Raw genomic sequence first — 111240 nt, 5'->3', positions numbered from 1 at the left:
CATTATCTAAGCTCCCGAATTGGAGGACCAAAACATAGCAATACAAACAGGATATACAAAACGAAATTTTACAGTTGCCACAAACTACTTAGCATCTGCTGTCAAAACATCAGATATGTTTATATTATATGATCTTTCTGTCATTTTATTTCATCAATGTCTTTTTTTGTTTATTTTCTGTATGAAAAATAGTTATTGATGTACATATTTGTTCCTTGGTTTTAACATGCTTTTGACAATAAATTCGATCCAAAGAGTATAATCTCTTATATACGTTTTAATCAAGCCGAATTCAACAATTTTTGTTTTAACGTTTTGGATACTCTTTAAGGTTTCTTACACTCTCTTTTATACTTCTGAAAGATGTCACTTTAAGTAAATATGATGTAAAGAATTTGCATTTTGCTGTACACATGGTTTATATTCTTTCTAGATATAACTGTATACACAAAGACCGTAGTATCGACAGAATACATCCCAAGACATGAAAGGTTAAGTTTTCATTTTAATAATTATCTAGACATGCCGCTACATATTGTATATAAAAATATTAATAAATAATATAAATGATGATTTCAAAATGTTTAAAAGAAGTCATAAATGGTCAGTAATTGGACATCTTTAATTTGTAATATTGTTAATTGGTAAATGAATTATTTCTAGAGCTGCTGTTGCTGAATGGGTAATGTCTAGTCTAGATATCGAAGAGAACTCCGATACAGAACGAGATTTCGATGCAAAAGTACTAGACAAAAAAATCAAATTATCAAAACAACTACTGACGACAGAAAGACCACATTCTTTCATATGCAAAGAGTAGGCATGCAATTTTTCCTGTTTTCAAAATATATAAATAAAATATGAATAAAAGTGATTTAAAGTAACGGCCCTTTTGTTATTTATGGATGAATAATACAGCTCCATTTCTTAGATATATAATACTATTTTTAAAAAATATCTTTTCGCAATGACGATGCTTATTCTACCGCTGAATATGAAACCGCTGCAAACGTTTTTTAGTATGCATGTATGTTTTTTATACTTCATCTTCTAGCACGTTTCGAAAAAGGAGTTCAAAAAGATACCAAACCTTACAGATACCAAGGAACCAAATGGCAGGAATTCAAAAATATCTCTGGAAGGAATCAACAAAGGACACGTCAGTCTTCCACCGTTAATCAATTCAAATATGATTGAAAAGAGGACTCATACTATATATTACTAGCGTTTGCATTTTTCTTTTTTTTTTTGATATATAGATTAGCTACGTCAATTCAGTTTAGAGTATGTAAGTGAGCCAGTAGTCAAAGGATGTTACTGAAATAGGGCATATAAATTATAATTAATGATGATATAATTAACAAATTGAGGTATTAACGAAATTCAATATAAAAATGTTTTAGTACAGAATATTTTCGTACAATTTTTAGTTTCATTTAGCTTAACATTAGATTTTAGGCTTTATTACGATTTGTTGTACTATTATCATTTCGTAAAACAATACTTACATTATTTCAGTGATTATGGAAGTCAGAATGATGTGTCTATTTGTTCAAGTACAGAGTCAATGATCAGTAGTATGGATAGTTTAGATCGTCTGTGTGTGGATAAAACATGGGACCTTCAAATGAGTGTTAAAGAGAATGATCACAGCTGTGTAAACTTAGAACTCATTGACATCACCAAAAAGATCTCAGTAATTCTTCTTTATAATATTATGCTGTAAAGGTTATTAAGGTTGTCTGATGGTTACTCATTTATTTGTCTGTTAAATTCTAAAATGTAGAATAGTTTACTCTCTTAGGCTTCTTAGCTATCATTGCAAAATATTTCGAGAAAAAAAACGTATTACATACTTACCTTAATAAATCGTTAATATGTATTGCACACAATTGAAATTAACCTAGTGTCTCTTATAAATCTTACTACCTCTACCTTTATCGATTGGAATTAAGTATCTGTATACAAAGGTTATTCAAACAATACGTTTAGTGGATCTTGATGTAATTATACGAGTTTTAATCTACATTACATTACCACTGTGACATTTCTATCTCATAATTTAATTTAAAAAGTTTGATCTAAATGACGAGTGAACGAGATAAAAACGTGAAATATCCTTTCCAGGACTTGAATCAAGAGTATTCTGACGGTGATGAAATTAAACATGAAGTGGAAGAAATAACGGCAACCAGGGACGTTGAAACAAAATTATTCTTAGATTGTCAAAGAATTGATAGAACTATTCAAACTGAAGGTATGGACTCAGGACAATATACATTTATACAGCTAGTAATAAAAACTTTCTTTCAATAAATTTATACCATATAAACTAATTCAGGCCGGCGAAATTTATTCATAGACTTTTCCAAACAGTAAAAGTTAAAAAAAAATATGATTGATGACAACGTAGATGATTTATATTACAAATAATCTATCTCGTTGGGGATATCATATATTTGTTACAAGAAACCAAAAGGCTCTATTATGTCATAGATATAGAGAAAATAACTCAAAGCAGTAAAATAATGTCAAATTAATTTTAATGAAGTATATATATAAACATCTTGAATTTAATGCAAACTGACAGAGCAACAGATAAGGTGCGTATTTGCGTATTTACGCATTTAATTTTATAAAATACGCAATTGATTTTTTATGAATGCGTATCAAAACCCATTAAAAAAATTAAAATACGCAATTGTCTTAAAAACCCGTGCGTATTGTCATTTTCATCACCGCAAAATTAATCTGTCGTACACTCGTTGTTTTGGACAAATTATATCGATATGCATGATATCCGACTATTTCCGAATCAATGCCAACTAATCAACGGTCTCCGGTCTTCGACGGTCCCCGGTCTCTAAAGACCGACTAAGCATGAGACCGTCGATTTGTCTACTCAGGTTGACGGTCTTTACAGACCGACAGAGACCGTTGATTTTGCGGAGACCGTCAATAAATAGGTCCCCGCTGTAACAATAGACGCTTTGAAAAGCAATATGGCGTCGTACAAAAGGGAAAATGATTTGAAACAAAACAGTCGCAAATAATCATCAAAAATCAGTCAGAAAACGAACTTGTTAAAAATATTGAGTAATACAACATGAGCATTTTATATAAAAAAAAAACAATTGTGAAAAGTTCTAGTAAATTGTTAATCCTATTTTCTTTTTAAAACAGTTAAGATATCTAAATTTAATTTTATTGATATTGAAACCATAAAATTCATATCTTCATAATTGAATACCCAATTGATGTTGAAATCATAGGGTATCGAGTTTTTGAATACCCAATTAAATGGAGCCAATACCCAATTCCAAAGGAAATGATGGAGTAATACCCAATTCACTTTTAAAGCTTATCTATAGCTCTGATTTAACACGATCGGAAATATGACTTAAATATTCTACGTATTGCAGCAAAAGTGAACAAATCAAACTGTCCAACATTCAAACATTTGCTCACGATATCCTTCTTACACCCAGTGAAGGTAAAGAAAAACTTTTGTTTCAAATGTACTCGTTATAACTTGTTAAGGGCTTAATTAAGTGTTCTCCCTTAAATTAAGAGGGGGGAACAAGACAAATATATGGTTAAAGTGGAAATTAATACGGTCAACTATATTCGCATAAAATGATTTTGGACGACAGTTATTACTGTACATATTTATTGTTTCACTTAAACAATGTTCAAAATATAAAGGAATTTGATTTTCAGATATTGTTAAGGTAGACCATGGGTAGTGCATTACCTTCACTTTGAAGAGTATTCAAATAGGCTAGAATCACTTGTCAACTACATTGAAATTGAGGGGCTGGGGTTCAAGCCACAGAAGGGTCAACTTCTTTTTCTTTCATTTTTTCCTTTAAACATTGTTTATGTATCTCTCAGACCCCGTATGGAAGAAAAAAGTGTTTAATTTAATTGTATAATTAATGAAGGTATTTATTTGCTAGATAATGCCAAATTAAACAGCAAATATGATACCAGATATTTTCAAAATTTTATAAAATAAAAACAACACGGCAAAATATTTTATATTTTGCATGATCAAAAAATATACTTTTAAAAAAATTTAGGCAAACTCTAAAAACAACCCCTCATTGTGTTAAATTTTAGGGATATTTTGACTAGGGAAATGGTCAAATAAGTGTTTCAAGTGGGTGGGGTAGGGTACATATGAAAAACATTTTGTTTAGAAACAATCCTGTTCCTCGTGTATTTTGTCACCTGAATTATTTGTTTCTTAACAATGAGCAACAGGAAAACATTTTCTTATAATGATGATATTATAGATCAGTTAGAGATTCCTCATTTCTGAAAAAAATCCCTTCTTATAGCAAAGTTTTAGTTCAGAAATATGTCCATAACTCATAAACCACACGGTAAATTGTATTCAATTTTTGCATACAGGTGACCTTTAAGGCATATAACTGTACTATGTTGTCAACTTTACAGTTGCTTAAAGTGCCCATTTCCCATGGTCTACTTAAATGCTTAAAAATCTTGATCAACGATTACTTCGCGCTATATATAATTATAAGAAATGTGATATAACGATAATAAACATCATTTGATTACATGCACATAACGATGCTTCTTGTATTATAGTGTTAAATCATTATATACTACTCAACTTTTGCTAAGCACCATATGTTTGAGTGTGAGTATTTTTGGGGATAAATTTATTAACGCCGTGCGATAGGTTTTAAATGTTGATTTACTATTTTATTAATTCAGCTGCATGGCGAAATTAACTCTATACATGAGTTTAATGTCAAGTACAGTGTGGCAGCTTTTAAAAGTTGCCCCGTACAACACTTCAGTGTTGTTATATTTTTCTGGACCTTTGGGATCATTGATGCCGGTAATATTAAGTGTTGAGAATTGAGTACCACTCAAGCCGGCGCTAGGTGGCGTGAGAGATGTTGCAATTAATCATTATCCCTCATTAGCAGATTCTATCAAACCGAGTCTGCAAATTTTATGTAATTTTGTTGTGATTAATGCTTCCGAGGGATCACTTTGTTTCCAGATTTTTACACTTATTTTTAGCTAAAGAAGAAGATGACCCACCTCTTTGAAGATTTCAAAACATGCAGCATGTTTTTCAAATTTGATTATTGTTTGTTTGTTTTTTGTTGTTGTTTGTTTTGTTTTTTTGGTTTTTTTTAATTATTTTTATTTTTTTATTATTATTATTATCGTTCTGACGGATATGGCTAACGATCGTATGATCGTTCTAACGGGTGTGGCTACCAATTCTTTGGCCAACATGGCTACAAGCTCCTGGATGGTTCTGGGTTGCAGCTTACGAGCTGAAATTCTAACCTACAGCTCATTCCACATGTGTTCTATTGGATTTAAGTCAGGTGAGCGAGTTGGCCAGTCCATACACTCAGAAGACTTCCTCTAAAGGTAGTCCTGTACCACCCTGGCCCTATGGGGGTGAGCATTATCGTCAATTAGAACGACAGCTCCAGCATACAACATAATCTGGTTCTTAAGATGTCGACTAGGTATCGCTGACAAGTCAATGTGCCTCTTTGTAGCACAACCAGGTCGGTTTGTCCATCCCAGCTGATGCCGCCCCAACCATAACTGACCCATCTTTGTGGGGGTTATGCTCAGCAATATTTGAAGCCTGAAACCGTTCACCTCGTCTTCTCTGGACTCTAGCACGCCTATCTGTGAAGTATATGCAGAACCTGAGCTCATCAGTGAACAGAAAGTGTCTACAGTGTTGCATGGTTCACCATTTATGCTCCATGGTCCATTCCAAACGGGCCTTGTGTCGACGCGTAATTGGGATATGACCGCAAATTACCTTCATGCAGCTTTCTACGTACCGTACCGTCTGCGTGGAAACACGGACTCCCGAGCATAAGCAAAGTCATTTCGAAGAGAAGTTGCGGTCGAAAAACCTTGCACGACGTGCCTGAACGACCAAAATCCGATCCTGAGCTGGTGTTATGACCTTTTTGCCGACCTTCAACATGCCTCCTGGAGATTGTAGCATGTAGCCGGTATCTCTCCCAGGCTCTGGTGTGGAACAAGCGCCACACCAACCTGGCGGAAGATGTCCCCCTACTGCACCAACTCTACAGTCATTAATAATCTCTCAAATACCGCCTAATGTAAGCATTCGCCATATCGAAGTGACAGATGTCATAAATGTAAAATAGAGAGCAATAAAGAATACCTAAAGAAAGTCCAACAAGACAAAATTGAAAAGGTTGCAGGCTCGGTTTGATTGAGTCTGTTCATGGACGGTAATGGAAAGTGTAAGTTACCGTCCACGCCCGCTGACACCCGGCTTAAGCAAAATTCAAAATTTAATCATGGTTATGGTGAAATTTTGAATATAGAAACATCCGCAGATGTGTTCAAACGGCGAAAATATAACATCCCTGATTGAATGTACAGGGCGGTATTTTACAGCCTACTTTAAGCCACTAAATGACAAAAAGCCGGTTAATGCCACCGTATAACAAAAAAACATTTGATTGTACACCCCATCAAAAACATGAAAATATTGGGATGCATGCTTCCCATGCTACTTAGATGAGTTTTAATGGATTAGTCAACACGGATTCATGTCAGAGGACTATCTTAAAACATTGCTGAATTAGAAGTTTCAAAAATTGGAAAGACATTTGTTTTATACTTGTGATAATATAAAAATTAACTTATGATGCTTAGCAAAAGTTAAGCAGTATAAATTATTATTACATAAGCCGTTGACATACATCAACAATAATCTTTTTAATTTATTATTATTACTTCAACAATAATCTTCTAAAATTTTATTTTAAATGTCAAACTAGAAAAAAAGTAAAGCTTTTATAAACGTATTTATTAAAAGCTCTGTAAAACAGATAATAATTTAAATGACAAATTCATAAAAATTAATTAAAGATCCTGTAACACATTTTTCATGGTTTTATATCATATATATATATATAGTGCTCAAATGAAGATTTATCAATATTGTAAGTTCCAAAAGGCATTATTTGTAAAGATATTTCCGAATTTACATTTCATGTTAATAAAGGGAGGTAATTAGAAATTGAATTTTTCAAAAAGAAAATGAATGCATATATTTTAATGATTACTTATAATGTGGACAAATATTTGCATTGCATATTTTACATACTCTTCGTTGTTCGAAAATTGTTTTAGAAGCATAATTATATACATATATACAATTTCACTTAAGTATGGTCACAACCTTAAGTAAAACATACATGATCTTTAATTCGCAATACATTTCATAACATAATTATATATACCTCAAGATATCACTTGTGGTAAAGGATAACCCGGATATTCATAACCTGTGCACAATACTTGACTGGATGTCCCACAGAACGATAGAACTAGAGGATTATTCGCTGTCAATTAAGGCTCATTACGTTTCTACTGTGATTCAGAAAGCGAAGGCAGCTGAAGATATTGATGTTCTGATTTACAAGTTAGTAAATGATATCGTTTTAAAGGTTGTTTATTTATAATTGGCATAATATAAATTAAAAGAAATCTAAAGCAGTGCAATCATATTTTTCATGCTTTCATAGTTAATATCTCAAGATAATTTCACAGCCAAACGAACACATTTTGTAAAATATAGAGAAATATAATCCTTCAAGACTGATAAAAAGGCAAAATTGAAAACGTTGCAGACTCGGTTTGATTGAGCCTGTTCATGGACTGTACTGGAAATTTCAAGCAACTGTTCACACCCACTAGCACCGGCTTAAACAGTATTCAACAATTTAATCTGTAATTTAAGAAATATCCGCAGATGTGTTCATACGGCGTAAGACTCGTGAATTGTATCTTTAAAGTGAAACCTAATGAGACCAAAAGTGATTAGTCTTTGCCACATATAGCCAGACTAGCCTGCAGTTCAGTGTAATTTTGATAGAGTCTATACTATTGACTGTCCAACATCAATTTTCATCCTGCTTCCCCAAACGTGATAATTGACAGTTTTAAAACTAGAACACAAACATATCCATTTAAGATTGGTAGAAGATTTAAGATAATCAAGTAAAATATTCTAATGATGTTTCACTATATAAAGCGATGTTTTGCAAATGGTGACCTGCTTTATTTAAAATAACCAAATATAATTCGTTCAGTTTTCATCAAGAAACAAATATTCTGTTAGATTAAGACTAGCAAAGCATTATACTCTAAACTATTGCATAGCAATCCCTATTGTCACTGAAAGGTTGCCTTTAAGTGTTGAGGCATCAGAACTGCAGCCACCGTTTATCCCTGCGTGATCAACAGAGACAACTAAATGTGTCCGAATTACTAGAGTCTATGCATATCTTACTCAGAGTATATCTCTAGCAAATATAAGCGTTACACTATAGACGCGTCACTGCAAAAATGGACTCTTTATCAGTTTACCTTCTTATTTTATATATGTGATAAATAGAACATTTTATATTCGTGAAGATTCAATACTAAGTTTTATTGACCTCGTTGAATAAAACAATATAATGCTCGCCAGCCGCTCGCATGTTATGATTTTATTCAACTCGTTCAATAAATTTAGTAATAACCCTACACTCATTTAATATCCTCTATATATACAATCATTGAAAAGATAATGAACAGGAATTATTTTAACCCAAAGAAACTGCCATTCATCATATTGTTTTAATCAATACATTCATTTATATCAGCTTACTATCTGCCAGAGAATCAGATGGTTACTTCGAAAATCAAGACATATTGATAAGAGACGTTATAGAAAAATATGAATATAAAGAGACAGAGATATTTAAAACGATATTTGCAGAGCTACAACTGTCAGATACGGTATAAATTGAATTAATTATATTTATTTGCTTTGATATGTAAAATATCAAGACACGTTTGGGCTTTTTATGATAATGTGATAATGTATGAGGAAGTACAAGTGTTACCCTTAGTAATTAAATACAACTGATCATGAATTCTATTCCATTTCTAGCTTTGAGTTTTCTACGTTAGTTAGTCTTCTGCAACTTTTTAATGTTTATCCGGAGATCAAGAACATTAAATCATACATAATTCATTACTCTTCCTTGAAACTGTAAATCGCGCACTAGATTCGGACTCACATTTCTGACGCTAATTCATCAAATAAGCATCTAAAAACCTATTTCAATATGTCTATGTAAGATTTTGAAAAATTTGAAAAATTTATCTTTTCTTAAAGTAAACTTTAAGAGTGTTTTTTTAAAATGAAAGAAACAACGTCAAATCAGATAAGTTTGATTAATACTTACTTGGAGAACAAATGTAAACCAGTCATGTCCATAATCAGCTTTATTTTACTTAGAAGAAAAGAATACTTTACTTTAATGAAAAGCACAATCCTATTATAGGGCGATGGACTGTCATCTCTCAGAATATTTACTCAAATTCTACAAAGAAAGTCAATTTCTACTGGAGCTAACAATGCAATTGAGAATGCAAATGCAAAGAAAAACAGTGGCTGCTACGCGAGTGAAGATTTTGAGAAATTGAATCAGTTTACCGACGGACTGAGAGAAAATACTTTATCATTGAATGAAAGTTGCAGTAGGAACGATAATGTCACCGAACTGAAAGATGAAATGTGTAATACTAATGATAATACCATTGAAGGAAGTTATATTTGCCAAATAACTTATTTGTCTGACAGAACAAAGGCAAGAAAGCGGAAAAGAGTTACCAAAGTAGAAAAAGAATGCGACGCCAAAGAAAACGATACTATAAAATCAATTACGTGCAATACATTTAAAAATTGTACGAAAAAAGGAGGTAAAATACGCTGCGAAGATAGAACATGTTTGACAGCTGAACATAAGACAAGTACAGATTATAAAAGTTCTACAGAAATGAACGACGAAACCTTAAATGTTTGTGCAGCGACTGTAGAAAATGAAAGGCGTTCGGATGAATCAAAGGTAATCTTCGAATCTTTTACTGCACTTACTATATCAAAATGTGTTACTATGTTTGAAAATATTAAGTGAAAAAATAAACGTCTCAATTGAATAACAAATTTCACGTTGTCATAGCACAGTTTCGAAAGAACGTTTTCACGTATACAAAAAATATATACTGCATTTCAGGCTGATACCAATATATGTCCAGAATCAAACTCTTGTGGATGTTTTATTACAGGTATGTCAATTACTCTTTTAAAGAGAAAGCTAGGCTACAATGTTATGCTTAGCTCCTGAAATAATTACGAATTTCTTTATCAGAGATTTATAAATAATGACATCTTGTGTCATTCATTTCAAAAGTTTGAAGGCCTATTCTCCAGTTACATATCGACATAAAGGAATGAAATTGATAATGGACTTAAATCAATTTTGCATGATCTTAGAATATGATAAAAGACATATTTGAAGGAAAACATTAGGGGCTCAAGTAATATACGCTTGGATAGATTGCTACTTCGGGTCATGTAAGGTAACATTACTTTTAAATAAATCTGAGAAACTTGATGCACAGTTTAGTAGAGCTTTCATTCTGTTTATATGTGACTTAATTTAGGATACGTCTTTGGGTCACTTTATAATAAAAGAATTAAATTGTCAATGTGCCAAAACAATGTTTTGTGCAATTTTGAAATTTTATTAGTGATTTATCTTTTTAATTTAATCAAAATCAAACAAAACAAGAATAATGGATGCCTTATGAACTTCTGATCCATAACATTTACCGCGTGCTTGTTAAAACATGTTTAAACTAATTTGACCTAGTAATCTAAATGAATATATTTGTGACTATGATCTAAGTTCGTTATGTACGGAGTGTAGTGAATATATATCGTTTCAATTGAAATAGATTCGATATCAAAGCCGGACGTATACTTAGAAACAATGACTCCAAATAGTCCAGACTACAAAGTTATAGAGGAACAAAAGTTTAAGAGATGTGGTGTGACAATCGTTTGTGTGAGTAACCTATTTCAAAAGCTTGTTCCAAATTATCTCTCTTTTACTAAGTTTTTTTCTTAATTGCGAAAGACGTGTCAGTTATACAGTTATAAATATAGAACTTTTTTGTCAGACATTGCTACATTTATTTAAAACGTTTTGTACCACAATATTTCTGAAATGTGTCTGCTCGCTTAGATCAATAGGGCGTGTATTGGATTGCTAGATTGATTGCTCTTCGAGATATGATAAAACATGTGTTTATATTGGCGAAAGGAGAAAGACAAGAACTTTCTGACTTTACATATGTGCTACGACAGATATGTAAGTCTTTGCGTTTAAATAGAGCAATACTGTAAAATTTAACTCAGAACATACATTACAGAATAAAACATTTATCTTAATTAACATCTCATAATATGCTAAGTATAAATTATACAGATATTATCATTTCTATGTAAGTCATGACATGAAACATACTCATCTTTGTCCATTTTTATCAGATACACAGGATTGTTAATCAAAATATGTTGTCAAGATATACACGTCAAAAAGAACTTCTTCTAGAAGATGTCGGAAATGCAAAAGTTCAGCGACTCTTTCATTGGTCCAAACACCTGAAAGCTGTGCTTGAGGAAGGTTTTCATGCTGTGAGTACAACGCATGGATCTGAAGGTAACCTACTTAACGTATCCAAACTGTAAGAATCAGTTATTGTTCTTTTGAGTTTTAAAATTAGAAAAAATAATCTTTATTTTCCTTATGTTGATGACAACACTGTTACATTAACTCATTTTTCTTTACTTTAAAGTGATTATAAGTGATGTTGACAGTACGCAAGATTACTCTCATTGGTATCTTTTCAGAGTTTTTCTTTTCAAATCATCCATTATTGTTCGAGCCTGAAATCAACAATTTTGATCCAAGTTTTAGGACTAATTCAATTAAAGGATATTCACGGAGGTAAACGTTTCATCTTTTTTTTATTTTTAGAGAGTTTTATATTTGCTTGACACGAAAACAAAAACATGCTTAATAAATTGTAATATTTAAGTAAAGTGCCAAGTTTAAGGAAAATAATGCTTTGTATATTCAATGCAAATCCCATAAAGCTGCATGCCTCCAGATGAGCCAAAGAAAACATGAGAAATATGTACAACATAAGGAAGGTTACAACATTCAAGATTAAAGTTATGTGCGATAAATGACCGGTTTGCAGTTTATATCACTAAATATCTATTTCTTGACTTACGCAGGAAGGGCCTTTTTTGCATACTTTTATATTTATTTGTTATTTACATGTATTATAAGTGCCGTTTGCAATGTGTAAATTATTTTCTTTGTTCCCGTTTTTCTTCTAAGAACGTTTTTCAATATTCATGAAAATGAGCAAGACTCTAGAGGTATACTGCTTAAAAGTTTACAAAACAAATCCCTGCAACAACGAATTTACATTTTAAAGCTATCTGGAAGCAAACATTTTAAACAGGAGAACTTTTCAGATATATTATTCAAGTCGGGAAAATGTCAACTAAAGATTTTTTGTAAAATTCTTTATAGTGTTAAAATATAATAAGACAGCTTATTTAAACGAAAAATCACTTTCAGTAGGAACATCTTGTTATGCAGTGTGTGTCTTGGAAAAACCAAAACCGGAACTAACACAGGTGTTCCTTGTGAAGCTAATCTAGAGACTTCCAAAGAATGCCATTCCTTGAGAATGAAAGTTGATTTTAACAAACGATTTCTACCTCAAATACAAAATACTGAATGGTCACCAGGTAAAACTTTTCTTTTCTCATAATAATTTTTTCACGGTTTGTTCCTTGAACGTGGTGATATTCTTGTTGTGATGTAAAACTAATGAAAACAAATTTATAACCTATGTAACATGTTCACAACACAGTATTACAAACCAATTATGCTTATATCTAGCGGTTTATTTGCCATGTTAAATGAGTAAATGCAGGTTTACATTTTCATTGATTAACTTGTACAAAACCTAAAATGTCCAACACATTTGTGTAATTGGTGTGCCGAAAATGATTTGCCCGAGTCTTTAAGATAAATTGGTATTTATTTGAATATTTTACATAATATTTTAAAAATCAGCATAAAATCATTTATATACTAAATTAGACAAGTTTAAAACTTTAATGATACAAGTGTCAAGCGTTGCTTCTTACTTAGAATATATTAAAGGCAGTATAAATCCAATTATTAGACCTTAACTATTATTCTTGATTATTTCATGTATACCCAGCTGAGTGTTTTTAGTCAAATACGAAACACTTGATACATGAAATAAGACCTTATCTATTATTCGTGATTATTTCAGGTACGAAATACCCAGAGTATTTGGTGACATACGAAACACTTGATACATGAAAAAAAGACAATCGTTTGAAAAAAGTGTACCATGGTGATAGATTAGATATGTAATCGTGCAAATAAATACAATGTGAATTGAAAAATTGTGATGAGTTTTATCAAATGCTCCTGGCAAGGGTTGTTTTAAACAGATCGAATGTCTAAATGTGTAACTCCAGCTACATCAGAGCCAATTGAATTTTTTTATGAAATAGAAGGTACCTAATGTTTTTGCTTGTGAATATTGTAAAAGCACTAAAAATCTGAAAACAAAGTGATGCCTCGGAAGCATTAATCACAACAAAATTACATAAAACGCAGACTAGTTTGATTGAGTCTGTACATGAGGGGAAAATGAAACGTGCAACATCCCCACGCCCCTACACCGGCGAGCGACTCCCCAATTCTTCAAACCAATAAGTGCTGGCATCATGATCCCGAAGGACCAGAAAAATATAACAACTCTGAAGTGAAGTACGGGGCAACTTTTTACATCTGTCACACAGCACTTGACACCTGCTAATTTGTTGAATATTGTATCAAAGGTATTTTGTATTAATTAGAATCTCATTGTTAATAAGATTTTAGTTACATGGGCTGCGAAAAAAGAATGAAAATGAAAACTAACCCGCCATAATTTATTTTTGAAATAATACTTTGTTTAAAATGTTTCAATTTGTTACTATATGTTTTTGCTCAAAGAAAACTTTATTACATATTAAAATGTTGACCTTTATTGTAGTATGATTATTAAAACTGTATAATAAGTCGACTATGTGTTGTTGTTCCATTTAACATTATACAGACTGAAGTAAACAAACATTTAAAATCTGCTTAAGCAGTGTACGTTGGTCACACTATCTCATTTCGAACAATTTAAAAGCAAAGTAAATACAATTTAATATGTTTTTACATTTTCGGATGTCAGAAAGTTCTCCAGAACCCATCACATGAACAAGGTTAAGTCAAATATGCGTTTTTAATTGTAATACAAATGGTCAAGAAAATTGTAATCATGATTTAAAGTATCGACCTTTATTGTAGTATGATTATTAAAAACTATAATACATCGACTATGTGTTGTTGTTCCATTTAACATTGTATAGAAGTATACAAACATCTAAAATCTGCTTAAACACAATACATTGGTCATACTATCCTATTTCGAACAATTTAAAAGCAAAGTAAATACAAATTATGTTTTAACATTTTCGGATATCAGAAAGTTCTCAAGAACGCAACACGTAAACAAGGTTAAGTCAAATATGCCTTTAAGTGTAATATAAATGGTCAAGAAAAATGTGGTCATGATACATAAATGCACGCATTTGCCACAATCGTATATTGAGCCCAAGTTTTTTTAGAAAAGCAGACCTGATGAAAATTTGTATGAACATAATCATAGATAAATTTAGTAGAACTTTTTGTACATTTACCAGCAAATTCTGGTCCGAGCACGGACCCAAATCCTCCAAAGAAAAACTCGACACCAATAGCTGCTGATACGTGTCTTATACCAACGAAAGACATATTAACTGATGTCATTAGAACGTAACAGCAGCCAAAAAATAGCCTATATTTCCTGCAAGTGTATTTGAAATGTGTGGATATACAATTGTAGCCACTGATACCACAGCAAATGAACCAGAGTACAACCATTTGTCTATAGAAGTATGAAGATTTGCGACGAATTCAGTTAAAAGACGACCAATGACAGTTAATATCATATATGATGCCTGAGCTTTCGAAAATCCTTTAGACACAATATAGACCTGTAGACATGAAGATGTAAATTAATAAAAAATGTACCGATATAATTCAAGACATGCCAAAACTTAAAAGAAAAATAGGTTTCTTGTTCAATGCTTTAAAGTATTGCTTGTAAGCGTCTATGAATCGTAGGTTTGTGCCTCCATGTGGCAAAGCATTCCGATTGTTGTGAATGCGCATCTTGTGTATGTAGCTCTAGATAACAAGGGAAATATGAGGCTCCGAAAACTATAATGTTCAGCGAATTTGCAGTTGGTATGATGAAAAATCCTGTAGCTCCATAGTAATCGTTTGCAAGTTGCATAAGTGGTGCAATTGCGAATAGGCCGGACCCAATTCCAGTACAAAACCTAAAGCAATGTCACGTCTCACTTTGAAATTGAATCCAATCACAACCATACTAGGAGTTAACCCAAGACCAGCACCACATCCTAAAATGTAAATTTAATTATCAAAAAGGTAACAATAAATGTCTAAAATTACATAAAAATGTCCCTCCACCATGAAAATATCATTGGTTTGTCTAGTAAATCGTTTAAACTATTAAAAGGTAAAATTTTGTTAGTGTGAGTTGAGTATTTGAAGAGAGTGTCATACAGCAACAAATGCCGAAGGTGAAGATAAAGTTTGAATATTTTGGTGCAAACGTTGTTCCCCATACCCATCTGTAAACAGCATTCCGGATAAAATAACGGCCGTCCGGCAGCTGAATCGATCCGCAATAAAGCTGGACAACGGTGCTTTAATATATAAGCTATTTTGTTAATGAGTTATGATTGAGTTTTTAAAAAATATGCATTTGTTCTTATATCAAAATATGATTGTTTCAATTTAATCAAAACATATCTGCTTTAATTCACGAATGTACATTTTTACCAACTTGAATAGTTAGTATTTAAAGGCGCAGTATGCCCAAGAAACGATTTTATTTTTTCGAAACTTTTTTAATTATTGGTGTATAGCTAACTTAAAACCATAAATTACTTAGTGAGGTAGCTAATTTAAAATAAATTATTATTTCTGTAGCTCGTACATAAATAGTGAATTACTAGTTTGTATGGAAATATTTCAAAGAAGTTTTACATTCAGCGTTATTTTCTCCAGGTGATAAGCATATAGATGATCTTAAATCATTTAAAATATAAAATCATGCTTACCTTCCAAAGGAAGAAAAATTTAATATGCCCTTAAAATTTGGGCCCAAATAATTATAAAAAAAAAATAGAGAAAGAGAATTCCCCAAATGCCCAAAACTGTAAAATTTTAAAATGTTCACGCCCCTTTGAGATAAGAGTCTTTTTACGTCTTTTTAGATATAAGGTTTAAACCCCTGATCCCCCTTTAAAATTCCATTTTAAATTTTTCCCCCCCATTTTTTTCTTTTTGGGACAGCTTTTTTTTAATTTTGGGGCTATACGCCCCCTTTTCATGGTGGAGGGAAGTTCACATTGAAGGTTCCATGATAACCGCCGTATGAACACATCTGCGGATGTTTCTAAATTAAAAATTTTACTACTTCATTCAAAACATTATTTGCATCTGTAACATAAAATTTTATTTTTTATTCGTCCACTCCATAGTATATATCACTTACAACATTGAGTTTCATTGACGAACATTAATTAAAGGATTAATTAAATTAAATGATAACGAGTCTCACTCAAATTAAAGGACCATTTAAGCATATTTATTTTAAAGATTTATAATTTATCAACATTTTAACAGGTAGTAATTCCTTACCGTAAAAACAGTCAATTTTAACTCGAATAAATCACATTAATTTACTGTATTCCAACTTTACTCATGTTTGCTGAATTTGTTTTTTTTTTTTTTTTCACATGTGATCTTTTCTTAAATTTAACTACATTTTAAGCATTAACGACTGCCAATGTATCAAATTTCATAAAAAGGTTCATAATGTTACACAATAAAAAAGTGATTTCACCAGGGTATATATGATACACATTTTAAAATTCGTGATTTAATATAGCGATAAACATAACATTTGCTACATTTTCAAGGTAAATATCTTTACATTGAATACCATCATTACCCATAAAAATTAATTTTAAAATAACTATAAAATATTCAGACTATTTCATTTGAAAGGCGTTTTAAATGATATTTATTTTCATTTTAGGAAGTAGTACAGGGCTTAAGGTTATAACAATCTTTTTCCTAAAAACCAATTAAGTATTCCTTTGATTATTTACAAACATAGAAGTACTTTAAAAAATATGACGTCAAAAAAAAATCAAAAAAATAGTTTATAACAGATGCCGGGTCACGTTGTTCTTCTATTTTTCTGGAATGGGGACCTTTTTTCCCCTTATATCTTATGAAATTTTAAAACAATGATATGAAAACAAGTTTTTGTTCAAAAAAGCGGCAAGTTTAAAAATTGTATTTTAAGACCCCAATTTTCCACCAAAACTTAAAAATTTAGAGACCCTTTTGTTGTTAAATCTATGACCTATTTTTTACTCTGCATTACTAAAAACGTATTTGAACGAGTAGATTTTAAAACATTTTCATTAACATTTATTGAGACAACACCTTCTTCACATCGCCAAGTCGAGATTTTTGCCAGGGGATTCCGATTGAGTACCTTTACTATAACTTTTGCAAGGCTTTTGAAGGATGTATTTTAGACATTACCATCGAATTTGATAAAGTTTGGCATCATGATTTGCTAGTGAAACATCATGGGTTACAATTACATCTGGAGTTTCCTAAGGACAAATTCTTGGGCTTCTTTCTGACATATATCAATGAAAAATTGTCATACGCCAGCCAACATTTCGTCTCTTTTACAAGACCAGAACACAAAATATTAGTTACATAATTCTCAATATTAATACAGTTCTTACAAGAACTTCTCTATCATTTAACTTCTTTTTTTGTCTGCACTACCCAAAGATAAGAAATACACATTTCATACATTGACCCCAATGTGCTCCATCGATCCTCGGACTCTCTTCTCTAAATTGAGACACAAGATCATCTAAATATCTGGAAAAAAGTGACCCCTCGGAAGCATTAATCACAACAAAATTACCAAGAGAAACTGCAGACTCGGTTTGATTGAGTCTGTACATGAGGGATAATGAATACGTGCAACATCCCTCACGCCCCCTAGCACCGGCTTGAGGCGTACTCAATTCTCACACTTAATAGTGCTGGCATCAATGATCCCGAAGGACCAGAAAAATATAACAACACTGAAGTGAAGTACGGGCAACTTTTTACAGCTGCCACACAGCACTTGACACCTGCTGTTGTGAAAGTATAAATATCTGGAAACAAAGTGATATATAAGTTCTCTTTCGATCTTATTCCCAATATCTGTATACATATAAAATATAAAAATTGATGACGTACTGAAATTATGTATATATATATTTTAATGGTTTTTGTGTCTTATTTGTAATGCGTCTAACAAATTAAAAAATTTTAAATGCTTTAAAAGTTGAACATGTTTTTGAAGGAAAATATACAGTTTATTTACCTGTAGTGGGCAATTGAAAATTATTTTACACTAACTATTTAAACAGAATTTACCAATTCAAAACATTTTTTGAAAGGAAAATGAAAAAAAAGTACAACTGGCATTTAAAACATCGTATTTATTGAATGCGTGCAATTAATAATAATAGTTTTACAATTTCGAAAACAAAAATAATTGATATGCCATAATCAAAATGACCAGTTTGTGTTGAAAATATAAAAGATAACTTTTAATTTTTACATGTACAGTATGTCGAGAAGAGTATTTATAAGAAGTAAATTCTTTTTTAAAAAAGGTTATGAGTAAGTTACATGACCAAATTGACCTGTTTTCACCATTTTTTTATTTTTTATTTTGAAAGTTTAGAACATCTTAAGACAAACGTTGTTTTAAGAATTAACATAACTGTTCACAGCTTTTATATTTACTGATCAGAGATGTGCATAATTTTGGACATATAATACAATCTACTGTGATGATTACACTTCGTGTTCTTATAAGTTTTTGTCTACGCTTGTGAATTACTAAAGATCTGAAAGCTGGTACATTTATACAATTATATATTTGAAGTCGAACCATTGAGAGGCCCTGTCTAACGCACTTTAATTTAATTCACTTTGCTCACTTAATAAGACTCCCTCACAGTCTATTGTGTACCAATTTGTCTCTAAGCTAAGTATCACAAATACTTAAAATCATAAAATCATATTTTATACATGAATTATGTAGATCAGGAAACGGGAATATTGTGGGTCATATATAATTGAATTCAGTTGTAAACTAGAAAAACATTTGACTGTATAGTTTAATGAACACAATTTTTATGACCGTTAAAATCTGCTTTAAGCATCAAAAACAAAATCATTTATTTATTCAATTGTTCACTTGCAGCATATTACAGAAGATGTTTTTCATTGATTTCTTCTGCTCGACTGTTAAAAATATCTCACGTTTCTCTCATCTCTTTTCTTCTTGTAAATTTCCATATTATTTTGTTTTCCCCTGTTTTAGAATCTACATGAAAACACTTTGTTAGGATGCTTGAAAAGGCAGCTATAAAAAGGCATCCGCCTGAAAAGAAAATACATCCACATGTTGGTTATATAATCTTAAGTACTAAAATGCTATGATACCATAACAAAGTGTTCGTGATTGAATAGATATCTTCAAAGATTTCATCTCAGATTTGTATTAAATTAATTTTACATGCGTTCAAGTATTAACACTTTACCTCTGTTAAATTTCTAAATTGCCCATATTGACTTCGACGAAACTAAATCCCCATCAAAAAAATAAACAAGAGGTTAAAGAAATTACAATATTAATTACATGGATTAAAGTTTAAATGTCCATGATTTGTGTTATCTTTTTTCTATCAAATTAAATAAAAATGCTAACAATAAGAAACAAAGTCAAGAAACAACAAATTTCTTGTTATTCAAATACTAATTATTGAGCAAGTTAAACACAAGAACATTAGGAGGACACTGCAAGTACAAGTGCAGTTTCATTACAGTTTAACCCGTAACTTAAATGTTTACATTTTACAGTTTGAAAATGTATGGTTCGCTGAATTTTGCTTGATGATACTACATTATGAAGTATAAAGTGAATGTTTCAACTGATTGATATCATAACATTAATATCTGCACCAAAAAAAGAGCTAATGTTAATGGTGGTGGTGGCAGTTTTCTCTCCGGATCACGGCAGTAAGCCACATCGAATTTACCAAAGCAGAGTCCAGCAAACGCATCGTTCCTGGACAGGCTGCCAAGCAGTTTACTAGTACTGGTTGCCTTCACTTTCGTTAGGAACTGATTACTCCTATACATGCAAGAGCAGTGGAACAGTGCGAATGACCGTAGAAAGAATTTCATGATCAATAACAACGAAATTGTCCTGCGCCGTCCGGGAATTGAACCCGAATCGCCCGATTCATTGTCCAACGCTAAACCTATTGAGGTAACCGTTTTTTCATATTTGGAAACCTATGCCCCCTGGGTGGGGGAAAGTTTGACACTAGAGAAAAATTTTGAACAAATTTGTTTGAGGACATATAGATGATATCATTTACCAAATATCAAAGCTCTAAGCCTAATATCTTCAGAAAAAAAGACTTTTTAAGTTATTCCTTTATGTATATAATGAAAATATACGTCCGGGATCACTTTTAGACAATACTTTGAATAATCTTGGTACAGGCCGTTCTACTACACAATGTTTTTCATATTTGGAAACCTACGACCCACCCCCGAGGTGGGGTGAAATTTGACAATAGAGAAACATTTTCAACAACTTTGTTAGAGGAGATATAGACGATATAAATTACCAAAACCAAAGATGCAAGCCTGATATCTTCAGAAAAGAAGATTTTTTTAAAGTGTTTACTGTATGTAAATAATGAAAAAAAAACTATCGGGGCGGGAGCGCTTTTGACCACAGGACTATAATTTGAACAATCTTGGTAGAGGTCTACAACACAATTTTTCATGCCAAATATCTCATCTCTAGCCTTTCAGAGTAGATGATTTTTAATTATTTTTTTTACATATAAAGGACATCCCCCTGGACCGAGGCCAATGTTAACCCCAGAGCTAAAGTTTGAACAATTTTTGTAGAGTTTTATACGATGATGTTACACACAAAATATCTAAGCTCTAGGCCTTACAGTTTAAGAGGACAGAATTTTTACTATCTGTAAATAATGAAAATCAATGACCACTGGAGTGGGCAAAATTTAACCCCAGGGTTATAATTTGAACAATTATTATTGAGTTTCATGAGGTAATGCTACACGAAAAAGCCAGTCGATTTATATGATTTCCTTTTTAAACTAAGATTATGGACTGAATAAAGCTCAAAGACCAATTGATGTCCGCCGACTGGTTTATGTGGTAAAATGTTTGCACGCACTGACGCACGGACGGACAATAGACACCGGACAAATCTTGATCGCAAAAACCTCTCATTGAGCACTATGTGCCCAGGTGAGCTAAAAAAAACAACAATAATAATAAACAACAGCAAAACCCGCATAGAATAAAATTAATAAAGCTTACCGGCAAAAGTCATCGCCTGTTCGTATGTACCACCACTGTCTATCAGTAAACCTATCAAAACATTTTAGCATCATTAATGTCCAATTAATCTCTAAAATATCGTGCGATTTATAATACTGTTGTACGTGTTAATGGAATTATTTCGAATAAAGACTAAAAGTTACTTAAATGAATGAAACACTTGAAGCTATTTTGACTTATTAAAATTTTAGATATAAATGAAACATATCTTTTTGTACATTTACCAGCAAACTCGGGTCCAAGCAAGGAACCAATTCCTCCGACAAAGAATTCGAAAGCGAGTGCTGCAGATACGTGTTTAATGTCAACGAAAGATAAATTAACTGATGTTATAAGAACGTAACAGCTGCCAAAAAAAAGTCCAAGAACTACTGCATAGCCTATATTTCCAGCTAGTGTATTTGAAATATGTGGATATACAATTGTTGCCACTGAAAGAACAAGGAACGAACCAGAGTACAACCAAATGTCTACAGATTTATGAAGACTTGCGACGAATCCAGTTAAAAGACGACCAATGACAGCAAAAATCCCTTTGAGCGACACCATATATGATGCCTGAGTTTTTGAAAATCCTTTATGCACGATATAAACAGGAAGATGTAAATAAATCAGATGAGTTCCGACACAGTAAAAAAACATTCCAAAACTTAACAGAAAAATAGGTTTGTTGTTCAAAGCTTTAAAATATTGCTTATAAACTTCTATGAATCGTAGGTTTGTGTTTCCATTTGGCAATGCATCTACATTGTTAAAAATGCGCATTTCCTGTGCATGTTTCTCAAGTTTACTAGGAAAATACGTCGCTCCAAAGACTACAATGTTTAATGACATTGCCGCTTGTACAATAAAAAATCCTGTACTTCCATAATATTCACGTGCAAGATGCATCAACGATGCAAGTGCGAATAAGCCAGCACCCATTCCGGAGCATACAAACCCTAACGCAATGTTACGTTTCCTTTTGAAATTATATCCAATCACAAGCATACTAGCTGTAGTGCCAAGACCAGCACCGCTTCCTAAAATGTAAATAAAATCATATTTATACGTATAACTTCCTAAAATGTGCACAAAATTATCGTTTCAAATGCCTAAAGAATGAAATATAAACGTCTTCACGTGCAGAATTACGGTTTTGATGAAAGGGTAGTAAGTTGGGCTAGTTTAAAGTTTCAAATTGTTTAAAAAAAAATCATTTTGATATATTTATTAATAGAAAATCATACCAGCAACAATGCCCAAAGTGAAGATAGCCGTTTGAACATTAGGTGCAAACGCTGTTCCCAAATATCCAACAGCAAACAGTATTCCTGATAACATGACGGCTGTTCGGCAGCTGAATCTATCCGCGACAAAGCTGGATAATGGCGCTGTAATATATATATATTCTAATATATGCTACTTTGTTATATAAATTAGTTTTATACCAAGATAGGATTGTATATTTTAAATACATTATTCGAGAGTGTTTATCTGTTTCTTCTGAAACGGTATTTAAATGGCCGTAAAAGAATATAACATACATAAAGACATACCTGCAAGATTTGTTAATGCTGTGTGTATTGAACCTGCCCAACTTGTAAGTGAAACACTTTCGTTGTATCTTTCTAGTAGAACATCATGCATTATTCCCACACCATATACATTCGCACCAATCAGGCAAAGTGTACCAAAACTTGTCAACATTATTACCCAAGACCATCCTTTGTCCAGTGATCTGAAATCTTGTGTATTACTTGAGGACTTCTCGATGTTTTCTTCCTTATTCTTTGATATTTTATCTGCCTTTATTGATTTCTCCTCCATCTTGTAAATGTTGAATAAGCCTCCTTTCATGTAATGTCTATAAAATGATAACAACATAGTATTTTATTTTTTCAAAGTTTAAAGATCTTAGGTTAATATACTTCGTTTTAATAGCCAGTTGTATTTTTTGCTATTTCAGATCCTGGTGACCTTGACTTTTCAAAATGGATGCGGCAGAAAGTACCCAACAAGAATACAAGTAATATGTTTCAATGAAACATATAAACTTAACCTATAAGGTTAACAAACGCCGACACAGACGCCGCTGTGTGGGTCATGAAATAGTTCCTCTTTTTTTTCAAAAAGCGAAGCAAAAAATTTGAACTGTAATATATGATTACCTAGTGAAAAATAGTGAAAAATAATATAATTTTAGTGAAAAAAAAGTTATATGCCTAAAAACATTGCCATTGATATAATGCGGCTGAAAATATTTCATCATATTTCATAGGTCACTAAGCATGCTTTTTATAATCGCGTTATTTATGAACAAAACGTCAAAACGAATTTGCATAATAAGCTCCTCGGGCAAAATATCTATCTCATAAAGAATATTATGGACTATTTCTACCCGTATATCCCGTAGACAACTTTTATAATTATATTCAGATATTCTTTTTTTTCCCAATTTTTATTTTTCATTTAATTAACCCAACTTAATTTTAAATTTTAATTTATTATAAAAATATAATTTGGAACCCCGTTTTTTTTTAAAGAAAGTTTAAAAAGGTTAATTTTGGTGAAAAATTATTAAATACCGAAAAATTTATAGTGTTTGAAAGAGGAAATTAAAAATGAAACTTTAATTTTAAATTTTTTAATTTAAAATTTTCTCAAAAATTGAATAAAATTAACTCCTTTTAATAACTGGAAATTTCTATATTAATAAACAATTAAACCCTTCTTTTGGTAATTTATTAAATAAAGATAAAGTGTTTAAAAATTAATTAAAAGTGTTATTATTTCTCTTATTTTAATCGCTAACAAATTTAGCCGTGTTTTTGGGGAAAATTTTTTCGTAAAAATCCGCCGGAACTATAAATTCATTTATCACGAACATTATATTGTGGCTTGTGTAAATTAGGTCTATCTTTTCGGCTTTTTTATTGTTGGATGGTTCCAGTATTCCCACTTGAAACTGTATAATCACCCTTAGGATATGCAATAGAATATATTTTATATAGTTTAAATGTGTGAATATATGTCAGATATTTTTTTTTTTGAACATTCTACCATATTCAAATATATTTTTAATTATTTACCTTAATAAAACATTTTTTCTCGAAAATTTAGGTCATAACACATATTAATATTTTTACAGCAGTGTATGAAATTACAGTTTCATTTCTTAACCCTTTACCTCATATTGTGAAAATGGCCGTTTTCATTGAAAAGCCTCCGTTAAAAGTTTTAAACTGCTATGAAAAAACTTTTTGAAAAATGCTTCAAAACTGATGAAACATGGCACAAATGTTGACTGGACCATAGCCTCTGTAACAGCATGCTCAATTTCCTGTTACCATGCCAACGGGGGGACATCTCAAAATTGCAAGATTATGGAATAGAATATTTTTATATAGTTTCCATGTGTGAATAGGGCATATATGTCAGATTTTATTTTTAACATTCTACCATATTCAAATATATTTTAAATTCTTTACCCTAATAAAACAATTTTTCTTGAAAATTTGCAAATATGTTTTACAACAGCGTATGAAATTACAGCTTCATTCTCAACGGTAAGATAAGCTATCCTAGGCATGTCATTGTAGAGCACGCGACTCATCTGGATTCTCCAAATGCAGATACTCTTCTTTCCTATTTGGCGTGCGTTTTTTTGTGTTTTTTTTTTTTTTTTTTTTTGTTTTTTTTTTTTTTGTTTTTTTTTTCTCTCATCGGGTAGTTCAAGTATTCCTCACTGTTTTAATCACCCTTAGGATATGTTTTTTTTTTTTTTTTTATTTTATTTCTATTTTGACAAATTACCTGTGATATGCAGGCTCACTTAATTTTACCAGTTCATGTCAAATGTTTATTTCTGTTGAAGCGATTGCAAAGGGATGATGACGATAGCTTTCAATAACCACTACTATCAATGAACAGAGTCAATCAAACGAACCTGCAACATTTTCATTTTTACCGTTTTGGTCTTTATAAGAGATTCTGTGTTTTTCTATTTTCTAAAAAAAATAATGCTGCTTTTCGTTTTTTATCTGCTGGGCATGTAAGCTGTCAATTATACTTAAACACTCTGGGCACTGTTGCCTAAAGGGGAAATCAACTAAATAATATATCAAAGTACATATCCCCTGATCTACTGAGATTATAATGAGATCGTCGGTGATTTTCTTTATTTTCTTTTATCTGATATATTGCCTGGTGTCCTTACGTAATAAGTGAATGTTAAAATCCTATTTTGAATACATTTGAGAAGGGTTGTGGTACTGTTACGTATGATAAATATATTTATATTCCCAAACGATAGGTAATAGTACAAAGCAAAACTTAGGACCAGGGACATTAAAAGAAAGAGAAAAGAAAAAAAAGGTTTTAAAATACAAGTAAATCAATGAGAAAAAACAACAGATTAAAAGAAAGAATAATGGCTAAGTCGGGACGACTTTTATTGATAAGTTTAACTAAAAGCAACGTACTATAATGACATTGAATATTATTTACCAGGTTAAGTCAGTGTTGGACTGAGAGGATAGTGTCACATAGAGGGCGTGAAATGTGATGAAAAATATAAAAGAAAGACGGAAGATTACTCTTTAAATTGTTTTAAACATTTCAACTATTTATACAACTTTAAACCACGAGGCCTATAAATAAACGTTCAAGTTGTATGTTTGATAAAAGAGACGTAATTTTGTTGATAACAATAACTTTAGGATTATATTAAGCGCGAATCTTTTACTAGGATGACTAGCCTTTGTTTTCTAAAGTGGTGGCGATGACTTGTGTTCATTTTCATTAACCATCCTTAGTTTATGACTTATCATTATTAAAAATTATCACGGGCTCTCGATAATGTGTAGCAAGAATCACACGCCATCCATCTCCTTTCGACCATTGGATCCCCGCGAAACGCATACTAAATATTTTTTTCAATGAATTTTTATCACTTGTCAACAACCGAGAAACACACACAATTTATTCCAAAATTGCTAATGGCTCCAAGAATGAAAACCAAGAAATATCACCCATGGATATGATGTCGTGTATCGCGAATCGTTGTTCTACTTCAAATATCTGTCTGTTCTAGAATCGTCTATGATAAGGAACATTTAATGTCACCGAATACATATCGTCCATTAACACTTGATTGCGATGTCCACATTATTTAGAAATTAAAACATGTCTGTGTGTCTCAAATTAAATTAATGAAACGTTCTATACGCGTCATATTTTCTTCGACGTTTGAATACTTCATTTCGAATAAATTTTAAGTTTAAAAGAATGTAAAATAGATATGTTGTATAAATTTTTTAATTTACGTTGAAAGCACATTCATATTTTATGCCAGATTGTAGCCTTTTGGGGGGTCATTACTTAAGATAACTTAGTCTTATTTACTTTGAAAGGTGCTTGCTTTGATAGAGGGACTAATGCCTTCTATAAACTTTTTAAAACCGCACACCAATTAATTTTCATATCGTTTCCTTCGCGTTTTCTTCATTCAGAGACATTAACTTTCTCCCTTTCTTTCTTTTGTCCTTTTTATACATGACAGTTTAACCCACGAAACTAATGTAATTTATCCATTACTTGTACAAGAAATCCATAAAAATGTACTTTAAACATCAGAGTTTGAGTTTGCTTTTCACCTTTGACCTATCATTTGTAAAATGAGTGACTGCATACCATGACATTCATAAGTGCATAAAGCTATATATACAGTATTATTATGCAAAATAGGAAACTGAATATTTATTTGATCGGCAAATTTTTGAAACTGATATTGAAATGTCCAGGATAAACCATATTAAAACGTAAGTGTATATTTCATTTTCGTCTTTTGTTCAGCATATTTATGATTTATAAATTTAGTTGTCTCTATAAACATCACTTATTACCTAACATTAAGCTTTTTAGACTCTTGAAAAGGAAAGACAATTATGTCATATAAGTATGACTAAAACAACTAGCATAACCCAAACGCTGGATAAAGGATGGTCTTGGATTGTAATGTTGGCATGTTTTTGTACATTCTTTTTGATAGGTGCAAATATTCTTGGTGTTGGAATTATGAATTTGGTGCTTCTTGAAAGATACGGTGAAAATGTTTTACTAACAGCTTGGGCAGGTTCATTGCATACAGCATTTGCGGCTCTTGGAGGTATTATGTCAAGCCTTTTTTCTCATTGTGCACACATCATCATTTCACATAAAATATTTATAAAGACAATATCTATTGTTGAATTTAAAACATTTATAAATCGTTAAAATTCGTTAAATTCGTATTGATTTAATTGATATGAAATGCAATTCCATTACAGGTCCGTTATCAAGCTTTTTGGTAGACAAATACAGTTGTAGGACAGCCGTTGTATTATCAGGACTAGTTTTTACAGCTGGGTATTTAGGAACAGCGTTTGCACCTAATATTCAAACTACTATCTTCACATTAGGCATTGTCGCCGGTATGATCAATTCTTTTATACCTGTAATGATTAATTCATTTTCAAAAACGTGACCAATTCTATTCATTTTGAGGTGTTGTGAAGACAATCGGTATCAAACGAACTGGAAGAACTGGAATTGATTTGTTAATAAGATTTAATTGTCATATGAAAAAAAAAAATATGTAAGCTTTTAAAAGGGTTATTTGATTTTGTTTTAGGAAGTGGCGCAGGCCTTGGTTACACCTCTAGTATTGTTGTGATTGGATTCAATTTTAAAACGAAACGTGATACTGCTGTGGGATTTGCGCTATCTGGATTGGGGGCAGGACTGTTTGCCGTTGCTCCATTGATGCAACTTGCAGCCGAACACTATGGAACAACAGGATTTTTTATCATACAGGCTGCAATCTCATTGAATATTGTAGTTTTTTGGGACCACATATTTTCCTAGTAAACTAGAGCTACATACACAAGAAATGCGAAGATTCAACAATGCATCGTTGTCTGCAAACGCCATAACACGCTTCCGCAAAGCCATCAAACCATATAATAAAGCTTTAAATAACAAACCTATATATCTTTTGTGTTTAGGAATGCTTTTAAATGGTGTCGGAATTTATTTAATATATCTATATTTTCCTATCTATATCGTGTATAAAGGATTTTCAAAAGCTCAGGCATCATATATGTTGTCGATTATAGGAATATTTGCAGTAATTGGTCGTCTATTAACTGGATTCGTCGCAAGTCTTCATAAATCTATAGACATATGGTTGTACGCTGGTTCTCTCGCTGTCGTTTCGATTGCTACTATTGTATATCCACACAATTCAAATACACTTGTAGGACAAATAGGCTATGCAGTAGTATTTGGACTTTTTTCCGGCAGCTGTTTTGTACTTTTAACATCAGTTAATATGTCGTTTGTTGATATAAGGCACGTATCTGCAGCAATCGGTGTCGAGTTATTCTTCTGTGGAATTGGTTCCATACTAGGACCGGTATTTGGTGGTAAGTTTTCATGTTAATTTAGTTTTTAATTCTTTTTTTTTTCATTCTGATATAAAACAATGTACAGACATCATTCATTATTTGGTTGCATATTTCTAAAGAATATACTAAGAAAATTAAATTAATGTGAAAACATAGTATAAAATGTTTGAACAATATTTATAGGTGGACTGATAGACAATGGTGGTACCTACGAGCAGGCAATAACATTCGCAGGTAGGATAAAACTTTAAACATTAAATGAAAAATATATTCTTTTCTTTATGAATCAGACTTCCCTGTTTTAGAACTTAATTAACGTATTTGTTTTCCAGTATTTTCAAATTTTAAATTCTGTTGATAAAGTCGCTTCATTTTTCAAGTTTCTATATCAAAGCTGAATGTTTACAGTTTTAGATATTGACATATCCTCTGTAATAATCAGATAAAAGCAACACGGAATAATTTTATGGTTATATATTGACCTTCTAATTTTCCTGAATAATTGTTTCCTCTGTAAGGCAAAGAAGTACCTTAGGTTGTGGGTAGATATCTTATAACATTTTCATAAATATATAAATTGACAAAGACGCAAGCATGTAAAAGATAACAATATAGGCCGTAATGCGAAGTATTTCCAACATATTAGTTGGTAACATGTATCATTAGAGACTCGTTGGTAGATTTCAAATTTGTGCATCTATCAGCCATTTCTAATTCTTTATACAGTACATGATACGTACACTGAACCCATACATTATACACATTATTTTACAAAGCTGCTTTTCTGACGTATTTTTGTAATCCTTCACAAAGCCGTTTATGGCAATTCAACAATTCTTTTGACCATTGGTTAAGAATGCAGCACTTGTTTGACCTTAATATCCTAAGAATGTATCCCATTTCAAAGAACGTACTACCTTTAACGCGATCATTTTATGATTGTGAACATATTATTGATATTAGAATGTACTATGTTTCAGGAGGATGTTTATTTGTAGGTGCTATTTCCAGCATCTTTACAAAGTGCTTTCGCGTGGATTTCAATACAGATGAACACTGTACATTGAAGTTACAATAAGAAACAAAGGAAGACAAACATGACTTTTCCTTGGGAACAACGTTAATTCGTCGTTCATATTTGCAGTTAACTTCTCAGATATCCTTTCAGTTTGATAAAATAAGATTAAGGAAGTGATCTACGATGAATATGAATTATTATAAACAGAAGTACATGTAGTCAAAAAGTCTCCCACAAAATGGCAATGTTTGGTACAATGGCCAACTACCGATATCAATATTTTTCTTAATACCTAAAAAACCTACTTCGGCCATGACCGTCAAACCTCGGATAAGAATTTCGGACACAGTTGTACGAATACTCAGGTTGTCCATGATATTTCAGTTTAAAGTGTGTAACAAAAATAAATGAAATATAAATCTATACCAGTGATAAGAAATTGTTTGGAAATACTTAATCCCTTCATTTCGCCCCTTTGTAAAAGTCACTTATATAACGTTCACGTAAAATTTACTTTATATTTTTGAAGATGATCATTTTTTTATTCATTAAATTATATTATAAATGGTACTCTAAAGTTGATTTTGATTTATAAATATTATTTTTAAATAGCACCTACTATTTCTCTGTATGTTATGTGACATAAAAAGCCTAGATAAAGTGTGATTCTTCGGAAGCATTAATCACAACAAATGTGGTTGGATTGAGTCTGGTGGATAGTGTAAAATGCAACATCCCTCACGCCCGCTAGCACCGGTTTGAGCGGTACTCATTTCCCAAAATTTAAAAGTGTCGGAATCAATGATCCCGTTGTACGGAGTATGGAACAACGTGTCAAAGCTGTATACATCACTTGTCACCTGCTGTTGTGAAGAATAATAATCTGGAAAAAGTCCCTATATTATTCACAACAAAATTACATGAAATTTCCAGGCTCGGTTTGATTGAATCTGTACATGAGGGAAAGTCATGTAATAGAGCAATTTAAATTTTTATTGTTTCCTAGATGATGACTGTTTATCGACGAGGTGTTTCAAATGGATTTAAGAGGACTGTATTACAACAAAGTCCAAGAAATTTTTCTGCGGAGAAAGGGGTTACAATATTTACTATGACAGTAACTAGTTATTCAATATATCAATCCCTGAAGCAGCTTTTGAAAATTTAACTTACGCTTATCCTGCTGGAATCAAAAGTGATTTGACTATGGCACCAGTATATAGCCAGGCTATGTTTGTTCAGCCTGGCCTAGCTCAGTACTTTTGGAAGCTCATTTTTTATGTATTTTATTATTGGAATCCCATAATTTTCTTAACTCTTTAAAACTTTGTTAAAATCAAGCAGATTATAAGTTATAAAGTAAAGGTTTACTTTTAAAGATTTTAATAAACTATATACGAATATAATAATGGCCTAATTTCAGGTAGATTGTGGGCAAATCCGATCAGCCGACATAGTGTAATAATGTGTCTTACACTCGAGATTTACATTTTTCTCAAAGGAATCTAAAATTATTGTACGTTTACATATCGTCTGATTGTTCATATTTTTTTATATACAAATTATGTTTTCGCTATGTTTTTGACATTGATAATATATACTTGTATTGCAATGTCGCATATAATTTCATAATTAACTCATAAGACATTAATTTTGTATTCGATATGTGAAATCGGTTTATGTTTCGTATAAGGTATAAAATGTATGTTTCAAATGTGATCGTAAACTAAGCAGTCTTAAACAAAAAAGTATATGAACAAACCAGATCATACAAAAAGGGGAACAAGTATAAAATGAAAAAGAAGCAAATTGGCACCACAACGGGGTTAGGAAACATCTAGGAAAATGAATACTCTTTAGAAATTAGGCATCTAATATATTATTAAATACCTTTTTTACATCTGGAAGATGAAAGAATTTTGTTGTTTTTATAACTCATATTATGCTTGATAAAACATTACATAAAATAAACGAGGGTTGATCCAAAGGTTACGTCACTATGATGGGAAAGTTTCCCTTTATATCACATAGAAAATCACGAAATTCATTAATATACGAATATCTGCTCCTATTTTCAATGGTAATCTAATACGGTCGTTTATATAGTTAAATTAAAGGCAACCGATTCACGTTAACCATATCTATGATTTTGGCATGACAGGTAAAGGTCCACACTCCTCATTTAAATTGAGTTCTTTTGTGCTAAGTACAGCGTTGATGTCTGATTACCTATTTATGAAAAAACTATTGAACATCTAGCCTAAGAAATAAACACAAGTTTGCGGTTACAGGCTACTTAATTGTGATCATGATACTGGAAATGTGCACTGCCATTTGATCCTTGGGGAATGAAAACAAAGCAGTAACAAACACTGAACAGCTCAAAATGATAAACACATTTTTTGTTTCGTACACATGTGTAAACGTGCTACATGAACAACAAAAGTATTAATTATCCTTGATATGCAAATACCCACTCTTTATAATAAGAAAAAATATCAATATTTATTTACATGGACAACTATCCAGTATTTAGAATAAGAAGTATACTAGTATACAAGCAATCATATGAGCCGCGTCACGACAAACCAACATAGTGCGTTTGCAACCAGCATGAATCCAGATCAGCCTGCGCATCCGCACAGTCTGATCAGAACCCATGCTGTTCGCTTCAGGACCCATGCTGTTCGCTATCAATTTCTCTTTTTGTTATAGATTTTGGTAGGCGAATAACATGGATCCTGATCAGACTGCGCGGACTGTTCGCAAAATCATTATGTTGGTTTTGTTGTGACGCGGCTCATATATCTATACAAACATGTAGTTGGACAATTTCTTGAGAAATAAGTTGGAAACAAAAATGATTAGAATTGAACGTATTGAACCTATTCATAAACAATCGGAAAAACAGATAAGAACATTATTATATTGGTATTGTTTTCTTTGTGTTGAAGCCGTGATTGTCTACTTATTTCCACAATATTTTGCAAATTCCAAAAAAAAAATCCAGTTTAGAAATAACATCCGTAATGATTTCTACAATATTTCGACAATTCAAAAAAAATTCATGTTAAAAATAACAACCGTAGCTTCGCGGGCGGTCATACGAAAAAGTGAAAGTGTATTCAATTACAGTACCCATTTTTGCTAAGTTGCATTAATTTTAAACAATGTAAGTTTACTTTTTTAGTTTATAATTTAATATCACTTATTTTCCAGTTCTATATGGAAATTGAAATAAAAGTTATCTGGTACGCATATCTACAAATAATACAGTATGCATCTTTATGAATAGCTCAAATAAAAGAAGCGAATGTTTTAAATTCTTACATTCACACTGAATTTAACACTACAAATGCAAATTGCTTTTTTTCAAATTATGTGTTCAAAGGCACATTTTGCACACTTTTTTCTCCTTAAGAAAGAATTTTACGACATTTAAATAATGATTTTAAGCATGTCAGATGCTTCAAAGCTAAAGAAAGTAGCGTTAAAAGTAAAAATATTTGTAATAAAAGTCGAAAAATGTAATTAATGTAAACAAAGTCATTATAACTGTACTTGTTGCAAAGAAGCTACAGAAGAAATTTCAGGTATTTGGAAACTATAAACGTACAACATTAGATAATAAGTAATATAGTAAAGGCATTCCTATGGCATAACGGTCATTAACGAATAATACATATTAATGTTTTTTCTTGTACATACTACGGTCGCGTTACAAAAGCAATTGTGTGTAAAGTAATGAATTCAACAAGTCCTGAAATCTATATTACACACAGTATAAAACTAATCAGTGAAAAATATAGTAAATATTGTTGATTACATTGGTAAACGAGATGATCGAAAACATTGTCTTTAAATAATACAGTTTTTCATGGCATTTTAAATCTGCTAAGACCGATGGTTTACAAACACTTTCATTTATACTATTGTAAGTGAACACATGCGGCATAAAACAGAAGAAATTATTAACCGAGTTTCAAGAAATGTCAAGCTTGTCTCCGTTGGATCGTGTTTTGAATCTCCATGTTATTTTGGATGTATCCGTATCTACGTGAAAACACTTTGTTAAAATGCTTAAAATAGCAGCTACAAATAAACATCCACCTGAAAAGAAAATGCAATAGTTATGATGTATGATTCTCTATTCTATAGTGATATATTAACTAAAAAGTTTTTGCACCTAAATATTTGATGCCCTTTCCATTTAATATTATACAGTACAATTATTGCCTGAAAGCATTTCACGTTTATTTGGTTGTGTTTAACCTGCTTTCCTTGTTAAAAAAGAGTCTGTGGCTAAATTTAGCAGAGTTACCTCTCATTTTTGTTCGTATAAATGAAATAAATGTTTATATATATGTTTTCGTTGAAACTAACGTTAAAAATTAAGAAAGAACATCAGTATTATATGTTACATCTAAATAAACAACAAAACACCAAAAAACAGAAAAAAACACTGTAACAATAGATATTAAATTCTAAGCAAGCTTACCGGCAAAGATTATCGCCTGTTCATATGTTCCACCTTTGTCTATCAGTAGACCTGTATATAGACAAATGCCATAAATGATTCCTAGTATCTTTAAAACATTTCATTTTATATTCAAATAATGTTGCTATGTTTTTGCTATGAGAATAGAAATTAAAATAGAATAAATAATATTGATTTAACAGTGTGAAGTGATTTAGAATAATCATATAGATGATAATCAATTACCAGCAAATTCTGGTCCGAGTACGGCACCGATTCCTCCGAAAAATAATTCGACACCAATAGCGGCAGATACATGTTTCATATCAACGAAAGGCATGTTAACTGACGTCATCAGAACGTAACAACTACCGAAAAAGAGTCCAAGGACTACTGCATATCCTATATGTCCAACAATTGTATTTGAAATGTATGGATATACAATTGTGACCACTGAAACGACAACGAATGAACCAGAGTACAACCAAATGTCTATAGATGTATGAAGACTTGCGACGAATCCAGTTAAAAGGCGACCAAAGACGGCTAATATCCCTGTGAGTGACAACATAAATGATGCTTGGGCTTTTGAAAATCCTTTAGACACGATATAAACAGGAAGATGTAAATATATCAAGTAAGTGCCAATACAGTTTAAAAACATTCCAAAACTTAGGAGAAAAATAGGTTTGTTGTACAAAGCTTTAAAATATTGTTTAAAGACTTCTGTAAATCGTAGGTTTGTGTTTCCGTGTGACATTGCAGTCAGATTGTTGTAACTGCGCATTTCTTTTGTATATAGCTCTAGTTTACTAGGAAAATAGGCAGCACCAAAAACTGTAATGTTTAATGACATTGCGGCTTGTATGATAAAAAAACCTGTACTCCCATAGTAATCGTTTGCTAGTTGCATAAGTGGTGCAAGTGCAAATAGACCGGCCCCCATTCCAGAAAGTACAAAACCTAAGGCAATGTTACGTTTTGTATTGAAATTGAATCCAATCACAACCATACTAGATGTATACCCAAGACCAGCACCACTTCCTAAAATGTAAATAAATTATCAATAAAAATAAATCATAAAATATTATGTAAATATTTTAACGTACATAACAAATGGTATGACTAGATAGTAGTTTTTTCGGCTTGTACAAACGTTTTTAATTGTTTAACAAACAATATAGATATTTTTTTTATAAAGTCGAGCTTTTAAAATGGGAATATACCAGCAACAATGCCAAATGTAAAGACAGCTGTTTGGACATTAGGTGCAAACGCTGTTCCCAAATACCCAACAGCAAACAGAATTCCAGATAACATCACGGCTGTCCGGCAGCTGAATCGATCCACAACAAAACTTGACAACGGTGCTGCAATATATAAGCCATTTTGTCAATGAGTTATGAATGAGTTCTTAAAAATATAAATTAAATCTTATACCAAACATGAGTGTATGTTTTAATAAAAATCAAAACATATTTACTAATATTCAAGAGTGTACGATTGTATCTGCTTGCAGACAGAGATGATATGATAATATTAAATGGCCGAAACAATGTCATTCACATAAAGTTATACCTCCTAGAGACATGAATGCTGTGTGTATTGAGCCTGCCCAAGCAGTGAGCGAAACACTTTCGTTGTATCTTTCCAGCAGGACAGCATGCATTATTCCCACACCATACATATTCGCACCAATGAGACAAAATGTCCCAAAACTTGCCAGCATTATAATCCAAGACCATCCTTTATCCAGTGATTTGAAATCTTGTAAACTATTTGAGGGTTGTTTTAAAGAGTTTTCCTTCGTCTTCGGGGTTTCATTTGCCTTTGTTGGTGTCATCTGCATTCCATAGAAAATAAATGTTGAATAAGTATTCTTCGAATGATAATAAGAGGTTATCTATTTTTTGTTCACCAACTATTCTATATTAATTTCGAAAATTTTGTTGAAACCTTATACGAGGGTTGTCCGAAATGTAATGTGTATTGTACGATATCTAAATGGCATTTGACCCATTCACATGAACTTAACAAAGCTTTAAAATATTGAAATACATAATTTCAATCTCTAAATCTATTTAAACATCTGAGAAACTGACTTACGGTTGAGCTAATGGTCTGTCGGGTCTTGTATCGACGACCAGTTAAAAATTTTGTAGAAAGGAAAAGACGCATGGGGATGGAGTGTGTATAGTGGGTGTGGCAAGACGAAAACATTCTTCGAACAAAATGCTCTCAAATCTCAGAGGTGTATAATGGAGCATTATCATGACGTAAATTCTGACACAGAGTGCCGTTTTTTGGATAATAATTTTAGGTTTTAAGCGTAACATATCGGTAACATCAGTCCGTAACACTTTTCCCGAAATTTGTCCGGCTAAACCCTCATGTATAAAAAAAGGACCATCTTTGTGTTTATGGTCCTTTTTGCAACTGCAGGCCTTCTTCCTTGTTGGTTAGCCATATTTTGCCATTACCAATGTTTTCAAATTGTTTTTGATGTTTGGAAGCAATTTGAGCAAATGCTAAGCAGTTTGTACTCTTACCATTTTGGTCATCTGTCAATATATATTGGGTATCCATCTTAAGTCGTTCGTATTTTCAAAATATGCTTCAAAATAAAATGCATCTCGGAAAGCAAATTGTATACCTATCATTATTCTTGTGTTTTGCCTAATTTAGTCACAGGTCGACCAGAGCTAGCTGCATCTTTGACGGATTCTGTGCAAGTCAGAATATTATTTCTCCACCTACAAACTGTCTCATAAAATACCTTATCAGGCCTATAAACTTACCCTTATTCGGTAAAAATCTGTAATACCTAATAACAAATGAACCTAGTTTTGTGAGAACTTTTATATCAGCTCTAATTTCCTCAACTTTATCAAAATTGTGATTAGTTATTTTATATATAAATTTAATTTTATATTCGGTTGTGTTGGAAACTATAAGCGTATTGAAACACTTTCGAATCTGTTCCTGTAATAACCAGCAGTAAGCAATAAACGTAAAGTTTCACATCAAAGTTTAAAAATGTATTTAGCTTAATGTCAGTGCTTATACCTTTGAAATCATATTGAATACAGCTGTTCAGGCTTATCAGCAACTACGGAATCGAGCAAAGTTTAAATGTACATTTCATATCGAACAACCCTTAGAAATGAACGTAAATTAAAAATGAAAATAAGCTCTAACAATTATATCAAGCTCTAACAAAAAAGATTGGCATTCTAAATGCTCCCGAAAACAAAACAGTACTCACTTTCTTTGGTATGTTTTTGCTCCTGAAGTATTTCGTTTATTCCCTTCGCAATAAATCTATTATCCCCTCTTGAACAGTTCGTCTTTGTACATTTGCAAAAACACAGCAAAAGTTGACACTATTTAAAATAAAATAATAATATGAAGCTGTAATTCTATAAGGAAGTTTTAAGTATATTCATTTCCCAAACTTATCCTTAATTAATATTTTAACTCGATTGTTTCCCATAAACACAATAAGTATTAAGTTGTCAAAATCACAGTCGTGTGCCGTATTCCACATGCATTCAATCAATTGTGTTTGATAAATTGTATTTTGTTTTATCTGCAATCTTATCCTAATTTTAATTTTGAAAATTAAAACTACATCTAAAACTGACACTACTGTCAAGGTATCAAAGGTGTCATGTAACACGCTAAAACGTAACTTTATAAAGCAGTTACTATAGTATTTGATACAATGTCACAGTCAAAAAATAGAAACGACAAACAAATCTATTCCCGTTCGGCTTATATATCTCTATATATTTTTTTTATTTTTTCGTTATAGTATCGGTGCCTTTGTAAAATTTATGAAAATACCTTGATATATGAATATCGGCATTAGGTGTTTAAGGTAAAAAATATTTGTATTTATTGTTACAGTAACCACTTCAACTTTTTTCAGCTTAAAACTTTTACCTTTGATACGATCTCCTAATTTCTGAACTCATTGTATATAAAAATCTACGCAACAAAATCTCCGTATAACTTAACTGCAATTCAAATGCACGTGTCTTGTGTATGATACTTTAAAGCCCGCTATAAACCACAAGTATCAAGTTATTTGACAGAAAATATTATTTATTATTATCATTATTTACCAAACTTAAATAATGCATTTTTCATGCACACGTTCAAATGCGCTTTAATTTTACGTAGCCTGCAGTTGTTATTTTTGATTGTAATATTGGTACAAAATAACTAAAAACAAAAAAGGGCAAACGAATAATGGTAGCGAAATATCTGACCCTCATATGCTTATTCAGTAGTCCGAAATCCTCGAAGCGGTTATTTCCCTTTATAAATGAGTACACAAACGCCGAAAACTTAAGGGGAGATCACTGCTTAAAGATTGTCAAATGACAGCCGTATTAATTTTCAAGCCTTCTCGGGGAAGAAAAAGATAGTTCCCGATTGGCCGAAGATTTCTAATATTGTGTAATTAATAACGGTTACAAACCCTATTTTAGAATAATGTCGTTTTCTACAGGCTGTTATCTTATAACTGCCCCGTGGTCGAGGGGTTACATGCTCGTTTAGGTAGAGAGAGGTCTGGAGTTTGTTTGATATTTTTTTTTTAATATCAGTCCACCAATAAACTTCTATCAATCTGGTTGAACTGCCTGATTAACGAAACGCTACAGCAGATCACAGCTTTACAGTACTGCAAACATCAGAAGCTATGCATCAAAAGAAACATGGAACATGTATTAAGATCATTACGAGCACAATATCAGAAAATTATTCAGCGGTGAAATGATATGTGTATATACGAAATTATATATGCGAAAATGCGGTAATCTGGTTGGGAAATTTGTTTACATCTTGAACGAAATTTCCGCCAGAAAATTCAATTTAACGATTTCGTTATGTTAACGAAATTGACTTTTTTGCAAAATTTTGCTTTATCCATAAATATGGGAACGAACTTTATTCGAAACCTCTGTAATTACTTTACGTTTGGGCAATGGAACTGTGAAACTGAGTACATGTATATGTTGTGTTTTTTCTTTGTGTATTTAACGGATTTTATGTTACATATTAATGACTTTTTTAAACGTGCACATATGTACAATATTTCAATGACTACCATATGATACAAGATTAAACAAACATCATACCAATATCTAAATTTGATATAGAAGAAGCAAAAAATATGTCTTTCAAATTGAAACCTTAGTACGTAAATAAATAATTTAAAAACATAAGGCGATATCGCCCATGTTTATATTGCAAAATGTATAAGAATGATAGTAAGTTAACTGTAGTACTTTATTGTAAGTTTTCTTTTTTTACACAAATCGACAAGTCTGACAATTTTTGTTTAATAGATGAAACAATAATGTCGCGTACAAGGATAATATTTTAGTATCTTGGGCATACGCTCGCATTGATTTTCCTATAGACTTGCATTATGAGAAATGGCCCCTAATCCAAACTTAACAATGATTTTCCCTCCTTTAAAGAGGTGATTTTCCTAGGAGAATGAAATGCCTGACACATAAAAGTGATTTTATTGTATAAGGGTAGCCAACCAATTTTTTGTTTTTAAAATAACTTTAAAGAGCATTATAGTACTCCCTTTTCATTGATTTTTTCTGCTGATCACACTGTTTATAAATGCAAATATCTAAGTCACAAATTACCAAAGAGACTTATGAAATATTTCATTTTTATTAGGAAACAATGTAGTGTTAGTTTCTATATAAGTTTACATACTTAAAATTAATTGTCTTCCCATCACCTCATGCCCAATATAATCTTTTGGTTTAATCTGCATTTTTTAGCCAATGCGAAAGTATGACCTCTTCTAAAGCTCCAGTTTTGATTAAGAATACGCATACGGTTACACATAAAAAATGACAAGCCTGTAAACACGGGGGTGGAACCCCATATGAATCTCAAAAATGAGCATCGGTAAAAATGATATGTGAATTTCCGCTGCACCAGATGTGAAGCATAACACCAGATGTGACTGGAAAAATAGGCCGATCGCAAGGTAAGTTTTCATCTTTTTAACCATTTATATAAAATTCAATCCTTTTTTTAAGAAAATCGAAATTTGATTCTACCCTCCTGACTCTCCTCTATATTACCCATTGTTGTTTTGGATTTCTATGCAGTCTTCATCGAGATATTCTTTCCGTCGTGGGTTCTGGTGTGCCCAAAATATGCAATATGAATATAGAAAATGTCACTAAACGGACTAAAAAAACAGAGATTTTACGAAATCTCACTACAGGTCGATGCTAAACATTCAAACAAATCCTGGTTTAAACATTTATTGAGATTTGGCTACATACAAGGGAATCGCTGCTCAAAATTGCATTTGAGCTCCAGATGTGATGAAGAGATTCATATGTGCATAACATAAAAAATAGCAACATAATTACGCATCACTTTCATACAGCAATCTAGATTTATTCTATTGTGTATCATTCTGTAATAAATACTATTATCCGAAAAAACACATTTTCACGAGACGAGCTTGAATAACAAAGTATCCATATAGAAAGAGATATAAGACATTCTGCATACGAAAGGTTTTGAAAATACGTAGATATGGTGGTAAGGCCTTGCTTATTTTGACTTATTGACGTCGTGTGTACTGCAATCTTTCCCTTTTTATGCCACCATGCATTAATTAATTAATTAATTATTTATTCACTCGACTGCACTGTCTTCTTAATAGGGGAGTAATGTGAAGCATGTTTGAATTTGTTATGATGCTGTAAGAAAGTTAGTGATAAACTTTAGAAAAAAGATCAAAGTAGATTTGCATATTTATTTTCCACATCAAGAAACGTCCCTGCAGAATATTTACATGGTTCACTTCATGCCCACAGTCGCAATTATGGGTCAATGCCTATCTGAATTTTATGCCTGCTCTGTAATCCCCCCCCCCCAAAAAAAAAAACAACAACAACAACAACAGCAGCAAAAAACAAATTTATTAATGGGATATGTAATGTGGAAATGGGTTTGCATAAAGTTTTGTCTGGTGCATGGACGTACTTGTTTATAAACCTTTTAATTTTTTTCATGTTATTTTGCGCTAGGAGGCACTGCCTCTATGAATCTTTTCATGAGTAGCATTACTTGCAATATTATCCATTTCAAGTCCCCGAGAAAATAACAATAATCGTTAATAATAGACTTATTGATATAAATTTAAAAATCCATCTTTTGGCATGCCATTAAAATGCTGATGAAACGGCGGTTAGTGTAGTACTGTCGCGTCCCAATTATTTACAGCAATGTTTTTCTGTGTCTTTGGTCATCCAACCAATCAGGAACACCCAACACACTTCTGATTGGCTCATGTGATGAGAGGTTTACAATATCGGTAATTGACACGTTACATAAAAAGTAACCGAGGTTTCGGGTGGGGAATTTAATTTATGGAGAGAAGCCAATCATAAATTGAAATTTTATGTTTATTAAAATTTTCATTTCTGTTTATCATGCGATAAAACAGTTATAATATATTGAACTCGACTATTATGTAGAAATATCATGACCTGGGGCGGCATCTCGGGTTTTCCTTACAGACAATGTTCTCGACCCCTATTTTGTAAAGAAAAACCTTCGATGTCGCATCAGGCCATGATATTTACACATAACAGTCTGTCGCTATAACTATAACTTGTGGAATATTAAAGTGACATATATTTTAATGAATGTAAACATTATTATAGAAACATATTATATGACACAATAGCTTTACAAAGTTCAATACTTTCAGTTTGGTTTGTCCAAGTTACATATCATTTATTAGTGAATTGTTTATCATAAGAGTACTATCCGCTCTGCGTCAACATTTTCATGTACTCGGGCCTTTTAGTATTTCTAATGCTAGCATAAGCTAGTAAGCTCTGTCACTGCGGTAATCAAACACACTAATGTTACAATTGAACTTTCAGCCAAAGCTGCAAAACCTATATTGTTTCTATACATTGGCTATTCAATGATTATATGGAAGTGGTCCGTAGTTTTGTAGATGGTTTTCTACATCACTTATGAATCTCTTCAGCACATCTGGAGCTCAAATGTAATTTTGAGCAGCGATTCCCTTGTATGTAGCCAAATCTCAATAAATGTTTAAACCAGGATTTGTTTGAATGTTTAGCATCGACCTGTAGTGAGATTTCGTAAAATCTCTGTTTTTTGAGTCCGTTTAGTGACATTTTCTTCATTCACATTGCATGTTTTGGACACACCAGAACCCACGACGGAAAGAATATCTCGATGAAGACTGCATAGAAATCCAAAACAACAATGGGTAATATAGAGGAGAGTCAGGAGGGTAGAATCACATTTCGATTTTCTTAAAAAAAGGATTGAATTTTATATAAATGTTTAAAAAGATGAAAACTTACCCTGCGATCGGCCTATTTTTCCAGTCACATCTGGTGTTATGCTTCACATCTGGTGCAGCGGAAATTCACATATCATTTTTACCGATGCTCATTTTTGAGATTCATATGGGGTTCCACCCCCGTGTGTAAAGGTACTACGATTGTATTACAAAATTTAATAATTGTTTGCATCAAAATAGATATGATACAAAAAGTATACCATTACATAGGGTTAGATGTTTAATTAATGACTAAAGTGAAACTAATCCGGTTGTTTTGGGGCTTTTTTTGTTGTTGTTGAATATAATGGCTAAATTACATAAAAGTATACTCATTTTGCACTTTTGAAATAGCGTCCTTGATAAAAATTAACATGTATACCAAGTTTGAAGAAAATCTATTATAGTTTCTGAGAAAATGGACCTTACCAAAAAGTTTAACCAACACCGACGCCAAAGCCGAGGAGACGGTCATGACAATAGCTCAACTTTTCATCGAAAAGTGAAGCTTAAAACAAATGCCTGCAAATATGTTTTGGAGAAAATGCCGCATGCTCCAAAGTCTTTTACTTGCGAGCCTCTATTTATCTCCTCACTAAAGCCACCTGCCTGATATTGTTGCAAGTCCAAAGAGCAACAACTCAACGAAATCAGCTCGGGTAACAGTGATCTGCAGAAAATATGAGAGCAATAAATGTGCTTGCCAAGACAAATCCAACACTGACCTGTATACAAATCACAGTATTTAGTTTGTCATTGACAATATGTAAATTGCTTCCTTTTGGTAACTACACAATATTACACATTCAAATGCAAATTTCAAAATTTTCATGAAAATTAGCATGAATCTGGAGGCATGCTGCTTTAAATGAAAAAGGGGACTTATAAAGGTTCAAATAAAAACAACGATATGATGTTTTGATGCACTATTTATATAACTGTGCTGTAAATCATATGATATGAAATGATATCCATAAATTTATCAAACGCTATTAAACAATTAAGCAATAACAAAAGTGGAGGTCCAGATATGTATATTAATGAATTGTTTATACATAGTAAAGAGGCATTGATACCCCATTTGTTAACACTTTTTAACAAAAATTTTCAAGTCGGACATTTTCCAGACGTATGGTCAGAAGGATTTATAATACCTTTGCATAAAAAAGGAAGCATGAATCATTATGTTGAAAATAATTATTGAGGTATTAAGTTGCTCAGTGCTTTAGGTAAATTATTTACTAGAATTATCAATAATCGTTTAACGGACTGGGCAGAAACATATAGTGTTTATATTGAAGCACAGGCAGGTTTTCGGTCTAATTTAGGAAATACTGATAATTTATTTGTTTTACATGGATTGATAAATCATTTTATAAATAACAATAAACAATTGTACTGTGCTTTTATAGATTTTAGTAAGGCTTTTGATTATGTAAACAGGGACAATTTATGGACAAAATTAATCAAATTTGGTCTTAGAGGCAATATATTAAATATAATTAGATCAATGTACACATCGGTAAAGTCTAGAGTAAAATATTGTAACACTTTAAGTGATAGTTTTCAATGTACATTGGGTGTTAGACAGGGAGAATGTTTGTCTCCTTTTTTATTTTCTATGTTCCTTAACGATATTGAAGATATGTACCTTAAACATGATGTTGAAGGGATAGATGTTAACATGTTTAAAATGTTTTTAATATTATATGCTGATGATATTGTGATTTTTGCAAACAATAGTTTAGAGTTACAAAACAATCTTGATTTGTTGTTTGATTATTGTCAGAAATGGAAATTAGTGGTCAATGCAGCAAAAACAAAAATTATGATTTTTAGAAAAGGTGGTAGAATTTCAGATGACTTAAGATTTTATTACGATGGAAATGTTATAGAAATTGTTAAATCATTTGTATACCTTGGTTTAGTCTTAACAGTAGGCGGTTCTTTTGCTGAAACACAAAATACACTTTCTGGACAAGCTTTAAAAGCAATTTTTAAAATGAATAAATATTTATATAAATTTACAAATATCTCCGTTAGACATAGAATAGAATTGTTCGATAAACTAATTTTGCCAATTCTTAACTATGGTAGTGAAGTACATGTATTGGGCTTTAATAAAGGATTATCAATTGAAAGATTACATAATCTATGCAATTTTGCAAACGTCTATTGAATGTTAAGAAAAGTACACAAAATGACTTTATCTATGGAGAGTTAGGTAGGATGCCACTACAGAATTTTAGATATTATAATATAATTAGATACTGGGTGAAGTTATTATATTCAAACGACAATATATATTGTAGAAAGGTATATGATATGTTATATAATGATGTTATTATAAATCCAACGAAACAAAATTGGTGTTCACTTACGAGAAACGTATTATGTACTCTTGGTTTTCATGATGCCTGGTTGTTTCAAACAATAGGTGATGAAAAAGTATTTCTTTTAAATGTTAAGCAACGTATTAAAGATCAATTTTTGCAAAATTGGTCTGGTAGGTTAAATGATTCAAGCAGAGTCTCATTGTATAAATATATTGCTAATCATGGTTTTCAGTCGTACTTAGATAGTGTTGTTATTAATAAATATCGTATAAATTTGTCACGTTTACGCCTATCTTCGCACAGATTATGTATAGAGACTGGTCGGTGGACCAGGCCTACGAGCACACCAGTTATTGAAAGGAAATGTAATATATGCAATATACTTGGAGACGAGTACCATTTTGTCTTAGAATGTTCTTTGTATCATGATTTGAGAAAACAATTCATCCCAAAATATTACTGGAAGCGACCAAATATGCAAAAATTTATAGAATTGTTAATGAACGATAAAAAGCAAATCCTTAAGAATTTATCATTGTATATTTAAAAGGCTTTTACTTTGAGAAAAACTGTGTTATATGGTAATTAATGCTTTGAATGCTAAAATTACTTCACTGTAACAAGAAATGCAGTATTTAGTGTGTATGCTTTCATGTTATTATCGATTTGATATGGTATATTTTTATATAAGTAATAATGTAGTGTATGACGTGTTTGAATAATTTTACCCTATTATGTAAACCTCACTTTCTTTACATGAGATAATAATTGTTAAATAAAATGATAACCTGTGTTGAAGTTTCACAACTTTCGTTTCGGGTGAAACTTCAAATTAAGGGTGAAGTCACATATTATACGCATTTTATGTGCTCATCATTATTACGCTTTTAAGTTCAATTCAAATCAAAGTTTTACCACTTTCGTTCTTTCGTTTTTTGTCGGTAAAGCTAAGATACTAATACAGTTCGACAACATTAAAAAAAACTATATATATAACAGCAAATGCGATTATTATACCAAAACAATATTCAAAACGTGTAATTTGTTAGTCTCTATTCTTATGCATGATGCGGTTTTTATTCAGAATCAGAATTGTATGGGTTTTTGAAGCAAAAAGGTTATATTAATGATTACAACAATATATGAGTAGATAATATATGACACATAATTAGAAAGTCTCACTAATCGAAAATTTGATAAATTATATTATAAATACGCCTCAGTGCAAGGGAGATAAATGTATAGTTATGTCCCCTTTCTATTGAAATTTATGAACACATATATATAAGAGACTAAAATGATTGTGTACATATACTAGATACATGTAGAGGTATGTTCAGATATTATGCATGTATATTTTGTAATATTATATATTGTTCAAAATTTATTTGTAATATATGTACCACATGGGTTAATGACCTTCTGGTTTGATTGAATAAAATCTTGAAATCTTGAAATCATAAACAGTATCCTGTCACTGCATCACTACATTGAACAATAGAATTGCTTAGGAAAGTTGGCGTCAGTTAAATCCAACCAAAATGTTTTTTGTTTTGTTTTTTTCTTCTTCATCAATGTAATACAACATTTTTTAAAAAGAAGATGGAAATAACTCTTTAACAATATGCAAATAAGAATTAATTAGAATGACAAGTCAAATATCACACCAAAACTGCGCAGGCTGGTCTGGATCAATGCTGATTGCAATCGCTTTATGTTGGTTTAGTCATGGCGCGGCTCAAATGTCATTGTTACGTGGTTTTTCATACATGTACATTTTCTGATACTAATATATTTTTAATTATCACTTTGTACAAAGAAAACATTTCTCGAAGTTCAATGAGAGAATTATTTCATTTTAAGAACAGCAATACTTCTATATCAATTCTATATGTTTATAGGTTTTATTCAATTAATGAACGGTGCAAATAATTATCAATTGTCCACTACAGGTAAATTAACTGTGTATTTTCCTTCAACTTAAGTGTGTGGGTCGTTTTTATTGCATTATAGATTTTTAAGCATAAACTTTTTTATATTTGTTCGGCGCATTACAAATGGACACATATGCATACATATATTGGGAATAACAACGAAAATGAACTTATATAGTTCCTCTCCTGCATTGCAAATATATTTACACATACATACACTGTATATGCCAGAAAAGTTTTTCCATGCAACTTACAAAGAAAACAAATATTGCAACGTTACGTTTAAACAAAAACAATTTAGAAATAAGTATGAAATGCAGTGAAAAAGAAAAGTTTCAGTGAAATATCAGGAAACAGAAGACAATAAATAAGACATTAATTTGAATGCGACTTACTGGTATTTAAAAGAAAATTTATAATAAAATAATCTTTATGTAAAAAAACGTCCACTGCTATTAATAAACTTTATATACAGCATCTAATAACGGTATGTTGAGTATGGATCATGCCGGTGCTACGGGGCGCGAGGATGCTGCACTTTTCATTATCCCTCAAACCAAATCTGCAATTTTCATGTAATTTGCTGTTTTTAAGGCTTCCGAGGGATCACTTTTTCCAGATATTTAGATGGTCTTGTGTCTCAATTTAGAGAAGAGAATCCGAAGATCGATGGAGCACATTTGGGTCAATGCATGAAATGTGTATTTCTTATAACAAAAAAAAGGTGAATGATAGAGAAGTTTTTGTAAGAAATGTATAAATATTGAGAATTATGTAACTAATATTTAGTGTTCTGGTCTTGTAAAAGAGACGAAATGTAGGCTGGCGTATGACAACTTTTCATTGATATATGTCAGAAAGAAGCCCAAGAATTGATCCTTAGGAAACTCCAGATGTAATTGTAACACATGATGTTTCACTAGCAAATCATGATGCCAAACTCTATCAAATGCGATGGTTATGTCTAAAATACATCCATCAAAAGCCATGCAAAAATGTAGTAAAGGTACCAAATCTGAATCCCCTCGCAAAAATCTCGACTTGACGAAGTAAAGAAGGAGTTGTCCCAATAAAAGTTAATGAAAGTGCTTTAAAATCTACTTATTCAAATACGTTTTCAGTAAGTGCAGAGTTAAGAAAAGAAATAGGTTTATAGATATTAACAACAACAGGATCTCTAATTTACTAGTTTACTAGTTTACTTGAGAAATTTTTGGCTCTAAAACTACAATTTAAAATGGCATTTCCGCCTGTGTGATAAAAAAACTTGTTTTCTATAGTCATTGTTTAAAAGTTACATGAGTGCAAAATAGGTCCCAATTCCAGAATATAAGGAACGTTTCGATTCAGCATTGAATCAAATCATTATTACACTAGAAGTAACAACGTGACCAAACCTCGTTGTTATAAAACTATCTTATGAGTTCTTTCTTGGCGCTCATGATTTTTATTGGTCAAGAAACATTCTATGCTGGTTACTGACAAATAAAATACCTATGATCTGTGTTTAAGCTAGGAAAGGATCGTCATTACCTTAAACCCTGTAGTACTTCCTAAAATATAAATAAAAATGTCATTTAAAACGCATATCAATTGAAATAATCTGAAAATTTAATAGTTATTTTTTTAAAATATTATGGGTTCTAAAAGAACCCCTCTCTACACTTAATGATGATATTCAATGTAAAGGTATTGACCGTGAAAAATGAAGCAAATGTTATGTTTATCGCTATATATAATCACGAAGTTTACAAAGTGTATCATATATACCCTGATTAAATCACTTTTTTATTGTGTAACATTATGAATCTTTTCATGACATTTAATACATTGGCAGTCGTTAATGCTTTAAATGTAGTTAAATTTAAGAAAAGATGACATGTGGAAAAAAATCAAATTCAGAAAACATGAGTAAAGTTGGAATACGGTAAAAGAATGTGATGTATTCGAGTTAAAATTGATTGTTTTTACGGTAAGGAATTACTACTTGTTAAAATGTTTATAAATCTTTAAAATAAATATGCTTAACTAGTCCTTTAAGTATGAGACTCGTTACCATTTAACGTCTTAGTGAATGTTCGTAAATGAAACTCAATGTTGTAAATGACATATACTTTGGAGTGGATGAATAAAAAATAAAAGACTATGTTACAGATGAAAAGAATGTCTTGGTTTAAAAAAAAAATGAAAGAAGTTTTCAACGAGATTTTATTTTCAAAAACAATATGTAACGTTATCTTGAATGAGAAAAATAATAAGTTTTTTTCAATACCTACCTTATAAAGTACATTAAATATAGTGGCCGACAGCGTCCAATTTAAAATCGCGAGAAATTTTACTGTCAGTTTGTAAAATTTCGCGAGCAACTTTTAAATCCGCCAGATTTTATATTGAAATTGTATAAAATGTCGCGGCTTATAGAAACTCTCGAGTTTTTCGGTCACTTTTCTGTCGTAAAATGTCCAGTTTTACAAAGGAAACCGCGACATTTTCTACTAAACCACCAAATATATGTCTACTTAGATAGCTGATTGCAGCCATTATAATCCGCGATATTTTGTTTTGATGCATACTTTTTAAAACGTCGAATTTGAGCATTAAGCTTCGACTTTTCATGCCAGGAATAGAAACGATGGCAAAATCATAGGCCGTGACTTTTTGTTCCTCAACAACCAATTTTCAAAAAAGTAGCAGGTAAAAGAATCGTTGATTTCTTAGAAAACGTCGCGGATAAAAAGTCGTTGATTTTTTACGCGACCTTTTGTGAAAATTCGGAACAAAAAGTGGAGGTCTATGATTTCTGCCCTCAACTTTTTGAATAATAGACAAATGAGGCATAAAATGTAGAGTCAAACCATAAACGCTACCGGCCACTGAAGCCAAAATGTAAGTTGCCCGTGACATTTTATGATAAAACTATGGTGGCATAAAGACATGTGTGTGATTTTATTTAACTCGTCCGCACGAGATACTATGTCTTGGTCACGAGTTAGTTAGTCGTGGTCACAAGTTACTTAGTCGTGGCCACGAGATATTTAAGTCGTGTCTACGAGATACTATGTCGTGACCACGAGTTACTTAGTCGTGACCACGAGATACTATGTCGTTGCCGGGAGTTACTAAGTCGTGACCACAAAATAATTAAGTCGTTGGAACAAGATACTATGTCGTGGCCACGAGATACTATGTCTTGGCCAGGAGTAACTAAGTTGTAGCCACGAGATACTATGTCGTGGTCACGAGATACTTTGTCGTGCCCACGAGTTACTAAGTCGTGGCCACAAGATAAATAAGTCGTGGGAACGAGATACTATGTCGTGGCCACAAGATACTATGCCGTGACCAAGAGTTACTAAGTCGTGGGCACGAGATAAATAACCAGTCAGATTACATTATTTATATGAATTTTCCTATTAACTAGACATGTTAAAGTACAATGATGCCCCTTCTTCACTTGCCTATAAAATGTCTTTTATACAAGTTATTGATTGGTTCTTACATTTAGCATCATTGTGACAATGATTTTTGACCCAATGCCCGGATGTCATCTACTGATAAGGTGCAATGATCTTTCTAGATTATATAAACCATGGCTCATTCCTTCTGAACTATTCATCAGATATGAAGTGTCATGGTTGCCTAGACCCATGACTTCAAACATCCTTAAAGGCTATCTACTGTCCATGGGCAATGTCCCTACCAAATAAAATAAACCTGGACTTATTCCCTCTCAAGTTATCGTATTAACCAGGTTAACAGGGCGTACTTACAAATTCTATCACAGAATTGTCCCACAAATGACTTTAACTTAGTATATTCATGGGTCTTGGAATGTGACTTTCTTATATGATCCTAAAGACATGTATCAAGTTTAAAGTGAATATCTTCAGTATTTTGAAAGATTAATATTGCATGTATGTTTAAATGTCAAAAAAAATCATACATATATAGTGTAATCTGATTGGTTAATTATCTCGTGCGCACGACTTAGTTATCTTGTGGCAAATACTTAGAAACTCGTGGCTGCGACTTAGTAACTCGTGACCACGACATAGTATTTCGTTCCCACGATTTAACTATCTCGTGGCCACGACTAAGTTATCGTGGCCACGACAAAGTACACGAGATAAATAAAAACACACTCACACATGTCACCTTTGTGCCACGGTATAAAGCGATACAATTCACGTGAGTTTGAAATGGTCTCAATCGGCCAACATAATTAAAACGGAACTGACATTTAATGATCGTATGTTATCTAACAGTCAAATACTTTTATTGTATATACATCTAGTAACCTTTGCTACTGTCTTTGCAAATGTTCAAAAACAAAATGTTCAAGAGTGGTTAACATTTTTTTAAAATAAACTGTTTTGTGTTTTTCTTGTTTTACAGATGGTTATAAAAAGAAGTAAGTTTAAGGCTTATATACAGTTATGCTGCTTTGGCATTCTTCAGGGATTCTGTTGTTTTGTTTTTTTTTCGATTTATTATATTAAAAAAATATATTATAAAATAAGACTATCCTAAATAAAAAAATATTTCTATTTTACGGTCACTTATAAGGTTTCTATAATATTTTGAAATTATTTTAGAATAGTTTGAAGAACAAAAATTGATACTATTTTGATATCGTCTCAGCCGATTAATTCATAATTTACCATAAAATGGAGATGAAATCAAAAAGGGCCAATGAAATCCCGAAGACGAATGAAGACACATTAAAAAGATACTCAAATAGTTTTCAAGATTTCAAATCACTGGATAAGGGATGGTCTTGGAATATAATGCTGGCAAGTTTTGGGACATTTTGTCTGATTGGTGCGAATATGTATGGTGTGGGAATAATGCATGCTGTCCTGCTGGAAAGATACAACGAAAGTGTCTCGCTAACTGCTTGGGCAGGCTCAATACACATAGCATTCATGTCTCTAGGAGGTATAACTTTTTGAAGGTTCCATGATAACCGCCATATGAACACATCTGCGGATGTTTCAAATCTCAAAATTTTACTGCCCCATGCTAAATGTTTAATTCTTCTTAAGCTGGCGTTTGGGGGCGTGGACGGTGGCTTACAATGTACACTACCGTTCATGAACGGGCTACATCAAACCGAGCGTGCAACATTTTCAATTTTACAGTGTTGGGCTTTCTTAAGGGATTCTGCCTTCTATATTATTTTTGTAATAATTATTTTGGCCAATTTAAGGCATATTTGTTTTCCTTCGTCAGAAAAGGAAAACATGACTTTATATATAAAATGTTTAAGATCATTCTAGATGCTTATCACCTGGAGAAAATAGCACTTAATGTATATTTCCATACAAAGTACTAATTAATCATCATTGTACTTAATGTCAAAAGAGGCAACAGAAGTAATAATTCGTTTAAAATAAGCTACATGGCCAAGCAATAATGGTTTTAAATTAGCTTGACACCAAAAATTAAAAGTTTTGAAAAATTAAAGCGTTTCTTGGAAAAACTGCACCTTAAAAAATTAACTATTCAAGTTAGTAAAAATATACATTCTTGAATGAAAGGAGATATGTTTTGATTAAACTAAAACATACATTCATATGTTGATATAAGAACAAATGCATATTTATTTTAAAAACGCATTCATAGCTCATTAACAAAATAGCTTATATATTACAGCACCGTTGTCCAGCTTTATGGCGGATCGATTCAGCTGCCGGACAGCCGTTATGTTATCCGGAATGCTGTTTACAGCTGGGTATGGGGAACAGCGTTTGCACCAAATATTCAAACTGTTATCTTCACCTTAGGCATTGTTGCTGGTATGACACTCTCTCAAATACTCAACTCACGTAACAAATATTTTACCTTGTTAAATAGTTTAAACGATTTTACTAGACAAACCAACTGATATTTATCATGGCATTTATTATGTTATTTTAGACATTTATTGCTACCTTTTAGATTTATTTTATTTTGATTGATAATTTAATTTACATTTTAGGATTTGGTGCTGGTCTTGGGGTAACTCCTAGTATAGTTGTGATTGGATTCAATTTCAAAGTGAGACGTGACATTGCTTTAGGTGTTGTACTATCTGGAATGGGGTCCGGCCTATTTGCACTTGCACCGCTTATGCAACTTGCAAATGATTACTATGGAGCTACAGGATTTTTCATCATACAAGCTGCAATCTCGCTGAACATTATAGTTTTCGGAGCCTCATATATCCCTAGTAAACTAGAGCTTCATACACAAGACATGCGCACTCACAACAATCGGACTGCTTTGCCACATGGAGGCACAAACCTACGATTCATAGATTTTTACAAGCAATACTTTAAAGCATTGAACAAGAAACCTATTTTTCTTTTAAGTTTTGGCATGTTCTTGAATTGTATCGGTACATTCTTGATTTATTTACATCTTCCTGTCTATATTGTGTCTAAAGGATTTTCAAAAGCTCAGGCATCATACATGATGTCGCTCACGGGCATTTTAACTGTCATTGGTCGTCTTTTAACTGGATTTGTCGCAAATCTTCATAAATCTATAGACATATGGTTGTACTCTGGTTCATTTGCTGTGGTATCAGTGGCTACAATTGTATATCCACACATTTCAAATACACTTGCAGGAAATATAGGCTATGCAGTAGTGCTTGGGCTCTTTTTTGGATGCTGTTACGTTCTAATTACATCAGTTAATATGTCTTTCGTTGGTATAAGACACGATCAGCAGCTATTGGTGTCGAGTTTTTCTTTGGAGGATTTGGGTCCGTGCTCGGACCAGAATTTGCTGGTAAATGTACAAAAAGTTCTATTAAATTTATCTATGATTATGTTCATACAAATTTTCATCAAATGTTTGCTTTTCTAAAAAAAACTTTTGTCTAAACATTTCATTAAATTGTATAGCATAAATATAGATACGAATTTAATGATTTAAGTGTTGACTTGTTGATAAATATTTACAGGCTTTCTGATAGACAGTGGTGGTACATATGAACAGGCGATAACGTTTGCTGGTAAGCAAAAAAGCAAAAATGTGCTCATTTTGTTATTTTTTTAATACAGTTGATCTCTATTTCTTTTCCAGTTTAGATACAAATTTTATGCTTGAGTTTAGGGTTTTATATATTCTTATAAGCAGTGGTATAGAAACAATTTAGTTAGATTATGTGAACATTCTTTCTATACGTATACAATGTCAAACGTGAAAGATTACTCAGCAAAAGTTAGTAAAACATATATTTTTAAACTGCAAAATGTAAACATTTAAGCAATCTCATTAAAATCAGATCATCCTTTAAGGTAGTGGAGTGGCAGGATAGGATTTTAATGAGATTTACATTCAAGCTACGGGTTAATCCAAACCGGAACTGCATTGTGTACTTTTAGTGTCATGCTTATGTTCAAAATTTCAAAAACATTGCTACATAGGATTACAAGACATCTGCTACTAGAAATAACACGTTGCTTATGGCTTTTATTTCTTATTGCTAGAAATTTGATTGAATTTAATAAAAAAGAAACCACAAATCAAGGACATTAAAACTTTGATACTTGTAATTAATCGACTATTAAACGGACATGTAGCTGCCTTGATGTTTTTCAATACAAATCTTAACATGAAGCATATTAAATATTAAGGGTGAACACTTTATTGTTAGGAATCATTGCATTTTAGTGGATATAGAATCAAATCTTTACTTAAATTGTTATAACAAACATGTGGATGTATTTTCTTTTCAGGTGGGTGTTTTTTCCTAGCTGCTTTTTCAAGCATCCTAACAAAGTGTTTTCATGTAGATTCTGAAACAGATGAATACAAAATAACATGGAAATTTTCAAAAAGAAAAGAGAGGAGACAAACATGATCTCGCAGACAAACAGAAACAAATAATCAGAAACAGATTTCTTCTATAATATGCTGCGAGTGTTCTTAAGCATTCGAATATTATCAATAAATAAATTTTGTTGACACCTTGCTACGGTAAACAATACAAATACGATTAACTAAACTCGTGGCAATGAGACAATCTCACGATTTGATTGGTCAGTTAATTCATGTGTTTTAATCATTCCTTTTCTGTCGCTGTTACTTTCCTCAATAGTATCCAGTGGCTGTGAGTAAGCAAAACTGATATTGTCTTAGGTAGTATCTCGTGGCTTAGAATGAGATTTTCCCAGTATTGACTTAAAGATGATATAAGCGTGATTTGATAGACAATAGCTTATAGAGAGACCAATATTCCTTCATTAGTCCGATACAAGTCCAATATGTGACATGTCCAATATGTGAAAGCTAGCTGGGTAAAACCTGAAAGGTTTACATTTAAATGTCTCTTGATACTGGCAGGAACAGCATTCATGCCGAGTGTGGTAATTTTGTATATTTGGTGCTTTTTTTCTACAGCTGTTTATAATGTTTCAAGAATATTGCATGAAATTTTATTAACAATTGTTTAAGTGCTACTACAGCATGTGTTAGAGCTCTATTAAATAAACCTTAAAAATTGACCCAAAATAGTCTGTGTCATATTTGTTTTTAACTTTTTTAGCTTGTCTGTTTCAAAGAAACAGTTGAGAAAATTATGAATGCTGCGTTGTCATCGTTGCAATTTCCCAATAATTTCAACATTTTAAAAGGTACATATATAAAATACTTGCTTATCATTACAAAATTGCAATGTAAGACAAAGGGCATTATCATAAAAAATATTTTTTCAAAAATTATGTCTCTTTTTGACTTACAATTTTTGTTAAAATTGGTTATTGGTTGGCGTTGACCGTAACAGACGAGCATTGGCACTGCAGTCAATGCTCTTGTTTTTTGTCTTGACAGTGTTCGATGGAAATGAGTGAAGTGATCTGTTATATTCAGATGTCAATTTATTTTCTATATACATGTTTATTACAGGCTTTCTTATGATTTTTTTTTGTTTTTGTTAAAAATTTGTGAAAGAAAAAAGCTGTTATTTTGTGTAATATTGGTTTATATACTTGTACATGTATATTTATTAGTATTGTATAACTATAATTATAAAATAATCCTGGTTTAAAACCAGAGAGATATTATTTTATCTGACGCTGCATGTTATCAAGCCAGTGATCCTACCCTTATATTTGAATTAAGTTTATGATACATGTAAATATGTGCTGAACATTTTCATGAAGAATGTTATAAAGTTCAAAAGAGTGGTTATTTTTGATGTTTTTTTTTAAGATTATTATCTTTGCTAATGCAGATATAACATATTCAGAATTTTGATCAACAGAATTATTTTGCTGATATTTCTTAAAGTTTGATGTACGTTTTTCACTTTTGCTTTGGAAATTTTGAATATTTTAACGTACATAACAAATGGTATTACTAGAAAGTAGTTTTTTTTGCTTGTACAAACGTTGTTAATTGATTAACAAACAATACAGATATTTTTATTTTTATAAAGTCGAGCTTTTAAAATGGGATTATACCAGCAACAATGCCCAATATGAAGACAGCTGTTTGGAGAATAGGTGAAAACGCTGTTCCCAAATACCGAGCAGCAAACAGAATTCTGGATAACATAACGGCTGTCCGGCAGCTGAATCGATCCACGACAAAGCTTGACAACAGTGCTGCAATATATTAGCCATTTGTCAATGAGTTATAAATGAGTTCTTAAAAATATAAATTAAATCTTATACAAAACATGAGTGTATGTTTTTATATAATCAAAATATATTTAGAGTTATATTCAAGAGTGTACGGTTGTATCTGCTTGCAGACTAATGACTAATATTGAATGGCCGAAACAATGTCATTCACATAAAGTTATACCTCCTACAGACATGAATGCTGTGTGTATTGAGCCTGCCCAAGCAGTTAGCGAAACACTTTCGTTGTATCTTTTCAGCAGGACAGCATACATTATTCCCACACCATACATATTTGCACCAATGAGACAAAATGTCCCAAAACTTGCCAGCATTATAATCCAAGACCATCCCTTATCCAGTGATTTGAAATCTTGTAAACTAATTGGGGGTTGTTTTAAAGAGTTTTCCTTCGTCTTTGAGAATCCATTTGCCTTTGTTGGTGTCATCTGCAGTCCATAGAAAATAAATGTTGAATAAGTATTCTTCGAATGATAATAAGAGATTATTTTTTGTTCACCAACTATTCTATAATAATTTCGAAAATTTTATTAAAACCTTATACGAGGGTTGTCCACAGTTGTTAAACTGGGCTGTTGCATTGACGGGGGTATTAGATCCCGGCACAACTATTTCTGCTTCTGTCCTCAAATAAAGTATTGCCTTCAGTTTTATGTTGTTTAAGCTTAATGCTTTTTTATATGTTTAATATTCAGTAATTTAATTGAAAAGGTGGTCTTTTGCATTTTACGATTTTTATCGTTTTCTTTCATCTTGAAGTAACTTACATAACAAACAAAAATTACGTGGACTTTTGTTATAACTTATTAATTTAATTACTGTTTAACAATTCTTTTGTATGGTATTGAATGGTCTCTTGTCACACACCAAGTCTTACATCGACTCCTTATTAGAATGCATTTGATAACTTTGCTACACAATTGTGTTATTCTTTGTTAACACTTATGTGTATCCAATGACGCAATTTATCATAAAGAAAAACAAATCGTTTTTGTAAAGTTACTTATAAAATTAAAATTAACCCATTACCTAAAATATCAGTTTTATACATAACTTTAATACACATGTAAATTATAAATGAAAATCATGAAATAAAAATTAAGTATAAAATTGATAATATGGTATCAATTGTATGGTTAAAACCACGATTCTTAAACGGATTACGTTGTATTGGGAGTAAGTTATGTGTTATTAAAATTTTTTAACAAACTTACGTAAAAATAACCTTGATATACTTATTAAACCAATCTTCTTTTCAAGATCAACGATGAAACATCATTTCCGCAGCACTGATTAAAAGTCCCACTTAACTTTAAATTACTTTACTTCCTTTTCTGTGACGTAAGCAACAATAATAGCATTATACTACATATTGTAGTGTACTATAACACATCTATGAATTTATAGAAGATACGGGCAATTTGTAAATGGTGTCACCCCGGTTCGGAATTAGACCCTTAGATGTAGTTCTTCTGAATTTTGAAATGACCCATTTTAAGCTATCCCCGGCAAGATTGTTTATATTTCATGTTTATTTTTTGTAATTGTGTACATAATGTGCCACTTCTGAGTACTTTAAAGATTGTTTTGCTGTATCTTTTTAGAACTTCATTTATCTTTTAACATGTAGTTTAATTTTAACTATTAAGTAAATAAATATTTTACTCATATTGTAATTTTATAGTAGTTAATACTATATTAGAACATTTAAAAACACGGTAGAGTTGTAAAACAGTCAAGGCAAATGCTCTTGTTAGAATGTTTCAGATCGTGCTAAGAAAGGCCATTACCAGTAATTCAAGGAGAAAATCAGCTTATAAAGTGTTTGATAAAATGTACAAAATGATATAAATCAGATAATATTGTAACAGAGCCAGGGCATATACATGTCAATATCTATGACCCATGACACATATACAGGCCCAATATCAGTCGGTTTTAGATCATACTGAGAAAAATTACCGGAAAAAGGCTGAAAATTCAGGAGAAAATTCAAATTTATTGAGCCATATTTCTTGTCATATTATTAAACAAACATAATGTTTTTTTCTTATTTTGTAATTTAATATAAGATACAATAATTATATAACATTCAAACAATCAGCAGGTTAGTATTTCTACGGTTACCAGTATAAAGCATGTTGCGATGACACATGAATATATGAATATGTTTTGCCTTTAAATAAATACTCATAATGAAGTAATGTCTTCGGGGTTATTCTCGATCACTTGAGGTACACCTTCATTAGATTCTGGGACCACGTTTTCAATTCTTGTTACATCCTCATCTTTATAAGGAGCATTGAAACAGACAGTCAGTGCGCTTAATAATGCTGCCAGAAAAATAGAAATCCCTGAAAATATAATCATTAAAACTCCTGTTAAAGGTGGCATAGGATTCAAATGAATTTTGTACTTTTATGAAAATTTTGTAGAACTTTTAACATTTTGTGGTACATAATATTGCAAAATTTGTTCGCGCCCACATAGAATATTATGTTTGAAGTAGATTTGAATTAAGGAAACAAGTTTTGTATTCAATGTTTTATTCATATCTGAAAGAAGAAACGCAATGTAAGTACCTGCAAGTGTTATAGATTGCTCGTATGTGCCTCCATTGTCAACTAGTATACCTGAAAGGAAATATAGTTAAAGTTTAAGGAAATGGAAATAATTAAGTATAATCTACATGTACATATTTCATTATAAAGTCATGTATTAATTTATGTTAGAAAATGATTTTATCACCTGCAAATACTGGCCCGGAAACAGCACCAATTCCACCAAAGAACAATTCGACACCAATAGCTGCAGGCACAAAATTTATACCAACAAAATGGATATTTACTGATGACATAAGTACATAACAAATTCCGAAAAACAAACCAAAAATTATTGAATATATGATATGCCCAGCTAGTATAGACGAAATATGAGGATACACTATAGTACCTACTGCAACGATTCCTAATGATCCTGAATATAGCCATATATCTTTTATAATATTTAAATTGGCAACAAATCCGGTTATCAGACGACCCACGACGGCTAATATACCTGCAAGTGAGACCACAAATGACGCTTGTATTTGTGTGAATTCCTTTGAAACAACATATATAGGTAAATGTAAATATATAATGTGTGACCCGAAACAGTTCAAAAACATCCCAACGCTCAGGAAAAATACTGGTTTATTTAGCAAAGCTTTAAAGTAAAGTTTAGAGACATTCGTTGGCTTAGTCTGAGTTTCATGGCATTCATTTTTACAAACACTTCGCATTTCTTGTGTATGAAGTTCTAGTTTACTTGGGAAAAATGTTGCCCCAAATGTTATAATATTCAAAGCCATCGCGGCTTGTATTATAAAGAATCCAGTTGAGCCATAGTAATCACGTGCAAGTTGCATCAACGGCGCAAGCGCAAAGAGACCAGCTCCCATTCCAGAAAGTACAAAACCCAAAGCCAGGTGTCGTTTTCTTTTGAAATTAAATCCAATTACAACCATACTAGAAGTATAACCGACACCAGCTCCGCAACCTGAAAAATAATGAACAAACAATTTACCGGTGCCCATATTTTTAGCCTTTTGAAATATGTTTAGCTAATACTTTGAACGTGTAAAATACGAATCAACATATTTGCAAGTTTCCATTTTTAGCGAAAGGGTTCAAAATCCCTTGTTAACATAATAATTAATCATACCTGCGACGAAACCCAGTGTGAAGATAGCCGTTTGAACATTTGGTGCAAACGCTGTACCTAAATACCCAGCTGTAAACAGCATTCCTGATAACATGACGGCTGTCCGGCAGCTGAATCTGTCGACAACAAAACTTGACAACGGTGCTGTAACAACGGGAAAAAAAGAAGAAAAAAGGTCTTAAAATAAATATTTCCATCCGTGATTTTCATCATCATGTTACACAAACTAACGATTTAACTATTGGCAATGTGTATGATAAGAAAATTTACTGTTTTATAGTTAAACACAAAATATAACTGCTACAGCTAAAATAAAGTAAAATAAATTACAAGTAAAGTAGTAACAATAATAAGGAAATGGATACCGTTGTTCGATATTCGACTTATAAACAATCATATATAGAGGATATGTGTTTGTTTGTGTGTAAGATAAAATTTTATTTCATCGAGTGTTCACTTTTTATTTCATGCTTTAAAATAAGTTAAAACGAAATTTCCTTAACATGAACGTTAATATTAAAATTTGTTTCCCCATTGAGAACCTCATTTAGTCGAATTTCTCATTACAAGAAGTCTTGGGCTGAAAAATAAGTTCGACAAACAAGGTTAAATAGCGGTGATATTATTCATTTTATTACATCGCTTGTTTTAATAACAAAAACAAACAAGTTCTAGTAGAAGAAAAAGTCACATTATCCATCCATATTTCTGTTACTTATTGCAAATTAATATTAGACCACAGGAGCTTGAAATTCTATCAATAATCGCTCAAATGACCGATTTTTTTATTTAAAAAATCCATACCTATATATAAAAAAACTATATAGGTATGGATTTTTTTTAATTGGGCTTTTGAGCGATTATTGATAGAATTCCAAGCTCCTGTGATTAGACCTGGCACTGTGAAATGTTAACGGTCGCCATTTTTAAAAGTTGTGTATTTCACAGGAGGAAAATAATTGTGTTTGATTCAGAGGGATATCATTTGGATTTGTAAGTCATACACCTTTTTAAAAGAAAGAAAACTTATTTGAGGAATGTAACAGACAATAAATAAGTGTTGACAGATGTGTAAAAACATTCAAAAAGCAGCTAGGAAATTGGAAAACAAAAAGCTAGGAATTGTTGAAAAGCTGCCTTACGAACGACGGGTTGTTTACTTATTCTTCAGGCTGATGGCTTTCATTGCTTTTCAAGTTTTTATAAAGCATACGGCAGTTATTGCTCGTAGGATACTTAAATAAGCCGAAATATCTTCAAAAGCAGTTTTGCATGTGGAAGGAATGTATTTTCAGACTGTAAAATAGAAAAGAAAATCAAAAGGCGATGTTTGGTGATTGGTAATTTGAATGAATAGAAGTAAGTTTTCTTCTTTTTATTACTTTTGATATTTAATTTATTTATCAATTTCCTACACGGGGAAAAACTTAAAAAAGTAGTTTCGTCATTGAAAAGTGTGAAATTATATTTTGTTAATTTTCACTGTGAATTATCAAATATATTTTTCACGCATAAATCAGTAATCCACTGAAAAGCATAAAATAAACTGATATATTATCATTTGAATATACTTACGTAAATAATAAGAAAATAAAGTTACCTCCGAGAGACATGAACGCTGTCTGAAGTGAACCGGCCCAAGCTGTAAGGAATACGCTTTCCCTGTATCTTTCCAGAAGGACCGCGTGCATTATACCTACGCCATACATGTTCACGCCAATTAAGAAAAATGCACCGAAGCTTGTTAACATTATCATCCAAGACCACCCAGTATCCAACGATTTATACAATACAGATTCACTACTATAACACTGTTTTTTCGCATTTTCACAATGTGTCGTCTGCTTCATTATATTTCCGCTCCGTATATCAATAACCTTGAGAAGCATATACAAGACTCACATGAAAAACAAAGAATTCTATATATATATATATATATATATTATATATATATATATATATATATATATATATATATATATATATATATATATATATATATATATATATATATATATATATATATATATATATATATATATATATATATATATATATATATATCCAGTGAGTCATGAAGATAATACTAAAACGTAACGCGAACACTTTCCAAATCTTTTAACCAATATAAGAACTTGTACAATTCAATAAATCCCTGTTTTGTTTTAACTACAGAATAATCTTTTGAATCAATAAAAGTCAATTGTTACGAATTAACATGATACACATCAAGGAAATGACTTTTTTTAAACGTGTACATATGTACAATATTTCAATGACTACCATATGAAACAAGATTAAACATACATCATACCAAAAGCTAAATTTGATATAGAAGAAGCAAAAAATATGTCTTTCAAATTGAAACCTTAGTACGTAAATAAATATTTTTTTTATTATCAAAAGTCTTGTGAAGAAAGCTATAACTAAAAACGAAATATGATTCTACACAATATTCTTAAAGGGAAAGACAAGGTTAGAATAAAAACTTGATTTCAGAAAAAGAATTCTATAAATAATAAATCTGCAAATTCTACGGAATCGAGCCAAGCTTAAATGCTCATTACATATCGAACAACCCTTAGAAATGAACGTAAATTAAAAATAATAATGAGCTTTTATTTACAAAAGTCTTGTGAAGAAAGCTATCACTAAAAAAAGAAATATGATTCTATACAATATTCTTTAAAAAAAACAACAAATATTATAACAAGCTGCAATAAAAAAGATTGGCATTCAAAATGCTCCGGAAAAAAAACAGTACTCACTTTCTTTGGTATATTTTTGCTCCTGAAGTATTTCGTTTATTCCCTTCGCAATAAATCTATCATCCTTTTGAACAGTTCGTCTTTGTACATTTGCAAAGAAAACAGCAAAAGTTTTTACCATTTAAAAATTATAATAAAATGAAGTTGTAATTCTATAAGGACTTTTTAAGTATATTCATTTCCCAAACTTATCCTTTATTAATATTTTAACTTGATTGTTTCCCATAAACACAATAAGTATAAAATCGTCCATATCACAGTCTTGTGCCGTATTCCACATGCATTCAATCAATTGTGTTTGATAAATTGTATTTTTTATCTGCCATCTTTTCCTAATCTTAATTTTGAAAATTTAAACTACATTTAAAACTGACACTACTGTCAAGGTATCAAAGGTGTCATAAGAGGTTTATTATGTTACACGCTAAAATGTGACTTGATATAGCTGTAACCATAGCATTTGATACAGTCAAATGATATAAACGATAGACATATCTATTTTCATTCGGCCTATATATTTTTTGTTATAGTATCGGTGCCTTTGTAAAATTTATGGAAATAACTTGACATGTGAATATCGGCATTTGGTGTATACTATTAAAAATATCTGTACTTATTGTTAACAGTAACCAATTGAACTTTTTCAGCTTAAAACTGTTTTCAATACAATCTCCTAATTTCTGAACTCAATGTATATAAAAAAAATCTACATAAAAATCTCCGTAAATTTATCTGCAATTCAAATGCACGTATCTTGTTTATGATACTTTAAAGCCCGCTATAAACTACACATATCAAATTGTTTGACAGAAGATATTGAGTTTGATACCTTTTTATTATGGTCATCAAAATACTACAGATACAGATAACTTTTTCTAGAATACTGCCATAAGTGATATAAAAACATACAGTCATATCTTGATACAAAAAACAATTCGGACTCTTCAGAGCCGGCTATGCGATCCAGTGACAATGTACAGTCAACGTATTTAACGAAAAGTAAATATAATAATCACAACCTTCACCTGTCTGACATTCTGAGACCCAAACAAATTCAGCGCCTTCTGTGCTTTGATTATTTACATGTTATTAACCCATTACTTCATATACACGCCTTTTAACGCCTTTTTCACCCCCCCCCCCCTTTTGTTGTCTCAAATGATGAAAAAATGCCTTATTTAGGCCCCAAACACTTGTTTTTGTTTGAGAAATGTTGTTAAAAAAGTGACCTCTTTTTCGGCGCGGCCCCCAACCAAAAGATACATCAGGGGGTTGCCAGAAGGGGGATGTGCCCCCTTCTGTTTGGGGGGTTTGAAGGGGGGCTGAGTCCCCCTCATCGCCAAGAAAAATTTTGGACTTGTGAGAGGCTGTAAATGACCCCAGATTGATCATAAGGTAACGTGTAACCAACGCTGAAAAGCATTTGACTCTATCTCATTCCTTTGAGAAAGTGCAGCACTTTGAAATCAATTTTGATGGAAAAAATCAACGCAAAATAGTGATTTTTGGCAATTTTGAGATGTCCCCTCGTTGCCATGGTAACAGAAAATTTAAGCCTGAGCATGTTGTTGCAAGTGCAATGGTCCAGTCAACATTTGTGCCAAGTTTAATTAGTGTTGAAGCAGTTTTTATAGTATTATAGCAATTTGAACTTGTAACGGGAGACTTTTCAATGAAAACAGCCATTTTTCACAAAATGCTCATGAAGTAATGGGTTAATGAAAAAAAATCAAAAAATTTACAAAACAACAATTTTTCTTCAAATTTATATGACAGGCCATGTTTAAACATGAAAAAACGCGATTTAGGGTAATTTCAAGTATTTTCATCATTTTCAGTTAACCCATTACTTCATATACACGCCTTTTAACGCCTTTTTCACCCCCCCCCCCCATTTTTGTTGTCTCAAATGATGAAAAAATGCCATATTTAGGCCCCAAACACTTGTCTTTGTTTGAGAAATGTTGTTAAAAAAGTGACCTCTTTTCGGCGCGGCCCCCCAACCAAAAGATACATCAGGGGGTTGCCAGAAGGGGGATGTGCCCCCTTCTGTTTGGGGGCTTTGAAGGGGGGCGGAGTCCCCCTCATCGCCAAGAAAAATTTTGGACTTGTGAGAGGCTGTAAATGACACCAGATTGATCATAAGGTAACGTGTAACCAACACTGAAAAGCATTTGACTCTATCTCAATCCATTGAGAAAGTGCAGCACTTTGAAATCAATTTTGATGGAAAAAATCAACGCAAAATAGTGATTTTTGGCAATTTTGAGATGTCCCCTCGTTGCCATGGTAACAGAAAATTTAAGCCTGAGCATGTTGTTGCAAGTGCAATGGTCCAGTCAACATTTGTGCCAAGTTTGATTAGTGTTGAAGCAGTTTTTATAGTATTATAGCAATTTGAACTTGTAACGGGAGACTTTTCAATGAAAACAGCCATTTTTCACAAAATGCTCATGAAGTAATGGGTTAATGAAAAAAAATCAAAAAATTTACAAAACAACAATTTTTCTTCAAATTTATATGACAGGCCATGTTTAAACATGAAAAAACGCGATTTAGGGTAATTTCAAGTATTTTCATCATTTTCAGTTAACCCATTACTTCATATACACGCCTTTTAACGCCTTTTTCACCCCCCCTTTTTGTTGTCTCAAATGATGAAAAAATGCCTTATTTAGGCCCCAAACACTTGTTTTTGTTTGAGAAATGTTGTTAAAAAAGTGACCTCTTTTTCGGCGCGGCCCCCCAACCAAAAGATACATCAGGGGGTTGCCAGAAGGGGGATGTGCCCCCTTCTGTTTGGGGGGTTTGAAGGGGGGCGGAGTCCCCCTCATCGCCAAGAAAAATTTTGGACTTGTGAGAGGCTGTAAATGACCCCAGATTGATCATAAGGTAACGTGTAACCAACGCTGAAAAGCATTTGACTCTATCTCATTCCATTGAGAAAGTGCAGCACTTTGAAATCAATTTTGATGGAAAAAATCAACGCAAAATAGTGATTTTTGGCAATTTTGAGATGTCCCCTCGTTGCCATGGTAACAGAAAATTTAAGCCTGAGCATGTTGTTGCAAGTGCAATGGTCCAGTCAACATTTGTGCCAAGTTTGATTAGTGTTGAAGCAGTTTTTATAGTATTATAGCAATTTGAACTTGTAACGGGAGACTTTTCAATGAAAACAGCCATTTTTCACAAAATGCTCATGAAGTAGTGGGTTAATAAACCAATGTGAATAATTCAGTTTGTCGTTTGAATTGATTGTCAGATTGAAGCGAAAGAGGTCTCAAGCATATAATAGCAGTGAGTCCACCAATAAACTCCTATCAATCTGGTTGAACTGCCTGATTAACGAAACGCTACAGCAGATCACAGCTTTACATAATTGCTAACATCCAAAGCTCTGCATCAAAATAAACATGAAATTAAGGTAATTATGAGCACAATGTCAGAAAATTATTAACTGTGAAATGGTAAGTGTATTTACGAAATTATATACACGAAAATGCGGTTATCTTGTTGGGGAAAATGTAACATCTTTAACGAAACTTCCGACAGAAAATTCAATTTAACAATTTCGTTATGTTTAAGAAATTGACTTATTTGCAAGATTTTGCTTTATTCATAAATATGGGAACGAACTTTATTCGAAACCTCTGTAATTACTTTAGGTTTTGGCAATGAAACTGTGAAACTGTGTATTTGTTGTTTTTTTCTCTTTGGGTACTAAACGGATTTTATGTTACATATTAATGACTTTTTAAACGGGTACCTACGTACAAAATTTCAATGACTACCATATGAAACAAGATAAAACAATCATCATACCAATAGCTAAATTTGATATAGAAGAAGCAAAAAATATGTCTTTCAAATTGAAACCTTAGTACGTAAATAAATAATTTAAAGAAAAAAATAAGGCTATATCGCCCACGTTTATATTGCAAAAAGAATGTTAGTAAGTTAACTGTAGTTCTTTTTTGTAAGTTATCTATTATGTACACAAATTGACAAGTCTGACAAGTTTTGATAAATAGATGAAACAATAATGTCGCGTATCTTTGGCAAACGCTCGCATTGATTTTCCCATAGACTTGCATTATGAGAAATGGTCCCTAATCCAAACTTAACATTGAGTTTTCCTCCTATAAAGAGGTGATTTTTCTAGGAGAATGAAATGCCTGACACATAAAAGTAATCTTATTACATAAGGGTAGCCAACCAATTTTTTGTTTTTTTGCAAAATTACTTTAAAGAGCATTATAGTACCCCATTTTCATTGAAATTTTCTGCTGATCACAGGACTGAAATACACTGTTTATGAATGCAAATATCCAAGTCACAAATTATCAAAGAGAATTATGAAATATTTCATTTTTATTAGGAAACAATGTATTAGTTTCAAAATAAGTTTACATACTTAACCTTTTACCCCTTGAGCATATTGCGAAAAATAGCCATTTTCATTGAAAAGCCTCCTGTAACAAGTTCAAACTGCTATGAAACTATGAAAAATGCTTCAATGCTGATGAAACTTGGTACAAATGTTGAAGAGACCATAGCCTCTTTAACAGCATGCTCAATCGTAAATTTCCTGTTACCATGGGGGGACGTCTCAAAATTGTCAAAAATCACAATTTTGCATTGTTTTTTCCATCAAAACTGATTTCAAAGTGCTGCAACTTCTCAATGAATTGAGATAGAGTAAAAGGCTTTTCAGCGTCGGTTACTAATTATCCTAAGATCGACCTGAGGCCATTTTTAGCCTGTCACATGTCCAAAATTTTCTTGGCGATGAGGGGGACTCCGCCCCACTTCACACCCCCCAAACAGAAGGGGGCACATCCCCCTTCTGGCAACCCCCTGATGTAACATTTAGATGGGGGGCTGCGCCGAAAAAGTGCTCAATTTTTTTAACAATATTTCTCAAACGAAAAACAGTGTTCTGGGTCTAAATATGGCATTTTTTCAACGTTTGAGGCCTCAAAAAAAAGGGGGGGGGGGCAAAAAGCCGTCGAAACACGCTCATATAAGGGAAAAGGTTAAATTTAATTGTCTTGGCACTTCATGTCCAATTGAATCTTAGGCTTTTCCCTGCACTTCTGGCGATATTCAATGCGAAAGTATGACCTCTTCTAAAGCTCCAGTTTTGATTAAGAATACGCATACGGTTACACATAAAAAAATGAAAAGCCTGTAAAGGTACTACGATTGTATTACAAATAATTGTTTGTATCAAAAAAGATATGATTAAAAAAGTATACCATTACATAGGGTTAGATGTTTATTTAATGTCTAAAGTGAAACTAATCAGGTTGTTTTGGAGCTTTTTTGTTGTTGTTGAATATAATGGCAAAATAACATAAAAGTAAATAGTATTTTTAGCTCTCATTTTGCACTTTTGAAATAGCGTCCTTGATAAAAAATTAACATGTATACCAAGTTTGAAGAAAATCTATTACAGTTTCTGAGAAAATGGACCTTACCAAAAAGGTTAACACCAACACCGACGACAAAGCCGAGGAGACGGTCATGACAATAGCTCAGCTTTTTATCAAAAAGTGGAGCTTAAAACAAGTGCCTGCAAATATGTTTTTGAAAAAATGCCGCAAGCCCCGCGAGCCTCTATTTACCTCCTCACTATAGCTAGGGCCTGCCCGATATTGTTGAATGTCCAAAGAGGAACAACTCAACGAAATCAGCTCGGGTAACAGTGAGCTGCAGAAAATATGAGAGCAATATCATTGCTTGCCAAGACAAACCCTACACTGACCTGTATTCAAATCACAGTTTTTAGTTTCACGTAGCCTAAGCCAATTACTTTTCACAGAAATTACCTATGACCTATCAAAATATACAGAAATTTGGTAACAGTAAATGCTTCCATAATTTGCATGATACTTGCACATACACAGTTTCACATTAAAACATTTCTTAAACTATAAACTAGAACTGCCACCATCATGGCGTGAATACCCCCGCATACCACTTTGTCAGAATTAACAGTGGCCATTTAGAGCTCAAGGACAACCCCCCCCCCCCTGCCAAATCTGAGGTTACTAAGCCAGTGCATTGCTAAGTTATGTATTCGACATGAAAATGTCAAAATCAATACACTGCGGACAGGCATTCTTTAGCAATTGAGAAGAAAAGCTTTTTTGTCAAGGTCCCTGTGACCTTGACCTTTGACCCAGTGACCTCAAAATCAATAGGGGTCACCTTATGGTCATGATCAACATCCATGTCAAATATGAAGACTGTGGGTCAAAGGAATCTTAAGTTAATGGGTGGACAAACTTTTTGAAGTCAAAGTCCCTGTGACCTTGACCTTTAATCCAGTGACCTTTAAATCAAAAGAGGTCATCTACTAATCATGACTAACCTCCATGCCAAATATGAAGACTGTGGGTCAAAGTAATCTTAAGTTATTCGGCAGACAAGCTTTTGAAGTCAAGGCCCCTGTGAACATGACCTTTGACCTCAAAGTCAATAGGGATCATCTACTAATCATGACTTACCTCCATGCAAAATATGGAGACTGTGGGTCAAAGGAATCTTAAGTTATTGGGCGGACAAGCTTTTTGAAGTCAAGGCCCCTGTGACCTTGACCTTTGACCTGGTAACGTAAAAATAAATAGGGGTCATCTACTAATCATGACTAACCTCCATGCCAAATATGAAGACTGTGGGTCAAAGGAATCTTAAGTTATTGGGCGTACAAGCTTTTAAAGTCAAGGCACTGACTTTGACCTTTGACCTGGTGACCTCAAAGTCAATAGGGGTCATCTACTAATCATGACTAACTTCCATGCCAAATATGAAGACTGTGGGTCGAAGGAATATTAAGCTATTTGGCGGACAAGCTTTTTGAAGTCAAGGCCCCTGTGACCTTTGACCTGGTGACCTCAACGACAATATGGGTCATCTACTAATCATGACTAACCTCCATGCCAAATATGAATACTGTGGGTCAAAGGAATATTAAATTATTGAGCGGACAAGCTTTTTGAAGTCAAGGCCCCTGTGACCTTGACCTTTGACCTGGTGACCTCAAAGTCAATAGGGGTCATCTACTAATCATGACTAACTTCAATGCCAAATATGAAGACTATGGGTCAAAATAATCTTTACTTATTGGGCGGACAAGCTTTTTGAAGTCAGGGCCCCTGTGACCTTTGACCTGGTGACCTCAAATCAATGGGGCAAAGTTAATAGGGTCATCTACTAATCATGACTAACCTCCATGCCAAATATGAAGACTGTGGGTTAAAGCAATCTTAAGTTATTGGGCGGACAAACTTTTTGAAGTCAAGGCCCCTCTGACCTTGACCTTTGACCTGGTAACCTCAAGATAAATAGGGGTCATCTACTAATCATGACTAACCTCCATGCCAAATATGAAGACTGTGGGTCCAAGGCATATTAAGTTATTTGGCGGACAAGCTTTTTGAAGTCAAGGCCCCTGTGACCTTGACCTTTGACCTCAAAGTCAATAGGGGTCATCTACTAATCATGACTAACCTCCATGCCAAATATGAAGACTGTGGGTCAAAGGAATATTAAGTTATTTGGTGGACAAGCTTTTTGAAGTCAAGGCCCCTGTGACCTTGACCTTTGACCTCAAAGTCAATAGGGGTCATCTACTTATCATGACTAACCTCCATGCCAAATATGAAGACTTAGGGTCAAAGGAATCTTAAGTTATTGAGCGGACAAGCTTTTTGGAGTCAAGGCCCCTGTGACCTTGACCTTTCACCTGATGACCTCAAAGTAAATAGGGGTCATCTACTAATCATGACTAACCTCAATGCCAAATATGAAGACTATGGGTCAAAGCAATCTTAAGTTATTGGGGGGACAATCTTTTTGAAGTCAAGGCCCTTGTGACCTTGACCTTTGACCTGGTGACCTCAAAATCAATATGGGTCATCTACTAATCATGACTGACCTCCATGCCAAATATGAAGACTGTAGGTCAAAGGAATCTTAAGTTATTGGGCGGACAAGAAAAAACTGACGGAGAGCCGGACAACCTGATTCCAGTATACCCCCCTTACAACTTTGTAGGGCGGTGGTATAATGAGCCGCCCCACGTAAAAACCAACACAGTGGGTTTGCACCAGCATGTCTCCAGACCAGTCTGATCAGGATTCATGCTGTTCGCTATCAGTTTCTCTACTTTTAATAGGGTTTGTTAGCGAACAGCATGGATCCTGATCAGATTGGGAGGATGCGCAAATGTTCGATATTCCAATTTAAAGAATTATTTTATGAATATTGTAGGAGTGCCACTTTAAATGAAAAACATTACTTCAAAGGGGACTAATATAGGTTCAAATAAAAACAACAATATGATGTCTTGATGCATTATTTATATAACTGTGCTATAAATCATATGAAATGATATCCATACATATACAGTATCTTTGTCAATGCATCACTACATTGAACAATAGATTGCTTCGGAATTACGAATATTTTCGGATGTTTCCAGATCTTGCACGGTACAAACAAACTTTTACAACTTGATTGAATTGCGCTATCAAAGGTAAATGTAAGAAAAATAAAAGCAACACGATGATCAATGGATCAACAGATCAGTAGTTTACGGCCCTGTGAATCTGTATTGATAAAAGTTTGTTTGTACCATGGATAAGATTTGAAAACACCGTATCTGCCGAGTTTATTCAAATAACACAAATCTTATTCTTTCTTTTTATGCAATCTCTTTAGAAAAGCTTAACTAAACACTTAATGGACATCTGAATAATCAAGTTTGAACAATATTATGAATTAAAAATTTATTGAAGCTATTTTGATGTTATATTAACAAAATTTCTTTAGTTATGAAATACTAAAATGTAAAAATCTTACAACTTTCCAATGAACAAAAATATGGTTAATTTATTAACATATGCGTTACATGATATGATTTACTATCTCTGGATCACACAAAATGGAATGCTTACATTTGTTTTGAATAAATGCTGAATTCTTCATTTTACAAAAGTATCCCAAAAAGGTGTTGCTCATCACTAACGGATCGGATCTCACAAGGGTCAATAAATTCTTTTATACGAGAAAAATTACACAAATACCTAACGAGAAAAATTACACAAATACCTAACGAGAAAAATTACACAAATACCTAACAGAAGGTTGGTTATTTAATCTACATGTCCCCTCATATTGGGAAAAAAGGGTAATCAGTGAAATCCAGGGTGTGGGGAATGGAAAACCAGTAAAGCTGTGAAGTTGCCATATGCAAAGTTGACGCCAGTTAAAATCTAACCAAAACGTATTTAAGTGGGTTTTTTTGTGTTTTTTTTCCTTCATCAACACAACATTTTATAAAAGAAAATGAAAATAACTCTTTAACAACTTGCAAATAAGAATTAATTAGAGTGACAAGTCAAATATCACACCAAAACTAGTATATTGATGTATGACACAAGTGTGCGATTGTCTTTACAAAATTTGAGCCACGCCATGACAAAACCAAGCACCATGACAAAACCAAATGTGTTTGCGACCAGCATGGATCCAGATTTGTGCAGTCTGATCAGGATCCATGACCCTATTACAAGTAGAGGAACTGATAACAAACAGCATGGATCCTGATCAGACTGCACGGATGCGCAGGCTGGTCTTGATCAATGCTGGTTGCAAACACTTTATGTTGGTTTAGTCATGGCGCGCCTCAAATGTCATTGTTAAGTGATTTTGTATACATGTACATTTTCTGATTCTAATATATTTTTTAATTATCACTTTGTACAAAGAAAACATTTCTCCAAGTACAATGAGAGAATTATGTCATTTTTAGCACAGCAATAATTCTATTTCAAGACCAAACCATGTTTTGATAAATATGTGTTTATAGGTTTTATTCAATGGCTTCTTAACTTTTTTTTCACCGGGACTTTTAAAGCAATTTTCAAAGCAAAAGTGAAAAATATACATCAAAATTTAAGAAATATCAGCAAAATAATTCTGTTGATCAAAATTCTGAATATGTTATATCTGCATTAGCAAAGATAATAATCTTAAAAAGAAAACATCAAAAATAACCACTCTTCAAAATTTGTGACAGGCCACATGAAAATGTTCAGCACATATTTATCATACATATAATGTAAACTTAATTCCAGTATAAGGGTAGGATCACTGGCCTGATAACATGCAGCACCAAATAAAATAAAATATCTCTGGTTTTAAACCAGGACTTACTTTAAAACTATAGCAATACAATTTTAATATATATATACATGTACAAGTATATTAACCAATATTACCAGACCTTGTACAAAAATGACACCTTTTTTCTTACACAAAATTTTAACAAAAACAAAAAAAAATCATAAGAAAGCCAAGGGATATAAGGGACTCCACTGAGGTTTAAAAGCCTAAAAACATAACATTTGAATTTCTTACATAAATGAGCTGGGGCACTTTAAACAAAAATATATGCAAAGATAGTTAAGAAATATACTGTGATATAAATTGAAAATCGTATTTTTATACTTTTCATAGCCCGATTTGAGTGAAAAGCGTTAACGCTTTTCAGTTTGGGTCATTTTTTTAAATTTAAATAATTATTCTGGAAAAACGAAATGCGCGATTGTTCTGAAATTTTGCACAAAGATTAGTGGTCTAAACCTACAGCAAATGGTACATTTATCTGGTAAAAATATTTTCAGTCCCATCATGTCAAAAAACCTCAGTGGAGTCCCTTTAAATAAAATGTATATAGAAAAAAATTGATATCTGAATATAACAGATCACTTCACTCATTTCCATCTAACATTGTCAAGACAAAAAACAAGAGCACTGCATGCAGTGTCAACACTCGTCTGTTATGATCAACCCCAACCAATAACCAATTTTAACAAAAATTGTAAGTCAAAAAGAGACATAATTCCTCAAAATATTGCTTTTACGATAATGCCCATTGTCTTACATTGCAATGCCATCGTAATGATAAGCAAGTATTTCAAATTTGGTGCTTATATATGTACCTTTTTAAAAAGTTGGAATTATGGGATATTAAGAGTTTTTGCAAAACAACAATGACAACGCAGCATTAATAATTTTTTCAACTGTTTCTTTGAAACAGACAAGCTAAAAAAGTTAAAAACATATATGACACAGCATATTTTGAGTCAACTTTTTTATGGTTAGAGGTCTAACACATGCTCTAGTAGCACTTAAAAATTTGTTATTAAAATTTCATGCAATATTCTTGAAACATTATAAACAGCTGTAGAAAAAAAACACAAAATATACAAAATAACCACACACGGCATGAATGCTGTTCCTGCCAGCATCAAGAGACATTTAGATGTAAACCTTTCAGGTTTTACCCAGCTAGCTTTCACATATTGGACATGTCACATATTGGACTTGTATCGGACTAATGAAGGAATATTGGTCTCTCTGTAAGCGATTATCTATCAAATCACACTTATATTATCTCTATAAGTGATTATCAAATCACACTAATATTCTCTCCATCAGCGATTATCTATCAAATCACACACTAATATCATTTTTAAGTCAGTAGTGGGAAAATTTACTAAACTACTTTTTCAGCAATATTCAAAATATCATATTGTCCCAATTTTGGCCCAATATGTAATGCCTGCCGGGAAATGACTAGGGAAAAACACCAAAACGGTATAATCCATTCTGTAAATAACATTGTACTGCATGTATAACTAGTATTGTTTGTACTATTACTAGTATTGCGTACCATAATTCCTTCTAAAGTTATTCACTTAATTTTAATTCATAAATTGCTTGTATATCATGAAACTTTGTCACTTTCTGTATATACATATGCATCTGATAGCACAACCACACAAAACAATCATTTTAACAATTACCATTCTAAATATTTTAAATAGACTTGTCCATCTTTCACTCTCCAACCATTCATCAATTTAAGTGGAATTTTCTAATATTGACTAGCCAACAGTGCAAACCATGATTAGATGGCAGGATTGTGCCTTTTGATCTCTGTCTGCACTGGTCATATGGGTAGAATTATTTGCCACCACCAGCGGGCTTAGGGGTTAAAAATTGTCAATATTTGATAGTAGTGGATTTTTGGTCTATATTTAACAATTGAGTCTAGTATTGATAGGTTCAAAGTGGTCTGCCTTGTAGAACTTCACTTTTAATAGTAAGTTGAAAAGTTAAATGAGCCGTGCCATGACAAAACCAACATAATGGGTTTTTCGACCACCATGGATCCAACCAGCCTGCGCAGGCTGGTCTAGATCCATTCTGGTCAAAAACACACTATGTTGGTTTTGTCATGGCGCGGCTCAAATAATAGTTCTAGTCATATTTACACTAATTTAAAGTAGCATGCCACCATATTCATGCCAATTTTCATGGACATTTTGAAAATGTATTTAAAAGTAAAATATAGTAAGATGAACAAAGCAATTTAGACATCGCAAATGACAGTTACAATTATGTATGCAAAAACAGACCTTACTGCATTAGTCACGCAGTAAAAATATGGCGATGAATACTGCAAAATCAGTCTTTAAATCATTACATAAATCTTGAATCTTTTTACCTTTCATAAAATCTTAGTACATTTTTCTCAAGTATGATTTTCTTGAAATATTTTGGCTCATCTGGAGGGAATGCAGCTTTAACTTCACAAAACAAATAAGTTGGCAAAAATAAAACAGCATTTTTTGCCAGTTAAGTACATTGTTACAATCTCAATTCAACAATTTGTTTGTCTAAACAGGAGGATTTTTGTCATAAAAAAATATTCTCTGGATTTCTAATAAAAGTGTACTTTCAATTCTGAATTGTTAAAATAGAGTGATGAAGGAATGGCATATCTCAGACAGTGAAAAATATAAGTCTTTATCGCACATTTACAATTTCATTATCACCACACTGTCACTCCTGGAAGATCGTTGCGTTGATAGTATTGTTATGTTTTTCTATGGATTTACAACCCTTTGTTGAAATACACCCTTTCTACAGGATGAGGTAGTTTGCTGATTTTCTCTTGGAGATCAAGTTCTAAGTGTTTAACTGCCATGGAACTGAAAATAAAATGTGTTCACATTGAATAATAAATAAATCATTTTTGAATTATATATGTCGAATAAAATGTGTTTTTTTTGTGAGGTAACATGCAAAAATGAGTTATTACATCAAACAAGTGTTATGTTTTAGGATTATTTTTCTCACCACTAACCTACTTTCGCTCATTTTCGTGTCATAAAAGGTGTAATGTGTTTTATAGATTTATTGTATAATTTCGGACAAAATTTTGCAATTTTTTAACATCTAACACATTTTGAATGTATATGCCTTCATACATGTTCCATATGAAAGAAAATGTATTTTAAAAACAAAATCTACAGAATTGAGTCATTACATCCTATGGAAATGATATTTCGCTATTACATATAAACACGGATAAATAAAATTGCTTTTAAACCTAACCTCTTCTGTGGAAATAGTGCACAACACAGTGGGGTGGCAAACACCAAGCTGAAATAAAAACAGAATGATAATTCATTGGTGACTGGTCAGTCTATACAAATATTCTTTTGATAAAGCATTTCAAAATTTACTTGAGAAAACTTCAAAATCTACAAATACTTAAGTAATGTTGCATGTTTTTAGGGCTTTTTTTGTTGGGTTTTACATGGCATCAACACAATAAGTCATATCACTACTTTCCACTTTTACTTGCAGAGCAAGACTTTATAACAGGCATTATTTCCGGCACAAACAGGCACCTGAGTAGAACCACTGATGTTCCATAAGCTAGCTAGATAACTTTCTCACATCAAAGATTCCGAATACACGTGGCTTCAACCTAAACAGGTGAGAAGCATACATCCTTGGCCTCAGGCACCCATAATGTTGCATGTGAAAGTATTTCAAAAGTAAGTATTATTCAGCTAACACAGTCTTCAATAATTCTTGTTTGTTCTCCAACTAAATTCTTTCATTAAACTGGTGTTTTTTGTGGTTTCTTATCAGATTTTTTTATCTCATAAAAGCTGAATTTAAGAGGACAATAATGATAAGAGTTCTCGGTCCTACAAAATATATAGCTTTTTTTAAACATCACAATGTTAAAAAGCATTGTTATATTTCACATGTAACACAGAAGAAGAAAGAAAGAATACAGTACAAATCTTTTTGTAAATATACTTACAAAAATCCTACAAGTAAAACTTGTATAGGAGCATTCAACCAAGGTCTTGCCTGAAGAGAAACAAACTTTTTTTTTTTAGCGCTGATGAATGTAAAATGGAATGTTCTTAACTGGTTTCATACAACAGATGTTTATTTCTTAACCGAAAGTGACGGTTCCAAACAATGGAATACCGGAAAGCAGCCACTGATTGGCTGATAGGAAGATCACAATAAGGTGACCTCCTATTGGTCACCATCAGACCCTTAGGCATAGCAATTATTTAGGAGCTAATTTTAATCAGATTGGAACAAACTCTTATTTAATATGTGTATATAATATGTGCTTTAATCATTCAAAGTAAAATTTTAAATATTTATTATGTGTGTATAACTGTTAAAATAGGGAGAAAAAAACTTACAATCATAAATGGCTTTTTGTCTAGGCTCTGCATGATGATTGGTGGTATCACTGAAAAAAAAAGAAAAATACAAATATTAACATATTTTTCACATCTTTATAGTAACAAAACATGCTGCAGTAACTTTAAATGCCTATTCAAATTAAGCAAGAATTCTTGAGGTTTTATCATTTTGCATGATGGTTTGTGATAGAAATTTTGCGATTATCAATAACAAGTTTTATTTAAATCTGAAAGCCGACCATTGAAGTGAGTAAATGCTATCAGAAAGGACCACTGTACACACTAAAGCGTCATTTATTTATTAAAATACTAAATGGATTTGAGCTTGTTTTCGTAAATAAACAGCCTTGAACATTGTTTGTTTGGTTTTAACATCAATTTTCACACCTTTAAAAGTTTTTGGTCATATCTAGAGGTACCATCTAACCTGCTGTCTGGATAACTAACCAGTAATTTCCAATTTCTCCAAAATTGACTGACTACTAATACAAATGTACCACATGATTTTTGAACTGTGGTAGGAGAGAAATGACCATTGGACTCAAAGATTGAGATCAACAGGCATGGAGAAATCTCACCCAATCCAACCTGAGACCCCTGGTTATAAATCCAATGCTTTCTCTATTGAGCAAAGCAGGCCAAACAAACTTAATGAATAAAGTATAAAGATAAACAGCAGAAAATTTTGCGGGCTAACTGATGACATTCAATTTATTTATGCTCTTTTAATATTGGAGGAATAAAAGATATAATTATTATTATACCTTTCTAATTACAAATAATTTTCATGTTAAACAAATATACATGTGTAATGTTGAATAAATAACAAAAATAAGTTTCTGCAATAGCTTAGAAACAAATATGAATCAACAGTATATATAATAATTACAAAGTTACACCAAACAACATTATGACACTGAATAACAAAATGTAAGCCAGTGTGCATTAATATTTGGTTGATTGAATTGTTTTGAAGCCTTAACAAATAAAGGAAGGTTACACTAAATGCATTTAAAAATCAACAAACAAAATGCTGCTGGAACAGCTACATTTTGTTGTAAACAAACTTACTCATTCCTGGAGTGGCCATCATAATTCTTGAAAACACAACTTGACCTATAGCTGACCTAGCCGCATGTGTGGAATCACCTACACGATTACCATTCTCATCAAATATTGGAATACCGTGCATTATCTCCCTTTGTAAATACAAAGTTTATATTCAATTAGTAACTTATAATTTAGATCTGGATCTTATGCTCTCCCTTTAAAAATTTAATTATATTATTTTCAATTGTTTGATTTATTGATCCTACACTTAAAGTAAGAATATGTTACAATGCATTTCAAATGTCTTTTGACTAGACAAAAAAAAACTACAGAAATAAGACAGACTTCTACTAAATGACTTCACACGGTGACTGTTTAAATACAAATCATCTAAACTGTACATGGTAATTCATATACAAAGGAAACGTCAAGCTCAACATTTAAACTAGCACAATGAACATGTCCTCCTTTGAAATTGTAATTGTAACAGTCCAAAAAAAATTTCTGGGTTCCCAATATCAAAATTTAACAGTCCACAGAATAAGAGTCTGGTCAGACTGCACGGCTGTAGAGGTTAACCTGGATAAGCTCTGTTACCATTCATGGTTCATACAGACTTCTCATACATAAATTTAGGGCCTTTTTAGGGCTTTTTCAGGGTCGATTTCACTAAATTTAATGCTTAACTTTCATGACATAAACAAGCGTCTGATTTGTAGTTCTTTGTAAACATACAATAGTTAATTCCTTTAAAGTGACCTCCAGTGACCTTTCTAACTTTGATACCTAACTTTGATATTAAAGTTACTTAACATTGTGCTGCATTAATTATTTCAAATTCGGAATCATAATTATGTTATGAAAAAGATATTTATTCAGGCTCTAAATTGCTTTGTAAATCATTTAGATTTTAGGGTCAAACAGTGCAAATTTAGGGGCTTTTCAGGGCCAGCCATGCAATTTAGGGCCTTTTCACGACAACCATCAAAATTTAGGGCCTTTTCAAGACCGTAAAAACCCTGCCATTATCATTGGGAGCGGTGGCCTAGTGGTTATGGTTTCTGCCTCTCAACCCAGGGATCATGGGTTTGAGCCCTAATTGGGTCATGACCATGTTTCTTCATATGACACCAGTACTGCCTGGTTGGTTCCAGGAAGCTGACTCGAAAGTGATTAATATAAGTTGCGAGAACTTGTTTCACAATCAAGCTTAAATAAGTATGTTTAAACCAAACCGTTATTAATGGTAAACCCTCAACAAGCTAAAATTCTCACCTACTCCTCATACATGGTATATTTATACAGTTAGCTGCTGCAACAGCTGTAAATGGAACAAATCGTCCAATAATTGGTGGGAATCTCTGAAAATAAAAAACAAAACCATTGCTTAAACTATTAATATGAGCCGGGTCACGACAAGACCAACATAACACGTTTGCGACCAGCATGGATCCAGACCAGCCTGCGCATCCGCGCAGTCTGATCTTGATCCATGCTGTTCGCTATCAGTTATTCTACTTGTTATAGGGTTTGTGAGGGAACAGCATGGATCCTGATCAAACTGCACAGATGCGCAGGCTTGTCTGGATCCATGCTGGTTACAAACGCGTTACCTTGGGTTTTCGTGACGCGGCTCAATTATATGAAATACGGCATGGCTTTTAACAAGTAATCTAAGAATCAATACCACATAGGTTTAAATCTTGTCTGTTAAATGAGTAAGTTTAAAAAATATATGAACCCATACCTTGACTAGTTTATTTATGGTAAGAGCTGTTCCAACAGCGCCTGTCGTCGCCAGTGAATATGATATTCCTAAATGTCTGCAATCAAATAAAGACAAGCTTTCAATTATCTGGTAGGGAATATTCAAATATATACCATATAAATATATATATATACCATATAAAGTGTTGACAGAGAGGTTCATATAAACACAGGAAGCTGCATATCATGTCAAACAAAGTTACTATAGCAACCATAAAGCTAAATGTACACAATGACTAATTACATCTCATTATTTTATGCTTTTCAGTGGATTACTGATTTATCCGTGCAAATTATATACGCCACTCATAAGAATACTGTTTTAAAAGCTCACTCCATGAAATAAAATTTCATCTTACACACAAACAAACAAATATCCTCTACATATTAGCAATTCATAAAGCCAGTTTTATCAACAGAACTTATACAATTTTAAGGTTATTCATGATTCAATTTCAAAGCTTTATTTTCATTATTTCCTTTCCTACAACAACCAGAACTCTGACCCATGGTATAATTTTCATATTGGCACAGAGCTATATTTAAATGCAGAGGAGGCTGTGAATTCATACACCTGAGAATTATCATCCAGCAAGTTCATACTTTCACGAGATTTTCCGAGACCATGTTTGACACAAGAAAATTTACCAATATGTACACAGCCATGTTACCTAAAAATTTGTTATGGTAATCAAAAGAAGGAGCAAAAAATAATTTACAAAAAATGTCAAAAAAAAAGACAGATTAAGAAAATATAAACTTTTATTAGAAATGAATGAAAATGTAAACACATTTGGTTATGTAAAACCAGATGGCAGAAATAGATCAATTCAAAGTGCCACCAATGAATCTCGTGCTAGGGATTGTGGGTTAGAATTGGAAAATTTTCTTTTTTAAAGCTTTTTTCCCTCTGCGATATAACTCAGATAGTGTCATTTATCAAGCTTTAACAACCTTATGAAACAGACAGCAAACCTATCGTTCCATATGGTGTCAGACTTAAAAAGTGAGCTTAAGGTAAAAGAAAATTATAAATAAACCATAATATCTGGCCGTAAGGACACATTCCTTTACAATTAATAATCATACAAAGAAAGAAGGCGTGACAGGAAAATGGTGTGACTGAAAAAAGGCGTGACTTACATTGGAGATACAGGATGTTCACCACTGCGGTTTGTGAAATTCACTAATGCATTAAACGTCTGGTTAAACCATTGCCAAAATATAACTTCTCTGGGAGTCCTGAAATACGAGAAAAATAAATCTGAAAGTTTAGTTTACAAAACATATTTATAATACTGCAAATATGCAATGTCAAATTTCACCGGACCATCCTGATATTTATAGATTTAATTAGTAAGGTGACTTTTAACTTGACCCCAGTGGGTCCAAATGTAAAGGGGACTTCATATAAGCTTGCTATACACCAAGTTTGATTACAATATCTCATTCCTGACTCTAGTTATTGTCCGGAAACCATTTTTCTATTTTTAGTATCGGTGACCTTGACTCCAGAGGGTCCAAATGCAATACCAACCATGGTCTCCACATAAAGTTTCTATATACCAAGTTTGATTACAATACCTCATTCCTAACTCTAGTTATCTAGTTAATCTATATACCAGGCAGCTGGCAATCACAATGAAGAAATTCTCATTAAAATCAAAAGATACCAATTTTGCAGTACTATATAAATTGTTCTTAAGACTTTTGGTAGGTAAGATGGCCACATCTATACAGCAGCTGGTGTTATAAAGCTGCTGAACAGTGTCTTGAAATGAAACTTGATCTACAACCAACCTTACGAAAGACTGGTTGTTTTTATCTTGGCATCTACCTTACCCTAAAACAATGCTGTCAGAAACATAGAAAACCATCCAATGTTTTCTTCAATCAGAAAAGCAAGATATTGAGCATTGAATATCTTGAAGCATTGCCATGACCTGGGGCATTTAAGCTTTAGCTTAAACGGGGCCAATCAAATTAATATGAACAAACTTGAAAACAGACTACCTAAGAATGCTATAAAGTTTGGTGATCATCTATCTATTATTACAGTAGGAAAATTAATGATGTTCAAAGGTTTTTCTATTTTTAGCTTTAGTGGCCCCTGAAAGGGGGCCAATCCAAATTATATGAGCAAACTTGATAAAAGCATACCTAAGAATGCTACAGACAAAGTTTGGTGGTCATCCAACAATTAGTTCTGTACAGGTATTTCTATTTTTAACTTTAGCGCAGCCCCTAAAAGGGGTCAATCAAATTAATATGAGCAAACTTGATATAAGACTTCCCAAGAAGGCTACAGTTAAAGTTTGGTGATCATCTATCAATTAGTTTTGTAGTAGATTTTCTAGTAGTTTTCTATTTTTAGCTCTGTTGATCGCTAAAAGGGGCAAATTAAAATGACATGAGCAAATTCAAGTGTGAGAATGCTACAGACCAAATCTGCCCAGCAGTTTCAGAGAAGAAGACGATTCCCGACGCATGACGACGGACTCCGTAGCATCCCCCTATGATACTGATAGCTCACCCTGAACCTTCTGTTCTGGTGAGCTAAAAAAAAAAAGAGAAAAAAAGGTGAAACATGAGCCCCTATAAAAATATACTGTAAGTTAAGAGTTAACTTATAGTATATTTTTAAGGGAGCTCATATTTCACTTTTTTTTCTCTTTTTTTGGGGGCGGGTTTTGACACCTTTTATATGAACACGAAAGTTTTTTTTATCAATGTGGTCATGTTAAAATTCTTCCCAGGTCTGATACTAGTGCCTGTGGTATAAATACGTGACGAATATCACATAGGCATGTTGTCATTATCACTATTTTAATCTGACATCAAGTGCAACTAAATAAAATTACAGATTCATGTTTGTAAGTTTTTTTTCTTCAACACGTATAAATCTCTAATTATTTTTTATCATAAACAAGTTCAAAGGACACCAGCCTATTCATATGGAATTAATAAAACTTAGTTGATTAAATGATTGCGGACATGGGAAACAAGATAACAAAGATATAATAATAGTCGCACTTGTTCATTATTTTCATGCGAGCTATTTTTCTTTATTCAGTCTTTAAAAAAAATATGTATGTCCTTATATTCCTGGAAGATATTGTTAGTGTATTGCGACACTTTATTGTGATTATTTTAAGGATGGCCTCACAGGGTGTATTGAATAATTTGTTTAGTGCCAAACCAGAAATTTTAGTTAACTTTAAAACTGATATAAGATTTAATGTAATATATGGCCACTTCATTTTACATTGCTATATATTTTTTTTTTGTTAAAGCAAACATTTACATGAACATAATACATTTTAATATGTTGTAGAATCATTGCAAGTTATTGATATTTTCAAGATTATTTAAGACATTTTTATCCAAGAAGATGTATCTTTTTTTGCAAATAGAAAATACTGACTTAAAATTTCACACTATTAAAATTAAACTAGAACTATCATAAAATGTGATAAATATCCCACAAATAGCTTTACTTCCTACAAGCTGGAGACAAACCTGACTTTTTCTTATTATTAAATGCAAAAAGCATATTTTCATACTGAATAAATTCTAAAAGGAAGCAATCAGAATAAAAATTTTCATTACAATTTGCACTGAGAAAAGAAAAAATCCCAAACACATCAAATGACTGACAATAGTAATTTGCTGGCATTACTGTTTTCATAAATTAGCTTTTTCTTCACTAATATTGTTTCAAAGAACAGGATAAATGCTGCAAGAACTAGAAATGTGTGCATAGGACATGGATGCACCCATACTCCACTGTTTTGTCATTGTGTCAGTCTACTGGCATACAACTGGAAAGTATGACAGATGGACAGACAAGGGAAATTCTACATGAACAAGCAAATTCGTTGAATTTATATCCCCCGCCGAGTACTGGTTATTATTAACACAACAACTGAAGACATAAGGCTTTATTTATATATTAATCATGGCATAAACTGTAATATTCTTTGAACTTGAAGCCTTGTACCTTCAAACAAGAAGAATTTTAAAGTTTTCACTATATACATATAAGGAAAATCTATGACCCCCTGGAGTGGGGCCAATTTTGACCCCAGGGCTAAAATTTGAACAATTTTGGTAGAGGACCTATAGGTTATATAATATACCAAATATCAAAGCTCTAGGCCTTGTACTTTCAGACAAGATTTTTTAATTTTGCATTTTTGAAACTCCTTTTCTGGCCCTGTGACCTACTTATGCAACAGACCGGAACCATTTGATCAACTTTGGCAGGGGACCACGCTAGGATCATTCCTGTAAAGTTTGGTTGCTGTGCAGTCATTTGTTTCTGAGGAGATGTTGTTTAAAGAATTTGCTGACGCCGCAAGACGACGGACGGTTGGGGATCACAATAGCTCACCTAGATGTAAAAACATCTTAATCTCTAGACTTCATTGCCATTTTCAAGGCATCAAAAAGGGATCTCACAATTTTCAAATATTTTTAAATGTTATTGTAACAAATCATTTTAATTCTTCTTTAATAAAAACTAGAAATGTGTCCATAGGACACGGGTTCCCCCACCGCGCCACTGTTCTGTCAATCTTATGACTCTAGGTCAAATATTTTTTGAAAACTAAAAATCTTTTTACTAAGTAAAGGGCAAGAACTTTACAAATACTGAATAAATCCCCAAGCAAACCCCAAGTTGAAAATTGCAAATTTATACTACTGTAATTCAAGGGCAATAACTCTAACAAAACTGAAAAAAATCCACATGCAAAGTCCCAGGTTCATAGCTTCACAGTGAGGTGAATCATTATTCCTGTAATTTAGTGATGTTGATCATTATTCCTGTTAAGTTGGTCGATTCTAACTCAAGCACTCAAGGATCAAATAACAACATAATGAAACAGTTTTTACTAAGTCAAGGGAAATAACTCTACAAATACTGGATAAATCCACAAGCGAAACCCTAGGAACAAACTAAATATGCTGAGCAACTTTCCAATAAGGTTTAATGACTCTATGTCAAATCCTTTCTGAGTTACATGCGACACATGTTGAAAATTGCAAACATTTTCTAAGTCAAGGGCAATAACTCTAAAAATACTAAATGAATCCAGACGAAAATACCCAGGTGCACAACTACACATGCTGATCAACATTCCTGTAAAGTATCATGACTCTAGGTCAAATACTTTTTGAGTTACATGCGACACAAGTTGAAAATTGCAAAATTTTACTAAGTCAAGGGCAATAACTCTAAAATTACTAAAAATATCCAGACGAAAATACCCAGGTGCACAACTACACATACTGATCAACATTCCTGTAAAGTTTCATGACTCTAGGTCAAATACTTTTTGAGTTACATGCGACACAAGTTGAAAATGACAAAATTTTACTAAGTCAAGGGCAATAACTCTAAAAATACTAAAAATATCCAGACGAAAATACCCAGGTGCACAACTACACATACTGATCAACATTCCTGTAAAGTTTCATGACTCTAGGTCAAATACTTTTTGAGTTACATGCGACACAAGTTGAAAATGACAAAATTTTACTAAGTCAAGGGCAATAACTCTAAAAATACTAAAAATATCCAGACGAAAATACCCAGGTGCACAACTTCACATGCTAATCAACATTCCCATAAAGTTTCGTTGAATTCCAGCCATTAGTTGCAGAGAACTACTCCGGAAACGAAATTCTAAGTCAAGGGCAATAACTCTAAAAATACTAAAAATATCCAGACGAAAATACCCAGGTGCACAACTTCACATGCTGATCAACATTCCCATAAAGTTTCGTTGAATTCCAGCCATTAGTTGCAGAGAACTACTCCGGAAACGAAATTCGGACGGACGGACGGACGGAAGGACGGACGGACGGAAGGACGGACGGACAACGCCAAAACGATTCCATCGGCGGGGGATAATTATGGTGACTCCCCCTATCCCTAAACATGTTTACCAACATTCCTATAAAGTTTCATGACTCTAGGTTAAGAACTTTTTGGTCTACGCATGATACAAGTATTATGACTCTAGGTCAAATACTTTTTAAGCTTTGCATCACACAATCTGAAAATTGCAAAATTTTACTAAGTCAAGGGCAATAACTAACAAAACTGAATTAATCCACATAAAAAACTCCAGTTGCACAACTTCAGATGCTGATCAACATTTCTTATTAAGTTTCTTAACTCTAGCTCAAGCACTTTTAAAGCTACATGTGATGCAACATTTTTGAACAGTCAAAGGCAAATCTAAATGCCCTCCCTAACCCTAGAGTGGGAGCACAACAACTGTTTGCAAAGCAAAAGTCAAGTAAAATATGGTGTCTATTAATATTTCCTTACTGCTATATGCCTATTTCTCGTCATTTTTTGATTGTGCAATTTAAACATTTCACTTATTTTTTTGTAGTTCAAAAGTGGCCATTTATCAAAGTCCTATCAACATTTTTTGTACTTTTTTTTTGCTAAGTTTATTGATTGCTGTATACATATCAGGTTAGACAGCACCTGTTTATTATCAATAGGGTGCTTCACATACCTCCTATCAGTATATATTTCCTTGAATAAATGATACGATCAGTCACCCAGATAATACATAAAAATATCTTTTGGACAGAATATATTGAGCTTTTCTGCAGTTTTTTTTTTTGGAGGGGGGTGTACTGAAAAATCCAATGCATTTATTTTGTTGTTGATTTCAAGCTTTATTATTAACACCACCATGATATGTTATATTATAACAAATACGGTAATTGCATGCAACTATGAAGTATACATAATTATGTAAAGCAATAAAATACAACAAATAGCTATATAAAGCAATAAAATATACATTTTATTTATATTTGATCATAATTTAGTTTCAGTCTGACAATGTTTACATGACATTTTTTTTTTCATCATGTAATAATTATGCTTTAGAAATAAAATAATGCATGTAATGAAAGTTTTATTGCACGCAACACATGCACAACAGCTCAATTAACTTTATTTGCAATTTTCAATGTTACCATATTAACATAGCATTTACAAACTGAGAACTTTCAACAAAGGACAAAATTTAATAGAAAATAGGCAGCAAAAGATGAAAATCAAAGAAAAGATTATTTATTTTATATTTAGAAGATATATTTTAAAACACTAAATTTTGATTGCTTAAAATTTAATATTGATTGTCTTATCAACTGGTCAAGTCTCAGATCCAAGTTTCTCTATGTGCGGATTCCACCCATAACCCAAATGGAACACTCCAGCAGTAGATGGTTTATAGCTAATATGGCTAATAGATAATTTGAGAGAACAGTGCAAGATACAAATGTACAATTATTCAATTTTAAGATTAAATACCAGTATATCAACAGTAACTGTGTGCCCCCGTTCTTGGACAGTGACATACACAGTTAACAAGATTTGACCACTTCTATCTGTACACTGCCTGCCCTAAGCCAATCAAAACAGAGAATTCAATGTCACATGATAACAAAATGGAGGACAAAAATCTTAAAACAGGGCACCTATGGGTCACACCATCTGCCATGTTATTTATTGCCAGGAATTAAATAATCATTAGCTAGAAAACCAGAGTGTAGGCTCCTACGGGGGGTAAAAAATTCATGGAATATTTCTCTTAAAAATAAAATAGCTTTACTGTTCAGGAAGGAGTTTATTTCACAAAAAAAGAACAAATTTTGAATACCCGGCTGAACTGCGATTCCAAGCCATTTTGGAACTTCTAATACTTGTTCTAGCTTCCCTAAACTGTAGACACAGTGCTATCACTTAACATCTTCCACTACTCCTCGATGCTCTTTATTTGTTAGGACAGACTTCCACTATACAGGCTTATCGTGGAAAAACGTACATTGGGTACAAGTCTGGAAACAGATCTCTACCATTTGTCAGTTTCAAACATTCCTCTGATTCAACCAATCAGATTTTAACATTCGAGACTGGTTCCCACTTTCAAATTTTAGAACAAAGGTGAAGAACTGGAACTGTATTTGACATTTTCCAGAATTACTGTTACATTAAGACAGGCAGCAATTTATGAATCATTATGGCAGATGCGTCACCTTAACATGACAGGCATCTATGTTTCTCAACATTATCTAGTGAGAAGATGGTAAGAAAACAATAAGAGGACAAACAAAAATAATCAAGGTAAACACATAATGCTATATGCAATGTGTGTTGGCATTTTTTGGTTGGTGTGGGGGGGGGGGTTGTTCTGTTGTTTTTTTCTTTGCAATAATTTCTTGAATCATGTCCAATGCAACAGAAAAACATAAACAATCTAGCAAAACAGGTATAAACTAAGTTTTGTTGTTTTTTTTTTGGTTGTTTTTCAGCATATGCTTAAATAATGTGTTTATTTTACTTTCAGAACAGTCAACTCTGTAATAAAAAAGCCAGTCCAAAGAAATTGAAAAATGTGCTCTTTGGTGACACGAGGTTTCATGAATAAGGTATAATATTTTATAAGTACATCATGTACATGTATTTGACAAAGGATTGTCTCTATAGACTTAGGATTTCCATATGTGGCCTTTGTGTACAGGTTTAACTGTGAATACCTTTTCTTTTTTTTTGAGTATATTTAAGTTTTGTACAATTATTTCATTCATTCCTTAATTGAATTTTTTATTCTATTACCTGATGTACATTTGAGATTTGTTAGACAATACAGAAATTAACTGGTTTGTACTACCTACAAAAGGTAAAGGTAAAGGTCTTGTTTATTATAGTGTCACCCCTACTGAAAGGGCCAGCCATTTTGACTTATGAGACACCTTTTGGTTGCATACCATGTACCTCCCAATTCCTACCACTAATTGCCAGGCGCCAGGCGGATAGAAATCGGTAACCATTCATTTTAACTACCTCGCGGCTCACGAAGCGGCCATTTTGGAACGAGTCCCACGAGAAACAATCATCCTTCAATTAACGCTCCCCGTGGGGCTCGAACCTTCGACCTCCCGATCCGAAGGCGGACGCCTTAACCACTAGGCCAACGGTACCTACATGTAACTGTGTCTCTATACATGGTTCCGTTTTGTTTTTTTGCTTTTTTTGCAAAATGAATTTTAGTGTAGTAATAAATTGTTCAATGAGAGACTAAAAAAACGCCAAATAATAAATAACACATAACCGTGCCTTTATACATGGTTTCGTTTTGTTTTTTTTGCTTTTTTTTTGCAAAATGAATTTTAGTGTAGTAATAAATTGTTTAATGAGAGACTAAAAAAACGCCAAATAATAAATAACACATATAACATTGAACAGGTGTGAGTATTAAAATAAACATGTTTAAAACTGTACCTGTACTGAATATTCACAAACAACTCCAATGAAATATTTTTTGTTTACAATCCTAGCATCAAAATACCAGAGGAGATGTCTAACTCACAGAGCATGGGCATTTGGCTGGGATTTTTATTACATAACTGTCCTGTAATGATATGGCGAGGGGCTTAAAAAAAAGTCCACACTACCTCCTGGGAATGAAAGGACCAGGGTTACAACATACTACTGCAAACATCATCAAATATTCAAACTGCTAAATGCCACAAAACTATGATTCTAGGCAGTCAAAACAAAATAAGACTTCACACTTTGAAACTACTTTTTGTCATGTTTTATGTATGGAATTTGAATAAGCTTGTAGCTAATGAACAAAATATGTAACAATGCTAAAATTAATTAAATTAATTAATTAATATATTGAAAAACTTATATAACTATCACAACTTCAAATTTTTTGTTCTTGTTTTTTTGTTGTTGTTTTGTTTTTTGTTAGGATTTATTTAATTATATTGACACTGTGACAGTCAAATGGTCATTTTCCACCATTATTGGTGAATGTAGACCTCACCTCAGCTGCCTAACCTACATTAGTTCAGGTTTGAGCAAGCACCTGAGCAGGACCATCACATTTCTGTAAGCCGGATACGCCTCATTTGTAAGAATGTAAAGTTCAATGCAAGGCAAACAGCCGTAATAGGAAAGTGATATTAAGACATGAAATTTACCACTTGGTCATAGCAGTCTGGCTAGAAAAACTCATTTACAGGTCACAACATTTACATAAAGAAATCTTCAAACTACATATATGTTTCAGGCCTCGACACTAACTTTTTTAGCAGGTGGTACGCCGGACCACTAGATTTGAAAGTTAGGTGGTCCTTCCAGAAGTCAGGTGGTCAGTTATCATTATTATATCTTTTTACTGCAAATGTAGAAAAAAAATGTTTAACTTTTATGACAAAGATGTATTATTAATCTTTAAAGAAAACAGATATTTTTAGATATATATTTTTCATCTAATCAGAAAAGGGAGAGCAAGTCAGTAGGTATTTTTATCGTAGAGTTATTTGTTTATTTGTTTTTATCTCAGTCAAAAATACACAACAGAGCTTTTATTTATGTTAACTTTTATATTAAAGTGATTTCTCTCTCAACTCAAGTTAGGGAATAGTGAAGCCATTTGTGTCTGTTATTTTCTTACTGTTATTCAAATATTCATTGCTGATACGCGGTACGTCTTATAATCATGATAATAACATAGCATCTTTTACAGATTAACATTTTTAATTGAACTAATAAATTATCTTATTTTTGTCTTTGAAAACATGGAAATATCTAAATTATTTAAATAATGACAATGTTATAATTTACTATAACTTATCTTATTTTTCTCACAGATTTTTAATACAGAATTTTACCTCCCTGTTGCTTGTTGGTTGATATTCATTTTTGACATTGGGTATTTTTAACATTTTAAAATAATTTTAACTCTAGAAGAAACAGATCTCTTATCGTTAAACAGTTAAAATAAAGATAAATAGCATAGAATTACTAGATGTATTTTTCCAGTTCCTTTCGTTTCCTGCCGTTATTCAAGTATCGGAAATTTAAGTTTATCCGATATCATATAATAATATTACCATCATCGGATACTCACGGTTGATTAACATGTAACATAACATAAATGTTAATGGTTCCGCCGTGGTTATCAGACGATGCATAATTACTAGCACCATTTGAATGAATTTTGTACCTAAATTTATATCACAAACTCTTAACTCTTTTAACTTGCATAAACAAAATTTTAGCGACTTAAAATGAAAGTTAAATATTGATGACTTAAGAACTTCTTTAACTAATCAGAGATAAATGAACCATATACATGTACATCGGACATAGATTTTAAACAAAATTATATAACATGTTTTTGACAAAATCGCCATTCTCCCAAATGAGCCTTGCATCAACCAGAAAATTCAAGTGGTCCGACGGACCAGTGGGTTTTAAAATTAGGTGGTCCTTGTCAAAATCAAGTGGTCTTGGACCAACGGACCACCGCTAATGTCGAGGCCTGTGTTTCAATTACTTTCAGACTGTATTCACTTCTTCAAATTTTAAATCACAAAGATAACACAAATTATTTTAGTTTGAATTAACACACCATAAAATGTAAATCATTATTATAACTATAAAAGCAATTTCATCATAATCCAAACTTCCCGTGCACAAAAAGAGGCTATTCAAGAATATGATCTATATACATGTATTAAATTCTTACTTGTAAAAAGTCATCATACATCCAGTAATGGACATATTACACGGAACCTGTGCAGACATACGACCAAGTATAAACATCTTTTCCTTCGTGTCCGGATGGAACGCAGAGTCATACAGATGCTTGGCATCCCATATCTGTTCATCTGTCAGATGAGGTAGATCTTCACCTTTTCTAGTAATCAAACAAAAACAACATTAATAACACACCTGGGGTTTACAAGGGCTGCGGTGAAAACACAATGTCATCCAGCCGAAATGAAGTAACAAGCCATTTCTTTATTATTTTCCTTTGCTTAATAGAGCATCATTAGCCATTTACTCTATTAACTCTATTATCATGTAATGAACTCTCAGCCTGTTGTTCTCCTTTGTTCTGTTTACAGATCTCTATATGATTGTGCGGACGGATGGACAGACAGGCAATAGAGAAGTGATCCCTATCTGTTGCAGCTACTTTGTTGCATGTCAAAGTTACTGTATAGTAACTGACACAAAAATCATTAACAGGCCAAAACGCTTTTTCTATTCAAGGGCAATAACTCAGCCAAAAATCATTCAATCAAATACCAGTAGTTTTTAAACAGTAGTCCAGACAAGTTTTACAACAGATTAACAGGCAGACAAAAGGATAGTCAATGGAAAAGAGGTCTCTATATATGTTGCTACTACTCTGTAGAAAGCGACACAAAAAATAAAGGAAGGATTTGGTGCAAATTGGCCATATCCTTTCCCCTAGTATCTTCCAACAAATTAGAAACCTTATAATCAAGCTTGGTATATGCAAAAATTACCTGTATCGTTCAACAATATCTTTCGCCTCATCAAGCTGCTTGCTTGTTGCTAGTACATTCAGCGGATTGGTTGTAATGAGGAAATGTTTCGCTCTTCCCATGAACGTACTCTGGTCATATTTTGGCTCATCCAAGTTGACATGTGATCTAGCTGAAGGCATCCTGGCTGTAAACTGACAGATAATTGAAACATTGATTTTTTATCATAATTTGAGCTACGCCATGACAAAACTAACATAATGGGTTTGCGACCAGCATGGATCCAGACCAGCCTGCGCATCTGCGCAGTCTGATCAGGATCCAAGCTGTTCGCTATCAGTTTCTCTACTTGTTATAGGGTTTTTAAGCAAACAGCATGGATCCTGATCAGACTGCGCTGATGAGTAGGCTGGTCTGGATCCATGCTGGTCGCAAACCCATTATGTTGGTTTTGTCATGGCACGGCTCATTTATGTTATTTCTTTTTAAATTAACTTCATTATGCAAGTCGTAGATTGAACAGAGTGATGATTTGAAATTATCAGAAACTTAGACTATACTGTATGTACATGTACTTAACTGCTCTTTTCGTAGCGTCACAAATTATGAATTGGTCTTAAGACTGTTTGCCAATAAATTGTTCTTATCATGACCCAATGAGGAGAAAAATTTTTAGTAAAAGGAGTGTCTGAAAATTTTGGCCAATTACCTGAACCATTTTTTTCTTCTGTTGCTTTCTGGCAATTAGTTCAGTTATATTGATTTTGTACAGAAGTCAAACTACTACTTTGTTTACTTTTTTCTTCTTTTATGACAAATAATTTCACATTAAGCACTATTTTTTCCAAGAAACAAGCATCTTACATGCTCTATTTAAAACATCATTTAAATGTCATACGGTATAAACCCATGCTTGCCCTTTCTTAACAAGAGCACCACACAATCATGGCAATATACGCCCGGAATTCAAAATTGTTTTAAGTAAATAAAATTTAAAGTTATCAAAAATATTTTTTAAACAGAAAGAATACCCATCTATAACATTTGTCCAAAACATGTTTAATTTCAATTATCAATATTAAGATCTATATTGATAAATGCCAAAGAGCTATGCTCTTCTCACATAAATATTTAGTGACAATTATATATGGCAGAGCTTTTGCTGTGGAGTACAGACCACAGACATGTTACCAGTCATGCCCTTAAAAAGCTAATTTTGAAGAAGAGTGTTGATTATTTATCTCCATGCAATTGTGAGGGAGTATATATACTGACTGAAAACAACAATAATGTTGGTTTTTAAATGATAACAAGAATATATATATATGCCCGAAAGTGTTTTTTTTTTTTATATTAAGGATGAAGCATTTGTAAGACATTACATAAATTAAATAAAGTATTACCTTCTTCTAATAGCAATCCTTATATAAAATTTGTATATTGTGGGCCAAATAGAAATTAAGTTATGCTCCGGAAACTGTTTTCAGTTTTAAAGTAATAGTGGCCTTTGACCTTGTGACCCCAAAATCAATAGGGGTATTCTACCCAATATGGACAATCATCCTATGAAGTTTGAATAAACATTACATAAATTAAATAAAGTATTACCTTCTTCTAATAGCAATCCTTCTATAAAATTTGTATATTGTGGGCCAAATAGACCTTAAGTTATGCTCCGGAAACTGTTTTCAGTTTTAAAGTAATAGTGACCTTGACCTTTGACCGTGTGACCACAAAATCAATAGGGGTCTCCTACCCAATATGGACAATCATCCTATGAAGTTTGAACACTGTGGTCCACATGGAACTTAAGTTATGCTCCGGAAACTGTTTTCAGTTTTAAGGTAAAAGTGACCTTGACCTTTGACCTTGTGACCCCAAAATCCATAGGGGTCTTCTACCCAATATGGACAATCATTAGTGATGGAAATCGGATGAAATTTGTCCCAATCGATCATCGGTTCAATCGGATGGGACATAATCGATAACTTTCCGATTAAAGTCGCGTTAAAAATAAATAGGAAAGAAGCATTTTTTCCCAAGGCACTTGATTATATTCAGTAACATGAACTTCATTAAGCACTTTTCAACACAGATTTAACCCTATTATTATTTTAACCCTATTTATTATTTTACGAAATAGATTTAATTTTCCAATGGATGTCAAATAATAACATTCACATCACATTATATTATATTTCTATTGTTTACATCACGTATTGATCCTATTCAACTCCAAATTGTCTCTGAGATTTTTTTTTTTGCGATCAGCGAGGTGTTCCTAAGTTAAGTTATGCTCCGGAAACTGTTTTCAGTTTTAAGGTGATAGTGACCTTGACCTTTGACCTTGTGACCCCAAAATCAATAGGGGTCTTCTTCCTAATAAGGACAATCATCCTATGAAGTTTGAATGTTGTGGGCCAAATGAAACTTAAGTTATGCTCCGGAAACTGTTTTCAGTTTTAAGGTGATAGTGACCTTGTCCTTTGACCTTGTGACCTCAAAATCAATAAGGGTCTTCTACCCAACATGGGCAATCATCCTATGAAGTTTGAATGTTGTGGGCCAAATGGAACTTGAGTTATGCTCCGGAAACCAAATTGCTAACGGACGGACGGACGCCAGGGGGTATAACATAATATGCCCGAAATTCTTTCGGGCATATAAAAAAGTAAAATATAAAATAATATTATACATGAAAATCAAAAGCACAAATATTATGCCTAAAGAATAATCAAAAATCAGAATGCTATGCTTACAAATCCTTTTCTTTTTTATTACCTCCCTTTACATTTATATCATTACCTCCCTTTACATTTATAAAATCAATACTCATTCAAACATCCAGCATCCATCACAAAACTGATAATTCTACTTTTACAAAGAGATGATTCACACTAAAAATCTATGCTTTGCATGTTGTATGTTGGAGGAAAAGATTTTTAAACATGTATACTATATAAATCTGTGTACATGTAAACTGTGCCAGACCTAACCATCCCCCCACCAACTCACTGGGGACAGCCATTTTTTAATTATCAGTGAAATGATTTTTTGAACAATTGCAGGGTTCACCTATGTAATGGTTTATGCCAAATAACGAGATCAAGGATTTGTAACTTTACATAAGAAATCATAAATATTATATAAAAATAAGTTGTTTTTTTTTATATGACCCCTGAAGCATATAAATTTTGTAGATGTCAATTTGAAAGACCCTGATGTCAACAACAGATGCTTCATGCAAAATATCTAAGCTTTAAAGTTACATTAAATAAATATGTAAAAATATTTTGCCGTCGGCCTAAAAATCAAACATTCTACAGTTTCATTAACCTGTTTAATAGTTTTGTTGTAAATCTCATCAAATATTGTTCATAAATAAGGATTTTAAAAGGGAAACCCCACGGTAACACTAAAGTTCGTATACGAATTTTAACATGCAAATGAAGACTATAATGAGCTCGTGTATGCGCTACGTCACAGTTTTATAGTTGCTATCTGGAACACAGTAAATGTGATATTTTCTAGTGCAAACACACTTTAACCGTTTAAGCTTCACGGTGCACTAATCCTGGGGTTCAGTAAAAGTAATCATCTCGTAAAAAGATTAAATTTGTATGAAAACATCCGTTACAATGCGGAAATATACCGTTAAATTAGGACTGCCACTTATAGTCATGTTTGTTGATTTAATACTAATGTACGGATGATCCGAAGGCGGAGTTTCTCATGCAAACAGAAATTGTACTTCCCATTTCGCCACAATGAGGTTACCTATTTTTATGTTAATAAAACTCATTTTAGTTGTTTGGACACTAAAATAAGACCTGGAGTCGATATAAAACCCAATTTATTAATGAAATGTCGCTATTTAGTTTTTTATGAAATTTATTAAATGTAACTTTAACATAAATATAATATTTTTGAGCACATAAAAATGTTTTCTTATTACCGTCTACCTATCTTTTGTACTCAATTATTATAATCTTAACATGGAAAAAAAACTAAAAATATGAAGTTTGAAAAAAAAACCCACTAAAAAGTAATAGATTTTGGAAAATAACGAGAGGTCAATACATATACACGAATTAGATTGAGAGGAAACATATTAATAAATTCATACATAGTAATCTCCCTGTAATATATACACTTAAATAAGGATTCTGAATGAGTTGATGTGACCTTGACCTGAGGTAGTCCAAAACAACACTTTGCACATCATCTCAGTAATATAAATATTTCTGCTAAATAGATATCATTTCATACTATCAGTTTAAAAGAAACAGAGCAGACACAAAATTTTGAAATTGATACAAAATGACTAAGTATGACTTTGACCTGAGGATGGTCAAACCTGCCCTCTGCACATCGTCTCATTATGGTTAACCAGTTCAAAAATACAGACTGGACAAGAAAACCTGCTAACAGACGGACCAACAGACAACCAGGTGCATAATTATCAATATATGCCGAAATTCTTGTGGGCATATAAAAAGTAAAAATTTATTATATTCTGAGGCATAATCTGCCTAAAATTTAGTTTGAAGACTCTTCTCTAAAACATAATGAGAACATCTTTGACAACAACTACTTTTTTTAACTATACAGTAAAAAAAGTGTTAAATGCAGAATCAAATGATCTGATGATTATGGTGGCTGATTTGTGCCATTCATGTTTTTGCCGTACGACCCTGCCAAGCGAAAAGTCAAGAAGTAACAAGTTAAAATGACGGGGGCGCAGGGCGAAAAATATGCTAATTAGCGGGGATGCAGAGGGAAGTTTAATTAAACATCACCCCGCAGGGGCACGGAGTGAGATTTTAGAAATACTAGAACTCCGCGAGTCGGATGTGTCGCCTTGTGAACAATATAGTTTAAGAGAAAAGGCCAGGACAAAAATGAAATTTGAAAATCAACAAAGGGCAATAACTCAAAAAATAAGAAATGCAGATCAGCAGTTTCTGTGCACTGCACTTCTTATCAATAAGATCTATCATGCTATGAAGTTTCAAGTCTAAAGCTTTTATAATTTATGAGAAATGGCCTGGACAAAATTAAAGTATGAAAATTAACAAAGGGCAATAACTCAAAAAATAAGAAATGCAGAGTACCAGTTCTTGGGCACTGCACTTCTTATCAATAAGATCTATCATCCTATTAAGTTTCAAGTCTACAGCTTTTATAATTTATGAGAAATGGCCAGGACAAAAATAAAGTATGAAAATTAACAAAGGGCAATAACTCAAAAAATAAGAAATGCAGAGTACCAGTTCTTGGGCACTGCACTTCTTATCACTAAGATCTATCATCCTGTTAAGTTTCAAGTCTAAAGTTTTTTATAATTTATGAGAAATGGCCTGGACAAAAAAAAGTATGAAAATTAACAAAGGGCAATAACTCAAAAAATAATAAATGCAGAGTACCAGTTCTTGGGCACTGCACTTCTTCTTAATGAGATCTATCATCCTATGAAGTTTCAGGTCCATAGCTTTTATACTTTAGGAGAAATGGCCTGGACAAAAATAAAGTATGAAAATTAACAAAGGGCAATAACTCAAAAAATAAGAAATGCAGAGTACCAGTTCTTGGGCACTGCACTTCTTCTTAATGAGATATATCATCCAATGAAGTTTCAGGTCCATAGCTTTTATACTTTAGGAGAAATGGCCTGGACAAAAATAAAGTATGAAAATTAACAAAGGGCAATAACTCAAAAAATAAGAAATGCAGAGTACCAGTTCGTGTGCACTGCACTTCTTCTTAATGAGATCTATCATCCTATGAAGTTTCAAGTCCATAGCTTTTATACTTTAGGAGAAATGGCCTGGACAAAAATAAAGTAGGAAAATAAAAAAAGGGCAATAACTCAAAAAATAAGAAGTGCAGAGTACCGGTTCTTGTGCACTGCACTTTGGGTCATTATAAGAAGCATGCATACCAAGTTTGAAGTCAATCCGACTTATAATGACTGACTTATGCTGCGGACAAGCTTTAGGGGACGCCGACAATGACGCCGACAACGACGCCGCCGACAAAAGTAACCCCTATATGTCGCCTTTTTCAAGGCGACACAAAAATGGCAGGGGCGAGCTAATAAGCGGGGTCCCGTGTCAAAGTTTAATATAAAACTAAACCTAGTCAAAGTCAAGAATTCAAGAGTTAAAATGGCTGGGTATGGAGTGAAGGCGTGTTTTCGCTCCACGCACCCATCATTTTACGCCTTAAATCTCGATCAGCAACCCCAGAGGGCAAAGTTTTATTTATTAAAATATATGCCCCTGCTAATTCATGTGTTTTCGCTCTGAATCCTGCCATTTTAACTTGTTAATTCTGGACTTTTTGCTTGGCTGAGTTGCCAGCAGCCATTATAGATGATGTCAAAACATGAATGGCACAAATCAGCCACCATAGATGATGTCTACTGGTAATCTGCATTAGATGAAATCATGCATTATTTGTAGCAGTATCAAAGTGATTTAGATTAAGACAATGCCTCTACTATGTCTCACAAACTCTTAATTAAAAGAATGACTATCACGAGGAACACAGATGTCAGAACACTATCGGTGACAGTGATCCTGTAGGCTGCACTTATTTAAACTGTTATAGATTCTGTTGCAATGATGCAAAGTTGACATCATCAGAAAGATGACATGTCAAGTTGAGAATTTTATCCACAGAAAAAATACTTGTAACTAAAACACATCCAACAAAATAAACATAATCAAACAATACCGCTGTTTTCCTTTAGCAGTGATTTGATAACACGGCTCCTCTTCTCTGTTCAACTTGCTCGTTATCTGTTCGACCTTGACCTCTATTTTTTTTAGAAAGGTGTGTTTGTCATCAATAATTCTATTGGCCAATTTAATTGTACTTACTACAAAATATAGTTTTAGCCAATTTGTCTTGAGTTGGCAAGATATGTTATTCTAAGACAACATATTTCAATTAAGATGAAAAACCCAAATGCAACACCATGAAACTTCATTAGACATTCCCCCTAAAACTTAGAAGTTAAAAGATATTTCAAAGTATATATTATGCACACGGAAACATCATTTTTCAGTAAGTACAATATTCAGACAAAATGGAAACGGAAACAACAACAACAAACGACAGACAACAACAGATTCATCGCCGTGTTCAGAAACGAATCGCTGGAAAATACTTAGATCAAATTGACCCTGGTGAATCTAACTTCATAACATCTTCGTAATACTTAGCGTAATAGAGAAAAATATTAAATTCTAAGTGCAATTCATGTTAAACTAGTGTAGCAATCGGACATTTTGAAATCGGATAAATTTTGAAATAGTTTATTTGTAATCTGTGTTTTAATTTGTAATTGACTAGGAATACATAATCGATCAAGATGTTTATACTTTCACTCTGTCCTTGTTAACTATTTTCTTCTGTAATTTTGGTTATAAAATGTATTTGTTTTCTTATGTTTAAAATAAGATATCAACCGGACACTTTTGGAACACTTTTCCGTACAGATTTCATAATTTTTAACCTAGACTGCTAGAGACCAGAAAATTCGACACAGTTCAACTAGGTTCTTCTCCTAACTAATAAACTAGTTTGTTTATTTCTGATTGTATTGAAACTTATATCAGAGGCTCGACAAGGAGGGTATCAAAATTACCTAAATTGTCTACACTACAGTACCATGTGTCCGGACAGATAGGCCAATTTTTTTTTATATTTTGGTTTACTGATTTTTTCCAAAAAAAGACAGGGTCGGCGGCGGCGGCAAAAAAAAAAAAAGTTTTCATGACTATAAATGTGGTGCATACATATACATAGTACTTACTAGAGCAATGAAATTAAATACATCGCCGATTGTCTATTCCAAAGATTGTTTAAATACACAAAAAAAAACTTTTGCTCATATTGCCATTGTTTAAAAACACACATGAGATCTACACACAATGACTTTTGACAAGTGGCAAGCGAGCTCTTCAAAAGAATCTGTCATTCTTTGATGTTTACACACTGCTGTGTAATCTGATTCTGAATCATCAAAGGTGCCGAAAATCAGCTGACTTGCACTCATTTCTTTATAGATCAGATGTTAAAAGAAGTGTCAAGAAAAGATTACACAAAGTCATGTTCAATTTTGCCCATTGTGAAAATATTTTTATCGGATAAAAAGCAGGTCAATTTTTGACATAAAAATCTATTAAAAGTAAGTGCGGGCATTTTTTTATTTTGTTTGTTTGAAAACCTGTATTCAATCTGCTTTTAAAGACTAATTTTTTTTTTTGTTAAATCTGAAAATACTGATCTTGTCAATTGCAGCAGATTTCTCTCGCTCTGTCCTTGAATGTAATTGCTTACGTAATTTGGCTTTTTTTTTTGGTTTGGTTTTTTTTTACATTTTTACGCATTTCGACCTTCAATGCATTGATGAAATATCATCAAAGCCTAATTATAATTCTGTGAGAATGACTTGACCCCATTTAACAGACATTCTTTCATAATACACCAATAAACACTTTCCCCAACTAGCAGACGACAGGCTATGACAGGCTATTCTCGAGTAAAGATAACCGGTTGCGTATCTCACTGTATAAAGCGTATGTAAAATAGTCTGGCATATGGTAGGTTTAACAGTTAATTAAAATACTTACCGCGACATTTCTTTGACAAGTCGTTATAAGCAGCGTATTTCAAGACAACACAGAATTTTTTTGGGGGCAGAATTTTTTTTTTTTTTTTTTTTTTTCATTTTCCCAAAATACAGAGTCGGCGGATCAGTAAACCGAAATATCAAAAAATAATGGCCATATGTACATGATGTGATTTAATTCAGATAAAAGCTTGGTGTTTTGATTTTTTATTTGTAACATGATAAACAATATGTCAGCAACAAATGCTGAAGTTTTGGATATTCTATTATTCACTCTGCAAATGATTATAACTGGTATATGAGGTCAGGCATTGCTTTTTTGAACCCCGAATTTCAACGTCAACATTTTTGAAATAGACATTAAAATATTACCATTTACGGAGGTTGAAATAAATTTATTAACTTAATTTTAAAAGAAGCATGCACTTATTGTTGATAAAAAAAGTGACTGACAACCACTGAACAAAGAAAATACTAAATTAAGCATTTTTGGGGCCGTCCGGGTTTGATGGTTGTCCGGTTTTGGTGGTCCCCAACCAGTAGTGAATAGTAATTTAACTGTGATTAATCACTAATACTCTATGGTGAAACATTATTTAATTGTGCCTTATCTTTATTTTTTACATAAACCTTTATTTTAGGATTTACTTGAAACATAATTTTTTATGTTCCTTATATTAGTTATAAGTATCCATATTATAATTCATTTTCACCTCTAACGCACCCACATGTTGAGAATAATCTCCCCCATTAAACAAAGAATTTTCTGTATTTTTATTTTTTATCTTAATTCAATTTCTTTATTTTTAATTAACAGACTTAAAGTCTATACATACTGGACCTGAATCATGACCCACTTCACACATGACAATGTTCATAACTTTACTGGTTGGGGACCACCAAATCCGGACAACCATCAAACCCAGATGGCCCCTAAAATGCTAAATATAGTATTTTCTTTTTTTAGTGGTTGTCAGTTACTTTTTTTATCAACAATAAATGCATGTTTCTTCTAAAATTAAGTCAATGAATTTATTTCAACCTACTTAAATGTTAATATTTTAATGTCTATTTCAAGAATGTTGATGTTGAAATTTGGGGGTCAAGAAAGCAATGCCTGACTTCATATACCAGCTTTTATCATTTGCAGAGCAAACATTAGAGTATCCAAAACTTCAGCATTTGTTGCTGAAATAATGTATAATCATGTTAAAAATCAAAACACCTAAGCTTTTATCTGAAGTAAATCACGTCATGTACATATCTGTCCGGACACATGGTACTGTAGTGTAGACAATTTAGGTAATTTTGATACCCTCTTTGTCAAGCCTCAGATATAAGTGTCAATACAAGCATAAATAAACAAACTAGTTTTTTAGTTGAGAGAAGAACCTAGCTGAACCATGTCATTTTTTTTGGTCTCTAGGTTAAAAATTATGAATTGTGTACGGAAAAATGTTCAAAAAGTGTCCGGTTGATGGTCCCCGACCAGTAGCAACTTTATTTCAAGAATTATCTTCCCTTTGAATTTAGATACTTTTAATTGAATTTTGAAATTCAGAAAGGATTTAGTTGAATTACTCCCCACCCTTCAAGGAAAAACAGTGTTTCAATACAAACTTTCAGTTCCTTCTTAATTGGTTAGTGTCAAACAATTATAGTACATTAAGAACACTCTGCAGAAGGCCCTGTAAATTATGGCATTCCCAAAGGCTCTGTTGCCACTCAGCTTTCTCATTTATATTAATGAACTTTGCAGACAACATTGTAGGCACTGTAACTCTAACTGAGGAGGTTCTCAATAAAATCTGGGAAAGGGAGTGTGACATAGAATTCAACCCCTCAAAATGCTTTTGCTGAGTTGGACATAATTGTCAAAATGGCTGTTCAGTGTTTGTGTGTGCATACATGCATCAAGACTTGTGCATGCCATAACTTCTTCATACATGGAGGAATTTTCTAATTACATGAACAAGTTTTTTAGGCACAAATGTTCATCATGAGATCTTGTGTCATGTACATGAACCAGGTCACTGGGTTGGAGGTCAAGGTCACCTAAGTTGATGCAATGTCAAGGTTTTGCCTTTGGTATAAAGGGGATGTGTTGTGCACATATTACCTTTGTATACATCTTTCACCTTGATCTGAAGCTTATAGGGTCAGGTTTAAATTAAGACGAGGGGGCTCAACATTCTGCCTATGGGGATCGTCATGTCTTTCTTTACTGTGTCCAGTATTGTATTAGTCAAGCGCTCTTTCTCCTCTTACAGCTGTTGTTGACTTCAAAATAAAAAATAGTGTTTAATTTTATAAATATTTACCATGACATATTTGAAATAGGAGCTAGATGTCTTGTTAACCTGTCATAATTTTTCGTCAAACTTAATGTCCCTAAATTATTATATTGGTAGGGAAAATCTTTGTATGTAAAAACTAAATTTGATATTTATCTATTCAAAAATACAAAACAAAATTTTCACAACTACCCATTTTAAGCAGAAAATTCATGTTGATGTCAATAAATGACAGGGTGACAAAACTTTCATTTTAATTCTTTAAAATAAGCTTCTTTTTTCTTTTTGTCAATTACAACAAATATGAAATACCATTAACTGAATGTTGTTTTGTTCATTTTATAGATGGTATTTTGAAGAATGAGTATGATGGTGACAGATTGACTGAGTTTAGACAACTTGACAGTGATACAAAGAAAAAGTTTGATGCACAAAATAATCGCTTCCGGAAGATTGAGTCTGCTTACAGTATACAGGTATTTTATTTACATGTATATATAATAAGGCTGACACGTTCACACTAACCAAGTCGTCCGGTAAGCTCAATAGGTAGAGTGTTGGGCTATGAACAAGGCGACCAGGGTTTGATTTCCGGGCGACACAGTTAACTTTCTTTGTGATTGATCTACAGTCATTTGCACTGTAGCTCTACTCTGGCATGTACAGAAGTAATCAGTTCCTTGTGAAAGTGAAGGCAACGAGTACTGGTAAACGGCTTGACAGACTGCCCAGGAATGATGGGATGGCTGAACTGTGCTGTGGTAAATTCAATGTGGTTAACTGCTGTGATCCGGAGACGAGTGAAAACTACCAACACCATTACCACCTTCACACTAACCCATTGCCTCCTGGTGGCAACTTACTCTACTCATGCAGCCCATGCAAACCAAAGTCAGCTGGCACATCAAGGTTGTCTGATCATGGCCTGTACTCTTTGCCATAGTCAGTACATTGTATAATTGAGCCGCGTCACGACAAAACCAACATAATGCGTTTGCGACCAGCATGGATCCAGACCAGCCTGCGCTTGGAAACCCTATTACAAGAAAGGAAACTGATAGAGAACAGCATGGATCTTGATCAGACTGCGCGGATGCGCAGGCTGGTCTGAAACCATGCTGGTAGCAAACACATAACATTGGTTTTGTCATGACGCGGCTCATACATGTATATGTTATATACTCTGTTGTGTTCTATTCATGATGAAGTTGACTTGTACATCACACATGTAGTATACTGTGTATTTAATTAACACAAGATTGTGCTGGACAGGTTAATATTCAACCAACTGTGAAACAAATTGGTCCTAAATCTTATCTCCCTTGATCATTTGATGTAAAGAGCATATTCTACTCAGGGGATTATGACAAAAAAACATTGCTCCTGAACAGCAAAAAACATAATAATAAAAAATGTATAAGTATCAAAATATTGAAGTTTGATATAATTTTTGTTTCAGAACATTTGCTGGTTGATAGCTTCGATAGGAGTTTTCTACTACACAGATTTTTACAGGGCTGTTTTGTATGACCATAGAATAAACAGGTATGTATTCTTTAAATAGTATGGTACTGCTTTAGACAAAGTAGGGCTGTCATTGAATATCGTGATATCGATATATCATCGATATTCATCATCCGATACAATATCGGTACACACTTTCACATATCGATACAAGCTAAAAAAAATTTATTTCTGTTAGTTGATATACCTCTCTATTTTGGCTCATAAGAGAAGTAACTTTTTTCTAGTTATCTTGGTTAACTTGAACTTTAAACTCCGTTTTCAAATGTCAGTGACAAGAATAACAGAAAAAAACAGACTTTCTGTTAGTTTGTAGTATTTGTAATGTGTACTACAAGCATGCTATCATTTTGTTCCCAATTTATAACACATATATAAATGTTTTTCATTGTATCTACTGTCAAAGTCGATATATCGATGCATCGTCGATATTTGTCTCTCGGTATATCGATACAAAATTTTCCATCAATGACAGCCCTAAGACAAAGGAATGCAACCTTGAAAATTCTTTCTGTTAGCATGCACAATGGGTTTAAAGGGGCTTTACTGAGGTCCTAAAGCATATAATCATAGATATTTAGCTCTTGTTATTCATTACTTTTAATGACTGTACAAATACATCATGTATTTCAAGTAGATTGTGAAAATGTGCAGAAAACCAAGTGAGATCAAAGTTTGGTACTTCTGATTTAGACATAAAGTTTAGGCTCTGTCATATAAACTGATCTGATTTAACCTTTAACCTGCTGAAAATTGTGTAATAGATTTGCCATGCTTTGAATGTGGAACAAACCGTGCAAATTTTGTGTGGTTTCAATACCAATATACAAAAGTTGACTTGAGTTACCAACAGTATAGAACCTGGTCAGTCTGCACAAATGTGCAGCCTGGATCTGGAAACATTTTACTTAAAGACTATGTTCACTTGATGGATCAGAAAGATGGTAATGTTTCTTATTTTGACATAGTCAGAAGAAAAGAACTCATACTCCTTATTTTGACATACATGTAGTCGGAAGGAAAGAACTCATACTCCTTATTTTGACATAGTCAAAAGAAAAGAACTCATACTCCTCATTTTGACATAGTCAAAAGAAAAGAACTCATACTCCTCATTTTGACATAGTCAGAAGAAAAGAACTCATACTCCTCATTTTGACATAGTCAAAAGAAAAGAACTCATACCCTTTTTTTTTCTTTGTTCTGAAATTCTTACAGTCAAAGGGAAAGAACTCTTTTAAGACTGTTTGAACTGTCAGTTCTATTTTACATTAATTAAATGGTGATAACAGAGATATAGATTTTTGTACATGTTGAAATCAAAGAGGTGTGTTGTATATTTTATATATGCTGTTATAAGGTATACATTTAATTACTGAATGATTTATAGGGTATGATATCAAGTAAACAATATACCTCTACAACAGATGTTCCACCAACTAAATCTAATATCTAATAAAAAACCTTGTATGTAAATATCTGTAATAGGCATATGATAATGTCAACATAACAGATTAGCAGTTTTCATAATATATTAACAACATTGATTATTGTGTGGCAAAAACTGATATAGTCAGCATAAAATATTATATGTAGGCTAAAAAGCCATCTGGTTAGCTCAATAGGTAGAGCATTGGCCTGTGAATCCGGCGACTCGAGTTCGATTGCCGGACAGTGCAAGTCACTTTTGTTGTGATAAGTCATGAAATCCTTTCTATGGTCATTCACACTGTACCTCTGCTCTGACATGTACAGAAGTAACAGTTTGGCAACTAGTACTGTTAAACTGCTTGACAGTTGCCCATGATGGCTGAACTGTCATCTAGTAACTTCAGTGTGGCTTGCTGTTGTGATCCAGAGTGAAAACTATCAATACCACCACCACATATGTAGGATCAAAGCAGCATTCATCTTTTTTTAACCACTTTCATAATGAAAACATGAAATTGTTGAGAATTTTATATGTTCAATAATATATTATGTTTGACATATTTGCTAACATTATGCTACCAGCATCTTAAGGCTTTTTCTTTCTGACCAGAACGATTTATATATTTTAACCCCAAACTTGCCGGAACCGAAACTGAGTTGTCATTGTCACAGTATAGAACCAGTGCAGCTTGCTCTGCCAGGCAGTTTTACAAGACTGTATATTGTTGATAGCTCATTTTCTATATGTTAATATCGAAATCCCTGAAACATTGATTGGTCTGAACGAATTTCAAAGGCGTGGTTTTAATGGCATAATGTCACTTTAAAATGCATAGGGCCAGTATAAAAAATTAGGAATACTTTGAAGACTAGAAACAAGACATATTTTAATCTAACTTTATTTTTTTCAGGTTATGGTTTAACATAGGGGCTCTGTCAGTGGCTGTAAATGTTTGTATAGCAATATTTCTCATAGTCTACCTGTCATACATCAAGAAGGTCAGTTCTGATGACTGGGAGAGAAAGTACCCTTCTTTAATTCCCATAGCAACAGCAGCCTTTGTTTTTGGTGGAATATTGTAAGTGGTCTGCTCTAGTTCTTTGGGGTTTTGTTTTGGGGTTGGTGCAGAGTGGGGGGTTTGTTTGGTTGTTATTATTTTTTTCGTTTTATATGTAGTGTGCATTTTGTTGAACCTAATTGGGGGGATCCCCCCCAATCCTGTCCTTGTTTGGTCATATAATTTAAAATGACTTGATAATTGTGAACTTTTAGCAAAGTTATAAAGTTTGATTTATATGATAATTATACCAGCATGTTACAATGGCGGATCTTGCACCAATCCCAGCCAATAAAAAAACAAACATTCCTTATACCTTTATAATCTGATTAATTAAGATATGATTATTGTTAGAAATTTACAGGTAGGTATTGAAATATCTAATGAGTTAAATCTTTATTAGCATTGTGAAGAATTAATGCACAGAAGTTACCTCTCTTTTATATGAAATCTGGATATTTATGTTTACCAATAATTTCTAACCTGAAAAACCTATCTGTACCTATCTTGTCTTTTGATAGCTAACTATAAAGCAAAAAGAACAATCTGACATAGAGCCACTAAAAAGCATGAAATCAAAATAGAAAATTCACTCATTTTGCTCGTTACATTAAATTATATTATCTTGTGAAGACAAGCTGTTCAACATTTGTATTTTCATTAATGACATAGCCATTTATATAAATATTGCATCTAAGTTGGGTACACTCAAACATACTTTGATGTTACAGGCAAAACAAACAAATATCTCCTATGATATATATAGAGGATATTTAAGATTTTTCTATAAATACAGGATTTATTTTCATCGAGTTGTATGAAAATGAATATTTCATCAGTGGCGATAGCCACTAGTGAAATATGATAATTTTCATACCACAACATGAAAATAAATTCTGTATTTAAAGAAAAATATTTAAGATTTTTCTATAAATACAGGATTTATTTTTATCCAGTTGTATATAAATAAATACGGTATTTCATAAGTGGCAATAGCCATGAGTGAAATATGATAATTTTCATACCACAACATGAAAATAAATCCTGTATTTATAGAAAAAACTTTCTGTTTATTATTATATACATTTTTCTATTTTTTGATGTTACAGTTTTAAAGACTTCCTCTTAAATTTTGTGTATTGGATGAATTTAGAAGAAAGTAGTCTGGCAAGACACCAGTGAAAATATGGAAAATATGTTTCACTGCAGTGAAAAATAAATTTTTGCATTGAAAATACAAAATATGAAAATGTGCATTTTATTGCATATTTCTCAATACTTCATTTATAAGTATATAACAAAATGTAATACAATGGTTTTTGTTCAAATCATTGGATACTGTTTTTAGTGAAAGTAAGTAAATAAAAAAGTTTTACTTTACTCACCTATATCATCTCTTTTTCGAAGCCGTAAGCAAAATAATGTTTAAGGCCTGTGCGATGGGCTCATATTGCAAACATATATATTACCATTTTTGATTTGTATTTTCAGTTAATAAATAAAGCATGTGTTATCACCCTGGTTTCTTTTTCTTGCAGTCTAACAGTTGGCCTTTGGCCTTTGTGGGGACCATTTACACCATTCATACTGTTTGTGTTGTTTATGGGATTTGTGGTGATGGTAGCAATGTTACCTAACTTCTGATTGGATTCTGAGTGATGGGGACCGTGTAATCTAGCTTCTGATTGGCTACCATGTGATGGTAGCAATGTTAGTTAACTTTTCATTGGATAACAGGACTGTTGATGGTCACAATGTGTTGATAGGATACTAGTTGATGACTGCCATGTTTCATGAATGGCATGGAAACCATGTTATAATGCATTTGATTTGATTTCAATGTAACAAACAAGGTTCTGTTTTACCAAATATTATATAATTATGCTGCCTGTCTTAAAATTTCTTTAAAAAGTGTCATAATTACAAGGTTCTGATTTCATTTAACCACAGTGTCGAATTTAAATGAAGAGGAAGCTATGGTGTCATACGCTTAAAATCTGCACCAGCGATTAATTACCATGCAAATCCACATTTTCTGTGAGATTTCCAAAGACTTAGAATGTTCATCATCTTGAAATTGCCAAGAAATTAAATTGAGAATTTCTATAATTATTATTTTTGTGTTTGTGTAAATATGCTAAAATTGGAGGAAATTATATTAAAATGGAAACTGATCAAGACAAATAAACAACATAAACATTTGTTTACGTAAAACAAGATGGCGGAAATCGACCATCTTCAAGGGCCAATTAATCTTGTGCAATGGATTGTGGGTCTGGTTGCGAAAATATTTAATTTTTGGAGCTTCTTATCCCTTTGTCTCCCATTTAACCTTGTTAATGCCTACACTACTGGTATACCAATCCCACTTACAGTACAGTCTATTTACCACAAAGTACAGTCTATTTACCACAAAGTACAGTCTATTTACCACAAAGTACTGTCTATTTACCAACATGGAAGGTAAACCCAATTATGCCATATAAAATTACTTATTAGATTTTTTGATGTTTTAATTTTGTATGGTGTTTTCCTGTAATTCTAAGAAAAGTTCAATGCAAGTACATGGTTATAATACAATTACAGTTTTGGCAATGAAGTAAAAGTTTTGCTAGTCTCCTTTTATTGTTAAATTTTTGTATAATTAATGCTATTCTCTAGCAGTTACCATTTTCTCATACATGCCTGAACAGTTTTTGCTTGAGATTGAAGCCTTTACCAAATGAACAAAAACTGTTGAAATACCCAATTCAATTTTGGAGTTTCTCAAAAATTTGAAAAGCAAAAATTTGAAAAGTTTCCGTCAAACTAGCTGAACTTTTTAGGCAGATAAAGCTTATCTGTATATATATTTGTAAGTGAATTTATCATTATGTATTGATAAATTAATTTTCCAAATAAAAATTATGTTTCCCACACTAAAATTTCTCAATTTGAAAGTTACAGATTGCTGCAAAAAATCAACAAATCATGAAATATTTACAGATGTTGAAATTTGTTGTGCTTATACAGATGTATTTTTCATACTCATCATTTCCTGGAACAAATTTTTTAGTTTCTAATTCATATGTTCAAAGCAGAACAAATTATTTTTTGTTATTTTTTAGTAAAGGACAAAGAATAGGTTTTTATTTTTGTTAAATCATTAAATATTATCAATTTAAGATGTTAAACAG

The 111240-nt window shown here is 32.5% G+C and overlaps 7 protein-coding genes across 8 annotated transcripts; 3 read left to right on the top strand and 4 right to left on the bottom strand.

The window, feature by feature from the left end:
• Positions 1-18864: 18864 nt before the first annotated feature.
• LOC132756188 (monocarboxylate transporter 9-like) lies at positions 18865-23509 on the bottom strand. Its single transcript, XM_060747198.1, has 5 exons — positions 23204-23509; positions 22895-23038; positions 21890-22687; positions 21645-21695; positions 18865-19656 (listed from the first exon to the last, which is right to left on the bottom strand). The coding sequence occupies exons 1-5, from the start codon at positions 23502-23504 to the stop codon at positions 19532-19534; spliced, it is 1419 nt and encodes a 472-aa protein (XP_060603181.1). The 5' UTR covers positions 23505-23509; the 3' UTR covers positions 18865-19531.
• Positions 23510-27093: 3584 nt separating this feature from the next.
• LOC132756180 (monocarboxylate transporter 9-like) lies at positions 27094-29106 on the top strand. The gene is made up of 3 exons (XM_060747186.1): positions 27094-27813; positions 27974-28117; positions 28318-29106. Exons 1-3 carry the CDS (start codon positions 27606-27608, stop codon positions 28548-28550), a joined length of 585 nt encoding a protein of 194 aa, XP_060603169.1. The 5' UTR covers positions 27094-27605; the 3' UTR covers positions 28551-29106.
• Positions 29107-32712: 3606 nt separating this feature from the next.
• Positions 32713-57818, bottom strand: LOC132756279 (monocarboxylate transporter 9-like). Its single transcript, XM_060747306.1, has 5 exons — positions 57042-57818; positions 56696-56839; positions 34834-35631; positions 34609-34659; positions 32713-34220 (listed from the first exon to the last, which is right to left on the bottom strand). The coding sequence occupies exons 1-5, from the start codon at positions 57304-57306 to the stop codon at positions 34093-34095; spliced, it is 1386 nt and encodes a 461-aa protein (XP_060603289.1). The 5' UTR covers positions 57307-57818; the 3' UTR covers positions 32713-34092.
• Positions 51928-55109, top strand: LOC132756288 (monocarboxylate transporter 12-like). 2 transcript variants are annotated; one of them, XM_060747327.1, is made up of 5 exons: positions 51939-52178; positions 52896-53038; positions 53221-54017; positions 54193-54243; positions 54971-55109. In XM_060747327.1, the coding sequence occupies exons 1-4, from the start codon at positions 52012-52014 to the stop codon at positions 54199-54201; spliced, it is 1116 nt and encodes a 371-aa protein (XP_060603310.1). In that variant the 5' UTR covers positions 51939-52011; the 3' UTR covers positions 54202-54243; positions 54971-55109. The 2 variants fall into 2 exon arrangements, with proteins under 2 accessions (XP_060603302.1, XP_060603310.1); XM_060747319.1 differs by lacking the exons at positions 54193-54243; positions 54971-55109 and having other exon boundaries at positions 51928-52178; positions 53221-54180.
• Positions 57819-58963: 1145 nt separating the features above from the next.
• Positions 58964-60723, bottom strand: LOC132756270 (monocarboxylate transporter 13-like). Its single transcript, XM_060747295.1, has 4 exons — positions 60581-60723; positions 59627-60415; positions 59461-59511; positions 58964-59232 (listed from the first exon to the last, which is right to left on the bottom strand). The coding sequence occupies exons 1-4, from the start codon at positions 60672-60674 to the stop codon at positions 59069-59071; spliced, it is 1098 nt and encodes a 365-aa protein (XP_060603278.1). The 5' UTR covers positions 60675-60723; the 3' UTR covers positions 58964-59068.
• Positions 60724-71699: 10976 nt separating this feature from the next.
• LOC132756253 (sideroflexin-1-like) lies at positions 71700-99996 on the bottom strand. Its single transcript, XM_060747273.1, has 11 exons — positions 99855-99996; positions 93138-93310; positions 92348-92518; positions 81912-82010; positions 80749-80824; positions 80277-80362; positions 79023-79150; positions 77949-77998; positions 77549-77598; positions 76825-76872; positions 71700-76418 (listed from the first exon to the last, which is right to left on the bottom strand). Exons 2-11 carry the CDS (start codon positions 93296-93298, stop codon positions 76322-76324), a joined length of 966 nt encoding a protein of 321 aa, XP_060603256.1. The 5' UTR covers positions 93299-93310; positions 99855-99996; the 3' UTR covers positions 71700-76321.
• Positions 99997-100158: 162 nt separating this feature from the next.
• On the top strand, positions 100159-110756 carry LOC132756263 (transmembrane protein 128-like). The gene is made up of 5 exons (XM_060747284.1): positions 100159-100309; positions 104397-104527; positions 105511-105596; positions 107918-108085; positions 109603-110756. Exons 1-5 carry the CDS (start codon positions 100210-100212, stop codon positions 109706-109708), a joined length of 591 nt encoding a protein of 196 aa, XP_060603267.1. The 5' UTR covers positions 100159-100209; the 3' UTR covers positions 109709-110756.
• The last annotated feature ends 484 nt before the right edge of the window (positions 110757-111240 follow it).

The sequence above is a fragment of the Ruditapes philippinarum genome, unplaced genomic scaffold (genome assembly GCF_026571515.1).
Source record: "Ruditapes philippinarum isolate M1 unplaced genomic scaffold, ASM2657151v2 ctg151_1_1_1_1, whole genome shotgun sequence".
NCBI lineage: Eukaryota > Metazoa > Mollusca > Bivalvia > Venerida > Veneridae > Ruditapes > Ruditapes philippinarum.
This window is presented reverse-complemented; position numbering and strand designations above follow the sequence as displayed.

Coding starts and splice junctions, on each gene's coding strand:
- LOC132756188 (XM_060747198.1), bottom strand. CDS start 23,504: ATGAAAGGAGGCTTATTCAACATTTACAAGATGGAGGAGAAATCAATA. Junction 22,688..22,894: donor CACTTTGGGCATTGTTGCTG/GTATGATTTTCT, acceptor TTTACATTTTAG/GAAGCGGTGCTGGTCTTGGC. Junction 21,696..21,889: donor GCTTGGACCCGAGTTTGCTG/GTAAATGTACAA, acceptor ATGTTTTGATAG/GTTTACTGATAGACAGTGGT.
- LOC132756180 (XM_060747186.1), top strand. CDS start 27,606: ATGACTAAAACAACTAGCATAACCCAAACGCTGGATAAAGGATGGTCT. Junction 27,814..27,973: donor AGCATTTGCGGCTCTTGGAG/GTATTATGTCAA, acceptor ATTCCATTACAG/GTCCGTTATCAAGCTTTTTG. Junction 28,118..28,317: donor CACATTAGGCATTGTCGCCG/GTATGATCAATT, acceptor ATTTTGTTTTAG/GAAGTGGCGCAGGCCTTGGT.
- LOC132756288 (XM_060747319.1), top strand. CDS start 52,012: ATGGTCTTGGAATATAATGCTGGCAAGTTTTGGGACATTTTGTCTGAT. Junction 52,179..52,895: donor AGCATTCATGTCTCTAGGAG/GTATAACTTTTT, acceptor TATATATTACAG/CACCGTTGTCCAGCTTTATG. Junction 53,039..53,220: donor CACCTTAGGCATTGTTGCTG/GTATGACACTCT, acceptor TTTACATTTTAG/GATTTGGTGCTGGTCTTGGG.
- LOC132756279 (XM_060747306.1), bottom strand. CDS start 57,306: ATGACACCAACAAAGGCAAATGGATTCTCAAAGACGAAGGAAAACTCT. Junction 56,840..57,041: donor AGCATTCATGTCTGTAGGAG/GTATAACTTTAT, acceptor AATATATTGCAG/CACTGTTGTCAAGCTTTGTC. Junction 35,632..56,695: donor CATATTGGGCATTGTTGCTG/GTATAATCCCAT, acceptor TTTACATTTTAG/GAAGTGGTGCTGGTCTTGGG.
- LOC132756270 (XM_060747295.1), bottom strand. CDS start 60,674: ATGTTATCAGGAATGCTGTTTACAGCTGGGTATTTAGGTACAGCGTTT. Junction 60,416..60,580: donor CACACTGGGTTTCGTCGCAG/GTATGATTAATT, acceptor ATTATTTTTCAG/GTTGCGGAGCTGGTGTCGGT. Junction 59,233..59,460: donor GCAATCTATAACACTTGCAG/GTACTTACATTG, acceptor TTATATTTTCAG/GGATTTCTATTTTTCTGGCA.
- LOC132756253 (XM_060747273.1), bottom strand. CDS start 93,298: ATGCCTTCAGCTAGATCACATGTCAACTTGGATGAGCCAAAATATGAC. Junction 82,011..92,347: donor TGTATGATGACTTTTTACAA/GTAAGAATTTAA, acceptor CTCGTATTTCAG/GACTCCCAGAGAAGTTATAT. Junction 76,419..76,824: donor GCACTATTTCCACAGAAGAG/GTTAGGTTTAAA, acceptor TTTTATTTTCAG/TTCCATGGCAGTTAAACACT.
- LOC132756263 (XM_060747284.1), top strand. CDS start 100,210: ATGGAAACGGAAACAACAACAACAAACGACAGACAACAACAGATTCAT. Junction 105,597..107,917: donor TATGACCATAGAATAAACAG/GTATGTATTCTT, acceptor TATTTTTTTCAG/GTTATGGTTTAACATAGGGG. Junction 108,086..109,602: donor TTTGTTTTTGGTGGAATATT/GTAAGTGGTCTG, acceptor TTTTTCTTGCAG/TCTAACAGTTGGCCTTTGGC.